Here is a 144,179-nt window from a genome sequence, read left to right as displayed (position 1 = left end):
AAAACAAGAAAGTTTTATACTGTAATGCAAGTTCATTATGGATTAAATAAGCTATACAAGAGGACATAACCATGAATAACTTTTCATAAAATGCTTAATGACTGACCTAGAGTTTGGAGAGATCTAAGAAATCAAACTTCCTCATTTTACATGAGGATGAGAAGAGTTTTCAAGTGAACTTTTGCAACCTAACCAATACTAATTTGAGCACTGTCCATGTCAGTAACAAAAAACTCATCTTTGGTTCAAAGAATGGCCTTCTTATGCTGAGTTTGACACCCTAGTCACACCCTCATCAGAGTTTAGTTTTATTTACTCTCAGAGATTCTCATAATGTGGAGAAATCAAGTTCTGATCTCCATTAATGATGTGTATATAGATAAATCTTTTAACAGACAGCTGTATTATACTCCCACTCAGGGCCACACCTACTTCCCAGGATACCTGGGTTGATTTTTGGTAGCAGCAATATTCATTTTGATCTCTATGATGTTTCAACTAAAATGTGCCTCTGGGAGATTTACCTTTCCAATCACAATATAAACCTGATAATATCTTTCTCATCCACTTCACGCCCTTCTTCAAAAAATTCTTTAAAATTGTAACTCATTCATTGCCTAAGAATATTTTTTTCAAGTATTTGAGGAGAGACAATGGCAGTCTCAGTGTGTAAATGTGCCATTTTCATCCTAAGAAAGTTGGGGTGACAATCATATTTGATTATTTTACTGAACATCAAACACATGACTCTCAAAATGGACGGAATACTGACTGGGTGTGGAATCAGGAGGGTTTGGTTGCAAATCTTGTGTTAGATCTGGAGCCAGGAAGACCCAATTTCAAATCCTGCTTCAAATAATTCCTGGCTGTGTGACCTTGAACAAGTCACTTAATCTCTCAGTTCCCTCAACTGTGAAATTGGGATACTAATAGCACCTACTTCACTGAGTTGTTAGAGGATCAAATGAGATAATATTTGTAAAGCACTTAGCCCAGTGCCTGGCACATAGTAGGTATTTAATAAATGCTTGTGCCCTGCTTACTCTGGCACTTACAGTACTGGCTACATGACCATTAGCAAGTCACTTTGATTCTCTCGGTCTCATTTTTCTCATCTATCAAGTATGGATAATAAAACCTAGAGTATCTGCTTCACTGAATTGTTGTGGGGCTCAAATGAAATGATATCTAGAAAGTGCTTTGTAAACTTTAAAGCCCTGCATAAATGTCTGTCATTATTCTCCAAGTTTAGCTAAAGCTCCTTTTAAAGGATGATTTAATGATAATGAATATTATTCAACCAAAAAAAAAACCACCAAAACTCAATGAACCATTTTAAGCAAATAAATAATAACAGTTGAGTGATTCTGGCTTCAGAGGGGAAGATGGGGAGTTTTTGTGAATCATCTCGTCTCCATTCTCCTTTTACAAGGTGCTCCTGAAATAGAAAAAAATAGGGGATTGACAAACAAGAGTGGCAAGTATTATGCCTGGTTATACTAGAAAAAAATTATATATTTGTAGAACTAGGAATGGCCTTAGATACCAAATAGTCAAAAGACCCTCATTTAACAAATGAGAAAAATAAAAGCCCAGAGAATTGAAGTGATTTACACTCAGCTTATGTTCAAGCCATAGAGTCAGAAAGTATCCAAGCTGGCCCTCAAACCTATGCTTTTGGGCTCCTAGATCCGCTTACTCCCCATCAGGTGTTCTTCTTATTCCCACCATACTGCTTTTTATCATCTAGCCTATTTTCATTCATCAATACATTCATTTATCATACATTTGTTAAGTGCGAGGCATGACCTTTAGTCTCCAGTCCTTAATAGATGAAGAAACCTGTGATGGATTGGCATCATCATTACAGTAATATATTTCCAGTAATCTTTGCTTTCTTGTCACAATTTATTATTGGTGGGGCAGCTAGGTGACACAGTGGATAGAGCACTAGCCCTGGAGTCAGGAGGACCTGAGTTCAAATCTGACCTCAGACACTTGACACTTACTAGCTGTGTGACCCTGGGCAAGTCACTTAACCCCAATTGCCCCACCAAAAAACAACAACAACAACAACAAATAAATAAACAATTTATTATTATTGGTGGTGGTGGTGATGATGATGATCCCTTACATGTGCATAGTGCTTTTCAGTTTTCAAAGAATTCTCATAATTGTTTCTTATGGTCAAAACAAATCTATTTCATGGGCTTCAATTATTGCTGGTGAGATTCAGGATTTTACTGAGTCTCTTTCATCTGTCAAGGCCCCAGGGGAGCATATGTTTTCCCCACAATTATATGAAAAATTTCCCAGCTAGTGACCAACAATTTGGCAAAATTGTATATGTAAATTAGTTGAATAGGTATTTTTCCTGCTGCATAGAAACAGAATATTGTCTTCTAATATTTAAAAGAAAGGATTGGGGCACGGGTGGCTAGGTGGCGCAATGGATAAAGCACCAGCCCTGGATTCAGGAGTTCCTGAGTTCAAATACAACCTCAGACACTTGACACTTACTGGCTGTGTGACCCTGAGCAAGTTACTTAACCCCCATTGCCCCTGTAATGATTGGAATGACGCCACCTGCTAGAGACTTACTGTAGAAGAGTTCCACCCATGAAGCGAAGGTCTTTGAGGGCAAGACCAGGAGTCTTTTCTTTGGCGTCAGGAAGTGACGCGGGCTAGTGAGAGGAGGAAGGAAGAGACTGGCGCTCGGTCTCACGCTCTTTCCTGAGGACACTGGTGGAGAGGGGAGCTAAAAATGCGCTCTCCCTTTAATAGATAGGAATCTAGGCCTTTCTCTCTCTCTTTACCAAATTCTATTCTCCTTAATAAATGCTTAAAAGTCTAACTCTGGCTAACGCTTATAATTTATTGGCAACCACTCATTAAATATTTTAGACAGTTTAGTTAGAATTTTAGCCCTTAACACCCCGCCAAAAAAAAAAAAAAAGATTGGGGCAGCTAGGTGGTACAGTGGATAGAGCACCAGCCCTGGAGTCAGGAGGACCTGAGTTCAAATCCGGCCTCAGACACTTAACACTTACTAGCTGTGTGACCTTGAGCAAGTCACTTAACCCTCATTGCCCAGCCAAAACAACCAAACCAAACCAAACCAAACAAAACAAAAAGATAACCAGCAATATCCAGATAAGTTGCCCAATATGTGTCTTGAATGATTTCCACAAGTAATATAGCCAAGATTTATTGAACAAATTGAAAGTCTAGGAAGGCTCTAGTATTCCCTCCCATGAATAGGAAGGCTTCAGAAGTGATCATAAGACAATTTATACTGTAATTATTTGACTATTTTTGAGGCAACTGGAGGTCTTGGAAGCTACCAGAATCTCTGTTTATATAGGCCTTTTGAAGTAACATAGCATTTGTATATAAAAATAGCACAAATCCTAAATTCTGGTCAACAAATTTATCATCTATTAATCAATCAACAAGCATTTATTTATCATTTAGTATGTGCCAGGCACTGTGCTAAACTCTATGGATACAAAATAAAAAACTGTTCTTTAAAAATTATCAATGCACTGGCAAAATCCAAACCTGAATCCTGAACTCCCTAATATTTGGTTTTTCAGCTTGATTCCCACTTTTCCAAGTTCTTCATCTCCAGATCTCCCTTGATCAAACACCCTGACAGGGTCTCCTGATTGCCACTGTAAATGGCTTCTTTACCTGACATTGGTCCCCTAACTCATTCTTTTGTCAAGTACAGGCCTGAGACTACTCGACCTCTGATTCCCTTCTTGGTATAAGATGATCCCTTGAAAGAATTTGCCTTTTAATTGACTCTCATCAAGTAATTCATGACTCCACCCCAACTGACTATTTGACACATCTTTGCATGCCTCCAATAACTGCTAACCCCGTATTTCCCAAATAGAACAGGTCACAGTATGGAATGCTTGAGTATTCCTACAATCCAAAATTCTATTCCAGACTGAAGGCCCTCCTGGTAGGAGTTGTTTCCCAATTTCAGCTGGAAGAATACCAATGAGAAGGATATGAGCTATGTAGAAGTTAGAACATCCTAATCTACACTGGACTTACTGATTCTGGCCCCTAGAAAAATTGTCTGGCCAAACTGAGGAGCTTGTTGAGTATGAGTTGTTTTTTAAGCCCTCAGCATATTGTACCTAAAACTTCAGCCTTGTGAATGACTAATGACCAAGCCAAGTTGTTCTGGTCATATCTCACTATGGCGGAGAACTCAGAAATGGCTAACATTATTATTAATAGAAGAGAGCCCCCTGCTGGAAAGTGATGGAGAATCTTATCTCAGAGCTAAGGGCTACCTTTGAGAATCTGATAGAGACTGAGAAAACTAATAGATGCAGGGGCTTAGAGAGGGGTCAAGACATGGTCATAGACTACTCAAGTACCTGAGCCATGATTGAGTAGCTAAATGAGAATGAGGCAGCCCTGATGGAAAGGTTTTTCAAGAGTCTGACAGAGTGACTAAATAAGCAACTTGTAAAAGGAAATCAAACTTGATTTCTAGTTCCCCTTATGTAAAGGCAGCTGTACTAAGGTTCAGCTTGAGACATGATTCATCAGATCCTGTAACCAATAGGTCCTTATTTCCCAACCCTTCTGATAACACCCCTCTCGCAACATCCCCAACTACCTTGAGAAACACATACAGCTAACTAGCTGTGGTCTAGTTCCACTTGAGTCAAGCAGAATAAGCCAGGTGACTTGGTGGTGGTTGTTAGGGAGAAAGACAATTCCTATAACATATGACAACAAATGTCTCTGGCATTATTTTATTTGTTTTTTTGTTTGTTTTTTACGGGGCAATGGGGTTAAGTGACTTGCCCAGGGTCACACAGCTAGTGTCAAGTGTCTGAGGCCGGATTTGAACTCAGGTACTCCTGAATCCAGGGCCAGTGCTTTATCCACTGTGCCACCTAGCTGCCCCCTCTGGCATTATTTTAAGTGGATTCTACTTCAATATGGACAATGATCTGATCATCTATTATCTATCCCAGTGCATTCTTTTAAAAACAGTCTGCTCGAGGAGGCAGTTAGGTGGCACAGTGGATAGAGCCCTGGCCCTGGATTCAGGAGGACCTGAGTTGAAATCCAGCCTCAGACACTTGACACTTGCTAGCTGTGTGACCCTGGGCAAGTCACTTAACCCTCATTGCCCTGCCAAAACAACAACAACGACAACAACAACAACAACAGTCTACTCAAGTTGAACTGTAACTGTAAGGTCTATGTGAATCCAAGAGTTAGCAAGGCATGAAGATGCCATCCCAAAACAACATTCAATGGTGGCCCAGCTACTGACTGATGTTTTCAACCTCAAAAACCCGAATCTCTGTCCACCCAAAATTCAATCAAACTCAAATCCAGGGGGCCTTCTTTTTAGTCAATTTGATTTCCATATCCTCTATCTGCTTAAGTGTCAGAAGTCTTAGATGCTTCCTTGCAAACCCAAGTTTGGGGAGCCCTGAAGAGGGAGATTTTCCCAAAATCAATACAGAGGTGCCTTTAAAAATAGCCATTTCTAGTTTCTTAACAGAGGTCATTTCTATTAACCAAAGGCTTCTCTTAGATTTGCTATTTAATCTCTGTCTTAATGACATAATCAAAATATTAGCTGTCCACAACTTTTACCATTTTCTATTGCCTCACATGAAGTTTCTACCCTTCTATATGCTAACATATTTTTACCACCTCCAGTGAAACATTATCTCTTACCTGTGTAAGTCCTAAAAAGTTACTGTCAAAACTCTATAATTAATTACCAAAAGGGAATTTCAGATGTAGATATTTTAAAACCAAAATAATGATTTTAGAAATAACATTGGTAAATTTTAATTGTCTGTAGAAAATTAGGTGATCTATTTGTATTGAAAAATGTTAATATCTAAGTGTTTATTTTAATGGAATGTTTATTTTTTAACAGAACATAGAGATAGGAAGACTAGAAACCAGACTATTGGAGCTATTCTGAAATTCAGTCATGTAGAAGGTTTCATTAATCCTATCCTAAAACTCTTCCATATTAAAACAATGGATCAAGTTCCTTAGGGACCAGAGTTATGGGATGAGATAGTCATATAAGTTACTTGGACAGTGATGGACAGTGGCTTGATTTAAATGACTGTCACTATCTATGAAGCCAATCTCTGGAGGGTTAATAGAAGACTAGTCATTAGAGTGGGAGTCTAAATAAACATGGGAATGTGACTGGGAGTCTATTATTTTAGGGATGGATGTACAGTGAGTAGCCCATAACATAGTTATGTAACTAGAAATCAATCAAAGAAAGGAAGGGAAAGGTTAATGGAAAATAAGTATTATTGGCCAAGGTCAAAGCTAAGCCCAAGATTATTTTTTGTTGTTGTTTCAATGTGATTCCATCAGTGCAGAAAACTCCCAGGGTAGGAACTCCTTCCCCCAATAGCAATTGACAGTTCTATAACTCACAGTGTTGAAGAATTGCCTAGAATACTGAAAAGTTAAATAACTTTTTTTTAAGTGAGGCAATTGGGGTTAAGTGACTTGTCCAGGGCCACACAGCTAGTAAGTGTTAAGTGTCTGAGACCGGATTTGAACTCAGGTCCTCCTGACTCCAGGGCCAGTGCTCTATCCACTGCACCACCTAGCTGCCCCTAAATAACTTTTCTATGTCACACAGCTAATATGTTTCAAAAGTAGGACCTGAATCCAAATCTTCCTGACTCCAGGGATAACCCTAATTCTAATATGCCATACTGTTTGTCAAGTTCAAGATGCAAGGTAATAAATAAATAATTAATATAAATATATATATTATATAGGTAGGAATGAAGCAGGGAGAGAAGGAAATGTAATTGTTGGAGATATCCAGCAGGTATTAGAGACCCAGTCAAAGGCAAAGAGGTGGGGTTTGAGATTTAGTGACAAAAAAACCCAGATACTACATATTAGGATTCAAGGCAAAGTTACCAATAACTCAGAAACTGGGCTGTAAGTCAGAAAACCCAGGCCCTAAGGGCAGGGGTATCAGAATCATCAGTAAGATTGACTTACTATAAATCAATGGTGATACTTGATTTACTGCTTTATATATTCCTACTACCTAGGGCAGTATTATTAGGTGACTAGTGTTCAAATTGTACCATACTAGTTTGAGAATGTCAAGGCTACATTTATCCAGACAATATGTGATAATTAAAAGTGATCAAATCTTATCTAACTGCTTAGCTTTCTCAAGGTAAAAAAACAAAAAAACAAAACAGAAAAAAAATAAGCCAATGTAGTTACACATTTCCATACTACCAACAGTCCCTTCCACCCCTTTCTTCAACCCTGGGAACAGAGCCCAATTTTAACACAAAGGTCAAAGTCAAGAAATAAAAATGAGCAAACAACAACAAAGAACTTGACTATAAAAAGCTAGTATAGTGATAGAGAAGCACAAGACACAAACTCAGTGTCAAAACAGCTGTAAGCAAACTGAAACAAGCCCAACAAGAATTCCTAGAAGACCTAAAAATTATTTTAAAAATAAAATGGAGGAAAAATTGGGAAAATAAATGAGAACAATGCAAGAAAATTATGAGAAGACAATAGCTTTGTAAAAGAGGTATCAGAAAACACTGGTGAAAACAACACCTTACAAAGTAGAATTAGCTAAATGGAAAAAGAGGTGTTCACTGAAGTGAATTACAAGTGAACATTAATGACACCATGAGACATCAAAAAAAAAAATTAAACATAGTCAAAAGAATGAAAAAAATGAAGAAAATGTGAAATATCTCATCAGAAAAACAACTGACCTGAAAAATAGATTGAGGAGAGATGATTTAAGAATTATTGGACTGCCTTAAAGTCATGATCAAAGAAAGAGTTTAGACATCATATTTCAAAAAATTATAAAGGAAAACTGCCCTGATATCCTATAGCCAGAGAATAAAATAGAAATTGAAAAAATTGGGGCAGCTAGGTGGCGCAGTGGATAGAGCACTGGCCCTGGATTCAGGAAGACCTGAGTTCAAATCTGACCTCAGACACTTAACGCTTACTAGCTGTGTGACCCTGGGCAAGTCACTTAATCCCAACTGCCTCACTTTAAAAAATTAAAAAAAAAAAAGAAATTGAAAAAATCTACCAATCACCTCCTGGATGACATCCCAAAATAAAAACTCCCAGGAACATTATATTCAAATTCTGGAGCTCACAGCTCAAATAGAAAATACTTCCAACAGCAAGAAAAAACCATTTAAATATTATGGAACTACATACAGCCAAGCTCATACAAGATTTAGCAGCTACCATGTGAAAGGAGTGGAGGGCTTGGAATATGATATTCCAGAAGGCAAAGGAAGTAGAACTACAACCAAGAATAACCCACGTAGCAAAACTGAGTATAATCTTTCAGGGGTGGGGAAGACACAGAAATGGGCATTTTTGAAATAGAGGACTTTCAAAAATTCCTAATGAAAAGACCATAGATTAGTAGAAAATGTGACTTTAAAATACAAGACTCACAAGAAGCATAAAAAGAGAAATATGAAAGAGAAATAATAAGGGGATCAATAAGGTTAAAACATTTACATTCCTATATGGGAAGATCATATATGTAACTCCTAAGATTTTTATCATTATTAGAGCATATAGAAGGACCTTACATAGAGGGCACAGGAATGAGTTAGTTATGTTGGAATAATCTAAAAAAAGAATGGGTTTGGGGGCAGCCAGGTGGTGCAGTAGATAAAGCACTGGCCCTGAATTCAGGAGGACCTGAGTTCAAATCCAGCCTCAGACATTTGACACTTACTAGCTGTGTGACCCTGGGCAAGTCATTTAACCCTCATTGCCCCACCCAAAAAGAAATGAATGGGTTTAAAGGAGAGATACAATGGAAGAAAGGAGAAGAGGGGAAGAATGGGGGAAATTTTCTCAGATAAAAGAGGTCCACAAGAAAGCTTTTATAGCAGAGAGGGAAATGGGGGTGAGGAGGAACATTGGGGAGCCAGCAGGCAAAACTTAATCCTCGCTCTTACCTGAATTGTTTCAAAGAAGGAAAAATATATACACACTTGATTGGACAATAGAAATCTTACCAAAAAGAAAAAAGAAAAAAAAGGAATCAGAGACTAAATTAAATTCCTAAAGGGTTTCCTAAAACTTTCCAATGCTTTGAAAACAATGAATCACATTACTATAATTCTTTTTTTAATTAATTAATTTTAGTTTTCAACATTTGTCTAGATAAGATTTCCAATTTCGAATTTTTCTCCCTCCCTCCCCCCCTCCCCCAGACAGCAGGTAATCTGATATAGGTTTTATGTATATATATATATATATATATATATATATATATATATATATATATAAAATAACATTTAACATATTTCTGCATTAGTCATGTTATACGAGAAGAATCAGAGCAAAAAGGAAAAACCTCAAAAAAAGAAAAACAACAGCACCAAAAACAAAAGAAATAGTATGATCCAATTAGCATCTATATTCCACAGTTCTTTTTTTTTCTGGATTTGGAGAGCCTTTTCCATCATGAGTCCTTTAGAACTTTCTTGTACCATTGGATTGGTGAGAAGAATCTAGTCTATCATAGTTGATTGACACATAATGTTGATGATAACAGTGTACAATGTTATCCTGGTTCTGCTCATCTCACTCATCATCAGTTCATGCAAATCCTTCCAGGTTTCTCTGAACTCCTCCTGCTCATCATTTCTTACAGCACAATAGTATTCCATTACATTCATATGCCACAACTTGTTCAGCCATTCCCCAATTGATGGGAACCCCCTCAAATGAAGCAACTTTTATCAGTAAAAATTACTAGTTGTGTGACCCTGGGCAAGTCTCTTAACCTTCATTGCCCTACAATAACAACAACAACAAAATAATGTCGGCTCTAAAAAGAAAGTAATTACTTCAGATTAATTGAGGTAGTCCAATGATTTTCAAATTATCTCCCTTGGATTTATTTTCCAGGTCAGCTGTTTTTCCAAGGAAATATTTCATATTGCCCTCTATTTTTTCATTCAAATGGATTTGCTTTACTGTGTCTTGATTTCTCATAAAGTCACTAGCTTCCATTTGTTCAATCCTAATTCTTAGGCAATTATTTTCTTCAGACAGCTTTTTATCTCCTTTTCCATTTGACTTTTCAAGCTGTTGACTTTTTTCTCATGACTTTCCTGCATCACTCTCATTTCTCTTTCCATTCTTTCCTCCTTCTCTCTAAATCTTCCTTCTATCTCTCCTACTTTCTCTTCAAAGTTCCTTTTGAGAGCTTCCATAGCCTGAGACCAATTCATACTTTTCTTGGAAGCTTTGAATGTAGGGACCCTGAGGTTGTTATCCTCTTCTGAGGGTACACCTTGATCTTCCTTGTTGCTGAAGAAACTTTCAATAGTTCTCAACTTTCTTTGCTTACTCATCTTGCCATCTTTTACTTGACTTTTAACTCCCCACTTGGGGGCCCTGCTTCTAGGCTACACTACTGTCCCCAGCTTCAGAGGGTCCCAGGTGTTTTGGTTTGAGGGAGGGCAGGTTTTTCTCTCCCCTGGCCTCTTTTCTGCTCCAAAGATAACCTCAAGCCAACTTATTAAATAACTAACCAGCAAAGCTTTCTGTGCTGTGGTATGTAGCTTCAACAAGCCTGAACCCCTCCCCCACCTGGGTCTCCTGCCACTCAGGATTTCTTCCTGGTTCCCTGCTGGGGTGGGACAGAAGAATTACTCTCTAGGTCCCACTGACACCACTGCACTTTTCCCCCTGGCCAGACGTTTAGCCCTCTCACCTGACCACAAGCTCAGTTCCAGAAGACGCTGGTGCTGCAGCTGATTTGGAGGCTCAGGGGTTAAGTTCCTCTGGTGCAGCATGCTTGGGGTCTCTGTCAGCATGATCAAAGTGTTGGACATTACTTGCAGCCCAGCACAGCCCCCTTTAATCTGTCTATGGCTGGAAAATAATCTCAGCCCATATTTTCGTGGGTTTTTCTGTTCCAGGGGTTCTTTTATTGCTGTTTTTGGGGTAATTGTATCAGGAGCTCTGTGCATTTGATGTCTTTCCTCCACCATGTTGGCTCCAACCCCCTACTTCAGATTAATTGAAAGAATAATAAATGAATAAGATTTAACACTAAAATTTTAAATGTCAAAAGATAATCTAAGTTTTGCTATGGCCCAAATATAGACATTTATCTCTATTCAAATAGTCAAACCATAACCAAACCAACTATGCTTATTTCAGGAAAAATCAATACCATGAAGATTTCTCTCTGGCTTGACAAAAGCAGAACAAATAGTGCCAATCTCAGGTTGAGTGCCTTTCAGAACTGAAGAACTAAATGTCTCAGAAGTTGTTTCTAATGGATTTGGTGTTTTTTGTTGTACTTTTGCAAATTCTCTTGGTTTTGAATGACTTTAAATAGTTCTCTGAATTTGAGGAGGACCTTCATCCTCAAATAATAATATGTTAACAGATTAGATGCAGACATGAAGGGATAGAAACTGAATCTGGAAGTTCATTGGTACAGGGAATGCCCAGATAAGGAAACTGCCTCTTTCAATGCAAATCAGAACCTTCTCTTCACTTAAAATCTTAGACTGTTGACTAGGACACTACAACGTTAAGTGATTTGCCCAGAGTCAAATGGCCAATATGTGTCAGAGATAGGACTTAAAAGCAGGTCTTTCTGACCTCAAGGACAGATTTCTAGACACAATGCCAGCTCTGCCTCTTGCATAGATTGAGAAATTATTTATTCTTTCCTTCCTTGTTAACAAATTAACCAGTCATACATACAATATTTGCCATCTTAAAATAATAGATTAATTTATGATCATAAAAGAGTAAATAAAATAGGTCACTTTGAAAAGACTTAGCCAGCCTAATATGGTGGCACATGCCTGTAATTCCAACCACCAGGGAGGCTGAGACTGACAGATCACTTTATTTCAGAAGTTCTGAGTTGCGGTAAGGTGAAATTCAATTGGGTGTTCACACCAAGTTTGGTACCCATATTGTGAGATCCTGGGAACAGAAAAGAAAGAAAGAAAGAAAGAAAGAAAGAAAGAAAGAAAGAAAGAAAGAAAGAAAGAAAGAAAGAAAGAAAGAAAGAAAGGATAAATAAATGAACAAATACATAAATAAATTGATGAATGAATTCGTAATTATATCGATAAGCAAGCAAATAAGTAAATGCATGAGTGAGTGAAAGAATGATTAAATGAATGAATAAATAAATGTATGGATTAATAGATGAATAAATAGAAAAATGAATAAAAATTTTTAAAGAAAATACTTAGATGATAATTATACAACATCAATACCACAGACAGAAATTTGCAAACAAATGAGTTATAATGACTGTGTGAACAAATCATCATGATCCTTACCTTACATTAATAGTGAATATTTCAAATGTCCAAAAGAACTATTTATAACACAGAAATTACATGACTCCTGACCTTGAGGATCTTCCGACAATGCTTTTGAAGTCATCCGGTTCTTGTTCTTACTTCAAGTATGTTAGAAATGTGTCTATATATAATAATGTTGTTGAGAGCTGTATCTGAATTACTTGGTATTTTGCCTAGCACTGCTGTGCTTACATGAAGATACTATTAAGTGGCACTGAGTTCAGTTTTGAGATGGAAGAGAGCTTTACACTCAGTAAGTAATTTGGTTTATCCTCAGTTTATTAAATAGTGCCATCCCAGAAGCACCCTGCTGCTACATGCAGTTATCCCAACACTAAAAACCAAGAAGCTACCACTAATTTTAAAATCTTCCTGGACTTTATTTAGGATGATGTTATTCCTCTGAAACTTTTTGCAGGGAAGCACATTAGTTTGTGAAATATGATCACCTTCCCTTCAGGGGACTTCTTACATTCTCTAGGCTATGCTAATTTTTCCCAGTCAAATTTCAGATAGAGTGATAAGTGTTTGAAGTACAGTATTTGAACATGGTTCATTTTCATTTTGAACATGCAGAGATGACATATGCCAAATAACATTCCTTGACATGTAACTATAATCAATAAAAGCTTTAGAGGACAAAAGAATTTGTTTTGTTCCCCCAACCTCAGAGTTATACTACTAGCATTTCACTATCTTGAACACTACATCAAAGAAAGGACATTTCTATAGCCTTTCTTTTTTTTTTTCTTTTCTTTTCTTTTTTTTTTGTGTGAGGCAATTGGGGTTAAGTGACTTGCCCGGGGTCACACAGCTAGTAAGGATTTGAACTCAGATCCTCCTGAATCCAGGAACAGTGTTCTATCCACTGAGCCACCTAGCTGCCCCTGTGCAGCCTTTCTTAATAGATTTATGCCAGTTTTTCACAGATTATAAAATTTAGTGAAATTTCAGGCCATCATCATCATCCTCAAAATGTTTTTTCTCATTCTATTTGTTCATTGTGCAAATTATAGGCACCAAACCAAATTGATCTATTAATATTCCCATGACTAAGTAGGCTTAAACAATGTGAAATCTCTTTCCCTCATCTCCCATGTCTAACCAAACCCATGGTATTGGGCAAGATCTCTAAGATTCTATGAGATCTGCCAGATTCTATAAAATCCTTTGTGTTTTTTACAAAACATTTTGTTTAAGGTAGCATTACAAAGAACCACTTCTGAGATTTTTCTTGTTGGTCTGAGATGGTCTGAGAAAGATAACTTAAGCCGGGGAACATTTTGGTAATTTAAAAATCATAACATAAACTTTTGGAATTCCTTTTCTTTAATAAAATGATTCTGTTTTTTGAGAAGAGGAGTTACCAAATCCTGATGGAGTCTGCACTAACATCCCTCTGTCTATATGTGTGTTTATGCATATGTGTATGGCCAAAAGACCAATAGACAAAAAATGTGGAACACATAAGTGCTTTTCAAAGTGAACTTTGAAGTAAACAAATTGGGTTGCAATGAATTGTATGGACAGTCCTTTTGAACTGACTTGCAGTAGACAGGAATTGTGAGAAGCTGTTTCTTGCTATTTAAAAAAAATGATGATGACTTGGGCAGAGCCAAATAAAACAATGTTAATAATAGCAGAGTAAACAAATCAACATCTTCACCATAAATGAATGTCCCAAATGGACCAAAGAAGCTTTCATAACAGGATTCTAATGACTTCTGACCTTGAAGAGTTTTGGACAATGTTTTTGAAGTCATTTAGTTGTTATGCTTACTTTGAGTATCTTAGGCATATCTGATCACTCCTGTTGATGTTCTTGGTAGTCTAAAAGAAAAAGAGTAAGCAACATTCACCAGGATACGTGGAAGCAAAGATACTGGCTCAAAATGGGAGTCATTTTACTTTCAAGTACTCTTATACTCACTGAAATTTATTACTGGACTTGGCCCTTTAATGAAGTCTATTTTGGTTGCTGCAGAATCTATACTAGCCCTACCTAGGATTCTTCATAATGTTGCAATAAATTCAGCCTCAAAATCATGGAGAGGATCAAAATCATTTTTAAAGGGCAGGAAAAATTGATTTGAAATACTAGCCTATAAACAGCCATAGACACATGAAATTGAATTCTTCACTGTTCCTCGTAAACCTTCTACATCAGGAGGCCACTTTTCAAGTTCTGGCATATTTATCATACAAGCTATCCAGACATTTCCAAAGCTCATTCTAAAGAGATCACATAAATAAAATTAACCTTATTGCAGCCTCAGAGCACTGGTACAATAATTTGCTTCTGGGTCAAGACTCTACATGCATGCTTGAGTTTTTCCCTAAATAAGTTTCTTGAAGAATATTCCCTAAATTGGCTCTCAGAGATTTTAAGCCTCCTCTCCAAAAGGACAAAGGCTTCAGAAAAACATCAATGAATCTCTCTGGCTAGACTATTATATCTTTAGAGTTACACTATAACTAAACAATGATAAACATGGCCACTCATAATAGAAATGGGCAACCTTTAGACCTGGTATATTAATCAGTGGTTAAATGCAAACTGAGCACTGAATTACCATCATGGGGAATTCCTTGCTACAACTTGCTAATTTCATGTTACCTCATTCATTCTAAGGACCTCATCTGGAAAAGCAAACCTGCTGTAACTCCAGGAAAATAACTCATTCCTCTTAATTTAGTTGGATCTAATCAGTCTTAAAACATATTGCTGTTCTAAATTGAAACTTTAAGCTCATTGGGAACATGGCCAAAATTTCTTCCTTTAAAATTGATTATACGTTTTTTAAAAATTATGGAATGTATCCTCCCCCCACCACATTAAGCGGCCAAGGAGTTGGATGGAGTTTTTTTCTTTACACTGTCCTATGAGCTCAAAAACCATATTTCCTAAAATAGCATGTTTGGTTTTTGTTAATTATCTCTTTTAAAAAAAAAGAAGCAGTATGAAATATTGACTAGAAAGCCAGTCTCAAAATCAAAAAGACCTGGGATCAAATCCTACCCCTGACACAGAATGGTTGTGTGACCCTGAGCACATCACAACCTTTCAGTGTTAGGCAAAGGTGCCAAGACCAGCTCTGGTAGGAGTTTCTTCACTTGATAGTTGCCTGCACCAATGAAATCACAAGTCTAGTCCCTCTCTACCATCCTCCATCTCACCTGCCATCCCTTCCCCCACCCCCTCTCAAAGAAAAAAAAAGCAAAAAAGGCAGGCAGCCTAAAATTTTACTTTTAGTAACAGCTAGCTATAAGAGATTATATCTCTGTGACAGCACACAGTTTTAGAAGTAGGAAAGATTATTCCATGCCCATTAAGATGCACAAAATATTTTTAACCCAAAACAAGATTCTATGTGCTTGAACCATTTTGGCCAATTTTCCAACTGTCTGGCCAAGGCTCCATGAATTATTTGATCCATACTCAAGACTAATTGACAGGTATGACAAATCCCACCAGGGGAGCTCCGTGCAGAAAGAACTGATAGCTTTTAAATGCTTCAATTATCCTTTAGCAGCCCAGGCTGCTCCCTCAGATTCCAAAGATGACTTACTCAGAGCCCAGGGAGGTGGAGTCACTAACTGGAACAGTTTCAACATGTCATAGGATCTGCCCACATCTTTTTTTTTTTTATTACCCATGAAAATGCTTTTATAATAAAAAAAATTGCTTATACTTTTCTACAGCTTTAGATTGATGAAATGCTGTACGCATGTTATCACATTTCAAACAATAGGATTCTATCATAGAATCATAGATTTAGAATTGGAAGGGACCTTAGAGATCTGGTCAAAATCAGACCATTCTTACAGATAAGGGAAAGGAGAGAGAGGTGACGTGACTTGCCCAAGGAAAGAAAGAAATGAGCACTGATTACACACCTGGTTACATACTGTGTGCCAGGCACCGTATTGAGCACTTTATATAGTATCATTTCATTTCATCCTCACAACAAGCCTGGGAGATGAGGGTTATTAGTAACGCTGTTTTACAATTAAGGAAATTAAGGCAGACGGGGTTAAGTGACTCGCCCAGAGTCACAGCCAGTATGTGCCTGAAGTCAAATTTGAATTCAGCTCTTCCTAATTACAGGCCCAGTGCGCTATCCTCCATGACACTACTACATGACTACTAGAGTCACATAGGTAGTAAGTATCAATGGCAGAATTCAAATCCAAGTCCTCTGATTCTAAATTGTTCAAGCTTTTCAGTCCTCTGAGCTAGGAGTACAAACTGCCTTATTCCTTTCTTTTACTTAAATGACTTATCCCGGATTGCTCAGCTGAAAAAAGGGGAAGATTGGACTCAAAACTGGTTAGGCTTTCTGCCAACAAGGCCAGTGCTCTTTCCACTATACCAAGGATAAGTAACATAGATGGAGTAGGGAAAAAGAAAGGAGCCTCAAACTCAAATATTTGAGGTTGTGAAGACACAGCTTAGGTTTTTTCCAATGAAACATATTGTGTTATGCAGTCAAGGTATGTGTGAAGATCTGACTGACCTCACTGACACTCACTAGAAAAATTCAAATTGATTACAAGTCTTCTGTTGCAATGTTAGGTTTGCTGGGATCAGAAAAGGGACAGAACTACAAATTTCACTCCTGATCTTTTTTTTTTACTTTATTATTTTACCATTACAAACATGTATACTCAACCAAACAAATTACCACATTGGTTATGTCAAAGAAAAATTTGTCTCATTCTATGTTCTGAGTCTTTCACTTCTCTATCAGGAAATGTATAGATGTCTTTTCGTTAGTCCTCCAGAATCCTAGTTGGGTATTATACTTATAAGTATAATAAATATATTAAGTCTAAGTATAGTATAATAGTACTCCATCATATTTATATACCATAACTTGTTCAACCATTCCCCAATTTATGGGCACTCTCTTAGATTTTCATCATTTGCCATCTCAAAAGGAGATATAAATATTTTTGTACCTTCTTAGAGTTTCTTTTGCTTAGGGATCATCCCCCCTTTAATCTCTAATTTCCCTTTCCTTCCTCCCTTTTCCCTCCTATTTTCCTTTATTCAGACAGAATGTACTATGTTCCTTTCATATGTAAGTTACTTGAGGGCAAGAACTGTTTGATTTGGATTTTTATATCTCCAACACCTGGCAAAGTGCTTAATACTGATTACTTGACTGAAATAAAACAAAATAAGTAGCTTAAGAGACATAACTGTAAATAATAAATAAGCCTGAACTGGATGAGGCCTTTACTGATCCACCACCCTACTCTCACCAAAATTATACAAATTTTATATTTAATTATGAGTGTTTTCCATGGGCTTTCACTGCCTGTTCCCCATGTATGGAATGTTATCCCTCTTCACTTCCACCTCTTGGCTTCTTTGACTTCTTTGAATAATTAGTTGAAATCTAACTTTCTACAGGAGGCTTGGCCCCACTACCCACCCCCTTCCTTCTCTCTAACATTACCTTCCATCTATTCTCTCCCCCATGTCTATATTTATATATACATGTGTATTTATAGAGAAATGTACGTGTGTATATGTGTATACACACATACAAACACATATCTTATATGTATATAATTGTTTGCATATTGAATCCTGCATTAGAATGCAAGCTGCTTGCAGCCAGGGACCATATTTTTGCCTTTCTTTGTATTTTCAGTGCTTAGCACAATGACTGACATATTAAGCACTTGAAAAATGTCTTTTGACTGACTTGATTGTGCATTGTGATGTTTTAAATCTATATGTCATAGTAATCAAATTACCAAGGAAATACTTTATATAATTTGATCAAATAATCAGTTGGAAAAACAAAACACAATCTTAAAAGAATGAAAATCTCTATGAAAACAAACTCATACTATTAATTTCAAAATGTAGATACAATGGCATAAAAAGGAAACCTTTATGTAACATTTGAACTGACATTATTTCTCTGAGTGAATTTAGAGCATTTTTGATTTCAATATCTAAAATCTCCACATCTCATATTAATATCTTGCTGTCTACTTCTGCATTTTGGCAAAATATGTGCCAGTTTATGGCAATAGAAGCAGATTATTGAAATATGATGATGATAAAATTTCTCTTGTTTTTCTTCAACCCCTTTATTTTCTCTTTCATAATACTGATGCTTTATAAAGTTATTAGTTAAAGGCAAAAGCAGGTAAAGAAAAATCAAAACAGAAAGTCCACAAAAATGAAGCATTAACATACTTACAAACATAAAATTTCTTACCCAATGTGAAGATCAGAAGGTTGAGGGGTTCAGCAGTCCCTTCATGGTTGCCAAACTATGATGTTTAAAATCTATATTGTGTGATTGCCTTAAATTAAAAAGCTTCAGTACCAGTCTTTGGGCATTAAACATTTATTAAAGCATACAGATATTCTCATGGAGTTCAGAAAGTTAAGAAAAAAGCCTATTTAGCCTAGAGTTCCAACCTGGTCTGGTTCTTCCTCAAGTCTTCTGCCACAAGCCTGCTTCAATCACAAACTCTCTCCAACAAACTGATTATGGAAGCTTTTTATTAGTCTGGAACAGAGGCGGTCCTTACACACAGCTTCAAGCTGATTGGTTAGCATCATCCAAATCCATTGGTTCTGAAGGTGTTCTCAAGTTGTGATTACAATCCAGTTAACTTAAAGTAGGCTAATCAGCAGTTAATCACTCTCACTTGATTCAATCAGTCTAGATTAATCTCCAGGTGGGTCTTTGAGTATCTGCTAAATCTCATTATTTCATCACAGCATGCATTGACATTTTCCCCAGTGGACTCCCTTGAGGGAAGGAGCTGCTTTGTTTTTTCTTTGAAGTTCCAACATCTGGTACAGTGGATGACAACTAGAGGTTATTTAAACAATGCTTGTCAATTGATTGATTGATTGATTGATTGATTGACTTAAATGTCCTTGACTTCTATCACTCATTTTCATCTCTTTCTTTGCAGGTAGTTAAATCTAAGACTTCCAGGGAGTATCATCTTATTAAAATGAAACCATCAAGACAGCATGTCGTGGGAAAATATTTTAGCAATTTGAGCAAACAGAAGAGACTGCAAAGCTATGCAACTGATGTACAATCACCATATCATGTCAGAGGCCCAGTCAATCAAGTCTGTTCTGAAATTCTTCTCAGCAGGATATGTACACGTGAAAGGACTGTGTAACCTTCCTTCTGGAGAAGCAACTTTGCAGTTGGAGACTTCCCACTCATCTGGGCTGGGAACCATGTCAAATGCATCACATATGTCTATGGTATACGTATGCATGCTTGCATACACATACACACACACAAACACACACAAAGTGACACTCTTCCTGAGGATTTATAATGTCAAGATGTGCCCCTGCATGTTGTAGTTTTTAAATGAAGGATAAAGATGCAAAAAAATTTTTAATTAAAAAAAGGGAAGGAAAGGAAAAATATACTTGAAATATAGCCAAATGCTTAAGCAAGCTAAAGGCAGGGTACTAGGTTTTGTGATAGTAAAGATAAATAATAGGCACTTGAAATATGTGAAAAGAGACCCTAGAGCTCTTGAGCATAATTTTTTTTCTTACCTATAGGTACATTCATTGGGGTGGGGGGGTGGGGGGGAATTACATTCCATTTACAACTGGGTACAGTACTTGTGTTCTTGGATAAAAGAAAATACAGTATTTAGGATGATACTGATATTATCAAACTAATGCTTCTGAAAAGTATTTCCCTCCATTTTCTTGTTTGTCTATTTTACAATTAATGGGATAGGGATAAGGGGAGAGAGGAGGAGAAGGAAGGGGATTTACAGGAGAACTGATACAGGAGGCTCCAAAGGGGCTAGATGGGAGAAATGTTGGAATGAAACTTTAAAGCTAACACTTCGGTTGACCCAAGTCCTCTTTACCCCCTATGTTTTTATACATATTCCTCTTCTGTCCAGTATTCTGAGCTTAAATAGGACACTTAAAGTATAATTTGATATTGAATTAAAGGGAGGAACCAAATTTCTTCACACATATATTAGATAATATTTGTAAAGTGCTTTGCAAACCTTAAAGAGCTATCTAAATGCTAGCTATTATACTATTTTATGTGGTCTCATTTGTATAAGGGAGGAAGAGGTAGGACCTGTGATTTCATCTGTGTGGGGAATCCCTGGTGTGGAAAATCCCTCCATGGATTCACAGCAGCAACTCATCTGGAACAGATAAGTTTTAATTAGTTGCCTTGGGGACTAATTTGCCCAGGGACACATACTATTATATATCAAAAGCAGTTCTTGAACCTAGCTCTTCCAGATTCTGTAGATGGGCCTTAATCCACAATCCAGGCTGGCCACTTCCTATTCTCTTACACAAATGCAATAGGATTGTGAAAAGATTTGTTTTTCATTAGAACTTAATGTGTACTTTAGGTTAAAATCTCAACATTGTATATTTTTGTTTCCTTAAATGCCTAGATATCTTTTCCAGAAAAAAAATGTAAGCATTCATGGAGTTACTAGATCACCAGTAATATGATTATTATTTATTCTGATTTTCAAGAGTCATTTGAGTTTGGGGTAAACACTTGCATTAGAAGAGAATTTTAAGTAGGATTGAGTATTAGTTGGTTTCATTTTCTTAAAATAGTGGAATAAGAAAATTCTTATTCTTGAAAAAAATTTCTGGGGGCAGCTAGGTGGCACAGTGGATAAAGCACCAGCCCTGGATTCAGGAGGACCTTAGTTCAAATCTGGGCTCAGACACTTGACACTTACAAGCTGTGTGACCTTGGGCAAGTCACTTAACCCTCATTGCCCAGCCCCCCCAAAATTATTCTTAAGATAGGAATTATGTGCCAAAATAGCATTCTTATTTTCTTTTCCTGTATTTTAAAGTCCAAATGCTGAATTTTTTTGCTTTGCACAAGTACTGGTGTTGTGAACTATTATCTCACAGTTATAATGTGGTTTAAAGTATTATTTTTCTTTTTTAAAAAAGCAAAATTAATTCAGTTCATAACTGAAACTACCAAAAGTGCAATACCTCAACTTCACCATCCTATAGAAAATAGGACTACCTGACATTATTCACTAGTATAAACAGAGTTAGATTCACTAGTATGAATTTCTGCATCCTTTAAAACCTCTATTTTTATATGTATATGTATATATTTTTATAAAGTTATTCAAGAAATGTACACATCAATCTATTTAATAAGATGTTTTGAGTTATATTTCAACATAAAAATAGCAACATATACAAGCAATGCTATCTGCATAACAAATGGATTATAGTTGGTTATTTTTTAAAATATGGTAGAAAAGTTAATTTTGCAAAGATCCGATCTTTATAGCACACGCAAATATATGAGGCACCTACAGTGGAACACCATTTTTTTTTAGGTTTTCGGTTATTTGAAAGTACAAAATACTTTATATTTGTGCCAGTGTATTTCTTCTCTCTCTACCTTAAAAAAGCAGACTGGCATTTCCCTCTTTGCTATTTGTCAATATTATACACGGTGATTATAGTACAATAGATGAATCATACTTTACTTATTTTGCCTTAATGTTATTCTTTTAGGTTTAGTCAAAGTAATAGTTAAGCAGTATTAGTATAAAATAACCACCTTTTTATAGCTGCATTTAGTATGATTTTTTATTGGAAGTATTTCATTTTAGAAAGAATGGTAATAATGTTTAAATAATTGCAACTTCTAGTCATAAGTGTTGCTGCTGTCTTTCATCCATGATCATTTCTGCTTTACATTGACTCAGAATAGCTTCTTAACCAAAAGTAGAGTTAGCCTATTCCACAATCAAATACTGGGATTGCAAGTAAACATTTTAGTTAGTCATTTTACAATAAATAAACTATCTCCCCACTGAAATAGATGTTTTCTCATTTTCTGGACATCATTTTAGTAAGAAAAAATGCCACTTGCATATTTGTCTGTGAAAGAAATGAAAATTTTACATTTTTTTCAGCTAGTTTTTGCTTTCTTTAGCCATAAAATGAGGTTATCCATTTACTTAATCCTTGAAATAATTTTCAGTGAAAAATGACCACAATGTTGTCATTCAATTAACAGGTACGGATTAAGTACTTCCTTTATGATGCCACCCAAAGGAGAAAGCCAGTATAGGTAAAAAAAGCATTAAAGTTTAAGAATAGCGAAGTAGAAATTTTAAGACAAAGCTGTGGTCCTTTTCCTCCCCCATCCCCAAAGTTCAGTGAGCTGTTTGGCAACCATCCAATCTGGTCAACAAGCCCCAGAAGGACCATGTGAGAAATATGGTATCATTGCCCATTAGACTTGTATCTGGTTCATTTAACCTAAGTGTAATTTACAAATCCCCGTAGCAGTCTCCACTGCAGGATGGTAATTCCTACCCTCCTCCTCATCTCTACTCCCCTACACCCCCTACCACTTCCCATTTGGAAGGTACTGGCAAAAGTTGCTGAATTTTAAGACTAAGTAGGTCTGAAGCTTTCCATAGGAGCAAAGATGCTGGTTAATTTCTAATACTATTTATTGTCCTGTTTCATTTTAGATAACCAAAAAGAAATGTAAAATCATGCCTAAAAGATTTTTTACATAATGAGAGTGATTTCTTCCACTTTAATTTTCATTTCTAAACAGTATTTTTAATGAGACTAATTCAATAATCCTTCAGTTTTAATATTCCTCACTCTACCCTGGCCCCAGTTCTAATAAGTTAGGGGGAAAGACATCAGACCATAGATTTAAAGCTGGAAGGGACTTTAGAAATTATATAATGCTATCATTTTACAGATGAGGAAATCAAGGCCCAGATAAACCAAGTCACTTGTTTGACTTCACACAGGTAGTAAGAGCACAGGTCTAGGTTCTAAGAGAATCTTTACTCCAAAGACTACTCAATCCAAACTCAGATTGACACAATCAATAGCATTCCCCCCACACCCCAAGTATATTTTTTCCCTGGATAAAAGCAAGGAAAGATTGAAATGTCATCAAAATTAAAGATGGACCCTCTTAAAATTAAAACTAAAAAATACAGCTATGAGTAAGTTCAATAGAGGTGGCAAAGCACTTAGTACTGTTTTCCAAGTCATAGATTCCATAGTTTACAGCTACACATAATAAGAGATGTAAACTCTTTTTACTGCTTCAATCAGTAATGTCAATCAAGGTAAAATGACCAGTTGGTGACTAAACTTTTTTTTTTCCATTTTTCCAGTAATTTTTTTGGTGACAGCTGTGGTGACCAATTTTTAATTGGGGAGTGTTAGCTAAGTGGCTCGCCGCAATATCGGGGCATGGAAGGAGACCGGCAGCCTCCCTCAAAACAGAACAGGATTTATTTTAACAAGAACGGACTTAAAAAAAAAACCACACAAACAAGATCAGTAGGATCAAGGGAAAGGAAATAAAATGGGGAAAGGGAAATTATAATACCTGAAAAAATATCACCGCCCAGGAATCAGCTAAGAATACACCACAGCCCTCCGGTCGCCTTCCAGCTTCCAGCTAAAATGGCGAATTCTCCTCCCCAATCCCAGAAAACCCCACACAGCCCCAGGCAATTGGATGGCCGGTCTGACAGTCACATGACTACCCTCACTAGGCTTCCAATCATTATAATTTTGCCAGGCCCATGTAGGTGTCAGCGAGTGGTGATGACGTGAGGTGCCAGTGCCATGGCAACGGCTACAACCAGTGGGTGGAGCACTGTGCGGTTTTCGGAGCCCCAAGCCAGTGCACGCTGAGGTATAAAAACCTCAAATAACAATTAATTCTTTACACAGCTTTAGAATAAGGTGTCTTCATTTTTGGAATACTGTATCTGAATGTCTTTCAGCCATCTCTATAATCTATAAACTATTCAAGATATACTTGCTGGAACTTTTTTTAAGGATTTAAAGTTCAAAAAAAATTTTTTTTGCAACTAGGTAGTACAGTGGATAAAGCACGGGCCCTGGATTCAGGAGGACCTGAGTTCAAATCCAACCTCACACACTTGACACTTACTAGCTGTGTGACCCTGGGCAAGTCACTTAACCCCAATTGCCTCACCAAAAACAAAACCTTTTTTAATTTTTCAGAATAAATGAAGGCATTTTGAAAGGAATACAATTTAAAAAGAATGAACCAGGAATTATTAGAAACCCCATAAGACACTAGAGATGATGGGCTATTACCAGTGTTTCAGAATTAGATATGTATTGGCACAACTTCCAAGTTTCCATACTGTCAAAGAACATTTTATCATTTTTTATTGCTACAGTGACTATTATTTTCAACTTCCATATTTCTTTTATGATATACTTGGAATAGAGAGCTTGTAGATTTCATTCTTGTCTAACTGATAGTGACCATACACTCTTCCTTGATGTAGTGATCCATTTGTTTTCTTCATAGTCACAAAAACATATTTTCCCCATTTTTACAGCTCTATTAAATGTAAAACTGATATATATATATATTACCAATCTCAATGCACAGCTTAAATGTTGCTATTGAAAATCTATTAAGAACATCTACATGGTAGCCCCATAAATAGTCTACATATAAATACTTATTTAAACTCAACAAGTTGGGGATGGGAGAGAAACAACAAACATCTGCTTCACATAAAATATTGGAAAGCTACCTACATGTAAATCATATGTGAGGAGTTAACAGTTCTGATTTTGATTTGAGTTAATTGAAATTTTCTTCATCTTTAAGTTTACACATATTTCAAATCCATGTAAATCTCTACAAGGAATAGTTTTCCATTTCATCATGTAGAGTTGTCCCATTGCCAATCCTTTGTATACAATATCTGCATGTATCGTTGCATTGTTACCCAAACTGTTCTCTAAGGAAATCTGGTTTTCCCTATAACACACCTGTGCATTCTTCAAGAAAGGTTTGATGTTAGCAAAACTTTTCATACTTAAATAGTAAATATAAGATTATGGTTAAGACAAAAATACCTACTACTGATGATAAATTTTTTTGTATAAAATCAACCTAATTTATTCTATTTTGCTCCTAAATTTCCCTAATGTCCTCTGATTTGGGGGAGGTGGGTATCCTCTATGTTGAGAGTAGTATCTGGAGGTTTCACCAAGCTAATTTGAGTCTAAAAATGTTCCATTGCCAAAATAGTTTGTGAAACATGGTATTGTTAAATTTTAGAGATCATGATTAGATGTTGAATTTCACCAACCAATGATTTTTCTTGGGAATCCCATTCAGCATCCAATTTTTCATTATATGTAAAAATATTTAATGGCTGTATTTCCTGTTAAAAAAATTAAAGACATTTTTATAACCCACATTAATCATGATCCTTTTGGTATGCCAAAAGTTAAATTTGACATGATTTTGTTACAAGAAAAATAAATTAAATTGATTCTCAAATATTTTGAGTCACTTCTTACTTTATGGTTGATTATCAGAATGAATCCATTTAATTTAGCTTTTCCAGCTATGTCATTTTTGCAGACACTTGCTGTATTTCCTCTTTTTAATTATAAAACTAAAACTATGCAGGTTACCATCTCCATATGCAACACAAAGGGTATCACTTTTATTTTTCCTGACCTGTTTTTCATGCATTCTATAATTTTTTCAAAATTATATCATAAAAATAATATTTCCTAATACAAAAGAATAATGAAAAGAAATTGGCATATGTAAAATATGTCAATTAAATGGGCCTTATGGCCATGCATTGGAACAAAAAATATTTTAATATGTTATATCCGTAAGTCTTGTTAAGTCTTACTCCCTCTTAAACCTATCTTATGGCACTGAATTTTTATGATGGCGGGAATACTAATATAAGAAAATCTCAGATGCAGCTGTGAGAACTCTACTGTGTATAATTTTTTTTTCTTTTTTTTTTTTAAGTGAGGCAATTGGGGTCAAGTGACTTGCCCAGGGTCACACAGCTAGTAAGTGTTAAGTGTCTGAGGGCAGATCCGAACTCAGGTACTCCTGACTCCAGGGCCGGTGCTCTATCCACTGCACCACCTAGCTGCCCCTACTGTGTATAATTTAAAAGATTTTTTTTTTAATCTAGCTAAAGTTCTTTAAAGGGGCAACAAGGTAGTATAGTGGATAGAGCACTGGGCTTGGAATCAGGAAGACTCATCTTCTTGAGTTCAAATCCAGCCTCAAACATTTACTAGCTATGTGACCCTGGGAAAGTACCTTAACCCTGTTTGCCTCATTCCTGTATCTATAAAATGAGCTGGAGGAAAAAAAATGGCAAACCACTCCAGTATCCTTGCCAAGAAACCCCCAAATGGGGTCACAAAAAGTTGGACACAACTGAAATGACTCAACAATAACAACAAACTCTTTAAAGAATAAGGCCCTAAATTTGTGAGGGACATGATGCCCAATTTCCTTATGCAAGACATGTTTAGGTTCTTGGTAGATTATTATAGTTGAAGATTTGAAGTGCAAAACCCATCCTAACACTCCCCCTCAGTGCATTATATACTCATGGAGATGGTAACAAGATGCAAGTCCTGAATCCTGCAGGTATAGGTGAGTCTACTAAGATACTGGCAATGGATATGAATTTGAAAACGAAGAGGGGACCTATTGAACAGGAGTATTACATTCAGTTCAATTCGACAAGCATTCATTAAGCACATTCTATGATTCCAGACACTGCCGTAGACATTGGAGATACAAAGCCAAAAGAAAACAAGTCACTGCCACTAACGTACTTAAATTCTCCTTGGTTCTATGTATAGTTGGTGCTTACTCTGGGGATTCCTGTGTCCTGAGTTCTAACATTCTTGTAATTGTAGTGTCTTTCCTCCAGCCCTATAAGCCTCCCTTGGCAAATGACAGACATATTTTCTTAATTCCTATTCTAAATATCAGTATTGACTAGCCATTTTGGTCATTCTCATTTCCCACAATAAGAGGAAATAATGATCTCAAAATTCATTGGATGTAAAATTAGAAGCCAGATAAACCAAGTAACAGTTAACTTTGATTATAATGATAGCTTCAGATAGTCAGACAGATGGTCAGGAAAGAGACCATATGATATTTTTTTTCATAATAGTAGCATAAGTTCTGAGGATCTTGACATGAAAACTTATTTTTCTCTTCCCCTTTTTTTCTACAGACCTCAACAGCTCTCTAAGAACAGTTGCCATCTGATTTGTAGGGGGAGTTTCCCACATCTATCAATCAACAAACATTTATTAAGTGTCTCCTAGGTGTCAGGCATTAGAATATCCAATTAAAAGTACAAATATAAAAATGAGGTAGACCTTATTCTCAAAGAACTTAATATTCTGCTAAAGGAAAGACATTTTACAGAGATACAGGAGATTATACAGGTATATGTACATATGAATGTGTGTATATTATAAATGAAAAATACAAAGTAGTGGGGGAGGGGAGAGCACTACCAAGTAGAGGAATCAATGAAGGCTTCTATCAGGAGGGGATACTTGAGCTGAGACTTGGAGGGACTTAAGTATTCCAAAAGGCTGAGGTAAGGAAGAGAGTACTTTGGGCAAAGACAACAGCTTGAGTAAAAAAGCAGCAAAAAATTGAATGTAATGTTTTATTTTACAAGGAAAAGCAATTCTAATTTGGCAAGGGTAGGAGTTTTTATACTACAAGTCCATAAACTAACGGGATTTCAATAGAGTAGGTTTCCTTTGTAATCCTATGTATTTTACCTTGGCATCCTTTGTAATCTTTTGTATTTTTTTTATGCCTAAGAGAAGGGGTCCACTGGCTCCCCCAAACTATCAAGGGGCTCCATGACACACACAAAAAGGTTAAGAACCATTGGGTTAGGACATGGGGGCAGTAAAAATAACATGTAAGCAGCCCAGAGGTATAGGATCTGACCACATAGTGAAGGGTGTTAAATGTCAAATAGAAGAATTTATACTTTCACCTAAAGGTAAGGGGGAGCCAGTAAAACTTCGTGAGCATTGGAGTAACACAGTGAGAGCTATGTTTAGGAATATTAATTTGGCAGCTGGATGGAGGATGAATTGGTGAACAGAGAGACTGGAGAAAGACCAATCTGAAAGCTATTTTGGTGGTCTACATAAGACGCCAATGATGAACTGAACTTGAACTGTAGGTCCTGTGGAGTAAAAGGGATAAATGTGAAAGATGTTCCCTATCCAGTCAAATAACATACAGAACTTCCCCATTCGACCTTATCTAGTATAAGATACTAATATGTAATTTGCTTGATTAAATGCACTTTTTCATTCTTTTTCCAGCAGGAATTTTCCACCATAATGAAAGGGAGGAAAAATCAACCAATTGAGAAGTGAAAAATTCATTTAACCACATGTATGTTTGTTCTGTAAAGTGCCAGACATCACAGGTCTGAACATATGTGTAGACTAAAAAGAAGGTCCTTTGGGCTGTTTAACTGCACTGATAATTTTTAATTTTGCTATTTATCAGTAGCTACTAAATTTGCTGGAGAATGTTGTGTATGTGTGTACATAGATTAAATCTGATATATAGTACCAGACATGTTAATTAAAATTACATTTCTACTTCCTCAGTTGCTCTACTTGAATGTAACAGGAAGCCCATGTTTTAATGGGCACAGTAACCCCGTCTCCAGATTTATGACATCATAAAAATATTTTATGAGTCCATTTTGTATTTGGATCTAAATCATTGGTGGTGCCTGAAATTATATAAAGTTTACCTCTCCATAGCTACTCACAAGATAAAAATTTGACTTAATCAAGACTATTATGGTTGAGGGGAAAACACACACACACACACACACACACACACACACACACACACACACACAAAGTCCTTGTAGCTAAACTAGATTTAGTCATAAAAAGATTCAGAGTCATGTCTCATCAGTTTCTACCACAATATAACATACCCACTGGGGAAAATTGGGTCTCTGTTCACACTTGTCCCTAATGTGCACCCATTTCAGTGTTCACATTAATGATGAAAAGGGCGTTGCTAAGAAGCCATGGGCCCCACCCTCAACACAAGATATTTCTTCCAAGAACTGGCTTCATTTGCATAGTTTAAAGTCCCAGAACCATGTTATTGGTAAACACCCTAGAGTATCTCTATTTAAGAAGAAGGAGGAGGAGGAGGAAAAAAGAAAGGAAGATTTACCACTTATTATCTTATTTATAGTATCTTAGATGGCTGGAAAAACCAATCCAGTGCTCAAAGATACTCATGGTTCTCAGCTCATATTTCCCAGAGGAGTTGGTAGTATCATAGTTGGACAGTATGTTGCCTCTGCTAAATCATAAGTCTGTCTCCTGAGAACCATTATAGTCTTTTTGAGATCCTATATTCCTTAGAGTATTTAACATCTTCCAAAAGAGTTTGTCCTGGGAACCAAAGAGATGTCCGTATCCAAAGTGGATCAATAGGTTGGTATCAAGTACAATGAAATGCACAATGTCCCAAAAGTCTAAGCATGATTTTTTTTTTTGGTTTTGGTTTTTTTTTTGTTTTGTTTTGTTTTGTTTTGCAGGGCAATGGGGGTTAAGTGACTTGCCCAGGGTCACACAGCTAGTAAGTGTCAAATGTCTGAGGCCGGATTTGAACTCAGGTACTCCTGAATCCAGGGCCGGTGCTTTATCCACTGTGCCACCTAGCCGCCCCCTAAGCATGATTTTAAACCACAATAGTTTTATGGCTATATTTATGTGGCTATAAAACGTATTGTGGATTAGAGCCACACATAGACTTTGGGGACACCTTGAATACATACCTGGCTTCTGACACTCAGCTTATCACAGAAATACCCCTTCTACAACCCCAAAAAGAAGCCAGAGTGGAGGTGGACAAATTCCACACTGGGTTCCTCACCTGGATGACCCTCTCCTGGTATGTTTTGGGGCAGAATATGCTACCAAGATGGAGTCCTGTACCATCAGTATAATGGAAAGTGCATTGAATCTTGAGTCACAGCACTTGAGTTCCTCCACACTGCCATTAGCTGTCTTTGTGACCCTGGGCAAATCATTTCACTGTCTGGGCCTCAGTTTCCCTATCTGCAGTTGCAGAAAGCCAAACTAGAGGTGCCTTACATCTCTAGATCTATGATTCTGTGAACTATTAGAGTTGTTTTTATTGTTTTAAGAAGGAAATCAATTGCTCAGAACCTTTAGATAAGAGTTCTGCTTTCTAAGTTGCAGCTCATAGAGTGAAAAACTACAATCATATTTAAATCCCATTTCAATAAATCATGCTATTGGTTTTTTTGGTTTTTTTAACATTTTATTTTATTTTATTTTTAGGCTATGGGGGTTAAGTGACTTGCCCACGGTCACACAGCTAATAAGTGTCAAGTGTCTGAGGCCGTATTTGAACTCAGGTACTCCTGAATCCAGGGCTGGTGCTTTAACCACTGCGCCATCTAGCTGCCCCCAATGCTATTGGGTTTTGTTTTCATTTGTAACAGCATCATTTACCCCCAAATCTTTCTTTAGCTTAGAGAGTTATGAATACTTGGGTGCTTCTACTCCAGGCCATCTGGGCATGTGTAAGAATAGGTTTTGAGATGTCTGATAACTAGAGACAGAAGGAGAGAAAGGCATAAAATCCAAGGTATCCATTGGATGTCTCATTAAGGAGACCCAATAATTCAATTCAATAATCATTTCTTAAGTGCTTACCATGTGCCAGGCCCTGGAGGTGACAGGTGACTGGGCTACAAAATGTCATCAGACTGGAAACCAATTCAAAATTTAGAATTCTTAATATGATGGACACAGACATCAAAACCAATTTTTTTTTAAGTAAAAGAAAAAGCATCATTTGCCCTGCCTAGAGGATGACTCCCTTCTGTAGAATAATAACTAGAATAGGTTCTGGTGAGACATCTGTCTTTCCAGATAGAGAAATTACTGGAAAACTATTTAGAAAATATGAGCAATCTTTTGTCAACATGATTATTTTATGTAGTTCCAGAAATGGAAATGTTAGTAATAGAAATAAGAAAGGGAGAAAAATTGAGGGAATAAATATAGGCAAAGAAGAAATAAAATGATCATTTTTGCAGATGATATGATTTATTCAGAGAATCCTCGAGATTCAGCTGAAAAAAGAATTGAAACAATAACTTCAGCAAACTAGCAGGAAATAAAACAAACCTGCATAAATCATAAGTTTTTCTGAATATTACCAAAAAAACACAGAACAAAGAGAGAAATTCCATTCAAATAACTACAGAATCTGTACAATATCTAGGGATCCACCTTCCAAGATATACAAAATAATTCTATAATGACAACTGCCAAAAAAAGACAACCACAAAACATGATTTTACAAAAATAAAGACAGACAAATAATTGGAGAAATAGGAATTTCTTGTCATTGGGCTACATAAATATAACAAAAATGGCAATGCTACCCAAATTAATTTATGTCGTATTGAACTACCAAAATATTATTTCATAGTACTAGATATATAAAAACAAAAGTGTCCTGGAGGATCAAAAGGTCAAGAATCTCAAGGAAAATAATAGAGTCAAAAAAAGAAAGAAAGAAAGAAAATAATGGGGTTTAGGGTGGGGAATGGGAATACAGAATGAAACCAGCAGTACCAGATGTCAAACTAGCCTACAAAGCAGTAATCATCAAAATTACTTGGGGATGGTTAAAACATAGCAGAGAATCAGATGGGTGGTACAGTGGATAGAGTGTCAGGTGTGGAGTCAGGAAGACCGGAGCTCAAATCTAGTCTGAGACACTAGCTATGTGAGCCTGGGAAAATCACTTAGTCCTCTTTGCCTCAGTTTCTTCACCTGTAAAAATGAGCTAATATCTTTGCCCAAAAATGCCCCAAATGACATCATGAAGAATTGGACGTGACTGAAACAAATGAACAACAACAAAAAAAAAAATAGAAAAGATGAAAGGTGAAGCATTTTCTAAAAGCAAAAAGATATAGTCAAAAAAAACAAAACCCAAACTACTGGGATAAGACCTTACCATTCAAGAAAAACATGAGAAAACTGGAAAAATGGTCCAGAAGAAATTAGGTTTAGATGAATACCTTACACCACATGTCACATTAAATTCTAAATGACTATAGGACATAGGTATGAAAGGTCAGGGGACAAGGTATGAACTTGGGAACTTGATTTTACTAGTATAGGGAAATGTAATGTGAGCAAACTCCCTTTATAAATGCAGCTTCCCTACAGCTTAAGTCTCAAAGAATTGCCTAGAATACTTAGAAGGTAAGTGACTTACCCAGGGTCACCCAACCAGTATGTGTCAATGCAGGACTTGAACCCAGGTTTTCCAGGCTCTAAGGTCAGCTTGCTTTCCACTATGACATGGGTGAAACGGTATGAGGCATATGACTATAAAATTTTTTGATTTCTTCATCTGAAAACTGCATATTCATATCCTTTGACTATTTATCAATTCAGGAATGACTCATATTCTTATAAATTTTACAAGGTTCTTTATATATTTGACATATGGGGACTTTATCCGAGAAACTGTCTATGCAACTTCTCCCCGCTCCAATTTTCTGCTTTCCTTGTGATCTTGGTTATATTTGTTTTATTTTTACAAAAGCTTTTTAACTTAATATAATCAAAATTGTCCATTTTATACCTCACTCTGCTTTCTATCTCTTACTTACTTATAAATTGTTTATCTATCCATTAGTCTAATAAGTAATATGTTCCATCCATGTTCTTCAAATTTTCTTGTAATTTCTCTCTTGATATAATCAAGGTCATGTATCCATTTTGACCTTATCTTGGTAAGTGGTATAAGATCTAGATAGGTAAGTTGGAATCAAATTATGCAGGGCCTTGAATGCCAAGATCAGGAGTTTGACAAAATTATTAAAAATGCACAGGAAGGGGGCAGCTAGGTGACGAAAAGGATAAAGTACCAGCCCTGGATTCAGGAGGACCTGATTTCAAATCTGGCCTCAGACACTTGACACTTAACTAGCTGCGTGACCTTGGGCAAGTCACTTAACCCTCATTGCCCCAGGAGAAAAAATGCACAGGAAAGAACCAAAGGAAGTTAGAAAGAGACACAGACAAATAGGAAAGTTTTGAAACTAGAACATTAAAATGAGTGATTTTTTTTAAAAATCAAACTCTACACAATAGATTCACAGCTCATATACAATTTTTTCTTTTCTTCTTTGCATATGAAAATTATCACATTTGTTGATGTCTAAACTCGTAATTTAAAGTTTCTAAAAACTAACAAAAATACACAGAAGAAAGCAGAAGAGGATTCAAAGGGGGATTGAGACATTCAGAAGAGCAGTGTTAGAAATGCCATGTTAGATTTAACATACTTTTTTTTTTTTTTTTAGTGAGGCAATTGGGGTTAAGCGACTTGCCCAGGGTCACACAGCTAGTAAGTATTAAGTGTCTGAGGCCGGATTTGAACTCAGGTACTCCTGACTCCAGGGCCAGTGCTCTATCCACTGTGCCATCTAGCTGCCCCCATACTTTTAAAAAATTATACCTATGGAGATTTGCAGATCATTTGCAATCCATTTTCTGTTCTTCTTTGCATGTTCATTTGTCTATAAATTCGTAAGAAAAAAATGAAAGAAATTAGGGATAAAGTAATAGTCCCTTTCTCTTCTTTCCTCTTCCTCTTTGCAATCTTAGCCACAACCTCCTTTCCCCACAGGTTCATGGATTTAACATTCACCTCTCCACCACGGTGATTGTAATGGGTGAGCAGTCAGTGAAGGGACAATGGAGGCATAATTAAGACCCTTTAAGAACTTTGTTTCAGAGTTTACCACTATTAGCCTCAAAAATATTGGGAATCTGTCAGAATTTCTATAATCTTCACAGGTGAACTCTGAGAAGTGGATGTGTCATTATTAGGGAATTTTGAAGGCTCTCCCCTCAGCCTCAGTTGTAAGTTCCTTCTAGAATTAGACACTGAGACTTCTGCTCAAAATTTGACATTTCTTAGAGGCTATTTATTATGTTTAGGTGAACTTCCACCTCTTTCCTAAATCTAAGCTATTCTACATGAGCATCATCCAAACCCTCCTCTCTAAATAGAGTATTGAATACAGAGATGAGAATATGTGATTGTCACTTGTTAGTGTATTTTTTTTTTCTTTTGCGGGGCAATGGGGGTTAAGTGACTTGCCCAGGGTCACACAGCTAGCAAGTGTCAAGTGTCTGAGGCCGGATCTGAACTCAGGCACTCCTGACTCCAGGGCCGGTGCTTTATCCACTGCGCCACCTAGCCGCCCCCTGTTAGTGTATTTTTTAAAAAAATGTTTTCGAAGGCAATGAAGGTTAAGTGACTTGCCCAGGGTCACACAGCTAGTAAGTGTCTGAGGCCAGATTTGAACTCAGGTCCTCCTGAATACAGGGCCAGTGCTTTATCCACTGTGCCACCTAGCTGTCCCCCTTGTTAATGTATTTTTAAATGATCTTGTGCTTACTTATTTCTGCACCTGTTGTAAACTTCTCCCCCTACAATCTGAGTCCCTTGAAAATAAGGGGTTCTTTTTCCTTTCTTTTATGCTTAAGGCCTAACAGGATACATTGTATATAATAAATGAAATTAATGGAAAAACATTGAGAGATGACTATGTGCCAAGCATTATGCTAAACATATGAATAAGAAGAGAGGTGTAGTGGGTTTTTAAAAATTCTTATAAATTTACTTACAAATAAATTCTAAAACATTTGCTCTTAAGAAGTTCATACTCCAGGAAAGAAAACACACTTAGGAGGATTTAGCTTCAGGGTTGATGGAAAGATTCAAAATTCCTACAGTTGCAGTGGTGGGTAGATGATAAGGCCCAAGGGTTCTTAAGGTCCACTGGCAGGTTGGATGGCGGTGCCTAGAAATCTGAAAAGCACGGATACAAAGCAAATGGTAAAGCCCGAAGGTCTTCCGTCTTACCAGAAAGATTGTAGTTGGTGGCTCCTTTCTCACCCAAGTGGTCTGTGTAGGCCTGGGGCCTGCAGGACCTGGCCACCATTACTAAAAAGAGGAGAGAGGTCTTAAGGGTCCAAGTAAAGCAAGAATCCTGGGTTCTCTCAGTGATGAAGGTAGGGGATAGTTTTCAGCTAAGAAGGGAAATGGAGAAGGGAGAATAGGAAGGAAATTTGGAGGGAAAAAGTAGTCCATGTCACTGGCTCTGTTGAGTCCTCTGGTGCCTGTTCCCATCAATACCCTAGATAGTACCCAAGCAGCCTGGGCCACTGGCTAGAGTATATTAGAAACTTAACTAAATGTTCATTTGAATTGTGGTGGGTTTTCCTCTAGGTACCATCTATGGAGCTCCTATTAAAACCTGCTGTCCCCAAAGAAGTCGATAAATTCATTGAAGCTGAGGTCTAAGTTATAAAAAGCTTTTAAATGCCCCTACCCTCATTCCAGGATTTTTTTTTTGGTGGGGCAATGAGGGTTAAGTGACTTGCCCAGGGTCACACAGCTAGTAAGTATTAAGTGTCTGAGCCCAGATTTGAACTCAGGTCCTCTTGAATCCAGGGCCGGTGCTTTATCCACTATGCCCCCTATTTTCATTTTAATAGAAAACAAATGAATGAGTCTTTAATTATAGAATTTTGGCCAGCATCAGTAAACTCAAGAGGAGTGGGGAAAGGGTATTCTTAGGTTGGCCTTGATGCCAGAAATAGAGAAGGAAAAAGTAGAAAGGCCTAAGTGATGACAGATATGGCAGCTGCTGAGCACCCACCAGAGACTAGTGTGCCAAGCAAGCAAGATAACTTACCTAGCATGCCACTCTCTCGGCACAGACCTACTCTAAAATTATTTTTGTTAATTGTTTTTTTCTTGACCACTATCAAATGCAACATTAACACAGCAGCAACATTCATTTTTGTGTCATGAAACTGCCTTTAATTTTATTTCTAATAAGTGCTTACAGATGCAAATCATATTTAAATAGAAGAAAATAAGGGTTAAAAGAAGCATTAGCCATATTGTAGCAATTTTGCTAACAGCTGTCTTAGGTTAACATATGTGTATTCCTCAGTCTTGCGTATATTAGATACAAGTTAATGTCAACAGTACATTAACAAGGCAACTGAATTTAATTACAGAATTGAAAGCTCAATGGGAAGAGGGATTACATTTCTACTAAAATGCATAGGTAGTGAGACATCTGTTTTAGGCAACAGTTCCAAATAGGTATTTCCATCCTCACACATTTTATTCATTTCAATGATGAAATATCTGAAAGATTCCTTTGTGTCTTCTTTTTTTTTTTTTAGAGTGAGACAATCGGGGTTAAGTGACTTGCCCAGGGTCACACAGCTAGTAAGTGTTAAGTGTCTGAGGCCGGATTTGAACTCAGGTACTCCTGACTCCAGGGCCAGTGCTCTATCCACTGCGCCACCTAGCTGCCCTACGTCTTCTTTTCTAAAATTAGATGCCAAAAGTCTTTGAGAAGGTGTAATAAGGGTCATGTGGGAGAAGATCAGTGGTACCTCTCAACTTTCTAAAACATGGGACCAGGAAACATAAATATAAATACAGTATGGGAAAACTGAAGAAGTCCCCCTGTTGTATTCAGCACATCAGGCCCTGGGAATACTTAGAATTAATACAGAATGAAATACCGAGAATCAGTGGAATGATTTATACAATAATAGCCTCATAAAAGAAAAAAAACCTTTCAAAAGACTTGAGAACTCTAATCTATACAATGACCACCTTCAATTCCAGAGGGCTGATGATGAAGAATGTTATTTAACTCTTGATAGAGGGATGATGGACTTGAGATCCCAAATGAAACATAGATTTTTGGATATGACCAATGTGGTGGGAATTTGCTTTGCAGGACAATGCATGTTTTGTGTGTGTGTGTGTGTGTGTGTGTGTGTTTACAAAGGTTTTGGCTTGTTTTTTATTTTTTCCCCCAATGGCAATAGGGGGAGGGAGAGGGGGAGAGAGAAAAAAGAGAGTCATTAAAGAATCTTTTTTATTTTATTTTATTTTATTTTTTGGTGAGGCAATTGAGGTTAAGTGACTTGCCCAGGGTCACACAGCTAGTAAGTGTCAAGTGTCTGAGGTCGGATTTGAACTCGGGTCCTCCTGACTCCAGGGCCAGTGCTCTATTCACTGCGCCACCTAGCTGCCCCTAAAGAATCGTTTTAATGCAAATAAGAAAGAGCACAGGAAGGTCAGTGAGAACACACAAGCATCACAAAATTGAAAGCTATTTGTTGAAAAATATCTATTATTTTGTTGTTGTTGTTATTTAGTCAGTTAATCATATCCAACTCTTTTTGATCCCATTTGGAGTTTTCATGGCAAAGATACTATACCATTTCCTCCTCCAGCTCATTTTACAGATGAGGACCCCAGGCAAACAGGGTTAAGTGACTTGCTCAGAGTCACACAGTTAGTAAGTGTCAGAGGGCAGATTTGAACTCCAGTCATCTTGACTCCGGTCCCAGTACTCTATCCACTGTACCACCTAGCTGCATATATATATACACACATACATACATATGTGTTTATATGTATATATTGTAAAACTTTACATTTAAAAAAGAAAAACAAGTTATACATAATAGTCATCTGCAGTTTCATGCAGTCCTCTTGCCCAGTTTATTTGGCATTTGTTAAGTTCAGAATTGATCAAGGTAATGGCAAAACCACAATTCCAAAAAAACAAAACTTAACCAAACTATTCATCTGCTAACAGAGAGATAATGGACTCAGGATGAAGAATGAGTGGTAAAGAAAAAAATGCATGAACAGTGCAGGCCTGTGTTTTGCTTTACCATTTATATTTGCTGCAAGGGTGTTGTTTTTTTTTAATGGGTGTTTGGGGGAAGGAGAGAGAAAAGGAAAATAAATGAAGTTAATTGGGATAAGATAAAAGTTACATTTTTAAAACTTGTACCTGGAGGCACAAATAAGCTAAAATGCCACAGTTCAGAAATCCTAGGCCCAGCTATGTAAGAATTGAATAATGCCAAGTTAAAAAAAAAAACTGGGGAGGGGGTGTGTTCTAAATTTTTTGTTCGTATCTGAGTTTTATATTTAATAATTGGATAACCTATAATTGGAATTACCCCCAAAACAGCAATAAAACAACCCCTGAAGCAGCAAAACCCACAAAAAGATGGGCTGAGATTATTTTCCATCCAAAGACAGATTAGAGGGGGCCATACTGGGCTTCAAGAAGAGTCCAGTCCTGCAAATACACCAACACAGACCCCAGGCATGCTGCACCAGATGAACTTATCCCCAAGCCTCCAAATCAGCTGTAGCACTAGCATCTTATGGAACTAAGTTTATGATTGGGTGAAAGGGCTGAATGGCTGGCTGCTGGGGGGGGGGGAATACAGGGGTGTCTGCAGGACCTAAGGAAGAATTTGGCTATCCCACCCCAGCGAGAAACCAGGAAGAAATTGTGATCAGCCTCCTGACCTGGTGGGGGAGGGGTGCAGGCTCGTGGAAACTAAGAACCACCACAGCACACAGAGCTCTGCCGGCTAGTTAATTAGCAAGTTGGCTTGAAGTTATCTTCAGACCAGAGAACAGGCCAGGCAAGAGAAAAACCTGCCCTCCCTCAATCTGAAACACCTGGGACCCTCTGAAGCTTGGGACAGTGTAACTTAGAAATAGGACCCCACTGTAAGAGGGAGTTAAAAGTCAAGTAAATTATTTAAAAAACACAGAATATAATCTGCAAAGTTGATCTCTGAATTAATTGAGGTTTTGAATGAGTATATGAACTAACAGTCTTTCTTCAAAGCATAAGGATATCCCAAATACCTATACAGATATGAGGGATATATAATGGCTTGTCGACAGGTTTCAGCACAACTTTATAATGGAATGAAGCAACACACCCCAGCCTCAAGCAGGCACTGGAGACCCAGTTGGCACTGGGTGACTACAACCGATTAGTTGAGGATTTCTAGGATCTCCATTTATAAACAATTTTTTTAAGTTTAATTCCGCCCCACCCCCATCTCAAGATGCATATATTTTATGGATCTATCAATTTGCAGGTACATGTCTGGAGCAGATGCTCTATTAAAGAAGATATACAACACTCTGGGAGACATTGGGTATCTATGGGGGAACATCATCTGTTTTTCAAGAGGCCTTCAGGAAGGGAAGAGTAGGGTAATGAGCAGGTTTTGTATTGACCAAATGAGGAGGGTAACTACACACTACATAGATGCGCCTGAGTCTGCTTTCAGAGGAACAAAACAATGGTTTCAGATGTGAACACATGCAGGTCAGTGGACCAGATGGACATGAGTGAATTTTTTGTATATAATGTAAGTTGATATATCTCTTAACATCAATAGATGTGCAGTCAAAGTATGCCTGGGCAGTTGGTCTAAAAGAAAAATCAGATCCTATGCTTTTAAGTCAATGTTTGACTGAGATAAAATGTCTTAAAAGATGCAGAAAGATTGGGGAATTTTTTTAAACAGGCTTTTCAAGAAACTGTTAGACCTGTACTACATCACTGTGTCATTAACATAAAGGTAAAAAAGCAGGGCCATTGAGTAGTTCAACCATACCTGGTGAAATCAAAGATGTGGCATTACTTTATAGCTTGCAACACACATTCGTATATATCTTGCCTAAAGAATTTTTTAGTTACAACCATTCCAACCACCCAGTGATCAACAAGGGAACTATGGTGCAATGGAAAGAATGTTGAATTGAGAGCAAGAGAATGTGAATTGAAATATTGGCTCTGCTACTTTCTACCTATAGGAGCTTTGGCAAAACTAACCTCTCTAGGCATCAGTTACATCAACTGTAGAATGAGGGGCTGGGCTAGGTGACCCTGAAAGTCCTTTCCACCTCCAAATCTGTAACTCATTGTCACTCCTGCAAATTCTTTAGAGGATGGAAAAATCTGGTGAAAGCCTCAACAGAAAAATCAACAGTGAAAAAGTATGAGCAGACTTTCACAAATGAGATATTTATAGTGACAGTTGTGGTGATTACGGGGCAGCCACCTGTTCATAGGCTAAAAGACTTTGATCGAGGAGAGATTATTGGTCTTTTTTTCTGCTGAGTAATTACAAAAGAGAAATCTGAGCCAGGGTCATGTTGTAAGAAAGGCCAGTGCCCTGGTGGTTTTTAGTTCACTATTGGAACAAAATGAGACATACGTGACCCCTCTAACAATTAACAAAATGCATTTATTTATGTCAGGAGAGGGCTATTTAACCAGTTTACTCAGTAAAAATACCATAATAATACAGCCAAGGGCATGCTGATAAATATTTAACAACCAACTATCTAAGGGGGAAAAAATGCCCATGATACACTTTTAAGTTCAGTCTACATTATCAAAATTTATTCCATCTTTCGTAGGTCTAAACAATCAACAAAGAAATAGACCAAGCCTTGGTTTGTAACATTTGCTGATTTGCAGGGTATAAATGCTGATACTGGAAATTCAACAATCAGCTGTCCCTAGCCCATTATAACTCACTCTAATACTCCCTAGATTCAGCTGAACATGACTTCAGGTGTTGGTTCAAAGTCAAAAGCCTTAAGCTGGAGTTTCTTATGGCGTTCTATATTCAAGCAGCCAGTAATCTCTTCAGGAGAGCTTCAATGTCTTATAAGTAAAAGCAAACCTAACCTGCATGGGGTGAGGCCTCAAGATGTGGTTACCACCATAAATCCTGTTTGCAAAATAGAAAAACCCTGCAGACCAGGGATTAGGGGCAGAACAAGATTGTTCTAGTCAATGGATAAGAGAGCCTGACAAATTTAAAAGTTAAATCAAGGCATAGATTTCTAGGACTGCCAGAGTTGGGTCACTTTGGAGAGATGTATGATTTAAAAAATTTTTTTGCATATAACAGCAAAACAAATAACTGTTGACCATGTCCTACCATAAGAGAGTCTTCCCAATATTGAGTTTTCCTAACATCTTGAAGATACCATGGAACACTTCTGTGCATTGGTTACCTATCCTTCATTCTCGCCATGCGTCCATCCCGTTTTCTTTTTCCATCATACATTTATTCGATGACATACTTCATATCACTTCTCTTAATTTCTTATTTGTAATGTGTTACATTTGGCTTAACCACAGCATGCACCCTTCTACTGCCCCTTGGATAATCCTCAATACCAGTTCTTCAAAAACTATATTGTTCCATAACACCATATGACACTACCAGAAGAATGTTGACTTGGGGGTCAGAGTCATTAAAAAAAAACTTTTCAATTTCATAGAGGCAATACAGTGTTCTTCCCTCCACTTGCTTAGTTCTGGGGTCAATCCACGTGTTATGTACATCTAGCTTTGCCTTGGTGAATCATTGAGCCAAACTCTTTTGTGTGCTCTGGGGTTTCATGCAGTCATCACAACATCAAGGGCATCAGAGAAAAGCTAAAAGATCTTTCCTCATCATCTACAAGAAATCCCTTTTCCCCCTAGAAACCAAGAGTAAAAATCCTGAATCAAATGAGAGAGAGAGAGAAGATCACAGAAGACACTATGATTATTTCAGCTACATGAAAGTAAAAAGCTATTGCATGAACAAAATCCCCATTGTACAGTTGAGGAAACTAAGACTGAAAAAAATTAAGCAACTTCCCCAAGGTCACACAGATAGTGACTGAGACAGGATTTGAACATTGGCCTTTCTGACTTCTCTTGGGGGCTTGTTTTGGGGAGGGAATAGGATAAAGAGGAGGTCCCTAGCCCAATATGATTCTTACTTGATATTTGAGCATATGCCCCCTATCCTGCCCAATAGCTTATCCTCAGCTGGTTAAATAGATCTTCCCTGCCTTGTGCAACTAATAAGCACCCCTCTCACCTCCCCAGTCCTGGACCTATGCTGCTTGGAAACCTATTAACTTACTAAGTCCAAAGAGTAGTCCCAGTGAGGGAAAGGTGGAAACAAGAAGAGACTCTTGACCAACTTTTAGCATGCATAGGTCTGCTGGATAGGAGCTTGCTTTTTCTTTCCCCCCTCCTCTGCCCCTACTACTACTAAAAACAAACACCAAACAAAAACTTACCATCTTATTCCAAAGAGCAAAGAGGCTGTCTGTCTGGAGAAGGGACACTTGAGGTCCCTTCTGTGTACCCTTGGCCATACCCTTGTGAAAGAAGAGGATCCAGGGCTTGAGATAGCTGCTGTTTTGCTTTTTTTATAGTGATGAGCCTCTTTTCCTTTCTTTTGTCTTGGGGGCTTTTACCCCTCCCTATTTTGGATATTTTTAGGAAACTGGATGGGAGTGGTATCCTTGCCTCTGTATAGAGCTTTTCTTGGGAAAGGTTTTTTTTAAAATAAAGTTTAGAAAAAACTTATGTTGGTATCTCTCCAAGGAAATTACAGGAGTGGGGGAATGACTTGAGATAGGAAGACCAATTAAGAGTCTTTTATTATAATAATCCAGACAAGGGGACAGGAAAAACATTGTTGGAATGGAATCGGCCAGACTTGGCTAATAATTAGACATTGAGACATAGAGCTAAGGCAGAATCAAAGAATTCCCCAAACTTCAGCCCTTAGACAAAGAAAGAATACTGGTCCTCTCAAAAGAATAAAGGAGTTAGAAGGAGGGGGACAGGTTTCTTGGAGAAGTTGATGAGTTTGATTTTGGACATACTGATTCCCATGAAGTCTAGCAGGCAGTTGAGACTGGAACTCTGGAAGCAGGTCAGAGCTGAAGAAACGGGAGTTATCTGCATAGAAGTGATCCCTGAGAGACGCTGGTTATCAAAGGGAAACATAGCAGATGAAGAGAAGTCCAAAGGTTTTGGATGCACTTATTTATGGATCAGGGAAGGGTCCTCTTCTAAAGAAACACATACTGAGAAGGAGAAGCCAGTGAGTTAGAACCAGAAGTGAAATGTCACAGAAGTGAAGGAAGGAAAAAATATCAAGAAAAAGAGATGGTCCACAGCATTCAGTGCCAGAGAAGTGATATGGAGACTGGGGAGAAAAAAAAAGGCTGTTTGATTTGGAAATAAAGTTAGACAATAGGTTCTTCATACATTTCTCTGAGGGCAATCTTTAAACTGCTTCTGTGCAATTCTGAGGTTGTATTGTATTGTAGCTTTCTCACACCCATCATGCATTTTCCCCTTGCCTTTTAAGTTGGTTATCAATGGAAAGCTTTGCAAAGCAAACATACATACAAAAATTTTAGTGAAGTTCTTAGCTTTTCAGAAAGTCACTTTGAGCAAAGTGATGTGGGACTTTTGTTGGGTAATCATTATCTAGCCCAATACAGTATCACTTAAAAATGGAAATTAATGAACTAACTCAGAGATGGATCATAGAAAGGCTATAGGAACTCTTTTAACGGTATTTTAAAATGTAACAGATATCCATTCCTTCTTTCCTTGGTGATGTATAATAAAGCTTAAAAGTAGAAAGGAAGAGGAAAAGGGAATAGAAAACCTTCTAGAACCATCCTTCTCACTCCTACTCGCATTCAGGTGAGTGATGCTAGAAAGTATTACACAACTGAGCTGATTAGATCCAGTATAAATTTATGTTATCTAATCTAGGCTTGGCTTTGATCTCAGCAAAACAATCCTAACTGATACTAGATGTATACACATAGGAAATTACTTCCCAATAGGAGAGAAGGATGGTGGAAGATTTGGTCAAGCACTATAGGGAATTTCACCAATGTCTTGGGGACTTTTTTCTCACTCTCTTTACAATGCATGGATACAATGGAGCACAAGGGATATCTGTCTATCTCTTTCTTTGTTTTCAGATACAACTTTTGTCCAACTGACCCTTGCCACATTTATTGCAAGTATATCTGGGACTGGTGGGATACAGGGATGTTATTTGTTGTTTACTTGAGAGACCAGACTTTGAGACTCATGACCCTTGAATAAGGTCAATTAACTTCTTTTGTTCTGAATGATGTTAAAGGAAGCATCCATAGGCACCAGGCACCAGGGGGGTTAGGGATAAGGAGAAAAGCAAAGAAAGGGAAAGGCAAATTGTGTGAAGATGGATAGGAAAGAAAACAAAAGATAATTAAAGATAAAGAACATAAATGAGTAGTAGAACTCTTAAGAGATATGGTTTCTTATGGCATTCAGGGACAAAGATCTGAGGGCTTTGAGAGAGCCCATCTTGGAAAGTCCCCTCAGAGTCTTGTAGCTTAGGGATTGGTCTGGAGTCTGCAGTTCTGTATTGGGATGAGGAGTGGTCCTGAGTGCATTGTGGAGAACACAAGCAAGCCAGCATATGTGGTGCTCCAAGCCTGAAGTAGGGAGGAGGTGACGGGGAGAGGGAAAGGGGCCTATGGCTTTGTACCAGAGCAGGGAGCAGTTGAGGCTCCAGATCACACAGGACCTGAAAAGAGAACTCATAGGCCTTAAACACTCAGCCCTGAGCAAGAGCCCAGATTTAGCCCAAGGCCTGAAGCTCAAAGCACTCTGAACCTAGACAGCCTTCCAGCTGTCTATAAATCTCTAACTAGAAAAGCTGTGATCAGGCTAGATTGTACTGCTTAGTGTGCAGCAAAAGTTCGCATCTCCCTGGCTTGAGCTGACCCTGAGATATTTGAAAAAAATATTAAGTTAGATTATTTCATAATGTGAAATACATATATACACATAGGCATATGTATATGTATATACATACATATATAGTCCTCTATTGTGGTTTAATTTCTTTACCTAGGCAACACTAATCACTTGCTGGGTGTGTGAAATAACCAAAATTTATAATCTGGAAAATCTGTTAAAAATCATAACTGCTATTGTATAATAGCTATAAGTTATAGTGTATGTTGAAGTTTTCATTTGATCTTTTGATCTTTACAACCAGCCTAGGAAATAAATGCTCTTATCCTTTCCTATTTACAGTTGAGGAAACATGGTCAGGGAAGTTAAATGAGGTGTCTAGGGTCACCCAGCCACAAGTGTCTGAAGTAAGATTCAAACCCAGACCTTCCTGACTCTAAGCCTATATCCTCTATGCCAGAAAGTATACCTTCTCTTCAGCTACTTGCTGTCAAAGTATCCTCTATCTGCTACAGTTACTGGACTACATGGCTATGGAGTCATGATACAAGAGGGTTTGTTGCTGTTGTTGTTGTTCAGTCGTTTCAGTTGTATCCAACTCTTCATGACCCCATTTGGGGTTTTCTTGGCAAAGATCCTAGAGTGGTTTCCCATTTCCTTCTCCAGCTCATTTTACAGATGAGGAAACTGAGGCAAACAGGGTTAAGTGACTTGCCCAAGGTCACATAGCTGGTGTCGGAGGCCATATTTGAACTCAAGAAGATGAGCCTTCCTGACTTTAGGTCTGGCACTCTACTTTGCCACCTAAATGCCCCATGAGCAAGAGAGATAATTTTCATCAAAGACTCAAACCAATCAGCTTCTTGTTAATCATCTTGATTTTGAGGTATCAAGCTATCCATGCACACCACAGAACCAATCTGGGTCTGGCCATAGTTGATGCACAGCCAAACTTTGCAGATGGGGTCAGAGGGAACAGGCACATGTTGTGGCCAGGCACCCCTTAGTTAGACTAAGTGATGGTCTAACAACATTAAATACAAGGAAGCTATGTTCCTGCCAGACCTATTAAAAAAAGGGCATAAAGTAACCAAAGAAGAACTTTACAGGCTCATAGAGAAGGAGAATTTTATTTGTCAAGCCCTTGTTGAAAGCTAAACATCTCCAATGGTTTCCAGGACACTATAGAAAGTGTCTAGCAACTGGCTCTATTCAAAGGGTTTAGACTGAAAATTTCAAAATGTTTAGTAACCATTTGTTCATTCATCCATGGAAGTGAACAATCCACAGGACTCAGAGAAGGTTATCTTGGCCTAAGATAGATAAAGCTCTATGCAAGAAACCCTTAATAAAAATGGAAAAATTTGACCCATATCAAAAGTCCTTCCTCAAACTATGCCTTCTTGCTCTAACTGATGAGTTCAGGGAAGGCTAATAAGAACATGGGCTGGTTGTAATTTTAATAAGGAAAAGAGGTTGGGGCTTTTTACCCCATCTTCCAAAGCTCTTTTACTCCTCACTCTACTTTTATTTAATATGTTGGGAAATGTTATTTAAAATTAGGAGGAGGGCAGCCAGGTGACGCAGTGGAGCAGTGGATAGAGCATCAGTCCTGGAGTTAAGAGGACCTGAGTTCAAATCTGGCCTCAGACACTTAACACTTACTAGCTGTGTGGCCTTGGGCAAGTCACTTAACCCAAATGCCCAGCAAAAAAATTAAAAATTAAAATAAATAAAATTAGGAGGAGGTACAAAAAATTTGCATGACTTGCTCAGCATTGTTGACTAAATCTAAATAAACCAAGATGTCTGGTCATAATCTACACAATTTTTAGAGTCAATATTCTATCTCCAGTTTGTAGCCTGAAGCATCTATGAAATGTGCTTAGTTTCAAATGTTCCTGAATTCTTTTAAATTCCATGTTATGACACACCTTTAAGAAAGAAATGAAAACAACCCTCCATCACAACTGTTCCCAAATGACAAATTATCCAATGGAACATAGTAGGACTATCTTGTATGCAGTTATGCTATCCTACATCAACTTTGCCAGGTTTGCACAATTAGGTCCAATAAATGTGCACACTTCCAGTGGTGGAGAGACATGGAATATGTTTCTGATGGGCACCCACATATGTCAGCAGGTTGACTTTTCTGTCATAGATCATTTCTAAAAAGCAGTTAACTTATGTTGGCCTGCGTGTTGACAATGTATTTTTTAGTTTATTTATGGCCAGATTTTAATCCCAGTATGAATGTTCCCTGACATCCAGTGCCCTTTGAGCCACCTCCACTGGCTAACAGCATGAGCTAAAGGAACATAAGTTGTTTTAATATTAGCCTAAGAAAAGCATAATAGAGAAATTAATCTACAGGAGGGAGAATGAAGATATGTGAAAGAAAGTGTTCAGAAGCCAAAAATGAAGTTATTTGGGAGTATAGTAATGCATCTATTCTTCCCTTTCATTGGCATAGCTGATTTGGGTGGTAGTCATTAATTGGCATGGCAGGTTGCTTGTGATCAGGCTCCTTTCCACGTTTCTGGGTATCATTAACTTCTTACAAAATCAGCAGTGCCACCACATGGGCCCACAGACAAGATAATGAACTCTAGTAAACCTAGCGCTTCCTCAGACTGACCAATAGCTAGGCAGGCACAGTGTTACTCTCTGACTTTGCCTATAATAGACCAATTTAAACTAAGGTCCCCTGGGTCCATCTAATTCATTTAAGTCCCAGAGAAGTTTCAGCTTATGGAAAAGCTCTTTATCTACCTACATTCATTTACTTTTGTGGACTATCAAGTTCCTCTAATAACCCTGAATTCTATGTTAATAGGACGTAGGATAAGCTGTGTTATCACAACTTATTGCTATACAGGTTCCGATATGTTGTTCAATTGTTTTTCAGTCGTGGTTAACTCTCCATGACCCCATTTGGGGTTTTCTTGGGAGAGATACAGGAGTGGTTTGCCATTTCCTTCTCCAGCTCATTTTACAGATGAGGAAACTGAGGCAAACAGGGTTAAGTGACTTGCCCAGAGTCACATAGCTTGTAAGTGTCTGAGGCCATATTTGAATTCAGGAAGGTGAGTGTTCTTGATTTCAGGTCCAGGGTTCTATCCACTGCATAACCTAGCTCCCCAAGCTTCAGATATACTGCAGGTCAAATAAAATCCTAAAAGGAAAGCATGCAGTAAAAGTCAACTGTGCCTCAGTCTCTTCCCTCCCTCACCCATCCAACCCAATTACTGCCTGATGCTGGCTTCAAGAGTATGCTCTCAGGGCTTCACACAATACCTTGCTGTTAATGTAGCAACTGGAATCTTTTATCCAGCTTGCCTGGCCTCAGACGCTGTGTTGGCAAAGAGCCCATTATATCAATATTGTGGTTTCAACCCATTTTGGAAGCTGCTTCCCTGAGGCCATGTGACAACCCCAGAAGCTGGTTTGGCACTAGACAACTTCATCAGATTGCTAACGCTAGAGCTTTCAAGTCTGCTATTTTTGTATTGATGCCTCCCTTCCGTTAATCATTTACAGAAGGTAAGAGTGCTTCAGTTGGAACATACCTCACACCTATTTATACAGTTTATGTTTATGTCTCTGATTCCTCATAAATCTTTTGGGATCTGAGTAATTGCCTATTCAAATAAGAGAAGTTCTCTGAGGCAACTGCGAGAATAGTTGGAGTTGGTCAGTCAGCTCAGCAAGCTTACCTGGCTGGATCATATGCATGGCTAAAGGTCTGTCAAGCTGATTTAAGGGTATCGCTTCATTTACTGTTTTAAGCAAGAGCAGACATCAAAGCTCTGAGATGATAATCTAGCCATATTGTGGTATCCTTGAGCTTGATAAGATATATGTGTTATATATTTGTGTGCGCGTGCATGTGTGTGTGTGTGTGTGTGTGTGTATCTTTTATATATCTTATAGGTATCTTATAGATATATATCTTATAAAAATGTGTGTGTGTGTGTGTTATATACAATGCCCCAACTTTCCCCTCACAATTCTACCATTCTTATTTCTGTCGGTGTCACTGGCTCAATAATATGTATGTTCCTAAAGGGCGGAGGCTGTCATTTTTATTTTTGAATCCTCAGTGTTTAAGAGAGTGACTTACACATAGTAGGCATTTAACAAATGTTTGTGATGTCCGGGAGCACCAGCTATAACTCAAAGATTCCCCAATCTGATACGAATCAACAACTGTTAAATGAGATTATGTTAATGCTGACTCTTCTCAATCTATTTTGATTTATTCCACTGTTCACAGTAGTGAAAAAGTTAAACCCAACAAAAGGGTATTTGGGACTAATCAACCCACAAACATTGAGTGTCTATTATGTGTTCAGCTTTGTGCTAGATATTGTGGGAGCATCTAGAAGCAAAAGGCATAAAGAGTTTATAATCTAGTTGGCAAGAGAAGACTAGACTCTTATACATAAAAGCCACAGTAAATGGTAATATAATTTAATGTTATATTATGAGGTATTTACTATAGATGCTCTAAGAATTTGGAAGGCAACAGGAATATAGACAAATGTAGCCTTCAACATATGCCATTACCATTATATTTTGTGGTCCTCATGATTATCTTGGGGTCACCATGGATTACCAAAAAATCCCTGAATTCATTCTGGTCTTCAGGAAAAGAAAGTAAGATTATATTAGAGAGACTTCATGGAAGAAACAAGACTTTATCTGGGACTCAGAAGATGAGTAGAATTTGATAGGCAGAGGATATGTCAGAAAAGGAAAGCAATATAAATCAAGGCACAGAGGTAGAAATAGGTATGGAGTGAACTTTATCTATTTTAGGCCAAGAAAGCTTTCTTTGAGTCCTATGGATTGTTCAGTTCCATGAATGAATGAGCAAATGGTTACTAAATGTTTTGAAATCCTCAATCTAAAATCTTTTAATAGAGCCAGTTGCTAGACACTTGCTATAGTGTCCTGGGAACCACTGGAGATGTTTAGGTTTCAACAAGAATTTGACAAATAAACTCATTCATCCAGCCCAACTAGACTGTAGTTACATACTGGTGGGGTTGAGATAGGTTGAGGTCTGATTGTGCTCTTGAAAATCTTGAGAACCAACTAAGGGGTTCAAACTTCATGAAGTGGCCCTTAAAGTGGGTTTTTGTTTGTTTTGCAGGGAAATTGTCAGGTCTTGGGTTCTATGAAGCACTGGCATTCAAGATGCTCAGGGGCACACGGCAGCCATTTTAAAAAAATACCCAAATCAGGGCAGCTAGGTGGCACAGTGGATAGAACACTGGCCCTGGAGTCAGGAGGACCTGAGTTCAAATCTGGCCTCAGACACTTGATACTTGCTAGCTGTGTGACCCTGGGCAAGTCACTTAACCCCAATTGCCTCACCAAAAAAAAAAAAAAAAACCCAAATCTATAAGTCACCAGTGGGTAGTTCACCTGTCTTGCTATTTGTCATACTCTACTTGCCTTCATTTTAGCCCTTGTCTCTGGTTTGTGATTCCACTTTTTCCTGATTGAGTTTATTGGCTTCATACTTCACCTGCCTATCCAGATCCACCAATCTAGGCTTATGTGATGGCTACATTCTTCCCTGCCCTGTTAACCAGATGTTTCAATTTCTCTCTTTGGATGAACTCTCTTGATACATAAAGCTTTTGCTCTTGATTTTTGCCTTATTACTTTCCCCTTCCTAGATGACTATGCTGGAGTTGTAAGACCATCAACTGCTCAGTCATTGCTTTCCTCTGGTCAAGGTACCCCAGTTCAGAATAAGTGTCCCAGTGACCCTAACATGGGTTGTAACACAAATAGGCAATTAAGGAAGTGTGTAGAGAAGATTAACTTGTAGTAACATATAAAACTCACAATAGTATCAGCCTCAGAGAAAAGAGTACTAATTTTTTGCTATCCTAAGCTCAACAAACACTATCTTGATGAGAAATGCCCTTAATGAAGGCAATAGCCATCAAGTAAATACACAAAAGGCTTCAAAAGATACAATCTACTTACTAATTTGCTGATTTTTGACTGACCTTCAGTGGTTGAAAAATTTGCCACACACACACACACACACACACACACACACAGGCATTGCTCCCAAAAAAAAAAGACCCGCAATACATCTTTAATGCCTTTTCTTCCCTATTTTTGGTTGGTTTGTAAGATAAGATTGCACACTTACATTTTATGAAACTTGCAAGAGAAGGCAAATCTGTTCTTCATATTATAGATAGCTCAGCAATATTTTCGTGCACTTTATTCCAAGAAGAAGTTTGCTGGTATGTCAGGGTTTGATAATGATTTCTATGAATAACATGGTAAAATACATATCTTGGTTTTATAATGCACACATATGCAGACACTAATGATTCCTTCATTGAAATGGTTGGGGGTTTTTTTCTCTGAATATGGATAGCACTTTGAAAGTGAAATGAATTAGAGTCACTGCTACACAAGCATTTCACCTTTGAAAGTTTCTTGTTATGTCTCAAAAAATCAGTAATCACAGTATTTAACCTAGCTGGGGCTACCCTTATCTTAAGAAATCAAGAAGTCACAGTTCTTCCTGCCATTTCTTTCCTGTCCCATTTGATCCCTGAAGTATCATTTGTAATCTTCTTTGCCTCTTCAAACCTGTCATTCTGATGGGACTTCCAGACCCCTAAGAAGCAACAGGGAGTGCAGGATACCATTCTCTCCCCACTTCCCCTACCCCCTGCTCAGAGCCAGAGGTCATGAGCCTATGCTCTGTCTTCTGTACTGGTGGCATCCAGGTGGGACTTAATATAGAATGGACAGGATCCTAATTATGTCAAAAGTCATCTCTAATCCTCTGTTCTGTCATGGAAGTTAAGACCAGTTGTTGTGCCTCTGGTATCACTTTTCCAGTGAATAAGTCTCTGTGATCTGGAGTAGAGATTCTTCTAACAGGGCCCTTAGAAGCTTGAGTCCTCTGATGGTCTGCCAGACTCAGAGTCCAAGACATATCTGCACAAGCAGTCTCTCTTTCTGAGTTTTCTAGGAACCAAGCAAGGGAAAACTACTGGAAGGAAAGGGATCCTAGGTTTCAGTACTGACAAACTTTGATTGTCCTTGGTGGGTGGCAAAATATGTCATTGGTTAGCTTTAAAAAAAAAAACTCATGTGTCTGGATATATCAACTCAATTGATCAGATTAAGGTCAGAGCTAATAAAGCCAGTCCTAAATTTAGTCCCCAGAAGTTCAATTAAGTCAATTAAGTTCACTCATTTTCTTAGGCATGGACTCTAAACCTCAAACCCTAGCCTTACAATTTTGAGTGAGAGAAGATGGATGATTCTGCACGTGTCCATCCCTCTCCTGGAAAAACACTTAGAAGAGATTTCATTTTTGTATCCTGAGCACAGATTGTTATGCCATAGAATTCATTAAGTAACAGTTATGACTGATCCTAACAGAACCAAGCATAAAAGAGAACAGATCTTTCTCACATATCTGAGTCCAAGATCCAGAAGATTATATGCGGATTGTATTCATGTTTGATATTACCAAGTAAAAAAATAAGTGAGCAGGAAAATAATACCTGTAGTAACAACAACAGAAGTAAATAATTTGAAATTTGCAGTTTCATATGTGCTTGGATTTGACCTACTCATTGAGCATAATCCTTTACTCTAAAAAATATGGCATAATCCCTGCAAACTAAATTAGAGTCAAGCCATTTCATAATGAGGGATAAGAACAGATTTATGATGTCTTGTAGACTTTCTTTCATCTCATTTCTTAGGTGAAATGTTTTAAAACACCTTACTTGTTTTTTATTTTAAAAATTCAAATATATGGCACCAAAGGCAAATCACAAACTTGAATTGTAAGCTTAAAACAGTTTTGGTTTTTTTGTGCAAAAAATCAAAAGTTTTCTTTTAGCGTCTGAAGAATTTAAAGAATCTTGGGGAGATGTAGATGACCCAGTTCAAAGGAAAGTAAGCAGAACCAGGAGAAAATTTTGCATTATGACTACAATAATGGAAAGGAAAACAAAGTTGAGAGACTTCAGAATTCGGTTCAATACAGTGACCAATCCTGACTCCAGTATACTAACAGTGAAGCATACCCCCTGCCTCTCAGGAGAGAGCTCTAGAATTGGAAGACATCTTTGAGGTGACCTAGTCCAACCTCCTCATTTTACAGATGTGGATATTAAGGCAAACATCAAGTGACTTGCCCGAGCTGAAGCAGAGTGTTTGACATAGCCTATGTGTTAATTTGTTTTGCTTTATATACTTATCCATTACAAGATAAGGTTTTATTGTGTGTGTGTGTGTGTGTGTGTGTGTGTAGAGTCAGTGAGACTCATTCATGAGTGATGTTTAAAAAATGAAATAAAATCTTTTTTCTCTCTTTTTCTTTTTCTTTTTTAGGGCAATGAGGGTTAAGTGACTTCCCCAGGGTCACACAGTTAGTAAGTGTCAAGTGTCTGAGGTCGGATTTGAACTCAGGTCCTCCTGAATCCAGGGCCAGTGCTTTATCCACTGAGCCACCTAGCTGCCCCAAATAATATTTTTAATATTAGATCAACTGTGATAATGTTAAAGAATTGTGTAAACCTTAAAATGCCATATGAATGTTACCTATTATTATTTCTGATTTTGGTCCAGATGACATGTAATATAGATATGCCCATCTAATAGGCCATGTTGGTACTATTATTTTATAGGAAAATAAAACAAAACAATAATAAATAAAATATGGTGTATACAATACAACAATAAACACAAACACAAATTTTTTAAACATTTGGGGGGGCAGGGCAATGAGGGTTAAGTGACTTGCCCAGGGTCACACAGCTAGTAAGTGTCAAGTATCTGAGGACAGATTTGAGCTCAGGTCCTCCCGAATCCAGGGCCGGTACTTTATCCACTGTGCCACCCAGCTGCCCCCTATCAAATCTTTTAAAAAGAAAATTTTAATAAGAAACCAGCAGCTTAACTAGAGCAGCATGTGATATAGTGGGAAGAGCTCTGTATTTGAAGTTAGAAGATCTATATTTGACTCCTGGCTCTTGGAATGTCATTTCACCTTTCTCAGCCTCAGTTTCCTTATTTGTAAAATTAGAGAATTTAACTAGATCTCTAAGGTTCTATGATCCTAAGTGGGGTCAAAGCAAACTACAGACATTTGTTAAGCACCTGTGTGATTTACTTTGCTCTACCTAGGATAAATAATACATCCTGCTTATTCTCAAAGAGTTTGCCTCCTGTAGAAGCAAAAGTCTTTAAATAACAAATTAAGATCAATTACAATATGATTAAAGTACATGAAACAGGGATAGAGTGGCATAAGAGTGCAGAGGAAGGGCAGCTAGGTGGCGAAGTGGATGAAGCACCACCCTTGGATTCAGGAGGACCTGAGTTCAAGTCTGACCTCAGACACTTGAAACTTACTAGCTGTGTGACCCTGGGCAAGTCACTTAACCCCAATTGCCTCACCAAAAAAGAAATAATAATAAAAAAAAAGAGTGCAGAGGAATGGCCAGGAGATCCAGAAGAGCCTTCATGGAATAGGTTATAAGAATATTAACAGATATTGGACATGGGAGAGATTGAAAGACACTTCGAGGAGGGTAGCTCCCTAGCTACCTCCAGACAGTCATGGGTGACTTAGCACCTTTAAGACCAAGGAGTATCTTCTCATAGACCACAAAACAGGAAGAGTAGCTTATAACCAGGCTCTAGAGTAACTTTTTCATTTTGTGTCTTGAAAGGGATGTATCCAGGTTGGGAGCTGACCTTGAGAGTTCAAAAGGTGTTCATTACAGAACGTGGAGCTGACTGTTGCAAAGGGAATACCTCCATCAGAGAAAATGCCCTGGCCTGGATTTGTAGAAGGCATGAACTGGGACCATTCAAAGCCAATTTGAAATGTGGATTGTTTATTCTATAGTGCCACAAACTTTCATGTTCTGATGTTTATGACTCCAAGCAGATATAAATAATTCTAAAGTAGAGACTGTTTAAATATGGCAACAAATAGTGGGTGCTTCGTGTCTTTTAGCATTTCTTTTGTGTGTACAAAATAAATACCCATCCTTTACTTGATTCATATTTTACATTGAATATCTATTTCCCCACTTTGGGAAGACCCTCAACTGAACCAAAACCTAAGCCTTGAGCAATCTTCCTCAGGATACTAAGGGTTTAATGCGTTACAATGTGAGAAAAGGGAGCTTAACCACTCTAAAGAGAGGTCAGACTCCCCTAGGAACCAGTTCAGACTGTGTGTGCCCTGGGGTTCAGAGCAAAGGGTCCCTTAGGGTAAAAGAAAGAAGAGAAAGTGCTAAATTCTCTATGGCCCAGCAACACTTTCTCACACAGAAAAGAAATACTTAAAGACATCAAAGACTGTTGAAGAAACTCCTCCTTAGCACAAGTCAGCTCCTGGAAAAGGCAGCACCAAACTAACACATGTGGCCAGAATGAGGAAAGATCTCTTTGTACCTGCCCAGTTCTAGTCCCGATTTTAGTTAGAAAGAGGGAGAATAGTCTGTTTTGGAAGAACACAGTCTGGAAAGTAGGATGAGGAAAAGCAAGAAAGGCAGGTTGGAGCCAAATGGTGGAGGGCTCTGAAAACCTAGTTAAAAGGCAGAGACTGTATTCAGTAGGCAGTGAGGAGCTATTGAAGACCTTTGAGTACTGGAATAATGTGAGCAGAACAGGAAAACTGATTTGTGGAAGAAAAATGGAAAGTGAAGAGACCTATTAAGAAGCTGGAGCTATTTCAATATACAATGAGGCAAAAAGTAAGGAAAGGAATAGCACCATCCTGGTGGGAAAGTTTACTTTAAGCATAGCCCTACAATGCAAGAAGAATAAACTGTGCAATCCAAACAGGAGCCAATTCACAAAGCTGCCAAGCCTGGATAAGATGCCCTGGGCTTTCAAAGATAGCTCTATCATATTAACATTTCCATTGCTGGCATGATCCTGGTCTGAACAAGTCCATTTCCATTGTCATTCACTTATTACTCTGTACCCTCAGAATTGAATGAAAGCTTTAAGATAGGGGGCTGCTAGGTGGGGCAGTGGATAGAGCACTGGCCCTGGATTCAGGAGGACCTGAGTTCAAATCCAGCTTCAGACACTTGACACTTACTAGCTGTGTGACCCTGGGCAAGTTATTTAATGCTCATTGCCCAGCCAAAAACGAACAAACAAACAAAACACACACACAAACCTTTAAGATATTTGGTCATTCTCAATCTTGCTCCTTCAAACAGGTGGTAGATCTCAGTTTCCTATTTTTGCTTATCCTATATTTGACATCAGTATATCTGAACTCTGACACAACAGAATTTCAGAGTTAAAAGGCACCTCAGTGACCAGCTAATCCGGATGCCTTGAGAATATAACAAAAATGAAGCAGTCCCTCCTGAAGCAGATGCTTGAGCCATCCTCCATCACAAATAGAACTAAAGCAAAAATAAAAAATAAAAAACCAAATAGAACTACAGCAAGGCTATATAATAAGCTCTCTCACTAGTCTCCCAGGCTAGTTTTTTCTCCCACCTCTTTCCCCTCCAATTCATCCTGCAAACCGCTGAAGGAGCCAACCTTCTTAAACTACCATTACCGTCATGGGATCAAAGGTTTGGAGCTGGAAAGAACCTCTTAGATCATCCGGCCCAACTCCCATATTATTCAGGTAAGGAACTAAAGTCTGGATAAGTTAAATGACTCATTCAAAGTCATGCCCTAGTCATGTTCAAAAATGCAAAACTGTCCCCTACCTCACTACTTAGCACTGGATTACAGATTACCTTTTCTTTATCTCACTGTTGCTACCATTGTCTCATCTCTACTAACTAGAATCTTAACTTCTTGAAGTAAGGGATTATTTTCTATTTCTTTTCCCCCCCTATTTCCAACAGCTCTGGGCACATAGCAAGTATCTTAATATCTAGTTGTTGATTTAACTCCTGTAAATAGCCCTGCCCAAGATTCTTAAGGAAGAAACGGAGAGTTGCTGTTAAGGCTGTGCTTAAAAACATTTAGGACGCTTTCGTTTCATCAGAACACCTACTATCAATTATCCTGAGTCCTTGAAACAGTCCTTTCCCTCCCTCTCTTTGCCTGCTTTGCACCCTTTATCATTTGGGAGACGATAGACTCTGACACTCTCAAGCAAGAAGTAAAGAAGGGGAGAAAGCAGATAGGCTATTTGTATAGAAAAGAGAATGAACGGATGGGATGGGGTGTTGAGTGCGAGGGCATCTTTTCCCTCACTAAATATAAACCAAACCAAAAGTTAAGTCTGACAACTTAAAAAAATTTTTTTTTTACCGTTAGCCTTTAAAATTCCACAACACGTTTCACTGATTCACCAATTTTTAAGATTTATTGAGTTCAGAGTTGTTTGGTACCTATCGGAAAGCTTGCTGCGGGGGATGGGGGGGACAGGGAGGAAGAGGAGGAGAAGGCGAAGGAGGAGGAGGAGGAGGAAGAAGAAAGAAAGCGAGGCAGGGCTGCTTTTCAGCCACTCCACCCCGTGGCTTGGCGGAGGGACCAGAAGTAAGAGTGGGGTGAGTGGAAAACAATAATGCTTGTGCGTCCTCGGAACCTTGACCCACAGTTGCCAAGACAAAAACGCCCCCATCAGTCGGCCAGAGGAAACAATCCCCTCCCCACCCCAAGCATCCAAGAAAGATGTGACAGCGGAGCCTGAACTGCTCCAGAACACCGCGGCCTCGGGACGCGCAGTCGGCTAGCAGCCCTTCCCAAAGCGCCACCCCGCAGAGACCTGGGCTCAGCCAATGAGAGCTTGTGCGCCTGAGATAATGAGATGCCGCGGCCGCAACTGAACCAATCGGAAGCCAGGAGCTACCCCGGGGAGAGGATGGGAGGGGAAGGCAGGGAGGAGAAGGGACGATGGAAAGGGGAAAAGATCAAACAAGTTTCTCACCTTGGGAAGCCAGGGACGCTTTCCCTAACTCTGCACGGCCCCTCCTTCCAGAGAAGGAGGAGGGTCCCAAGCCACTTTGTCCTCACCTTCAGACTGCTCCCCTGCAAGAGAGGGAGGAGAGAGTAGACAGCGACAGGCGCTGACTATTTTGTGCGGGAGGGTAAGGGGGAAGGTGACAGCTTTGTTGTTCTGGGCCGAGCTCGAGCTGTACCTCGTGGGGCTCACAGGCTAGGGGAGGGTCAGCGGACCGTGACTGAGCCCGGGGGACTCGATGCGGGGGTCATGGACAGAGCGGCTCTCCCGGGACTGCCTCGCCTCTGCGTCCTGTGGGCAACTCTGCTCGCCCTGTTCCCCTGCGGAGTCCACGGGAACTGGATGTGAGTACGCGAGTGGAGGGGAGGGATGGGGAAGGAGAATCCGAGAGACGGACGCGCTTCCCAGGCAGGTTGCTTGACAAAAAAAAAAAAAAAAAAGTGGGGGGACGAGCCCTGGGGCAGTCCCTGGCCCGGAGAACGCGTGGCTCCATGTCCGGGAGCCGGGTGAGCTGTTTTCAGAAGGGGAGATGGGCAAATGAGGGGACCGACTGTGCGTGGCTCATGCCGGGTGGGGGGCCGCCTTCTCTTGCAGGTGGCTCGGCATCGCCTCCTTTGGGGTCCCAGAGAAGCTAGGATGCGTTAACTTGCCTCTGAGCGGCCGTCAGAAGGAACTGTGCAAAAGGAAACCTTATCTGCTGCCCAGCATCCGAGAAGGGGCACGACTGGGCATCCAAGAGTGCAAGAGCCAGTTCAAACATGAGAGGTGGAACTGCCAGGTGTTCTCGCCCTCGGCCTCGGCCTCGGCCTCAGCCGCCGCCGCGCCCCACGCAGCCTCTCCCGGAGCCGCCCCTCTCTTCGGTTACGAACTGAGCAGCGGTGAGTCCACCTGCTCCCCTTCTTTCTCGGTCTCCCCCCTCCCCCAAGGAACCAGCGGGCTTGGCACCTCCCAGAGGCGGCCGAGCTGAAGCCCTGGCTTGCCGGGAAGGAATATTTGCTTTTGCGTTGTCTTCTGGACGCTGAGAGACGGGGATGGAGGGTGGGAGGGGGGCTGAAATACAACAGGGTTTTCAGTCAAGCTGCAGGTGCGCCCCCGGGACTGGAGGCTCCTTCCCCAGCTCTGAACCTGGGCACTGACGGGATGAAGCTCTTCTCACTATCCTCAGTGTCCTTCCGACCCAAGCCCTCGACCTTTGGATTGGGTGGAAACTAAGACGTCTTTCTCTAGGTCCCGACCCCCTTTTCCTCCCCTCCCGCCCCCTCCATCTCCCGCTGTCTTTTGAGACCAGCTGGGGAAACATGATGTAGGCCGCAGAGAATGCTGCTCCCCATCTGCTTTGATTTACCCAGCCGTGCCACGCATCGAGCCCTGGTCAAGTGGGTAATTGTGGCAAAAGCAGAGCAGGTCCCCCCGCCCCCCAACCACCCCCAGCTAGCCAGACTCTCCTCTACCCGTCCAGGGCAGAGTTCAGAGAATAAAGACGATGGGTCAGGGAAAGTTATCCCAAACACTCCAAGAGTTGTCTTCCCTTAACCTTCTCCCTCTCCGTTCCCTACTGGGCAAGGAACAAGTTCCCTGGGGAAAGTTGTGGGAGAGTTAAAAAGTGTCAGTGGCCCCTTCAGTGGCATTGTGACTTTGTAAGGACATAGGTATGAGGATGTCTGGTTTTGTTAGATGGGTCCCAAGAACAGATTGTAGTGCCTTTTTCCTTCAGGCCATTTTATTTTTCACCCTACTGCTCTACGGATCTCAGCTCACCAATATCCTATCTAGCCCCTCCTTACACCCCCTCCCCAAAATACCTCTTTAAGTGTCTTATGTGTTCTACCATGTGACTCTACAGACATGCCTTTAAAAGCAGCAGGCTCTCCCACAGGAAATAACAACAAATGTGGTCTTCAGTTGCAGAAATGTACAACCATTCACTGTTGAAAAATTCTAATTAGGCTGCAGATGACAGACTGCTTTTATCGAAAAAGGGAGGGGGGAACATCTATCTGTGTAGACCTTTCTATTCTATTTTTTAAATGTTTATATAGGATCATTAGTTATCCAAGTATTTTTAGTTCCATTAATGTTAATACCAATGCAGGTATGGTAAACAGTTGTTTTTTCCCCAAACCGCCAATTTCTCCATTACAATTTACTACAACTATTAGATATGCTCAGACTCACAAGTTATCATCTCTCGTCTAGCATTGCCTTAAAAATAAGCTAGTAATTGTACACAATTCTGTAATGCCTCTAGCTGTTTCAGATTGGGTAATATCAATTAAATGCATAATCAAAGGGATAATAAAGATAGTTCACATAGGATTGATGTTTAGCCCAGTTTAAACGCCATCTCCCCAAAATAATTCTACTCTGGAAATAAAATATAACATTTTCATATATTTTTTTAAAAAATTACATGGTCCAGGCTTTTACTTTTACCTCACTTTTTTGGCATGCAGGTTAAAAAACACACACACAATCCCACAGAGTGTGTTTAGGAAGACACAAAACTAAAATGAAAGGTAACTTGGTATGTTTGGGGTGTTGAAAGAATATTGTCAATATTTTGTCCACATTTCTTTTCATTTTTAACAAGTGGTAACTAATACTTTGTTTTAAGTACAGGATTAATTGCTGAAATTTACTTCCTTGAAATACTTTTTTTAAAAGCATAATATTGAAATTAGACAAAAGGCTAACCCACAAGTACAGTGACCACGGAGTAAATGTATGTGACCCTGCCTGGAAATCCTTTTAAAGTAGAAGAATTTTGTAAATGATGTTGTTACTTTTAAAAAAGAGATAGTTGATAAGAACCCTCTTGTTCTGATCCTACATTTCTGATATTGCATTTGCTGCAACTGGTTTTTCTATTTAATTCAATTATTTATCAAGCACCTACTATGTGCAAGGTACTGTCCTAGGCACCAGTTGTACAAAGATGTCATTTTTTCTAACAAATGCATTTCCTCCATGAGAGACCATATAGGAAACCCATTTCAGAGATGTATTGCAATGACTTTTTAACTGAATAATCCCCCTTATTTTGTCCCAGGCACCAAAGAAACAGCATTTATTTATGCGGTGATGGCAGCAGGTCTGGTTCACTCTGTGACAAGATCATGCAGTGCAGGGAACATGACGGAATGCTCCTGTGATACTAATTTGCAGAATGGTGGCTCAGCTACTGAAGGCTGGCATTGGGGTGGCTGCTCTGATGACATCCAGTACGGCATGTGGTTTAGCAGAAAGTTCTTGGACATCCCCACCAAAAACACCACTGGAAAAGATGAGAAACTGTTAGCAATGAATCTCCATAATAATGAAGCTGGGAGGCAGGTATGTATTAGGACATGACATAAAAATGATTTAAGAACTTACAAGGTAAGGCTGAGCTTAGCCTCAGTGTAAATAAGATCATATCAATGAGAAGAAAACTAAGACATGAATGATATATAGTATCCTAAAATATCTGTGCTTTTGTTTCAGGCACACCCTTCTGGGTGTGTTTGCTCCTTTTGTGGGGCTTGTGTTTCCCATGGTAGAAGGGAGCCTTGCTTTACAAATAGATCCCTTCAGAAGTACTGATCATAGAATCTTAGCATCTGATGAGACCGTGGATCATTCAGTTCAGTCTCCCGATTTTACCAATAAAGACACTGATCCAGAAAGTGTCACTTTAACCTGTATCTGAATCCTGGTCCTCTGGTTCTCACTGGAGAGGTGCTTTTTCTACTAAGCTATATTATGTCTCTTGCATGAGCTCAATAAATTGAATTAGATCTCTCCAGTGGATTATATTTAAATAAAGGAATGTTTTATCCTCACTTCTTATCGATTTTCAATCCACAGGGATTCCTAGCTCTTTGGTTTAATTATTTGTCTGTCTATTACTTTCCTCTACACTTTATAAGAATCTTTAATGAATCTTTATGTAAAGCAAAAAAAAATTACAATTTGGTTTTAAATATTAAGCACCTCACTTATCTAGTATATGAGAACAGGTTCATTTATTTATTTATTTGGTTGAGGGTTTTTTGTTTGTTTGTTTGTTTCTTCATGTAGAACACACTACACATTTTCCTTTCATTTGATATCTTCATATCCACAAAGAGGGTTGACAGTACAAATTAGACTCATCAACATAGCTGAATTACATGAATATTTACAGTGATTCTTCTGAAGTCACTGAAAACTTGTGATTGTTTGCTTTGTAATTTTCAGCAATTCCTTTGGTCCATAAAAAAATCATTGCATGTTTATATAATTTTAGATTCCTGATTAATTACCTAGCAAACTATAAATCTCCCATAGTAGCCATCGGATTGCCATATATACTTGATATAAAGCAAAACAAATCAAAACATTTAGGAAAGGTCTTTGACAAAAACTACCTTTATACCATGGCCATTCTTTTTTTTTTTCAAGTAAAAATAAAATCAAAGTGATTAAAAATAATTACAGTCTCTGGACAATTTACATTTAAGGAATAAAGCTATTTTTATTTTTAAAAACTTTAAAATCTGTAAATTATATTATTTAACTTCATTCAAAATTGCAGAATGTCAATAAGGAAATTAGTGAATAATATAAAATAAGTGTTTAATTTTTTTAATAAATGGGCTTCCATTTAACATGAGTTAAAAAGAAATGTCCTTGATTTTTAAATGTTCTTTTTAAAAATATTTTTAATCTGTTCTTCCCACTGTCCCTTCCACCACCACGGAACACCAACAAAAACAAAAAAACTAAACCCTTCATCATAAACATGCATAGTCTGGCAAAATGAATCCCCACATTGGCCATGTACAAAGATGTATGTCTCTCTCTGGCAGGAGGTGAGTATTGTGTTTCAGTCTCCTAGAATTGTGGCTTAACATGCATTGATCTATGTTCTAAAGTCGTTCAAAGTTGTTGGTTTTTTCTGTTATGTTTTCATTGTATAAATTATTCTACTTCTGCTCATTTCAATCTGCATCACTTCACAGAGGTCTTTCCAATTTCCTCTGACACTGTCCATTTCAACATTTCTTATGTCATGATAATATTCTATTATATTCGTATACCATAATTTGTTTAGCTGCTTCCCAATAGGCAGCCACTCCCTTAATTTCCAGTTATTGGCTAGAAAAGAACTGCTGTAAATATTTGGGTTTTTTTCTTTTCTTTCATAAAAGATTTATTTTGAAGAAATTAGTTCAAATGAATAATATATAGATACATAGGTATACACACATATAGATGCAGACATATTTGTTGCTTCACTATCAATACAATTCTTTCTAGGAAGAACATCTTTCCTAGCATAGGAAATACAAGAAAAATAAAAATATAAAATATAAGTAATAACCAATAGAATAGTGTGCAAAGCACAGTAATTCAAAGTGGAACAGTAAAAAAAAATCAAGAGTAAAATAAATTCACTCAACTGATGAATAATGAGAAAATGAAAGAAATTGATGTATCTTAGAATTCCTAGCAACACTATTAGCTTCTTTAAATTCAATCACATTGAAATGCTAAAGCTTTCTGTCAAAACAAGCATGATTAAACATATAACCAAGAACATATTTTTGAAATGCCTTTTCTGTCAAAAAAGATTTCAATCTCTGAATTGAAACTAAAGTAAGAGTGAACAGAACTAGAAGAAAAAGTTATACAAAACAACTTTTCAGAGAAAAACAACTTTAAAAGACTTTAAGAACTCCGATCAATGCAATAAAAAAAGCCTAAATAATTCTGATATATGTTCATGAGGAAACTAGTGAGTTTAGTGTTACCTGGTTTTTCTGGTGTGTTTTTTTAAGTTATATGAAAATAAATATTAAATCTCGTAAATGTTCATTTTGATACTAAACTACTATCTACATATTTATTGTAAGAACATACTCCTCAACATCAATCCTAATCTACTTCTTGCTTATTTTAAACAAGCTTCTGAATTATTTCCTAAATTACAGTAATCAGTTTTGTTGTTATTGTGCCAAAGAGAGTTATGTGCTGCAGAAAATAATTCAGCCCACACATAAATCTTACTGTATTATAGATGTAAGCTATGGGGGCTTGCCAATGGTAATTTTTTTTTTCTTTTCACACTATTCTAGCCACATAAAAAATTAAAGCACATAAAATATTTCTTTGTATAATACTAGGGGAAGGGATATAAACACTTAGTTCGTTTTTTGGACCTCTCTTAAAGTATAACTAATATTTTAAAATCCAAATTACATTTTGCAGCTTCCTTTTAAATGGTAGGATAAAACAAATTACCAGCTTATTATCTTAAGTGAAAGGACAACCAACTTAATTTTCAGCACTGCCAATGAGGATTTTAAGGTAATAGGTATCTTCTTCAGAGTAGAGTTTAAGGTCTGCATTCAATTGTACTTTCCTAGTCTCAAAATCCCCAGACTTAAAATATAGGGAAATGTTCCCAAAAATGTGGGTACTGGCGCTTAGTTGTGCTATGAGTAGGACAGATGATTTTCTAACCGCTGACCTTAAATACTCTGAATCCCACTAGGTTTCTGACACCATTCCTTAAGTTATGCCTCCAAGAATAATGTTGCAAGGCAGTGATTGGCCAATAGCATGATATGATGTCTTCCAGGGGCAGTACTTCTGGGAATGATGTGACTCGGAATATTTATGGGTATTTCTTTTGGTGTGCATAGGATATTTCCATTCTTCCCATGTCCACCTCATAAACTTTTAAGTTTCCCTACCCCATAATTTGTTTTATGATGAGTAACACAAAAAATGGGAAGGGCCAGACCCCAAACGTTCATTGACTGAATTTAAGAATAGTTAAGATAAGTAGCCGAACAACCCATAAGTGTTTAAATCATCAGCAGGTTCAAATATTTCTTCAGACAGAAATGGAACAAAATGGCTCCTAGGAATAGGAATGGCATATGCCATTTTATGAACTCATATTGCAGTTTTATGATTGAAATGGAATCAGCCATCAAATTTCAAAATTAAACAAGTTAATGAACCTAAATCTATCAGCAAAATTTGCTGGTCATGCATGGAACACTCTTGTCAGAAATGTTACTTCCAAATCAATACTGAGGGACCAATTCCTCAGCGATTTGAGCCGCTTCTATCAATCCTGTATTTATGTTCTGTAGTCTTAGTCATGCATCTTTGCTATCTTATTTCATAACATTTCATCTCATATTTGCCAAAGCAAAATACAGGGAACTTCCATGGACTAAATGCCAACTTCTTAATTGCCCTCTCAAAGTTCAGAAATGTTCCACCAAAATGCACACATCTGTTTGCAATAGTTAACAAAACATTCCTCTGTTAATATCGTTATAAACCTTAACAACTCAACTAGAGTAGAGAAAGGAATTTGCACATAACCACATAAAATTCATTCAGTTGCTGTTCTCTGAAGTTACTGACAAAAAAGGGTAAGACATCCTTTATTTTAAAAATGTGCTATTTATCATTACGTGGCACACTATTTAAAATTCTCTGTATGTGACCTAAAAATACACTTGAACTAGATAACATATTCCTGGATGTAGAGTCCTTAATTCATGATATTTCATTCAGAGAATCTTCCTGTTCTCTAAAATTATATTATTATATTTCTAAGATGAAGTGTCCCTCACTTTTTGTGTGACCTGAAGCAAATCACAAACATTAATCTTTCAGTACTTGGGCATTCTTTTTTTGGTATTTATGTTTTGAATCCATAAAACCAGAATGATTATTCTCCAAATAATGTGTCTTGAGCACTTACTATGTGTAAAGAATTTTAACCTGACTTTTTCACAGAGTTGTGTATTTTTGAATGAGATAAAATTGGATAATTTATGAGAAAGTAATTTAAAAGAATACAATATACTATAAAAAAATCTGGTGGAAGGAGAACTCTCTAGTAAGTCAATGCTTCTAATATTACTTCCTTTCTTCTCTTTTTAGGCCCTCTGTCATATATAGGAATGAAATGTATTTCAGTGGTAGAATTATGTAGATGGACATGCACATATATACATGTACTTATTATATATGTAAACATGTGCATATATATGAGTGTGTATGTGTTATAATATATACACATTCATATGCACATGTGTATGTATACACACAAATATATGATAGATTCCAATTAAATATTTCTAAGCTGTTTCCTATGGAGATTCAGTTCTTTTACTGTTATTGAAGATAATCTATAACAAAAATGCCATTCCCCTATTTAATAGACATAGTAAAAGACATTCCAAATCTGTAGAAAATGGGATGAAAGCTTTTTGAATGTTAATCCTTGAGAGCTGGTTAACTCCAGGTTATTAAAAATTCCAGTTTCCATATCATTTGCCACACAGATTCAGCAGGTGGTGAACTATGGAATGAGAAAATAAATCTCTTTTGTACTTTCTCCCCATCTTTTAAAAAAGGTTCCTCCTATAGTGATAGCTTGGATTTCTATAGTATACTATGTTTACAAAGCCCTTTCCTCACAATCACCCCATGAGGTTGTTGAGATAGATGTTACTATCCTCATTTTAAAGATTAAGAAAGTGAGGCTCAGGGGCAGCTAGGTGTCGCAGTGGATAGAGCACCAGCCCTGGACTCAGAAGTACCTGAGTTCAAATCTGGCCTCAGACACTTAACACTTACTAGCTGTGTGACCCTGGACAAGTCACTTAACCCCAATTACCTCACTAAAAAAAAAAAGTGAGGCTCAGAGTGATTGAATCACTCATCCAAGGTTGTACACAGCTAATAAGTAGCAGAGGTAAATAGAGCCTGTGACTTGGAATCCAGGGTTCTTTTCGTTTGTACCAATTGAACTCTATCTCCCCCAAACCACAAAAGGGTGACTTGTGAATTTTATCCTATTTTATAGGATTTATCCTATGCTATTTTATCCTCAATTCAACACATATTGAATAAGTGCATACTTACTGTGTTCAAATGGACTGGTAATAAAAAGGTGAAAGTTGATTTGATTCCTGTCCTCCAGGAGCTTACAATTCCATTTAAATGGAATGCAAAGGGAGGGAAGAGAGAGGCTATAGCTTGCTAGGCTATGAGACATGTATAGAGATAACCATAATGCAAGAAGATGAGTATGTAGAAATCTAGTATGGTATAAGAGATACAAGAGGGGAGGTATCACTTATAATTTAGCAAATTAGAGAAGGTTTTATGGAAGAGGCTCAGCTGAATTAGGCCTTGAGGGAAGGATTTCAATAGGTAGAGATGGAGGGAGGCCACACAAGCTATGAGGGTGGCATTCACAAAGGCACAGATGCAGGATTGAAGAGGGAGTAGTGTGAGACACTCTTGGAAAGGCAGTTGGATCCATATAGTGAAGGATTTAGAATGTCACTTCAAGGTGTTAATGTATGAGCACTAATGGAGGTTTCCTGACAAGAGTGATGGGGAATGGGAGTAGGAGTTAGAAGTTGATCGTTTAAGAAGGGCTAAGTAGTGAAATAATATCTTACATATCTCATTATCCTTATGGCATAAGGGCTGTGGATAGGCTCTAAAATACAATCTTTTTAGGGGCTAGAAAACACCTATTAACAGCTTAGGGCAAGAATTTCCACTACGGTCCTTGCTAGAAAATATGATGATAAAGACCTGCTTTGTAACTAAGAAAAGGTCATGGAAAAAGATTTTGTTATAATTAGTTTCCCTACAATTGGGAAGACTAATTTTGCAGTATCAAGGGATAGTGTAGGGATAGCCCAAATCCATCAGGCAGATTGATCAATTGCTATTTACTAGGATTTCCTAGGTGCCCCATTATGTGTAAATTATTCTTCCTTTTACTCTACAAGGCCTTTCAGGAGACCTCACTCGGCTATTCCATGTAGGGCACCACAGAGAGAGCATTCTAACACAAGAACTGGGTTGCTTGTGTTAATCAACAAGTTTTAACCTATAATTATAGATTCTTAGGATTACAACTATGAGCTCTGAAAAAAAAAAAGGCCTCATTTGGCATTTATTTAGTTCTTTTCTCCTAATAAACTGAAGGTACTTAAGAAAATCTGACCACATAGGTATGTAGACTATATTAATTTGTCCATGTGCCCAGAGTCATTATTTTATTGGGTACATTTCAAAAACTAAATTCTAAGTTCCATAAATGTATTGAAGCAAGCTTTATGTTCCAGCTTATAAATTGCTTTAGAGCCTTTTAAGACCATCAAAGAGTAGGCCTTTTCCTAGGTTAATAAGACTAAGTCATATATATATTTTTAAGCTTCTCAAATTAATTACTTTTACAGCCTTGCAGCATGAGGCAGTGCCATATAGTGGGTAGCCAGCCTAGGGGTCAGAGAGGCCCAGGTTCAAGTTCTGCTTTTGACACATATTAGCTGTGTGACCACCAGCAAGTCATTTAAATTCTCAGAGCTCCCAGGCAACTCAGACTATATATATACATTGTGGATGGGTTGATGATCTTTGTCTGTGGAAAGGAAATTATAGAGATGAAATCTCAGATCCTGACCTCAAAAAGGAAAAGGCCTCTCAATTTGTGAGGGGTTGGAATGCCTTCCCATTATCTTGTTAATATGGCAAATTCAAAAAGTGATTTCTACCACCATTCTAGCAATAATTGTGGCATTCTACATGAGTCTTTCATGATGTTATTTGTGAGAAGTACTGCCAATTTTACTTGATCATATGCTCCAAATTATCATGTAACAACGAATCATTCAACCTCTCTAGACTTTAATGTTTACTTAGGAAAGGGTACTCTGTGCATAAGATGAATAGCCTTTACGTGGTTTATAGAAGATCAAAGTGTTAATCTCATTGTCTTTTTACAATTCAGATAAGAAATCCCTTTTCTAAATAGAATGGAAACTGGGCTCATTTCTTTCATTGATGATTTTGAAGTCATTGGATGGACCGGTTCTAAAATTTATATATGTTGTCTGCATGCTAAGTCTACAACTATTCCTAGGGATTTATTATTTTGTTCTGCCATCCTCTGGGAACTTAAGGAAGCTCTTGTAGTTTAGTTACTAGAATTTGCTAGCTAGAAAAGGTAGGTTCTGGTATATGAGAAACTAGAACTACACAGACTTTACAATCTTCTTTTTTTGTTGGGCAATTGGGGTTAAGTGACTTGCCCAGGGTCACACAGCTAATAAGTGTTAAGTGGCTGATGCTGGATTTGAACTCAGGTCCTCCTGAATCCAGGGCCAGTGCTCTATCCATTATGCCACCTAGCTGCCCCTCAGACTTTACATTCTAACTGCACATTTCTCACAATATTAGAGTCAGCTTCATAACCAAGCACTACTTTGACTTATTGCATATGTTGATTAATAGTGTTTAAGATTGCTTTTTTTGTTTTTCCCAGTGTGTTTTGGCTGCATTCAACTCTCAGAATTGGAAAGAGTTAGATCAGGGGTTCTTAAACTGGAATCTGTGAAGTTTTTCAAACAAATTTTGATTATAATATTTAAATAGAATTGTAATATGTTACAATATATTATTCTGTAATCTTATTATTTGTTTATGCATTTAAAAACATGATTTTGAGGTCTATAGGCTTATAACATAACAAAAAAAAGGTTCAAAACCCAAACTTTAGATGACGTTACTTAATCACTAATAAAAAAGCACGGATACTTTGTTGTATTTCTTGTAGTGGGTATAGACTTGTGCTTATCTATCCACCCAGCCCCACCTAACATTTGGAGGAGTCAATTTCGGCACAGCTTGCCAGACTTAAGTAAGCATCTCTGTTCCCTTCCCACTACTGGGAATACCTGGGACCTAGCCATGCTGACAATGAAGTCTCAGGGCTTATAGCCCCAAGCAAAAGCCAAAAGGAGGTCAAACTATTGCCAGGCTTCATTGCGGTAAATAAGTGCACAGAATCCTAAATTGGAACTGAGCTTTTATATAGAAACAGTGATGGTTAGTTCCTAAATATTTATTAATGCCATATTTTGTGAACATTAGAGGTTGATTCACCTCCTGAGAGATGATGAATAGTTATGCGAAGCTCGGTATTTTTCACGTAGTTGTTATTGTTGGGGATTTTTTTGGTCAGGGGTGGGACAGGAATAATGTGATGGACAAATTGTTTAAAAATACCAAAGTGGGGGGGGGGAGGGAGAGAAGATTAGGGGCTAAATGGGTATTTGTGAGCAGTCGTGGGAAGCTGACCACAATTTAAAACACTTGTTTCTGTGGTAAAATGTCTTCTGGGTTCCAAGCAACAGACGTACATACACACTTTTGCAATAACCTGTGTTAGCTGAGGACTGTCTGTATTGCTAAAATGTTCTTCCATTAGCTGGTGTAAAATGACTCTGGAGGTTGAAGTTATCAAAGTCAAATGACTTTGCTAGAAGCAATAGGTCACATTCAAATTGGGGAATGGACCGTTTTCCTACAGAAATAATAGAAATAGCTAAAGGTACAAGGTATTTAAAAGATGGGACATGAATTTATGACTTGTCTTCCATAAATATTTTCCTTAAGACCTCTGCCTGTCAGAAGAAAATTCTTTGGTATTACGAACACTTAAAAAAAAAAAATGAGACGGGGGCAGCTAGGTGGTGCAGTGGATAGAGAACCCGCTCTAGATTCAGGAGGACCTGAGATCAAATCCGACATCAGACACTTAACAATTACTAGCTGTGTGACCCTAGGCAAGTCACTTAACCCCAATTGCCTCACCAAAAAAAAAAAGAGAGAGAGAGAGAGAGACCACTAGGTAGTGAATATTTCAATAGCACTTTTTAAAATGGATGAAATTATTGTTTGTGTGAAAATGTAATGGGTTCAATTTTCAGGGGCCCATGTAATTTTTATATCCTTTTTAAAGATACAAAAATATTGGTTTCCTGGCATCTTTCTAAATGTCATGTGTCAGTGGGTTGTTTTTATTTCATTTCTTGTGTTTTTGTGTGTTGCTATAAAAAGTACAAGGGAACCTTGAAGCAAAGTGTCCCCCAACTACACTGTGGGGGTTGTCTAAGAATTATTAGTCCAGTCCTGTCAAGTTACAGGGAATTTCCATTTAATCTTGCTCTTAAAAAAAAAATCCCTAATGTGATTTTAAAGAATGTCTAAGAAATGCACAAAGATAGTATCATTACTACCTGGGTAAGCGAAACAGGAAGAAATAGTTACTTGGAGTTCAGTTGTAGACTGAGAAATTTCTGGAAGTTCAAGTAAAGTCTGAACATGATTCCTATTTGATTTTAGGCAGTAGCCAAGTTGATGTCAGTCGACTGCCGCTGCCACGGAGTTTCAGGTTCCTGTGCTGTGAAAACTTGCTGGAAAACCATGTCTTCCTTTGAGAAAATTGGTCATTTTCTAAAAGATAAGTATGAAAACAGCGTGCAGGTCTCGGATAAAATGAAAAGAAAGATGCGCAGGAGAGAAAAAGAGCAGAGAAAGGTATCAGTGCGCAAGGATGATCTCCTCTACATTAATAAATCACCCAACTACTGTGTGGAGGACCGAAAATTGGGCATCCCTGGGACGCAGGGCAGAGAGTGCAACCGCACTTCCGAAGGAGCCGACGGGTGTAACCTCCTCTGCTGTGGGAGGGGTTACAACACCCACGTAGTCAGACACGTGGAGAGGTGTGAATGCAAATTTGTCTGGTGCTGTTATGTTCGATGCAGGAGGTGTGAAAGCATGACCGATGTCCACACCTGCAAATAATCTGGGCTCCATCCAGCCTCACCAAAAGCTCCCGGGTGATGCACAACCAAAATATAACCGACTTAGTGTATTTTTTTTCTGAAAGGGAAAGGTTTATGAAGTTGAATCAGGCCCGTCACCATGTATGGATTTTAATCTCTAACATTTTCTTCTAATTAAACTCAAGTTCACACTTCTTTGACGTGGATCTCCCTGGAATTCCAAAGGTTCAATTCAATTCAGCAAACATTAAACACCTGCACTGTGCAAATGTATGTTTGGGCTCATCTTATCTGTTTAGATGCCTTTTGGGTAGGGGACAATGAACAAGGAAAACATGATAATCTCCAAAGAGAAACAGGTCCACAGAGATGTCAGTTCAAGATGAGACGCTTGACCCATAATTGGCATAATTTGCCTAAATGTAAATTTAATCAAATAGATATAACTATTTTTAAAAGAATATTGCTTATAGCAACAAGGAGCACTTAAGCAAGGATGTCATCACACCTGTCAGTATTTTTAAAGAAGGTTTGACAAAGAGTTCGTGGAAAATGAAATTGTAGATATGTTCATGGAAGTGGATAAATGCATTTACCCTTTCGACTGCTTAAGAAGGACAAATTACCAAAAGTATTAGGGAAAGACAAAACATCTCTTAAAATATGGTGCCTATTAAATATAGCTGGAAATAGAAATCTATTTTTTAAAAAGTTATAAAGTTTGAATTTTAATGTACCTTTGTAGTCTAAACTCATGGATTACAAAAAAAAAAAAAAACACCTCCACTACCCAATAAATGTTATCCTAAAAACTGGCCATTAGACACAGAAATTAACAGACTAATACAAACTGCTTAAGCTATGTGATTTTGTTGAAAGAAAAAAAAATCCCTGAAAGTGTTATAAATCTGTGAAGAAAAAAGTTTATTTGGATGTTAAAATATTTTGAAATGTATGGAATGACACTGTTTAAATATGTAAAGACAGTATTTTGTATAGTATTTTGATAAATTTTTATATTTTGTAAATATAGTATTTAAGTTATATGAAATATAAAATGCTTCAAACATGTCCTTTTTAAGAATTCTGAACTACCGCAGTAAGATCATCTTTTAAATCATTGCTTTTATACAGTCCCATAGTAGAAATCCTTGGCTTGTTTGCTTATGTAGACTAAGAAAGGTATTTGAATAGTTATGTGAAGTGGTTTAATTCTTAACAGAAAGGCTGTTTTGTGTTACCGTTTGTTTATGTTTTTGAGAAAGTCTATTAACTGAATAGTCAACATGAGATATTCTCTCTCTTTCTCTCTCACTCACTCACACACACACACACACACACACACACACACACACACACCATTTTTAATTGTTGTATAAATGAAGTATATTAAAATCACATCTATTTTAGTCATCTGCAAAAGAACCTAAAAATGGCAGAAGGGCCAATTTTGTGTGTCACTGTGTTGTATTTGCTATATTGTATATAAGGTAAAATTTTATTATTTAAATTTTGTTCATTTTTCTACATTTAAAAACATATACAATATATTATATATACATATTGGTTAAAAAGTTCCAGGGCTGAATCTTTTAATGTGCTTTCCAGTTTTTTTAGTTTACTAATGATAAAACATTTATATTTATGGCCTTGTTTAAAAAAAAAAGATTTCTTAAGCACATAGTAGACAAGAACAGACTATTTTCCATGACATTCTATTGAATATATTCAACAAATTGTTTTTTTCTCATTTTCATTCATTTTCCTTTTAAGCTTGTCAAGGTAGAACAGGGATTTGCAAAAAAATAGAAAACCAATGAAAAATGTCAGAGGTCCGAATACTAAAAGTAAGGTTAAAAGTTTAACTGTGACTCTTCAAGTTTAACAACAGTGGTCATGCCAATTTTAGGGCAAAGAAATGACCTAGGAAGTAGGCAAATGCCTGTCTGAAAAGTGGTGCTTTTCTGATTCTGGACAGGCTTTCAACCCAAGTAATGAGAAACAATCCATGATTCTTTTCTGCTCTGATGAATAAGTAGATAAATTAGTTAAGTGCAATTCTCACTGTAATACTGAATTTTCCATTAGCCTCTGTTTATTCACCTTATTATCTCTCAATGTATTTCTCTTATCTGTACTTAAATGAGATGTGAACTGAGAACACCATAAAATATAGGTGGTAAAAGGCAAATGTCAATGCCAGATCAGCTGGGCATGACTGCAAGAACATATTTCAAACTGTAGTTCATCTTACCAAGTTTTAAAATTTGATAGAACTAGATTTCCTTTTGATACTGGTATATTTAAGCAATATAAAACCATATAAGGCAGCTACTCTTTTGAATATACAGTCAAATGCATTCTTCATTTTCTAATGGTATGACTAACTTTTAAAGTATATGTGACTCCAAAGAATCTTAGGGAAATTAACAAGAATTAGATACTGAAGATCCTGTTCTAAGTCTTTACAATTAATGCAAACACTGGGGAAGAATCATTTTCTAGATGGGGGTAGATTTAAATCTAGGAAAGAAGTTTAATTCTTTACACCTAAATTTCATTAAATATTTTATTTAGAGGTCATATGATGATTTCCAAAGATACAAATAGATGTCATCCAACCACTTTTTTTGTTTTGTTTTGTGTTTTTAGTGAGGCAATTGGGGTTAAGAGACTTGCCCAGGGTCACACAGCTAGTAAGTGTTAAGTATCTGAGGCCGGATTTGAACTCAGGTACTCCTGACTCCAGGGCTGGTGCTCTATCCACTGCCCCATCTAGCTGCCCCCCAATACATAGTCCTCAATAAGTATCCAGGTCACTTCGATAAATTTAATTAAGTGAACAAAATGGCACCATTTCTCCAGAAAGCATGAATGCCTGTCAAGGCTTTAATATCTTCCTTAGTACTTCACCATTAGGTCCATTCATTGAAATTTGCCAAATGACTTGTAATTAAAAATATAATTCAGCTACATAATAGACTAGCTTGAACTTGGAGCTATTATCATTTACCTGGCAGTATAAGTAGGGACACTTAAGTACCTAGGATATAGTAAATAATGGGAACTGAACTTGGCATAGCCGACCAAATGCAGAAAGCTACAGCTATGGCTGCCAAAACCCTTAAGACTCTGCTTCTGGATTTGGGATGTTGCTTGTAAGTTGCAACCTCTTTACTTTTAGACTTGAGTAAAAAAAAAAAAACCTCACACAATCATTTCAGTCATGTTCAACTCTGTGACCGATTTGGGATTTTCTTGACAAAGATACTGGGCTCATTTGGGAACATTTCCTTCTCCCGCTCATTTTATAAATGAAGAAATTGATGGGGCAGCTAGGTGGCACAGTGGATAAAGCACCAGCCCTGGATTCAGGAGGACCTGAGTTCAAATCCAGCCTCAGCTGTGTGACCCTGGGCAAGTCACTTAACCCTCATTGCCCAGCAAAAAAAAAAATTGAGGCATAAAGGATTAAGTGATTTGCCCAGGGTCATACAGCTAAGTGCTTGAGGTCAGATTTGAACTCAAAAAGATGAGTCTTTCTGATTCCAGGACCAGCACTCTATCCACTGTACCACCTAGCTTGGAAAATTTAGGGTAGTCAATGCCAGGTCAGCTGGGCATGACTGCAAGAACATATTTCAAATTGTAGTTCATCTTACCAAGTTTTAAAACTTGATAGAACTATCAATCAAAATTTTAGTATTTCTTTTTTAATTTGGCCAAAGGTGGGGGGGAGGAGACGAAGAGGACAGGCAGTTTCCAAGAAGAACAAAGAGTTCAGTTCTTGAAATCTTCCTTAGGCATAAAAACACAATTATAATAAAAAACTGCTGTTATCTGAGACTTTGAAAAAAATACTCCCTATCATTCATACAGGGAACTTTGGCTATAAAAACTGCTTCCTCCAAAGTTAACTTTTCTGTAAATTATACTTGTTGAGTCATCTGGGAGTACTGAAAGTTAGACAAAGTGAAAGGTGACACTGGTGTGTCATCAACAAGACTTGAACCCAGGTTTCCTGGACTCTAAGGCTAGCCCTCTGTCCACTGAACCATGCCAAACCAATCATTATATCATTTAAAATAATGGATCATGTACCAATCCAACAAATAACCATTACAAAAGGAAATCTATAAAGACTAGTCTAATTTATGACATTATAGAAAGTCTTTCATAAATGCATGATTATCGTATTCAAAAGGTCCAAACCTCCCATTGTGATAATGCTACGTAAGGAAAAAAACAAAGCCTGAAACAAAATCACACTGATAGAATATCTGTATAACCTGTGAAGAATGTTACATGAACAGTTTGCAACCAATCTGAAAAATGTCAAGATATGTACAGGATGTTGCTATATATAAAATCCAGACTTATGATCTCATTAGCATATGGAACTCCTAGAGAGAAGATTCTCTTCTAATAATGATCAGGAAGATTGATTCTGAAACTTACAATCTTAAATGTTTGCCTATGACACTGAGAAGTTAAACAACATCCCCAGGGACCCTGAGGCTGTCTCCAATCCCTTCGCCACCTAGTGGCCTCTCCTGTTGCACTGTTTCAATGCAATCAATGAATCAAAATTGTGATTCTCATGCCAGAGTTAAGTACAGGTAGGACTGGTGGAAGGCAATGTCCTTTTGCTCTGTTTTATATTTGCCGAATTTCCACCATATCCATTCATGGGATGATTATTAACCTAATAAAGGATTTCACAATTTAAAGGCCCCCCCCCCCCCGCAAAAAAGACTTTCCTTTTACATATTCTGTCCTATACAGCATTTAGCAGTATTCAACAGCTACTAAATCAAACAGGGATGTACCTGCTCCTCACTTTGTCCAAAAAAGGGTGGGCATGGTCTCAGCAAACCTTACTGTATTTAATTGATCGTTATCTCCAACACATCTCTGCCTTCTCCATTTTAAGGGAAATGTTATTTGCTTTACTTATATTTATTTTTCCCCTGGCCAAGCAATGTTATCAGCAGTGGTCCTAAATCTTAGAAAAGTTGGTATGATGAAGTTATATCTTCTTAAGATGGTTAAGACTCCTAGGTAGCCAACTCTTCAGTTATCAACTGTTCTCACTAGTCTGGAGAGGGAAAAATTGGCAATCTTATACAAAAAAATGGTGGGTGGTATGTTGTTGTTCAGTTGTGTGACTCTTGGTGACCCCATTTGGGGTTTGCTTGACAAAGATACTGGAATGGTTTACCATTTTCTTCTCCAAGGTTATTTTATAGATGAGGAAACAGGCAAATAGAGTTAAGTGACTTGCTAGGGGACACACAGCTAGTAAGTATCTGAGGCCAGATATGAACTCATGAAGATGAGTCTTCCTGATTTTAATCTCAGTCCTCTCTGCTGCGTGGCCTAGCTCTGGTGCTATGTTAAGTAGTCAGTAATCATGGATTTTGCACCAAAATGTTAGCTTAGATTCAATGTAGGTATGTTTGAAATAATTTTTCCATTTCTTTCAGACCAAAGTCAAGAGACAGATTTGAGGGAGAGGAGAGTAATTATTTCTGATGTTAAACAAAAAGAATCTGATTTTTCTCTTTTCCAGTGGAATGAAAAACTAAACACATAGCTGAGAGATACAATTCCGTTACTAAGGCATTAAACAACACAAACACCCCATCCTCTTTTAGGTAACAGGAAACAATGCTATTAATTTTACCTGATCACCACTAACATCTTTCATCCTCTTAATTTTACTTATCAGTACCAACTCAGCATTTATTCCACTTTGGGGGAAGAGAGGAAAACAGAAAAATAACATTTCCATAGGAAAGATAAGGAAAACACATAAAAAGGTAAAAATATTCACAGCCAAGACTTTTTTGGGGGGGAGAGAGAAGGTGGACATAAGGGGAAATAACTTTTATAAGTTGAAATACAAATTTAATTTCTATTACAACTTCAACAATATATTATTACTAAATTAACTCCATCTGCTTGAAAATGGTATTTCAGATAGAAATATTCTTAAATATCGATGGTAGATTTCAGAGTATAGGCCTCAATTTTCAAAATTTTATTCTCAAATTTACATATCCCAGATTTCATGGTTAGAGGGAATTAGGTTTATCTATACTGCAGTGGAAAAAGTACTGATTGTAGCATCAGTGAACCTGGGTTCAAATCTTACTTATGACACTACCTGTTAGACTACAGGCAAACCACTTACCTTACCTTCCTGGGGCTTATCTTCATCTGCAAAATGAGGGGGGTTAGTCTGAGATTCTTTCCACCCCTACATCTCTGACGAAGTGGAATTTTTCCACAATGGATTAACAAAGCAACTCTTGTCCAAGTACTGGTGTGACAAACAACAAACCATATGGACAGAAAGATTTGCAATTCACACTTTCAAAAAAGTTGAGTCATTTCGCATTTGTCTTTTGTTAAAACTGGTATATGTGTATGTATACATATATATATATGCATATATATACATACATACACATATATGTGCATATATACATATATATATATACACACACACACACACACATACACACACATATATATTCTTTTCTTTCTTTCTTTTTCTTTTTTTTTGGTGAGGCAATTGGAGTTAAGTGACTTGCCCAGGGTCACACAGCTAGTAAGTGTTAAGTGTCTGAGGCCGGATTTGAACTCAGGTCCTCCTGACTTCAGGGCCAGAGCTCTATCCACTGCACCACCTAGCTGCCCCTATACACATATATTCTTGAACAAAATTTAAATGTGAAAAAATGAGGTCACAAATTTTTGCCCCATAGAACATATTTTCTCTATCCTCCATGACCATTAACACTCTCTTGAGGCTGAAATTCTTCACTACCATATTCAAAGGAAATTTCATCTTTTAAAACTGTGGTAAATTGCATAATGCTATTTACTGTATATTTTCAGTTTCAACTTTTTCAGTCAAGTGTTGTAAATTCTTAAAGTGTAAGTTATCAGTAAATTACATCTGGCACAAATTTAATATATGATTCCTTATGAATGGATAGATCACTAGGATGAAAATGGTTAGAAAGAAAAGATGATTCACTTAACTAAATATTGAGTTAAGAATTTAAAGGTCAGGGGCAGCTAGGTGGTGCAGTAGATAGAGCACCGGCCCTGGAGTCAGGAGTACCTGAGTTCAAATTCGGCCTCAGACACTTAACACTTACTAGCTGTGTGACCCTGGGCAAGTCACTTAATTCCAATTGCCTCACTAAAAAAAAAAAAAAAAGAATTTAAAGGTCAAAGGCTCTAGTTCAGTAATAATTTTTAAATTTCTCAATAGTCCTTTATTTTGCCTTTGTCTTTTGCTAATAATTAGCATAATATGGTGGCATAGCTTAATTGCAAGTAAAAAATAAATATTCATAAAACATTAAACACCATTTAAGATACCAAAGACATTTTACTTGTGATTTTAATAAAGAAAATTCAAACTGCATTAAAATTAAATGAACATAACTTCACTTACAATGAGATGATTTAAAAAAAAAATCCAAACCTGAGAATGAAAGTAGTGGGTAAAGTTATTGCTTCCAAAGTTCAGAGTTGGCATAAATCACATAGAGTATATTCATATTCATTATTCTCTTCCTCCCTCTGCCCCCCCTTTCTGTCTCTCTCTCTTCAGGAACACACCCCTCGGGAACGTTACAGACTAACTCCTTATCTTTTTCTTTTGAAACTTCATCTTTTCAAAGCTATTTCATAGTCTTTACATCAAAAGTGACATCACATTATTATCTGGATTTCTAAATTTTATATACAATGCTAAGGCAAAAAAACTAAAGGATACACAGGTATGATTTAAAACTTGCAAGATAAATAGCTAATAAATATCTGGAAAATATTACATTTGCAATTCTAACAAGTTTATCAGACATTACAACAAATGTTCATAGTGGAAAACCAAGATTATTTAATAATCATTATCTGAAAGAAATTTGATATTTTACAATCCCTGATGCTATAAAATTAGCCGCTGTCCTTTCAATTTACAGAACTGAGGAAATTGATGTCGTCTATCTGTCCATCTATTTGCAGAATGTGATTTTGCTTAACTGTCTAAAACTTCAATTTTTTTAATGTGCAAAAGCATATGGTGCATTTTTTCTTGCTTTACATTCAGCTTAGGTAAAACAAACTATTTAACTTTCAATAAACATTTACAATTTCCATCTTGATTTATTGCTGTTTTTGAGCAAGATTTTGAAGTATAAAGCAAAATTTTTTTTAAAACCCTCAGATTTCTTTTATAATAAAACTGAATCTAAAATTATCTTGATTTTTCCTAAATTAAATATTTCGGAAAAGACTAACTAGAGCATTATTGGGTATTTAGAGCTATCCACTTAAAATCCTGAAAATGTATTACTCCTCTCAAATGTCTTAATAGTCATAGGCAAAGTATTGCTGATTGTAGAGTTGCATAAATGATTGAATGCACAGAACCTTCCCTGGCATGTGTTTTTTTGAAAGCTCTCAACCCACCCACTATTCTTCTCACTGATCATTTTGCTAGAAGAAATTTAAAAATCGACAAATTAAGGAAGGCATTTCATTTTCACAAATATGAGCATTCAGAATACTGGTTAAAAATTGCAGAATTTCATTAAATAAGAATGAATGATGGTCAGAGAAATACATACAAAAATAATCATTTTAAAAATCTGTTTATTTCTATGACCACACTGCTAAACCGTATCAGGTCATTCTTCAAATGACTACTACAAAGTTAACTTATTTGCATCATAAATACAAATTATTTGAAGCTGCATTTCAAATCATATACATTTATACATTTATTTTATCACTGTTTTATACAAAAAGGATTTGTTGTGCTTTTCTGCAGATCTGATCTGAATTCCTAAATCAAATATTTTAATTCTATATTTCTAAACTTTATTGTCCAGAAGTCTCCATGGGAAGTGCGGAAATAAGGTAGGGAAGGAAGTGAGGTAGAGTAGGAGGGGTTTGGGGTATTAGACTGCAAAGCAAAATTCCAGAATATATACAACTAGTCAAATACTTCTTTATTAAAGACTGATTACTGCCTTCAAAAGGGCAGTATATTAAAAAAAAAAAGTTTTAGCTCCCCCCCCACCCCAACAAGACTCTTTATTTTTCACAATGGATACATTCTTATCGCAACTGTATCTATAAAACAGTATGTTCACAATGTGTGCTTAAAAAAGACATTTCTACATCTTAAAGATGTTGTTTATCATAATGCAATCTAAATACTGTGCTTTTAGAGAGACGATAGCTTAGAAAAGGTTCAGTATGGTGGACCTATTTACAAAGTTTACTCTTGAGGTTAGCAATAAATAATCCTGATTTTGGAAGAGTTGACACTCATGCATAACTGACAAGATGGACGTATACTCTCAAAATATTTACAGAGTAATATCTCCTTCATAGCACTCCCATCAATAGCGTAAAGATAATTTTGTCTAACATTCTTCATATTGTTCAGTCTTGCTTTTGGGGGATACATCCTTCCATTTCTACAACTTCTGGCCATCCTTCATATTTGTTTGTTTCCTTGTTGTTCTTTATGTGCTACAAAAACAAAACAAAACAAAAAATACAACCACAAACCCATCATTGTAATAAAACCCATCAAGTTGATTTACAAGCTTGATTTGTCTTTGGCACAGATACTAATATGTTTATTATAGTTAAGAGGGCATGACCAAACAAATTATATTTATTAATTCCACTTAGTGTTAATAGCAAGGACTCCATTACTGAATAGCACACAGAAGTGTGCTATGTACATAGTATGTACATAATATTTATTGACTGAGTTAATAAACACATTATATATTTTTGCTGTAACTTAAAATCAAGTTCAAGTAGCTCTAAAACTAAATTCTCAAATTTGAATAAATAAATGTGAATGTAATATAAAACATGCAAAATTATAACTATTTCCCAGATTAAACGTTCCAGTATTTGTAATGTTAACTACTCACCACCCCAAAGATCAAGATGAGAAAAGTAGTCCTAAATTACCAATATTTATACCTATACTTCTAGTGCACTGAAAGCATATGAAAAAGTTTGGGGGCTTTAAAAATCTGACAGACTTTAGAAGCTAGAGTACACTATGGTACTTTCAAAAAATGAATTAATAAGAATAGTGCTCATAGAGGGTAAATGGCCACATTTGATGTCTACCTATTTACCTGAGATTTAGAGTAACTGGGATAAGATTAATTATTTTGTCAAATGCCAGGCATTTTGAATTTATTTGCCAAAATACTATATAAAAAAGTCAACACTTACCTGTTCAAAGGGGCTTTTTGTCTTGATACCTTTTCCACCACAAAAGACCCAGTTGTCTCTAAAATCAAGGTTAACGATAGCTGTACTTCCCAAGGCAGCAATCAGTAATCTTGCCTCATTAGTGAGTCTTTGAGAGGGAATAAATGAACATAATATGAAAATACCTTGTACAAAATGCATTAAATATAAGAACACTACTTCCTCCAGGAAGACTGAAAGAATAGAACAATGAAGAAAACAAAATTAAATTTTGTTGAATCCTAAAATATTGTCAGCATTTTTACATAGTCATAATGGTAGATGGGTCAGCTAGGTGGTTCAGTGGATAGAACACTGGCTCTAGAATCAGAAGGACCTGAGCTCAAATTCAACTTCTGACACTTATTAGCTTAATTAAAACTAGCTTCATTACTACCTGTGTGACCCTGGGCAAGTCACTTAACCCTTACTGCCCCGAAAAAACAACAACAAAAAAACCCCCAATTACTTTCAACTCAAAACTATTTAAGTATATACAACATAAATTAAAACAATACCTAAGTCAACAGACAGTCACATAAAAATTCTCAAACAACTAATACTTGCATGAAGAAATACTCTGCTGAAAAATATATTCATATAAAAGTTAAACACTATGCCAAACTATTAGACAAAAAACAGGTTGAGATTTTTCTAATTTTCATCCACTTTTACAGAAACTTCACAAAATACCTTTGCTTTCCCTAAGACACTGCTATGAATTTTTAACGTAGTTAGTAAATAATACAGTGGCTTCTTGACAGGAGAAATTAGAGCAACTAAAAAGCTGAATACAGGGGAAAGTACTGATTAGGTAGGAAAAAAGACAAGGTCTAAATAGAAGCCAGTCCTAAAGGCTTTTGACATCATATTTTCCTGAAGTTCCAAATGACCCACTTGTACCATCCAAAGAGTTTCTGATTAATGAAAGACTGAGGATGTGACAAGGCAACAACTACATCAGGCAATGAGTATTATTTTTTTATTTAAACCTTTGATGTCATGGTATAGGAAACTCTTACCAATGCACAGCAACAATTTTCTTTAACTTGTAGTTAAGATAGCTGTGTGAGACACTAATGAATTAAGAGGTAAGTTGTGAACCCAAGTTTTCCTGATTTCAAGTCAGTACTCGATTCATTATTTCATGCTGTCTCTGGAAACAATAATTAAGTGCTGAAAATCATTAGTAAATCATTCTTACAGGTATTTGTATTTCATTCTTGTTTTTGTCTATCAGCCTTTTACATTTTTATGCTAGTATGAGTTTGAATTTATGCTCAGTTATTTTAATATTAATATCTTCATATAAGCCTATTTAAGATGTTAATCTATATTCTGTTAACTATGTCCAAAGGGAGAACATATTTTAAAATGTAATATTATTTTTATATTATCATGTACATATTATTTTTTATCAATTCAACTGGGAGCAAAGTTAGCCCAAACTGTCTCAGGTCTGCTCAATAGCGTCTTTATTCACAAATATCCCCAAGTGAAGTTGTGGGAATGTGGGGAGTTAACTCCAACCTTTCTAGTTCCAACTTCCTGGGCCACGACAGTACTTAAGGAGAAAAGAAATAGCCTGCAAAGGATTGAGCTTGTTGTTCTCATGCTATAAAATGATAGCACATAGGGGGCAGCTAGGTGGTGCGGTGGATAAAGCACTGACCCTGGATTGAGGAGGACCTGAGTTCAAATCCAGCCTCAGACATTTGACACTTACTAGCTGTGTGACCTTGGGCAAGTCACTTAACCCCAATTGCCTCACCAAAAAAAAAAAGATAGCACGTTAATTCCACAAAGTAAACGATATACCTAAAAAGTTGAAAGATTTCCATATAAAAGATACCTACATGAAGCCTTCAAGTAAAACATAAATAAAATTTTTGAAGTTACTTTATACATTTAGGTTCTATTAGAGATACAAAGCAAAAATTTATACAAATTTTGGCTTTATTCACATAACATATATGCATACACATATGTATACACACATATGTATATGTGTATATGTCTTTGCATTATGGGGATAGTCTAGATAAGTTTAACTAAGAAATACCTGAATCACAGTAGTGTCTTTGGTTTCTGTCCTTTCAATTTATATATTTTAAAATATTACTTTGAGAGAATAAGTTTAGCCTAGCTGTTTATTCCACTAAGAGGTTCAGAAACAATCTGAAATTTAAAATTTTAAATGAATATTTTACCATGTTCTTTGCTTTCTCCACTGTTTCTTATATGTCTGATTATTAAAAGTAAAATGTGAAGCTGTAAATTGGTCTAGCCATTCTGGAAAGAAATCAGGAATTAAAAACAAACTTCTTACATATCTTTGACCCAGAGACATCACTACTAGGTCCAAAGAGACTGAAGAAAGAAAAGGATAGGTGTGTATAAAAACACTTATAGCAGCAATTTTTATAGAAGCAAAGAAGTGGAAATTAAGGGAGTGTCCATCACCAGGGGAATGGCTGAACAAATAATGATATATTAACATAACAAAATACTACTGTGTCATAAGAAATGATGAAAGAGATAGTTTCAGAGACAACTGGTAAGACTTGTATGAACTGATGCAGAGTAGAAGTGAGTAGAACCAGGAGAACATTTTAAGACAGACAACTCTGAAAGATTTAAGAATGCTAATCAATGCAGTGACCAGCCATGATTACAGAGGGCCATGACTCTGTACAGAATGACAGTTTTTAGAGCTGGGAAACAAAGGAATTTTTCCTGACTATGTGTGTATTTGTACCAAGAATTTTGTTTTTCTTTTCCAGTAATTTGATGTGAATTAAGAGTGGAGAGAAAATATTTTTGTTAATTTAAAAATTATTTTAAATTTCTTGGTTTTCATAACACTATCCTCTTGATTTTGTTTCCTGTTTGACTGCTTCCTTCTGTCTCATTTGCTAGATCATTATCCTTATAATTTAAAACTGGATTCCAATAGGAATCACAAAATTCAACATGACTAAAAGACAACTTATTATTTTCTCCAAATCCATCAATCTTCCAAACTTCCTTATTTTTGCCAACATATCTTCAAGTCAGGCAGCTAGGTGGTGCAGTAGATAAAGCTTTGGCTCTGGATTCAGGAGGACCTGAGTTCAAATTTGACCTAAAACACTTGACACTAGCTGTGTGACCCTGGGCAAGTCACTTAACCCTCACTGCCCTGCACAACAAAACATATCTTCAAGTCTCTAAGTTCATTAACCTTGGTGAACAACTCCACATATTCGATCTATTACCAAATCTTTTTGTCTCTCCAACTCAACTTACCTTGCATCCAACCATTTTTCCTCCTTAGCTCAGAGCCTCACTACATCTAATTTAAGACTACTGGAATAGCCTAATTGGTCTCCCTGCCTCAAGTCTTCATTTTCCAATTCATCCTCCACCCAGCTGCCAAAGTGATTTTCCTAAAGCACAGCTCAAATGCCATTCCTATAACTCAGACCACAGTAGCTCCCCTATCACCTCTATGATTACATATAATATTTCTGTTTTGCTTCTAAAGCCCTTCACAAACTGGACCCTTCCTATCTTTCAAACTTCTTTATACATCATTCCCTTTCACACACACACTACAGTCTAGCCAAAATGCCCTCATTGCTGTTATTCATCCATGATACTCCATCTACACATCTTTGCACTGGCTGTTTTCCACTCCTGGAATGAACTCCCTCTTCATCACTGCCTCTTAATAGTTTCTTTCAAGGCTCAGTTTAAATATAACCTCCTACACAAAGTCTTTGCTTATCACACTAGCTGAGCTGTTTGTACTTTCTTTCCATCTCTCCCTATCATCTTTTATCTATCTTGTAAGTAACTACATATGTACATGTCTCCCCATATAGCCATAGCACAGACCACAGGGTCCATGTGGCACATTAACTCATCAACTCTAGCTGTGCTCAAATTCAAGCCTCCTACAAACATACTTGCATAAGGAAAAAGGATCTCAAACTGAGGAATTTTCTTCAATTTGCTGAAGAAAGTAGCCGGTTTGTTAGTAGATATGAGTAAAGCTTATCCAAAAGTTGGTGGGTAATTGATGAGTTATTTCAAAGGTTCCTCAATTACACACCTGCCACTACAAAGTACTACAGACTCCACTTATCTCTAAGGAAAAGTCAGAAACCAATGACCCCACTGTGTCCTTTCATCAAAGTAAACAGGCTCATCAATTTAAAGTTCTTTTTACCCACTACATACTAACTTAGGGGGAGAAGGAAATTAATAGTCCTGTGGTCAAAATGTACCTTTTATATTTTCAGACATTCCTAATGAATACATTAAAATAGTGAATATGCTGAAAACATAAAAGAAGTTAGTAATATTCTAATAAACATGACTAACACTAAACCCATTCTGAATTTGACTTCTTTAGGAAAATATTTTTAAGCCTCATCTCATTGTTTTATATTCAGAAAATTAAAACATTCTATACTTTAGTATCAACTAAATAAAATGTTTAAAACTAAAGAAGTAAAAATTTTAAAACCATAAACTATGGGATATAACCCAATACTATATAGGTTGGCCAGAATTTTTCTCATAAAAACTTAAGTTTTGATCCAGTGATGAGCCCAATATCTAGCACATAGTGGGTGTTTAATAAATGTTACTGATTGAATGACTGACCTATACTTCTGCCATGTAAGCTGAACTCTCTGCTAATCCTTTCAAGGGTTGAGAGACTTTGTGTTTAAGGACTGTCTTAGTTTAATGAGCCATTAACATTCCACTCCTTCCTCCTACACGTGGATTCTAAGTATATTAACAGAAGGATAGACGAAACACTGATATTCAGCAATAGCTATTTTGGGGCAAGGTAGAAAAAGCCCAGTAACCAGTATGCCTATCAAGTATACACTGATTATAATTAAGATTGAAAAAATTTTCTCCTAAAAGAGTAAAACATTTTCTCTCTCTGCATTTGTGTACATATGTATATTAAATATATATGCATGTCTTGTGTGTTTGTATTATTATATATATTATCTCTGATCAATAACTGGCATGAATTTTCTTTCTGATAATCACTCCCACCCTTATATTTAAAGCTCTTGAATTAACAAAATAAAAATGTACCCTACTATAAAAATACTTTGTAGTAGAATGCTTTGATACATATATAATATTCATTTATTAAAATCTTTTCCCCTCTTTTTCTGTTTTTATTTAGCATTTTATTTTTCTCCAATTACATGTAAAAAACAATTTTGAACATCTATTTTTTTTTTGCGGGGCAATGGGGGTTAAGTGACTTGCCCAGGGTCACACAGCTAGTAAGTGTTAAGTGTCTGAGGCCGGATTTGAACTCAGGTACTCCTGAATCCAGGGCCGGTGCTTTAACCACTGCGCCATCTAGCTGCCCCTGAACATCTATTTTTTAAAGATCTTAATGTTAAAAAAATCCATACATACTTGGTTGCTCCATCATCATATGTTCCCATTAAAACTATGGTTCCATCTTGAATAGACTTAAGGAATTCAATAAATGGTGCCACATCTAAAGAGAACAAAAATAATTACATTTTTAATGACTGAAAAAATAAACCTGCAAAAGCAAAAGTATTTCTTGGCACTTCCTATTAGTGTGTGATCATAATAGAGAAATCACTAATATTAGTATCCTCCTGTAAATAGTTTAAATAATAACTAGGTAGACTAATAATTCTTCCAAAGTGACCTACACATACATTGTAGTAACAATTAACTGAATATACATCTAGGTCATACAATGCCCTAGTGGGAGTTGTCCGCCAGCAAAGTAGATTAGAGATGTTTTATAAAGCCCTTTGAGGGTAGGGGCTTCCTCTTATGTCTTTGTATTCTGTGTGATAACATAAAAATAGTTGTTTAAAGGTTTCTTAATTAAAGGTAGTAGTATTAAAACATGGAAGACCTAAGGCACTTAATTCAGGCTTAATCCTGTTCCAATTGAGAGGGGAATCCACTCAAGGTCAAAAAAGGTTTTAGAGGGCAAATACTGGTTTGAGGGCCTCAGAGAAGGGCAAGAAAAAGTGGGGGCTCCCAAATTTATTAGATACAGTAGTCTTTGAACACACAATATTTCCATGGGTCCTCAGAGCTGAGGAAATTATGAACAAGAGGCATTTTAAATTCAAGAGTGGGGGCAGCTAGGTGGCGCAGTGGATAGAGCACCAGCCCTGGAATCAGAAGGACTAGAGTTCAAATCTGGCCTCAGACACTTAACACTTTCTAGTTGTGTGACCCTGGGCAAGTCACTTAACCTCAGTTGCCTCACCAAAAAAAAAAAAAAAAAAAGAGTGGACTACTTGAGTCAGCTACAGACTGGTGGCACCAATTATTTCCAGGAAACCAGGAAGAGATGAAATGCCTAAACAGTTACATATCATAAATTTTACAATGACAAGTATTCTTTTCTCCTATCAGCAACTTCAGAACAGGTTCTAATGCTAGAACCACTAGGCCTCATCAAGTCGGCTCCAATGGAGTAAACTTTATAATTGCTGCATTTATTATTCACAGACCACATAAAAATAAAGTAACCAATAATTTCATCTTAAAAAGATTGTAGGGCAGCTAGATGGCACAGGGGTTAAAGCACCGGCCCTGGAGTCAGGAGTACCTGAGTTCAAATCCGGCCTCAGACACTTAACACTTACTAGCTGTGTGACCTTGGACAAGTCACTTAACCCCAATTGCCTCACTAAAAAAAAAAAAAAAAAGATTGTAGTATACTACAACTCCTCCTAAATTACAATGTGTTTTAAAAAGCAGTAATTTAATCTAGCTTTGGTATGGGAAGGCAAGTCAATATAATCTTCCTCAATAAAACACAAGGATAATCATATCACTTCCTGGACAAAGAACATGGTATAGTAGATAAATGGAGCTAGCTTACAGAGTCATGTAGAACTAAGAGTAGGTCCTGCTTCTGCCTCAAATCAACTTTGTGACCTTGAGCAAATCACTTAACCTTTCTCCTAGCCAAGGTGCTAACCCGCACTGTTTGAAGAAGTTCCTCGTGGGGAGCTGATGATGATCTCATAGGTCCAGTTTAAAAACAAAAGTATAGACAATACCAGGATCATTAGTTACATGTTATATGTCACTAACTCTAAAAATACAAAAGTATTAACATATAATAAGCTCTGGAGTTCCCAATCATGTATGCCATTGGCTTAAGGAATTGATGTTAGGAGTCTCTTATCCATATAAAGCTTTTGTATCTATGAAAAGTTTTCCTAATGTTATTAGTGGGAAAACTGTGGGAATTGTGGGAACCAAACTGATTCCATCTTGTAAAACTGATTCATTTTCCTATAAATTCTACCTGATTACTAATCATGGCAATTGTGTGGCAGCCTGTTTCACATCCAGAAAAGTTAACCTGCTCCCTCTCCCTCTCCTTCCCCTTAAAACTCCCCTATCCCCACCCCTCCCAACTCAGAAAGGCCCGAATCTTTCCTCCAATTAGAAATCAGATGACCTAGTCTTGAATCCTGGTTTACATCTATTCATTGTTTTAACGCATAAAAATCTGTCTCCCATTGTATTTGGGGTCCAGTGTCAAGCTGAGGAGGTCTGGTTCCAGTTTGGTATGCAACTAGCAATCATTGCTTAGGAAATCGATATGCTCAGAAGCTTGAACCTTTGTTTCCTTGTTATTTCATATTTTACCCATCAAATTAGCCAAATAAATAATTCATGATATCTTATTAAGTTTAAGGTAAAGTAAACTATTATTAAAAGCTGTAAGATATGAAAATTCTTAACCAAAATTCAAGTAGCCCATTCCTGCCCCACCTCTGCTACATTCTGGTTGTGTGACCCTGGGCAACCCCCTCAGTATCCCAGGCAACTCTCTAAGACTATTAAGAGACAGAAAAGTTGTTCTTGCATTAGTATAGAGAATTCCCTTGCCAGGAGCTCCCTATTCCAATGACATCAGAGATCTGGGTTAAAAAACAACAAAAAAAAATAATATCACTAAGACTAAAAAAAAAAAATCAAGTTGCTTTGTACCTACTTCACAAGGCTGTTGTGAAGGCAAAATGAGAAAATGCATGGAAAGCATTTTGTAAGCCTCATTCAAGTGATACCTATATCTATTTTTATATAGGGGTTGGAGGAGAAAGCCACAGGACTTGGTAAAGGGAATTACTGGTGAGGAAACTGGTACAGAGCTTAGATCTGCACCTGATCTGCCAACTCAAGAGCAGTCTACAGAACTAAGAAATTAAAGGACTTGTCCAGAGGTCACAAAGCCAATGTTAGGTGAGACCTGAATTCCAGTGTCCCACCTGACTCCCAAGGTTGGTTTTCTAGCCACCATGCAACATTGCCTCTCTCATATATATATATATGTATGTATGTATGTGTGTGTGGGTATATGTGAATAGTTATATCTAATTATTAAAGAGACCTACTCATATCTCTCCATCCCCTCTGTTCTAATCAGCTGTCGAGTATTGTTGATTCATGGGCCACAGTCTTTGCTTCCATATCATCTTCACCAATCTATCAACCATATTCTGGTACTCTTTTTCTAATTTCTTTCTTCTCCAATCCATCTACCTGATAACCACCAGTAGACTCTTCCCAGAGCTCAAGTCTGACCATATCACTTCCCTGCTTAAGAATCTTCAGTTGCTCCCTATTGCCTTTACTATAAAATACAACTGCTTGGTTTAGCATCTAAAATGCCGAACAAATTAGCTGTACCTTCTTTTTTTTAGATTTGACACTAGGCTCTTCTATGTAATCTAATAACAGCCAAACTGTTTTATTTACTGTTTCCTGAGCTTGGAATGCCATCTCCCACCTCTATACAAGCTGACCATCTGTGTCCTCCCCAACCATGCTCTTGCCTCTCCCCTCCAACTCATAGAATCTTTATTGTCCTTCAAGGCTCAGTTCAGGGACCAATTTCTTTGTAATACTTTTTCTTATCTTCCTAGTTGGTTAGTTCTCTTGCCCTCCTCAAAGTGTCCTCTATTTTACTTGCCCGTTTGTTTGGATTTTCCGGAAGAATTAAAAGTTCCTAGTGGATATGTAAACCTAAGAGTCCCAGCAATAGAACAGTACCCCAAGCTACCCACTCTGCTTCCAGCTTGACACCCATAGCCATCATCCCGGAAAGCAACTGCTGTTAGAGATATAGTCTGGCTACTGAAGCCCCTGATTTCTCAGCAGTCACAGCTCTGAAGCCCCCCCAAATGTTCTTACTGAAGTCTCTGGCACAGTAAAATGAGTCAACATCAGAAACAGGCACAGTTCTAACAACAGAAATGTGACTGAGGAAGATGCTTTACCATTTGTCCTTAAGGACCCTTCCCTCTGACTTGAAGCTGAAATGGTCTTTACCTGTTTACATTCCTTCCAATTAGAATATAAGCTCCTGAAGAGCAGTGCCAGTCATATTTCTATTTGTATCCCTAGTACTTAGTACAATGCTTTACACAAAGTGATGCTTAATAAATTGCTTATTTGTTCATTCATTCTAAGACATTATCAGGAAGTCAAAACTAGATACTGGAGTGAGTCATTTAAGAGAACATTTCTGCTTACCTCCTCCCCACATATCAAAAAATTCAGTGCGTAATGCTTCTCCTGTTTTTCCTATAAAGAGATAAAATATTTCAGATCAAAATATATAACAATTGAGTTATAAATTATAGATATGAAAGTATTTTAAAAATAATAAGCTAAAAGTAACAAAATTTAAAACTCTGGGTCCTAGTAATCTAATTAAAATCTGTAACATAAGGGTCATAATATCCAAAAGGTCAGATGAGAATAGGAATTCCATTACTCTCTAACGTTTTCATCTTCTTTCCTCCTAGGTTACTAAAGATTCCTGATGTTCCCTAATATAGTGCTAACCACCAGGACAATCTGCTTTTTGTCCTTCACTATTTTATTTATATATATGCTGCCAAACTCCAACAAATATGAGCTCCTCTATACAGAAGAGAAAAATAATGTTGCTTTTCAAAAAACATCATTATCAATACTCCCCCCCAAAAAAAAACCCTATTTTCCCTGCCAAGTTAGCATAGTTGAACAAAATAAATCCACACATTAGACAGGTCTGAAAATATATCTCTCACTCTGCAATGCTAGAACATCAAACTCTGTTAAGAAGTAGAATGAAAGCTTCCTCATTGGTGGTGGTTGTTGAGTTGTTTTAATCATGTCTGACTCTTTGTGATCTCATCAGGGGTTATCTTGACAAAGATACTGGAATGGTTTGCCATTTGCTTCTGCTTGTTTTACAGATGAGGAAGTTGGGCAAACAGGGTTAAGTGACTCGTCCAGGGTCACACAGCTAGTAAGTGTCTGAGGGCTAGAGCTCTATCTACTTTGCCACCTACCTGTCTAATAGTAGATTACTGCACTGATAAGAGTTCTTAAGTCCTTTAAAGTTGAATTCTATGATATTGTAATTTTCTTTGATCTCTTTGAGGTATAATCCTAATAGTTGTATAGTTTAGCCAAAGAGTATACCATTAAGTGACTTTTAGGGCATAGTTCCAAATTGCTTTCCAAAATGAATGAAGTAACTCAACAGCTTCATCAACAGTCCAATAGGGTAAGCTGCCCTCTGATAGCTCCAACAATGTTCATTTTCCCTTTTTGGGTATCTTTGATAATCTAAATGGTAGAAGGTAGAACCTCAGAGTTGTTTAATGTTTTAATCATTATCATTTTATCATTAGTAATCTGGAACTTTTTTTTACATGCTGCTTATCTTCTTTTGAGAACTATCTGTTCATATCCTTTGACCATTTATCTACTGTTCTTCTGTAGCTGAATGGGTCCTCTATATATCTTGTTGTTTTTTTTTTTTTCCAGGGCAATGAGGGTTAAGTGACTGGCCCAGGGTCACAACAGCTGGTAAGTGTCAAGTGTCTGAAGCTGGATTTGAACTCAGATCCTCCTGAATCCAGGGCCAGTGCTTTATCCATTGTGCCACCTAGCTGCCCCCTGTCCTCTACATATCTTGACACTAGGGTACATTCTGTTCCCAACCTCATCCCTGACTTCTCTACTATTGGCCCATCCTGGAACTTTCCTCAGCACCGGGGGCCTCCTTGCCCTACAACAGATTATCTTACTAGAGGCCTCCTTATTCCATAACATTCCTCCCCAAGGCCCGCCCTCTTGTCTCATTGGTGAGTTTCTCCTGAAGCCTCCATCTTGTAGATTGCTCAGGCAAACCTATGATGTTCAACTTCCTCCTGGCTCTGGTTCCCAACTTTCTGGACTTCAAAACTATGTCCCTGCATGAGAGGCCATCCTTTTGTTCCCCTGCCCTTTATTTAGTTCTCTTTTGTACATTTCTCCCATTAGAATGTAAGCTCCTTGAGGCCGGGGATAGTCTTTATGAGTGCTTTTATTTGTATCCTTAATACTTAGCAAAGTGCCAGCACATAGTAAGCATTTAATAAATGTTTGATTTAATGTTTGTTTCCTTTTAGACCTTTATCAGAGAAACATTTTTTTAATGGTAGCAGAGTTCTACATCCTTCTTTTCTACCACTAGGTTTCTAGACCCTCTCTTTCACCTCACCTAATTAGTCTTCAAACATAGCCAATATTTTTTACTTTCCTCCATTCACTAAGCCTATATTGTCTTAGGTGAAATAAAAATAAGGGAGGCATTTACACCTTTACTTGTACTCTTTATGTAATATTTTTTTTGTCTTGATAGCACCTAAATGGTCACATGCAAAAAAAAGTATTCATCTAAGAATCTCAAAGTGAAAACTATTTTATCTTATGATTTACAAAAGGGTATATAAATGTAAACAATTTATTTGTCCAAGATGTATAGCAGCTTTAAATTCCACATTCTAATAATCTTAGAGTTACAACATATATTACTAAAAAATGGATAAAACTGGTAAAGCATTTATTTTATCACTGAACTCATATGATTGGTTATACCTTGGTGAAGGTTACCATGAATCTCACTTTTCAGGTTCAAATTCAGGTTCAGAAACTGCTTTTTATCAATTCACCAGGGTATGAAAGCTTCAATAATTTAATAACTGCTAACAAAGTTCAAAAGAGATCAACTCATAAATCAAAATGCCATTTTATTAATTACATTTATTAATTTACAGTGAGTTCGGTGAATATTTGTTTGGTATTTGAATATGGATTGGTCAGTTTGTGCTGAGCTAGTGCATTAAAACCAGAAAGTTGTATGGTATATAGAAAACCACCAAACTCTTTTCCACTAAAGAGACATACTGTCTAAATAGGTCAGCTGATTTGCATGAGCTAGTCAAGACAATTTTCTCCCTGGTCAAGACTAAAAAAATAATGAAATTTTCATTCTCTTTTAATTCCAAGCATACAACTACCCTATGTTATTACATTATCCCTCTTCACTTCAGTATACTCAGATGCTCTAAGCTCCCGAATTTATAACATGTTTTCATTGACTATACATTAGGGATCTGGTAGGGTTAAAGGTTGATTGTCTGCTCCTTAATGATATTCAGGAAGTATCTTAATGAGGTGATGTGCCTAAAATACAATGTTATTTCTGAGAAGAGAAACAATTCCAATCTGAGAATGTATATTCTTTTTAGTCTCAATTAAAAGAACACTTTATTTCTAACCTTTTCTCTAATATCTTACTTCTGAGGTGTCCATTCCTATATCCCCTGAATACAGGACAAAGCTAAATTACACATACCATTTACCAATGCAACATTGATTCCTCTTCCAACATTATTCTTTACACCACTCATTAAACTGAAGGGGGAAAAAATGACAAATTTCAGAAGCAATTATTTCACATAGTAAATACAAAGTCTAAAAATGAAGTAATGGAAAAACAGAATGAATAGCACTTAAGTGTAGAATATATTCAACAGTAAAAATTTAACATAGGAAAGATTAGTCAAAAAGTTGCTTTTGTATAAATGCATTGATTATTGTAAAACTTCAATATTACTTCTTAAATATAAACAATATATTAAAAGATTGGGGCTATAAAAAGGTATAAAAAGATTAAGACACTTCCTGATGAGTGATCAAATTATTAAATCTCTCCTAAGGAACCCCTCATAGTAAATATGTATTGCAAGTATGATATACATAAATAAAATTTATGCCTATCTAGGTCAAGAATTGAAAAGGAAAATAGGCTGTATAGAATCTGGGAAGCAGCAAAATTTTCAGTGACCCCAAGTTGCTTGCAACTAAAAAGCCCTATTTCTAACACCAGTATTATCTTGAAAATGCTCTAAGGCTGAGACTTATGTAACACTAGCATCTCAGGAGAATAATAATCATACTCAAAGAAAAAATGGGAGAGAAATAAGCTACCATTTGCTAATAAAGATTTGCAGAAGATCAGTATAAAAGATATCATTAAAGACATGGATAACCAGAAAAACAATTTGCACTGCTCATAATGTATGAGTGAGGGATAAGAGCCCAAGTATTATGATGGTAGCCATAACAAAGTCTTAAAAAGCAAAGTTTCCATCCAGCATGTCAAGTATATCCTCTTTGGAGGACTAAAAGAAAGAAAAAACTGTTTCCAAGGTAGAGAAGGCATATACCTACAGGAGTGTTAAACTAAATGAGATCACAGATTCATTTAGTAAAGCATGTCTAACAGAAAAGCCATTTACAGTAACAAAGACTCACCTAAGAACACTAAAAGGTTAAATGACTTGCACAAGGTCACCAGTATGCTTCAGAAATTGGATATGAACCTAGGTCTTACTGGGGATAAGAACAGTTCCCAGGTCAACTCCCAAGGGTTCCCTGTGTTTTTTATTCTGCTAACTGCTTTCAACAATGAAAATGTGAACCCCCAGAGTAATTTAATATAGAATCAATAGTTTTCATAAGCAATTATTACTACTTATGGTTTCATTAAAGAATTTCTGGGGTGAATCCCTTAGACCATTATCATGAACCTCTATGGAGTTTGCAAACCACTAAATGGGAACCACTCTACTATGGCATACTGCGCCTCTTATATGCTCAGATAGAAGCAATAATTTGCACTGAAATTACATTCTCAAGTTTAGCTTACATCACAGAACCTCAGTAGGAAGAGATTTCAGAGATCAAATCCAACCATAGCTAAAGACCACCAAAACAAATAAACAAAAAAGCAAAGCAAAAAAACCCACCTCCACTTTTAAAAATCTCTAATTGTCTGGAAGTGGGTTTTTTCTTCTTTTAGCAAATCTAAATTTGCCTTTCTTCAAGTTCCATTCATACTAACAAGTTCCAAACAGAATAAGTTTCCTTTTTCCATTGAGTAACCCCTTAAAGCATTTCTTTCTTCCTTTTCTCCTTCCCTTTTCTTTTCTCCAGGTTAAACAATCCTCATATGACATGGCCTCAAGACTTTTCATTATCCTAATTACTCACTGTCCTTCCTAAAATGTGGTGCCAAGAATGGAAGAGAGTACAGTAGGACTATCATCTGTAGTCCTAGGCACTATTCTTTTAATACAGTTTAACAATGCATTAGTTTTTTTTGTTTGTTTTTTTGTTTTTGTTTTTTAGTGGGGCAATTGGGGTTAAGTGACTTGCCCAGGGTCACACAGCTAGTAAATGTTCAGTGTCTGAGGCCGGATTTGAACTCAGGTACTCCTGACTCCAGGGCCGGTGCTCTATCTACTGCGCCACCTAGCTGCCCCCTAGTGTTTTTGTTTTTAACTGTCACATACAGCTCACAATACTGACAATATTAGAAGAAATCCCTATTTTTTAAAAGATCTAGCTATCTCCTGTATTGCTTTTTGAACTCGAGTCTTAGACACTGAATTTATCCCTATTATATTTCTTCTTAAGATTATACCAAATCATTCCCCAATTGAGAAATGGTCAAAGGATATGAACAGTCATGCCATATGAAAAAATGCTCTAAATCACTACTGATTAGAGAAATGCAAATTAAAACAACTCTGGGGTCAGCTAGGTGGCGCAGTAGATAGAGCACCGGCCCTGGAGTTAGGAGTACCTGAGTTCAAATCCGGCCTCAGACACTTGATACTAACTAGCTGTGTGACCCTGGGCAAGTCACTTAACCCCAATTGCCTCACTAAAAAACAAAAACAAAAAACAAACAAAAAAACCCAACTCTGAGGTGCCACCTCATACCTATCAGATTGGCTAATATGACAAAAAAGGAAAATAATAAATGTTGGAGAAGCTGTGGAAAAACTGGAACATGAATGCATTGCTGGAGAGCAATTTGGAACTATGCCCAAAGGGCTATGGGGGACTGTGCATACCCTTTGACCCAGTAATACCACTACTAGGTCTGTATCCCAAAGAGATCATAGAAAATGGAAAAGTACCCACATGTACAAAAATATTTATAGCAGCTCTCTTTGTGGTAGCAAAAAATTGGAAATTAAGGGAATGCCCATCAATTAAGGAATGGCTGGACAAGTTGTGGTACACAAATGTAATGGAAGACTATTCTGCTGTAAGAAACGATGAGCAGGTGAATTTCAGAAAAACCTGTAAAGCCTTACATGAACTGATGCTGAGTGAAATGAGCAGAACCAGGAGAACATTATACACAGTATCGACAACATTGTGGGATGATCAACTATGATAGACTTAACTCTTCTCAGCTGTACAATGAACCAAGATAATTAATTCCAAAGCACTCATGATGGAATATGATCTCCACATCCAGAAAAGGGAATTGTGGAGTCTGGATGCAGATTGAACCACACTGTTTCTACTTTTTGGTTGTTGCTTTTTTCTTTTCTGAGGTATTTCCCTTGTGTTTTGATTCTTCTTTCACAACATGACTAATGCAGAAATATGTTTAATGTGATTGTATATATAAAACCTATATCAGATTGCTTTCTGTCTTGGGGAGGGAAGGAAGGGAGGGAGAAAAAATTGGAACTAAAAATCTTATGAAAATAAATGTTGAAAACTATCTTTACATGTAAGTGGAAAATAAAAAGTACCTTTATGGTAAAAAAACAAAACAAAACAAGATTATACCAAATCCTGACTCATCATCTACTGTTAGATACCTTTTCTAGCCTTTGTCAATAGTAAATTTTGACAAACACTTCATCCGTGCCTTCATTTGAGCTACTAATAAAAACTTTTAAACTCTCCTGGACACTTCATTAGGGAAGTGCCTGAAGATAAAAATTGAACAAACCATTAATGACTACTCTTTCAGTCTAGCCATTTGACTAGTTCAAAATTCCCAAGAATAACATGAGATTTTAACAAATGCTTGATCAAAATCTAGCAAAGATTTATCTATAGTATTCTCCTGAGTCACCTGGGTAACTAGAAAGAGTGATGGCCCCAAAAGAAATAGGGATATTTAAAGTAGGGGGAGGTAACCGAGGGATGACAAAAATGAATTATTTTAACATGTTGATTTTTGAGATAAGTATAAGACAACTGAGGGCAGCTAGGTGGTGCAGTGGACAGAGCACTGACCCTGGAGTCGAGGACCTGAGTTCAAATCTCACCTCAGACACTTACTACCTGTGTGACCCTGGGCAAGTCACTTAACTCCAACTGTCTTAAAAAACCATCCAGGACCATCTGTAGTCGTCCTGATGTATATCTTGCCACTGGACCCAGATGGCTCTGGAGGACAGAGTGAGGTTGGTGGCCTTGCACTGCCCTCTCTCACTTAAATCCAATTTGGTGCAAGTCATCGCCTCCTGATGTTGGTCCTCTTCAAGAACAAAGGGCAAACAACAAACAAAAGACAGCCCGGTGTAAATACTCAAAAGCTAGAGCTCAGGAGACTGATTAAGGCTAGCTAAAAATTTAAAAATCATCTTCATAAAAATAATTTAATCCATGAGTGCTGACAAGACAGACCAGTATAAGAAATGATATCTATATAGAGAGAGGGAAGATTCAGGATCAACCCTGGGGGGAGGGGGACAAACACATGAATAATGATCTAACAAAGGTGGCTAAGAAAGAATGGTAGCATCAAAAGAAGTAGGAGAAAAGTGTCATAAAATCCAAAGGAAGAAAGGGTGGAAAGTAAAAAAGCTATGTTAAAAGCTATGGAGACGTCAAAGAGACATATTTATAAAATACCATCAGATTTAGCAATTGAGATAATTAGCAACCTTGAAGAGAACAGTTTTAGTGGAATAGTGTGGCCAGAAATCAGATACAAATAAAGTAGTATAACAAGAATATGCTGAAAGCAAAACAAATCTGCTATAATTTAGAGGAACCAGAGTGAAGAATTAAATCTTAATTTTTTTTTAAAAATTTTTTAGTGAGGCAATTGGGGTTAAGTGACTTGCCCAGGGTCACACAGCTAGTAAGTGTTAAGTGTCTGAAGCTGGATTTGAACTCAGGTACTCCTGACTCCAGGGCCAGTGCTCTATCCACTGCGCCACCTAGCTGCCCCAAAGAATTAAATCTTAAAGATTGTTTCCTTTGTTCCTTTAAAATCAATATTGTAATATAAGTAGAAATTTTTAATAAACTATCTTCTGAACTACAAAACAAAAGGTGTGATTAACTTATTGAGCACACATACTCTTTCAAAGAGATCCAGGTATACTAACCGCTAATGTAATTTTTTACTAGTACACAGGTGATGGCACACTTTTGAATAAACTAGGACTATGCAACCCTTAATGTAATCTGCTGCAATTATGAGGGCTGTCTCATTACTTGAAATAACTCTTAATACTGAGATAATGGAAAAAAAAAAAAGATCAGGTAGGATGAAAGATTTCCACAAGATGGCAGCATTTCTATGTTCTAATTTAAACATGGATATTTTGCCAAAATTAAAAATCAGGTTTGTGGTCAATTAAAATAGTAAAGGGCATACAGTTTTTTGACTACATAAAGTCAACCAAAAGACAGAATTATAATTTATCAAGCTTCATAAATTATGATTCTTTCAAAACCAGAATTTAATGACAATTACTGTATAAGTTGTAAATGTCACTCTGCATTTGTTTGTCCTACTTTCAAATTTCATGGTTATTTAAATTCTTTCATAGCTCTTTTAAACTCAAATTCTCACTATTATCTAACAAAGATGTTTGTTTTTCATAGACACTTTTACAATTATTCATAGATTAAATCTGTATAAATCTAAAGTGGCTACATATACATAAAAAAAATTAAAAAGTCATAATTTTTCCTTTTAGTGCTGTCTTTACATGTTATGCATTTTAAAATTTTTTTGAGAAAGAGCCCATAGGTTTCACCAGACTGCCAAAAGGGTCGACGACACAGAACAGGTTAAGAACCCTTAATCTAACTTTAAAGAATTATCTTGAGTTTTAAGTAACATGTAAAACTCAGGTTAAGAAAATGCTTTGCTTAAGAAAAAAAACCACCCATTCTTTAGAAGAGCTTTCAAAGCAGAACTGGTCAACCTACATTCTAACTGTGTGACCTTGGGAAAATCATTTCACTTGTATACACCTCATTTTCTTTATTTGAATTAGGTGACCTCCGACATTCCATTCTAGCACTAAGACTCTATAATGCCTTTAGGGGATGCAGGATTGAGGATAAAAGGGTCAGGCATTATTCCAGTTTTACAGATGAATAAACTACACAGTAATCTGATCCCAGATTTACAGCAACTAGGGAAAACTTAAGAGGTAACCTAGTTCAACCTCCTTATCTTACTGATACTGAGCTCAAAGGTTAAGTGACTTGCCCAAGGTCATTGGGATAATAAGTAGTAGAGCTGGGATTTAAAACTAGATCTTCTGACTCCAAATACTGAATTCCTTACATAGTAAAACAATGCATCCCACCGAAAGGCCAGGACTAGAATCAATATTCTCTGGGTTCAAACTCAGAATTTTCTTTACTAAGTTGTAACTGCCTACACATTTTCCCTTCTAAATGGTCTTTTCTGCAGTGAGCACATATGCTTGTAGGCTAATGACTATCTGATCCCTTTTCTTTATCAATCAAAAACTTCCCAGGTTATTTCAGAAGTAATGTAGATATCTAAATGTGATTGAGGGTGAGCCAGCCATTCAAACTGAAGAATCCTTTCTCCCTATTTTCTAACAGTCAAACTAACTGAAAGGTTAAATAAAAAGAAGAAAATGTTCTAGATAAATGCATAGCATACTGATTAAAATTAGTCTCCATCTAAAAATTTATTACATATTTTTCACAGCTAGATTTATGCCCAAATTAAGCCTGTAACTGAGAAAACAGTAAGATACAATTCAAATACAGTATTCTAACAAAAACTTAAGTATTTAAGGCTATGCGGTACAGTGAATAGTTGTTTCCCACAACTGTGTAACTAACCTTGGACAAATCACTTAATTTTTCAGTGCTCCAGGCAACTAAGACTATAAATGACAAAATAACAAAATTACAGAACAATTATGAATCTGCATTGATGGCAAGAATTTGCTCACCATAGTTCACTATAGAAATCATAAGCCTAGCCAAAAAAGTTTTTATATAACTCAGCAAAAGAAGTTTATTACATTTAACCAAAAATTATTTGTTGCATTCTTGCATGTGCAAGATATTTAAAGGTCAGTGACAAAACTCAAATTACTATTGGAAGCCCTACAGAAATCAGAATTTAAAGTTCTACTGAACTGATGCCCTCAGTATAGAACAGCAGAACCTGTATTTAGTATCCCAATATTAAATAAGTCCCAAAGTCAACAAGAAAAGTTTAAAAATGCAATTTACTGCAACCACAGAGCTGCTATACTGTCATTTGGTTGTGATGTTTTGTTTCATTTTTATCCACCAGTCAACTTATATCTTCTGGGGACTTTTTTTTTTTTGAAGGGGGGAGGGGCGCGGGGTGCCACAATAAATATAAATATTCTTGTTAGCAGACTTTTTACATGCTTTTCCAAGTGCCCCAGGGACAAAAGAAATCACATCATGAAGTGCCTTGATGCCTAGGGTTGCCAACCAAAGAAAGAAAGTCTGTCTTAGGCTTTGAGAGATAGAAGGTACCTTGGAAGCAGGGCTGGATTTGAAAGTCAAGCAAGTGGAGGCGCATCCCAGTTCTGCCGGTCATTATCTGACCTCGGGCTACTGGTTTAGTCTATATGGATTGTGAATGTCTTGTCTGTAAAATCATGGTGTTGAATTAAATAAATAATCTCTAAGATTTCCATTCCAAATCGATGAGCCCATAGGTTTAATATCTGATTATTTTTCATGTCTGTATTCCAATCATCAATCCTAAAAAATTTTGTAGGAAATCTAGTATGCTATGCAAAGAATATTCAAGGTACTTCTGAAATTTGATTTGTTGGTAAATGCACCACCTAGAAACAAAATGGAAACTGGTAAAAGTTTAACAATGGGCCTGTGTTTTAAAATTTCATTCTACAGCATACAGAATCATTTTTAATTATATGATGCCAATGTTAGGGGGAAAGAAATAAACAATTTGGAAAAATTTAACAAAACATATCAGAAATCAAGAGTATCAATTTAGCTCAATTACATAAACAAGAGTATCCAACAAAATAATGATTAAAAATTGCTTATCTTTCGCTCTTGATTCCTTTCTTTTGAAATCACTTTATTACAATTACTAAAAACAGGTTCTTCTGTTAAATGTTCCAGAAAAAGATAATATGCCTTTAAAAATTAAGTAAATAATGTGAAAAGACTATATGGAAAACACTATCTACATGAGTTGTTAGAGTTTAAAATATAAAAAATAGCCTTTGCAAAGTTGAAAAGCTTCTTTTTAAAAGACACGTTTCAACTCAGTTTTGGAGGTTATATTAAAATGATAAATTCATGAAATTATAGTTCCAAGCTTATATCAATACTTACATATTGTCTTCTACACAAATTTTTGGGCCAACAACATTAGCTGCTCCACTTGCCATTTTGAAGGCAAAATGTTTTTCTGGACAAGCTTTTGAAATCCCACATTTATACCTGGGAGGTTTCGTATCTTTGGAGAAAATAGATACAGTTTTAAAATAAAATAGTAATAGTACATATGTGACTATAATCAAGGATTCTTCTTCCTAACTGCAAATTAGGCAATGTACTAAGTGACCAATCAAGTGTTAACAACATCCTTTGAATGACACCCGTATACAAAAAGAGATGGCATAATGGAAATAACTGGGAATCAGAAGATTTTAGTTCTAATCCCTCTAGGTCACAAACTAGGTTTAACAACTCTGAGCAAGTAATTTAACCCCTTTATACTTTTACTTGCAAAAAGAGCATGTTAGATCAGATTACCTCTAGAGTATCCAAAACTGAATATATACATATATAAAATATTCTAGCTATATGTTTAGCTTGAACTCTGTGTATGTGTGTATTAATGCACCTTAAAGTTTATATTCGAAGATTTATTTTCTTCACAGCTCAAAAAAGCTTTGTAAATGTTTAATCAAAAGGTCCTAGGTGGCATACTGGTAGTAACTGAGGTAAAAATAAACCTAAGAAGGGTAGATTTGAGTTCATGAATTAGTTAAATGATATCTTTTTTTTCCATTTAGAGACATTTTTGAGCCTTAAATTTCGTTTTCACTTTAGTCAAGCCCTATGCTAAAAGACCAGTCTATATAGAGACTGAAACAAATACAAATTTCAGAATTTAGAAAAAAGAATCAATGTACTTAGGTACACTTGCTTCCTTAGAGTAAATCTCTTCTCCATTCTGTCAACTGTCATGCTGCCAACTTGAATTAATCTAAGGTTTTTTTACTATCCATTTTAAAAAGGTCTTAAACTAACAAATATGGTAGTGAGGTCTATAGTTTCTACTACTAATGAATGAGATAAAGTAAAAGGATCTTAGCCTTTTTGTGCATGTCATGGACTCACTTGACAGTGGGGAAGCCCATAGATACCTTCTCAAAATAATATTTTTAAATGCATAAAATGAAATACATAAGTTTACAAAGGAAAAAATCATATTGAAATATAGTTGTCAAGACTTTGTTTTTAAAATCACAGACACCAGGTTAAGAACCCATGCTGTCAAGTACAATAAAAATTGAAAAGTAACTAGAGTTATTTCTCATTTGAAATTATTTCACTTCTAGATCATTTCTATATGTTGAATTTTGTAACAGGCAAACTGATGTCAGTGGAAAATATGCCCCTTAAAAAATGACACATTACTGAACCACATTAGAATAAACTTTTGAGATACATAATACTTACAAGCTATCTGCAGTGCTGACCTTGCTAAAATAAACAAACATAAAAAAATCAAAGTTAACTTCAGGCAAAAAAATCGAATCTGAAATGTTATCTACTGAATTTTTAATAATCCCATAAAATATGTTTATTATTTGTTATTATTTTATAAGTTGCCTATACCATAGCAAAAATAAAGCATGTCCAAAGAAAAATCGGCAAGAATAGTTCACATATGCAAAATAGCCATAGTCCCACAAACACAAAGTATAAAGAGGTAGACAGATTACAGTGTGGTATATTTTAATACAGACAGTGCAGACAATTGTCATCTTTAATTATTATCGTAAATTTAAGGTCCAATCAGGCAGACATTGCATATATTAAACTTTGCCATGTATTCAATAGCCATCATTGCTAGCAATAAAACATCATTTCCAAAATTATTGCAGACTTGAATTTTTTTCTGAAAAATAAAGTTCAAACAAACTAGACTCCTGAGTTACTCAACATAGAAACTTAGATTAAAAGAAGTAATCTAATCTAAAATTATATGCCATACAGTAATTCTCTCTATACTTGATAAAATTAAACTTTTCTAATTGGCCAATTTACTATGCCTAAGAAGGTAGTCCATTCCATTTTTGGTTTTCTCTATTTTTTAGTTAAATTTTCTTTATATTCAGCCAAAAATGTCTCCATTTAACTTTTATCCACCCTCTAAATAAGTCTAGTCTCTTCTATATGTGTGCCCTAAAAAGTGCCTGAAGATAAAACAGAATTATGTTCTGACTCCTCCCTAATATAAACCACCAGAATTTCTTTGACCTTTACTTATATGCCATGGTTCATAATGCCTTTACCTTCCTGTTCAAATAATCAAACAATCATGTACTTATTAAATGCCAGTATTGTGTGCTACGTGCTAGAAATACATGTACAATAAATGAAAGGATCCCTATTCACAAAGAACTTACCTGGTGAAAGGTGGCAAACACCAAGTACACATAAAAATACATACAGCATAAATATATAATGAATAAAAGCAAACAATTTCAGAGTAGATTGGATAAAGGAAACAGCAGTTGGGAGATTAGAAAAGGGTACATGTAGAAGATGGTACCTGTGCCATGTTTTAAAAGAGAGCTTTCTGAGGAAGAAGGGAAGGAGAGTTCATCCAGTAATGTGGGATGAGTTGAACACAAAGACATGGAGACAGTAGATGAAGGCTTGTGTATGTAGAAAAAGAAAAGGCTAGTTGTGCTGGATCCCAGAGTGTGGGAGGGGGAGTAATGTCCAATAAAGCTGGGAAGATAAGCTGGGGCCAGACAGTAAAGGACTTTAACAGCTAAACAGAGGAGTTTATCTTTTATCCCAAGGGAAATAGGAAGCCACTTGAGTTCACTTTAAAGGGGAGACACATAGTCAGATCCACACTTAAATGAAAATTACTTCAACAGAAATACATAGGATAGGCTGAATGAGAGAACTGAGTAAGGGAAACCAATTAGGAGGCTGTTGCAAGAATCTAGGTGAAAGGTAAAAGGGGGTTGAACCAAGATGGTAGCAGGTGTGTGTGTGTGTGTGTGTGTGTGTGTGTGTGTGTGTGTGTGTGTGTGTGTGTGTGTGTGTGTGTGTGTGTGTAGGAAAGAAGTAGGTGTAATACAAGAGATATTGCAAAACTAATTGCAAAATTTTGCAACTGAATGGATATGTGGGATGAGGGAAAGTGAGGAGTTGTGAATAATGCTGAGATTATAAACCTGTGAGATTAGAATAAGGACATTTTAAAAGGGAGAGAGATTATAGTAAAAGACAATGAGTTCTAGTTTGGAGTTTGCAATGTCTTCTGGGAAATTCTAGTTTGAGATGTTAAATAAGTAATTGGTGATGCAGGCTGAAGCTCAAGGGAAAGACTGAGGCTGGTGAGATAGCTGGATAGATATTAGACACAGATATATACATACATACGCACATATATAAAATATACACACACATATAAAAATATATATATACACACACATATATATGGAAAGATAAGATATAGACATGTAAATATATATTGTAACAGCTCCTACCTATATCTCTATATAAATTTTAACAAATATACATATTATCTAGATGAGAGACACATACAGAGCTGTGTGTATCTATGTCCATCTGTGTATGTTTTTCTAACCACCTATCAGTGCCTGTGTCATATCTCTATTCCTGTGTCTGTAAGTCACCTGCATAGAAATGATAGTTAAGCCCATAGGAGCTGATTAGGTTACCAACGCAAAGAATACAGAGAGGAGGGCCTGGAACAGGACCATGGAGAAGGTGTGTGCAGATTTAGGTGGTGTGATGTAGATGATGAGCCAACAAGAGACTAAGAAAGAGTAGACAATGAGACATAGTAGTGTCATGAAAACCATAGGAAAAAAAACTACCTTAAAGGAAAAGGTAGGCAACGTGTCAGATGTAGCAGACAGTATGAGAAAGATGAAAACTCTGAAAAACCTGACAGACTTGGCAATTAAGAGATCATTGGTAACTCGGGAGAAAGTAGATTTCAGTTGAGCCATGATGTCAGAAGTAATTGTGGGAACTGGGTGATCCACACTAACGCCATCTTGTGAATCCATTCTTCCATTTGAGAGTTAGCTTAGCTCTCTTTCTATTCAATTATGGGTCTAGCCCAACTTCTATTTTGTGAGAAAACTTTATTCCATTGTGGAAATAGAGAGAAAACCATATTGCATTGTTTGAACCTAGCCCTGAATGGCTGGGAAACAGGATCACCCCTACCTGCAGCTTAGAGATTCTTAACGAGAGAGAGAGAGAGAGAGAGAGAGAGAGAGAGAGAGAGAGAGAGAGAGAGAGAGAGAGAGAGAGAGAGAGATTGATTGATTCTTAAGTAAGGTCCTAGGTTATGCTGACCAGAAACCCAGTTAAACTCAAAGAATGATGGAAAGAGTTTTCTCACAATTGTACATCTCAAGCAAACCATATCTTATCTGAGAACTGGTCTCATACTGATCAATTATTGTTTCCCTATTGCTTTGATTGTTTCCAGACACTTGGAGGGAGAGGAATACCTCTTTTTCTGAATTCAGGGAATTGTACCCATTTACTCTTCCTCTCCCAAATTGTAAAGTCCCTAGTATTTCCTCCAATTAGAAATCAGATTACCTAAAGTTGTATTGTTTCCTTTTAACTAAATTGCCTTATTTAATTATTTTTAATGTATAAAAATCTGTCTCCTCCTGTATTCAGGGACCAGCCTTGGCTGAGGAAGGGACCTGGTCCCAATTTGTTGGGCAATTGGCATGCTTTGCTTCATAAATCAATAGGCTTCTTTTTCTCAGTCATTCCATCTTTCACTCTACCAGAGTCTGGCTTCCCAGACTGCAAAACATTGAGGAATAAGAAGATAGGAAGTGGAGGTAGCATGTACAGATACTTTTAAAAAATAAATAAATAAACGTTTTAATTTAGAGCTTTGGGCTCCAATTCTCATTTGTCTTTACCTTCCTCCCCATCCCCCAGGCAGCAAGCAATCAGATATGCGTTATACATGCATGATTAAGCAAAACACCACCACATTTTTCATTTTGTACAAGAAAACTTGATCAAAAGAAAAAAAAAATGAAAGTGAAAAATAGCATGCTTCAGCCAGTTCCATCAATATCAGTTCTTTCTTTGGAGGTGAATAGTATGTTTCATCAATAGTCCTTTGGGATTGTCTTGGATCACTGTATTGGAGTTTGGCTAAGTAAAGGGGAAGAGATATAAGTGATAACTTGAAATGATGGTAGGGTCCAGGGAAGGGTTGTTTTCTGTGTTTTTAAGGATGGCAGAGGCTTGGGCATGTCTGAAGGCAGAAGGGAAGGAATGCAGTGATTGGGAGAAGTTGAAGACTGGACAGGATGGGAGAATGGGGATAGGTAAGTACGAATATAATCTACTGGAGAAGAGAGAAGGGGAGAAGAAAGCAGACAAATGTATGATTGTTGGCCATGGCAAGGAAATAGGCTACCTCTCAGCTACTGAGAGAAGGCAGTCAGAAATTATGTTAAGAAGTTTTCAGATAAACAGAATGGAGAAAGCTTGGTAATGAGGCAGTCTAGGCTGAACTATAGAAGGATGGGATACTTAAAAAGGGAAGAGAAGACTGAAATAGCTTCTATGAGGAGTGAGACAGGAGGAATTAAACATTTGCCTTGGTGTTGGCAATGTTCCCTATACTACAGCAGGACAAAATACAATGGGACTCTAACTTTCCTTGTTCTGGATCCTATATTTTTACTGATATGTTAACATTTAGTTTTCAGTAAACTAAAACCCTGTCTTTTTTTTTTTTTTAAAGCTTAAGTGCAGGACTTTACATTTATTGCAATAATATTTCATCTTGTTAGGTATGGCCCACTATCAAACATCTGAAAGCACTTTATTTGAATCCTGATTCTAAGATCTAATTTACTAGCTATTTTCTCAGCTAGACCTCATCCAGAGTATCAAATAGGATAGTAAAAAGCCTGGAAACCAAGTCATATGTAAAAGGGTTAAAGGAAACTAGGATATTTAGCTTGCAAAAGAACAGTATTAGGGGAATATGATCATTATCCTTAAATAACTAAAGTGCTGTCATGTGAAACAAGGATTAGATTTATTTTGTGTGGCTCCAAAAGGCAGAAAAAAGACTAATCGGTAAAATATACAAGTAGGCAGATTTCAACTTATAATTATAAAAGCTACCAATTAGAGATGTTTAACTCAAAAGACAAACCCATTTTTTTTAAGTCAGCTTCTAGTCATTGAAAAGGTTCAAATAGGAACTAATTACTACATCTGTCAGATTTATGAAAGGGATTTTCAAGTTGAGTAGAAGGCTAGACTAGATAGATGATCTCCCAAGGTCCCCTCCTATGATCTTGAGTCTATCAATAATACTACTTTTATGCTTGCATAAAAGGGTCAAAGTTTTATGTTATCCAGCTTCATATTTTCACTATGACAATATAACTAGTTAAAACTGTTTCAAACAATGCTTCGGCTAAATGATTAGCCATTGTAACTATGAGAATCTAGAATTAAGGTCAACACCTTTTGTCTTCAAATAATGTGTTCCAATATGTTCTGGTGATTCAGTAACAAACTTGCATTTTTCTAGGTTCCAAAGATTAAATGAGTTATACACTCAAATTAATATACTTTCCATTTTGTAGCATATAAACATTTAAATTATATTCTTCATGACTGATTATTTGGGGAAATATACTGTGCTAATTACATGTTGAAATTCAGTAATTTTAAAAACAGCTGTTTCAAATAGAAAATGAACTGAAAACTAAAGGGGAGTCTATCAATTGTGGAACAGCTGAATAGATTACAGTAATAAATGTAATGTAATGAATTATACCATACCATTTCATCATAAGAAATGATGAAAGGGACAGTTTCAGTATAGCCTGGGAAGATTTGTATCATCTGATGCAGAATGAAGTAAACAAAAATAGGTGAACAATTCATACAATAACAACATTTTAATGACAAAAAACTTTGATCTTAAGAACCCTGATCAACTCAATGACAAGAAGACCAGTGATAAAGCATGCTACCACCCACTAGCCTAAGAGAGGTAATATACACAAAATACAGAATGACATATGCAGGGTCAAAAGTCACAATGCTTTAATAACTTTTTGAATGTTATTTTTTCTTCTTTTTTGGCCATTTATGAGATTTGGTTTTTCACACATAATGTAAATTCATTTCCCATATATACTGTATATAATGCTTTGTCATTGTAAATTAAAAAACAAAAAACAAAGGAGTTATTAAATATTGAAACCCCTTTGTAACTTTTGGCCCATCCTGTATGTGTAGATGCATACACATTTACATGCCACCTGACAGAGAAGCAATATAATCAAAATATTAAACTATTTATTTTTATATATATATACACACACATATATATGCATGTATATATAGAAGTAGTTCTCCATCTCTATACACACACACACACACACACACACACACCCTACATATACTATACACACATATCATGACCAATGAGGGGAATTATTTTTCTGACTATTCATAATCATTACAAGGATTTTCTTTTTCTTCCTTCTTTCCCCCAAGGCAGATGGGTAGATAAAATGCCATTTTTGTTCATTTGAAGAAATTACTGAATTTTTTTTCAAAATTAAAAAAAAAAAATTCCCCCATCCCAGGGACATTGAGAATATATTCTAATTTTGTTCCTCTCCATGTCCGTACTTTCACATATGTGTTTCAGATATAATGGCTGAATTATTTACACTTCGTATTTGGTGTTTTTAAGAGACACTATTATTTTTATGTGTATATTTTAAAGGATCAAAATAAGTAACCAAATATTTTTTTGAACAGAGAAAATAAAAGAGCAACTCAGAGTAAGGAAAATCTGAAAACTAGATGTTATAAAGAATAAAAGTTAAAAATTAATAGAAGAAACTTACCAAATAAATTTCCTAAATTTGAATCTAGCTTTATTTCAAATACTTGAGATATAACATAAAATGTCAGTAGAAATACTGCTACAGCGACCACCAACTTTACAGCACCTAAAGAATAAGGAACAGTTAAGTAATTTCAGAAAATGTTAACTTTTTAAAAATATGGGTATGGAATCTTAAGTTTAGTGTTGTCACAAATCACAACACAATGATCACTACATGAAAAATAGCAAGTAGTGCAAGGCTCAAATTATCCTTAATCATGTTAACAAACCTAATGTACTAACCTGTCCAATGCAAAAATGCTCATTATCAATCACTGAGAACTCCTATGTATGACTACTACAATAAATGTTTTACTATAGAAAAACTATTTGAGTGATAATCAGTAGAAATAATTTTCTTATATACAGAATAACACATCAGAAGAATATTAGAATACACACTACCAGAGATGCAGTGTGAATAACTAGTTCTACTGGGAAACAAGGTATTAAAGTACCGAACAAATTACTGAAAAGTAATAAGTATTATTAGCTACAATAACCTTGGCAGGTGGAGGACTGATAACTTTTTACTGTTTATCAAGAATGAACTTAAAGCCTTCCTTGTTCCACTCCCATCCAGTCCTGCAAACCTGCTCCCAAACCCACTAAAATTGTGTTTTGTCATTTTGGGAGACTGCTTTTGTCTTCAGTTCCCTCCTAGTTAAAGTTGCAACGGCACAGATGGAAGTAGACATTAAGGAGTGGAGTGAGGGAATTTTCTCTACACTTCTCCATGCAGGACAGAACACTGCTTCTGAGAAAGGGAATCCCTTGACAATAGTCAAAGGAAGCAGAAACCAACGGTCACTGTTACATAATGAGCAGGGGAAAAAAAGAGAGGATAAAAGGAATAAGCACTTAAGTTCCTACTAAGTGCCAGGCATTGTGCTAAACCTTTATAATTTTCTCATTTGATCTGTCCAACAACCCTGCAAGGTAAATAGTTATTATCCTCAGGGTCACCCAGCTAGGAAGTATCTGAGGCCAGAGTTGAGCTCATATCTTCCTGACTCCAGGCTTAGTCCTCTATCCACTCACTGTGTCACCTAGCTGCCTCAACAATCCAGTCAGCAATACCCCCCCCCCCCACCCAAAAGACAAAAACAAAACCAAAAAAACACAGGGTAGGAGAAAAAGGAGAAGGGCTGTATGGGCTAAATAAGGATAACATTTCTATAGTCAACTGTGGGAAGCAGAGATGGTGAATGAGTGAGAGTCACTCTGACGCTCTTCTAAAAGCTCTCAGAACTGGTAAACCAGCAAGGTATGGCCTCCTTGCTTTTCCAGTAGATATTATCCCCAAACCAGGAACAACTTGGGCTTTTGGTTTCAGACAGGAAGCTTGTGGAGCTGGATTGAGAGGAAGAAACAAAACTGCTTCCCTTTTAGCAAAGGTCTGGTGGTGTGGAGCACAGGGACTCGACACATGGAAAAATGAGGAACAAGGGGTAGAAGGGCAAAAGTACTAGAAAAAAGAAGGCTTTAAGTCACCTCCTCTGGTTCTCAAACACATGCCTCCTGCTTCCTTGACCTGGGGCGTAACCTCCTTGGGCTAACAGAGGCTGACCTTCCCTCTATTCAAGCATTTATTAAGCACCTTTAGAGGCACCAAGGACTACTGCCGAAGACCTGCTTTATTTATCGATTAACAAGCATTTATTAAGCATCTACTATGTACCAGGCACTGGGGATACAAATATAAAGAGTGAAACAATCCCTATATTTTAAGCGGATTACAGTCTTATATTTATATTCATGAAACTTCTCAAGATTAAACATGCCTGAAATAAAATTTAAATTTATTATTACTACAAAGAAGCAGCATAGTGCAGTGAATAGAGCCCCTAAATGATGAGCCCCTAAATCAACAAAACTGGTGTTCAACTCCTGTCTCTGAAACACATTGGCTGTGTGATCTTTGGTAAATTATTTAATTTCTCAGTGCCTCGGGTAACCCTCAAAGACTATAAACTGAAGAATAAGTACCCTGGTAGCTCAAGTTTCTTCACAAGAAATTACCTATCAATGAAATCACAGGTCCAGTCCTCTTTGTGCCCCCAACCCCCCAAAGATTTAATGATAATACATTTATATTTAAGCTTTCTTCTATAAATTCTATTGATAGGCCCAAATGTGACCCTGGAAAGCAAACAATAAAGGCTTTAGGTACTGGTGTTGTACCAGACCTATGCTGGTGTCCAAGACCCAGACTAGCTAAATTTGAGATGGCTAATCATCAGGTTGGGCAAACAGTAAAAAAACTGTTAAGCTATAGTATATCTCCAAGGCCATTTACTAAGTCATATTGTGATGGGGAAAGGAATCCCTCTATCAGCAAAATCAGAGATCCCTAAAGTATATTTGAGCTTTAATCTCTTAAAATGATAGGTTTGTTGTTTTACAAAAAACATTTCTAAAAATAGCTTAATTAAAAATCATGATTTTACTTTTTAATGTGTCAGCATTGTAAAAGAAAAGGCACTAGAGTCAGGAAAGGCTTGGATTCTAGCCCCAGTTCTGCCACTAGATAAATACAGGTTACTTAGAGCAAATCACTACCTCTCTAAACCGATCTTCATGTGTAAAGTGAGGGGTTTAGACAGATAATCTCTAAGGTCCCTCCCTATCTAAAATTACATTATTCAATGACTTGTTTGTTCTCTCTAACACATCTTAGATACTTCTGAGAAGTATTCCCTAGGAATACAATCTATTGTTTGCCTGTGAGAAGATAGGTAATTAAAATGACCTAATCTCTATGCTGGGCAGGTATTTACTAGGTATTTATAAGCAGCAGCTACCTCCAGGGCATAGGCAATCCATAGAAAAGAAACATAGTTTCAAAGTAAAGCTAAAGAAAACATCAAGCAGGAAAGGGAAACAGAAAACCAGATCACCAAGATACCCCATCCCTCCAATTATCTACAGAACATTGTATTGTTTTATGCTTACAATCCTTAACAAAAACAATTTTTTATATTTTCTTAATATTGTGTGTAAATAATTATTTAATAATGCTTTCCCTACATAGTTTCTCTAACAGCTGTGAGTTTTTACTGCGAAAACTCTAGTCACCACCCCTATTTATTTCTTACATATGCATTTTACTGATCTTTCCACATATAAGGTTTTTCTCCCCAGGCATCAGTTTTGCCACTTGCCTGAAGGCTCTCACTGATGGATCACCTTCTCTTGTTCTCTAAGTGTAGATGTTCCCCACCGTTCTGTCCCGGGCCCTCTTCTCTCTTTACACTCTTCCTTGGCAATCTCTTCTGCTCCCACGGGCTTAGTGATTTCTATGTAGATGACCACCAAGTGTATATGCATCTCTCCTGACCTTCATCCCCACTTGAATGTCCAGTATCACATACTCAACATGACCCAAAAAGGGCTCTTATTTTCCCTAAACCCATCCCTCCTCCCAATTCCCCAATTTCTGTTAATGGCACCATAATCTTTCCATACCCATTCTTGACTCTTTCCTTTCTTCCAACCTCTATAGTCAATTACCAAGTTTTGTCAATTCTAGCTCTATATCACTACTCATGTCCATATGCTTCTTTCTACTCACAAAGCTTTTATCTATCCTAGTAGGGAACCTTATCAACTCTTATTTGGACTATTATAATAGCCTCTTCCTAAACTGTCTCCTTGATTCCAGTTTCTTCCCTCTCTAATCCATCTTTCATAAAGCTGCCAAACTGACAATCCTAAAACACAATTCTGATCAAGCCCCACTCCCCTACTTTAAAAGCCCTCCACCTATATTTCCAGTCTTCTTAATATTTGTCCCCTTCATATACACTCCACACTCACAAAGTAGTCTGCTAGCTGTTCCTCAAACATGATACTGCATATTTTACCTCAAATCCCTCTTCACATGACCAATGTGGTCATGTGACTTTGTCCTCTGGTTACCTGATTATGTATATTTACTACAAAGGTTTTTTTCTTTCAATATGAGAGAGAGATGGAGAGAGGAAATAAATGCTATTAATTGGGGGTAAAAAAGAAATCCATTCCTACTTTAATCCATCCTCTATACAGTCACCTAATAAATGTTCTTCAAGGGGGTATGACAACGTTACTCCCCTACTTAAACACCAGTGACTTCCTGTTACCTTTAAAATCAAATATAATCTTCTCTATCTGGCATTTAAATTAAGATAAAAACCTAGCCCCTTATCTTTACCTTTTACTTTGCACTCTGTGGTCAGGCAATACTAGGTCACTTGATTTCTTCACACATGTGAGGGCCAAAATTTGATATACGGAGCATTATTTGGGTGACTTGCCTTAATATTGGGGTCCCTGAAATATGAGGGACTCTTTTAGGTTTAATCTCCCCTTTGAACTTTCCTTTTTATATATTCCTCCCAGGCCAATAAGAAAAGGAGCCTCTGAGTTTTAGTTCATAAAGGATCAGGTTTTATTACTTGGGAATTAATTAAACCACAAAGGTGAAACCAATTAAGGAAATAAGGAAGTAGAAAATACAGATAGTCTTAATTTTAAGCTTAGCCTATGCAATCCCAGAGCGCTCCCAATTAAGCTAGTTCAAAGGAATTTAGGATTTTCCATAATTAAAACTCACCAATCCCGGTCAGTCTACAGTTACTCAGCAATCGCCCAAAACAGAGCAAAACACGTGCCTCCGCCAGGTCCAGGACACTACCAGACTCATTGCCAGGCTGAAAGAGCGTGAACTTTTGAACACACCCTGCGTACCGGAAGTTCCCTCCCTTCCGGTGGCATTCAGTTTTTCCTCCCCCAAAAAGGGAGGTCCTTCTCAGTAGCATATGTAATCTCAGGGTGGGCCAGGTGTGGCCCCTCCCAAATGATTCAGCTAAAACTTTTGATATTAATCTTTACCACAAATAATTTTTACCACACACAAAACAACATGCTCATCTCTGGACCTTAGCCCTAGCCATATTGATGGCAGGATTGCACTGTTGTCACCTCTGCCTCTGAGAAAATCCCTAGTTTCCATCTATATACTAAAGTCAAGCATCACCTTACACAACCAACCTTTCTTGATTCTCACTAGCTGCTAGGACGCATCTCCTCCCCCACACAACCTTCTAGATTTATGTCTCTTTCACTAAAATGTAAACTCCTTGGATACAGAGACAATCTCACCTTTTTTTCTTTTAAGGCACATAGTGGCACTTAATAAATGTTTTTTGATTGACTCACTGGAATACCTGCTTCATCTCTACACCGTAATTCCTAGCTTCCTTCAAAGCATAGCTTAGATGCTACCTGCTTCATCTGTCCTGATCACTATAATCATCAGCAAGCCTGACTTGAATTTACTGTATATGAATAGAAGATCCTGAAATTTTCAACTTTAAGACCATTTCTCAACAAACTTCAATAAAGAGAAGACTCAAAAACCTCACTACATACTGGCAAGAAAGATTTTTACAAATGAAAAGAAGCAAATTTCTCAGATGTTATTTCATTTGACATTTCACCATAAATTCCCTAATAAATATTTACTGTATAACACAGCATTTTAAAATAGCTTTAAGTACATTTAAGGCATACACTTATGAAGAAAAATTCATTTTAGTCTTAGAAGCTAGACATTATTTGTAGAATATCCAAGAAATATTACTTCTTTCATCAAGTACAGAATACTATAAGATGTGCCCATCATCATGAAAAGGAATACAGCTAATACCACATTTCTTCAAATTAAAACTTTTGATCCTTCCCTAGAGACAAAAAAATTTAAAACTCCCAATCTTTTTAATCATTAATGAACAATATGATTTATTTCCAAAGTAATGCAAGTATCAATGAAATAAATATCTTACCTGCCATCCTCATGTTTACGTTTTCAGTCTATGGCACTATTTCATTAAATAAGTATCCTGAAACAACCAAATTATTAAATCTAAATTAGCATAATTCCTTAAAAGGTATCAATTTAGTTTTTAATTAAAATTCAAAGACTTCCCAATAAATGACACTCCAGTTTTTTTTTCCCTAAGTATTTTACTCACTGAAGAACTAGTCCCAGAAGAACAGAGATTTCATATTAACTTTTACTGGGTTTTTAAAATTAATTTATAACATGTATATGTTAATGACCCACAATTTTTAAAAAGTTTACATTTATGACACTTTGGAAATATACAGTACTTTATATACATTATCTTATTTGGGATATTCCCCCCACTTCTTATTAATGTCTCTATATCAGTCATTTTCTCCCTTGTAACAAAGAAAAACAGTTAAGGATAAATGGGTGGGCAAAGTAACTTATATGCTACATTTTATACCCATAGTAACCCAGCGCTCTGTGAAAGTAAGATGAAAAAAAAAAGTAAGATGACTACACCTTCTGTTCCCTAGAGTCAATATTGTTCATTATGATTAATTCAAGTGCAATTCTAGCATTCTTTTCATAAACAGCAATGTAGTTGTTATACTTGTTCTACTTTCTTCAATCAGCTAGCTCATCAAGGCTCCCCATGATCGTTCAGCTTTTCCCCAATTTAAGGGTCCTCATTTTGTTTTCAGTTTTTATATAATATAATTTAACATTTGGTTAAAAGAAACCATTAAGAATTAATTCAATTGCCTTCAGATATCTAAATTTTAGTTCATTATCTTACTTATATCCTTGCCATCCTGAGAAACATCTAGGAAATCCTAGGAGATCACTTGGTCTGATGTCTTCTTTTTATAGACTGGGGAAATTTAGGCACAGAAGGATTTGTTGTACAAACTTAGACCTAAAGTTGGGACTAGTCGGGTCTCTTGACACCCAGGCAAAGATCTTCACTTTTGATGTTAAATTTCAGATGCATTTATTGGTGCTATATATGAGAGCTACAGAAGTAATAATTTTGTAATGAAGCCAGTATGACATCCATGCAGGGATGCAGGTACCTTTTCCATAGATTTAAGGGGTATGTGCACTTGGATAGGGGGAAGTACATCTTTATTTCAACATAATTAGTTTCCTTTGCAATCGATGTACTTTGTTTTATTCATTTCAAAACATTATTCTGAGAAGGGGTCCATAGGTTCACCATACTGCCAAAGGACTCTGACACAAAAATAAGATTAAGAACCTCTAAATAAATCCCTTGTGCTGGGATGCTGACTCCTAAAATCTACTCTAGATTGTTTGCACTAGTGGAAAAAACTGTAACAGATAATCAAGAAACATTTTCTAAAAGGTTTCAGAATGAGCTGGGGGTATTAAAATTTTAATATGGCCATATGTTCTAGAAATTCATAGCCATTAAAATTAAGTAATGAAGACTTGATGAGAGGCTTGAGGGAGAAATAGGAATTGGTCTCCTGAGACGACCCTGGAGATACACACCCCCAACCCAACCTGTCTATAATTCAGTCCAAAAGGGAACTGTTTTGCTTCCTGTCCCACTATCATATACTTAGTTTTAGTTATAAGAATTTGTGCCTTTCACGGTGCTTCAAGTCTAAGGGAAAGATATAACACAAAAAAATATAGTACAAAGTAAGTCAAATTAAGGGCCATGTGGTCAGAGAGGAAAAAAGATCATTACCAAATGAATGAATCAAGAAAAGCTTTCAAGAAGACATAGAAGCATAAGGAGAATTTCAAGGTGGAATGTTAGATGGCATTCCAGTACCTTGAGAAAGAATAGCTGAAGTAGCTACAATATCATCAGTGGCGGTAATTAAAGCATCTACTAAAGAGGATGGCAAGGGGACTAAAGAGGGGATGGGTACAAGCCATCACAAGGGTAAAAATTTTAAAAACTTGATAATATACTGGATACAAGAAAGAGGGAAAGAAAAGATTCAAAGAGGAAACAGATAAAAGAGATTTGGGCCTTTGTTGTTCAATAGCGTACAACTCTTTGTGACTCCATGTATATGTTTTTGGGGGGGCAAAGATACTGGAGTGGTTACTGGAGTGGTTTGCCATTTCCTTCTCCAGATCATTTTACAGAAGAGAAAGCTGAGACACACAGGGCTAAATGACTTGCCCAGGGTCACACAGGTAGTAAGTGTCTGAGGTCACATTTGAACTCAGGTCCTCCTGACTCCAGGGTCTGCTCTCTACCCACTGTGCCACCCCAAACAAGAGATCACAAAAGCAAATTCAACAAAACTGGGTAATATGCTGGATATAAGAAGAGAGAAAAGACTGAAAGATAACAAAGGTTTCAAATACAGCAATTTTCATTGGAAGAAATAGAAGAATTACAAACAGGAACCAATTTGGGAAAAATTATGTTGATATTTATAAAAATAAGGTTTTACAAATTATCTACCATCTCATCAGCAAATAATAAGTCATTTCCCTAGATTCCTCTCAAAAGTTCCTAGAATATTTTAGTGGAAACAAGTAACTCAAGCACTTCAACTAATATAAACAGAGTAGAATAGTAAATCAGGGCCATTTATCAAAAACCTTCATTTTATAGATGAGAAAACAAGGTTCAGAGCAGTGGTGATACGCTACATAAGAAACCTTGGTTTAATCAGTCACAGGACCCAGGTCTCTTCTGACTCATTCCAGTACTCTTTACAGTGTACAATGCTAACTGCTAAGGGGAAGACATCTACTTAAAAAAAAATTATTATGTTTAGAAAACTGACTTATTAAACAAAGCTAGCTTATCAGTTTTAACTTTAAAATTAAAGCTTGAGTTTGCTTCAAGGATCCTTGATTTTGTTGGTATGGGTAGTTCCTTCACCAACACATCATGACCTCCACATACAGACAGTTCTCAAAGTCATTTCAGGTTGGTGGAATCTACTAGAGGTTGTTGGCATAATTTTGGAGACCTGAACATCACACCTTCATGCCACAATGAAACATCAAAACAAATGGATCATCACAAAACAGTGAAGGTAAATTCTAGGAATAGAATCCAAATTGCACAAGGCTGAAAAGTAAATGTGTGGAGAGGATGTTGAGGAACTAGGCCCAGACTTCTTCAAGGAATTCAGGGAAGGAATGAAATATAGGATAGCAGCTTGATGGAATAAAACAGTCAACAAAAAAGGGAAGGGAAAGGATAAACATTCATCAGGTACTTATACCAAGATGTGTCGTACTAAGCACTTTACGAATATGTCATGTCATTTGATTCTTACAACAACTTTTGGAGGTAGATTTCATTATTAGCCCCAATTTATAGATAAGGAAACTGAGGCAGAGTTTATGTCATTTGCCTACACAGATCAGGTCACACTTGAACTTAGTTCAGTTCTTCCTAACTGCAGGCATGGCAGTCTTATCTACTGTACCACCTAGATGTCTAACTTTCTTAGGGCAAGGGAGACCAGAGTGTGATTATAGGCATGTGTATAGGAGATATTAAAAATGTTCTGGCTTTTCCAGTTGGTGAGCTTCAGAGAGCAGACTGGAGAGGGGCTGCACAACTGATTCATATAGAAACTATGGAACCCAGGTGAATAGGATGGCACAGGACTTCCAGGGCAGAGCCAAGATGGCGGAGGAAAGGCAGTGAGCTCTTGAACTCATGACACGATCACTCCAAAAAACATCCAAGTAAGGTCATAGGAAAATGCCCAGAGCAGCAAAACTCACAGAAGAATGTGCTGAAATCATCTTCTAACCAAGAACGGCTTGAAAGGTCAGAAGGAGGGAGCTGCTGTGATGATACAGGAGTTGGGCCCAACCCCACAGTCACCCTGACACATATCCAGTCCCAGGAAGGCCTCACCAGAGAAGGAGATATCCAGAGCCTCTGAATCAGCTGAAGCACCAGTGTCTTCTAGAACTAAGCTCACAGTCTGGTGAGAGGGCTGAGCCCTGGGCAAGGGGGAGACTACAGGGGTCTATGCTGGTGCTGAGGCAGAACTTGGGTTTTTCACCCCTGCTGAGAACCAGGAGGTAGGCTTGAGTAGCAGTGGCCCAGGTTGGGGAGGGGTACAGGCTCCTCAGAGCTAACAATCACAACACACTAAGCTGGTTGATTAGCAAGTTCATCTGGGGTCATCTATGGACCAGGGAACAGACCAGGCTAGTGAAGAACCTGATCCTCCTTAAATCATACCACGTGGGACTTCTTAAGCTTGGGATACTGCAGCCTGGAAACAGTTCCCCTCTTTAAGGAGCTAAAAGTCTAGTAAAAGAAAGGCAAGATGAGCAGAGAAAGGTGAGGCCCACAGAAAGTTTCTTCAGTAAGTGCACCCTCAGAGGACGATGTCAACATCAGGGCCCCTATTATCTAAAGCTTCCAAGAAAACTATGAATTGGTCTCAGGCCATAGAGGGGCTCAAAAAGGGCTTTGAAGATAAAGTTAGAGAGATAGAGGAAAAAATGGAAAGAGAAATGAGGGTGATGCTGGAAAGACATGAGAAAAAAGTCAACAGCTTGAAAAGTCAAATTGGCCAAATGGAAAAGGAGGTACAAAAGCTCTCTGATGAAAATAATTGCCTAAGAATGAGGAATGAACAAATGGAAGCCAGTGACTTTATGAGAAACCAAGACACAATCAAGCAAATCCAAATGAATAAAAAAATAGAGGGCAATGGGAAATATCTTCTGGGAAAAACTGCTGACCTGGAAAATAGGTCCAGGAGAGATAATTTGAAAATTATTGGTCTACCTGAAAACCATGATCAAGGAAAGAGCTTAGACACCATCTTCCAAGATATTCTCAGGGAAAATTGCCCTGAAATTCTAGAAGAAGCTAAAATAGAAATTGAAAGAATCCACTGATCACCTCCAGAAAGAGATCCCAAAAGGAAAACTCCTAGGAATATTATAGCCAAATTCCAGAGCTCTCAGGTCAAGGAGAAAATATTGCAAGCTGCCAAAAAGAAAGAATTCAAGTACTGTGGAGCCCCAGTCAGGATAGCACAAGATCTAGCAGCTTCTACATTAAAGGACCTGAGGGCATGGAATATGATATTCCAGAGGGCAAAGGAAATGGGATTACAACCAAGAATCACCTACCCAGCAAAACTCAGCTTAATCTTTCAGCGGAAAAAAATGGGACTTTAATGAAAAAGAAGACTTTCAGATATTTGTGATGAAAAGACCTGAGCTAAATGGCAAATATGACTTTCAAATACAAGAAAGACCCTAGAGAACCATAAAAAAATTGGAGCTGGGGGACATACCTGGGGTTGTACAGTGGGCGATTGTCTTGTGTCTGAGGCCAGCTTATGGCTGGGATACCCTTGGGTCCAGGGGTGATGCTTTGTCCACTGTGTCACCTAGCTAGGTGATGACATCTTTAGGGTTAAATTGAGGGGTGAAGGGAATGCACTGGGGGAGGGGGAAGCACAGAGGTGAAATCCCACATGAAAGAAACAGGAAAAGGCTTATGGAGTGGGGGAAGAGATGGGAGAGGAGGTAGGGCAGTAAATTAATTTTACACTCATCAGAAGAGGCTCAAAGACCTTAAACTCATCAGAGCTGCCTCAAGGAGGGAGTAACACACACACCCAACTGGGTGGAGTAATCTATTTAATCAGGGCAGTAAACGAGCCTAACACTCATCAGAATTGGCTCAAAGACCTCAATCTCATTAGAATTGGCTCAAGGAGGGAATAATGGACACACTCAATTGGGTGGAGTAATCTCTCTAACAGGAGATTACTGTTACTGTAATAGGAGGGGAAGGGGATAAAGAGAGAGGGGCAAAGGAAGGAAAGGCAGAGTGGGGGAGGGGACAGACAGAAGCAAATCCTTTTGGAGGGTGATAGGATGAAAAAAGATGGATAATACAATAAATATCATGGGAAAGGGAATAGGATGGAAGGGAAACAGTTAACAATAGTAATCATGAAAAAGAGAAAAGGGGGAAAAATTGTACAAAGAATATTTATAGCAACTCTTGGTGGAGGCTAAGAATTGAGAATCAAGGGAATGTCCATCAATTGAGGAATGATGGAAAAAGCTGTGCTATGACTGTAGTGGAATGGTCTTGTGCTACAGGAAATGAAAAACAGTATGATCCCCCCAAAACCTGGAAAGACTAATGAACATCGATGTATAGTGAAGTGAGCAGAGCTGGGAGGACATTGGGCATAGTGACAGCAATACTGTTCAATGAGCAATTGTGAATGACAACTACTCTCAGCAATGCAATGATCCAAGACAATCCCAAGGAACTAATGAGGAAGCTTACTATGCACCCCCAGAGAAAGAACTGATAAAAAGAACACTTTTGGATTGTACATATATAACCTGGTTGCGATCTTGTGGAGGGGGGAGGAAAGGGAGAGAGGGAGGGAGAAAAATTTGGAACTCTAAATATTATGAAAATGAATGTTGAAAACTACCCTTACATGTAACTGGAAAAAATAAATGTTTGTTGCTAAAAAAATAAATAAAATTAAATTAAAATTTCTGAGTGAGAAAGGAAAAGGGAAAGATCCTAGAGGCAAGAAGGAATGGAATCGAAGTTTCAAGAGTTCTTGATTTGGAGAAAAAAAAAAAAACACCTAGGTTCAAATACTCCTTATTCCACTTACCTGTCTAACCTTGGGCCTTAGTTACCTCATCTTTAAAATAATGGTGGTTGGTCTAGAAAGCCCATAAATTTCCTTCTAGCTCTAAATCTATGATAATTTGTAATATAAAAATATAATTTCTTGCTTAGTTGAAAAATTACAAATTTTACTAGAGACAGCTATTTGATACAGTGGATAGAGTACTGGAGTTGGGAAGAGAGTTCCACTATGGTCTCAGACACCTAGGCAAGTCACTTAACACCTATGGGACCCTAGGCAAGTCACTTAACTTTGGATTTCAAGTGTCCTCATCTGCATGGTGGGGATAATAATAGCATCTATTTGTTTCCCCCATGGCTGCTGTGAGAATCTATTGAGATAATATTTGTAAAGCACTTTAGTGCCATATAAATGCTAGCCTAAGTGGAGAAAAAAAGATAGGTGATACATTGATGAAAACTGTGAAAGAAAACTGCTTCTGATCAATGTCATCAAGTAACTTTGAGACAGACACAGTATCAGCAAAATAGGTCACATTATTTGGGGTGGAGGAAAATTTTGTTCTAAAATAGTCAATTTCTAATCCTATTTAGCCCTTCAAAAACATTTATTCAAACCAAAAAAATAATCCCTAATTTGAATAATACCTACAAGGGAAAATAAAGTCATATGTTATCTTAGAGTATATTCCTTTTAGTTCCCAAAGAATAAAATGTTAGGAGTTGGAATAATGATAAAGTTATTAATCTTTCTATCATGGTCAAAGAAAAAAAGGCCAAATCTTGTTACAACTCATGATTTCATGAAATGATTGAATTATGCTTTCACTTGTCTCAAGAGCATATTCTCCCTTTTACCCTTCAACAAAACTCTTACTCTAAAAGTAGCCTAAGGAGAGTTTATCCAAAATAAATAGGATAACCGGAAGACTAATATATTTGCCTTTAATCACAATACAGCATAATTTAGCTTTCCAAATAGTGTCCTATCTTACCACTCAATTTTTAACTCACTCGAAAGGGCATTTATTGAACATATATGCAAGTTACAAAGAAAAAAAAAATTCCTACCAACAAGGAGCTAGTTCAACTGGGAGGACAGGGTGGAACACAATAACTACTAGACAGTTAAATGAGAGGGCATTAATGACTAAGGGAAGGCTTACTGTAAGAGGAAGGGGCCCATAAATTGAATGGAGGGAAACTTGTATGCCAGGTGGCCAAAAAATTAAAAGGAAATACTCAGCTGACTAAAAATTGTTTGTGTCACTAAAATTTTCAAAAGAACATAATACATACCGCAATGCTTTATTAAATACATATCTTGGGCAGGTAGGTGGCACAGTGGAGAAAACACTGGTCCTGAATTCGGGAGGACCTGAGTTCAAATCCGACAGACACTTGACACTAGCTGTGTGACCCTGGGCAAGTCACTCAACCCTCATTGCCCCACAAACAAAAAAACAAAACAAACAAATAAACAAAAAAAATACATATCTTGCTACATTTGATTTTGTCTTGACTGGGAAATAATTTACTTTTGTTCCATAAAAATAAATTTCACTACAAAAACATAATATAAACAAAGTCACAGGTAACATTTAAAACTTTCAGAACATTTTTGAAAGCAGCATCCATTTATAAATAATGTGCTAATTACAAATCTTTTTTTTCCTATCCTTTTCTATCTTAAAAGATAACAAAATAAAGAACACTATGCAACCCTTTCGGACACACACACAAGTTTGTACACCTTACATACACAATGCCTCCCCTCTACCACCACTGTACTCTTTAGTTGATTCCTTGCTGTTCACAAGACAATACTATATCTAACTTTGAGCCTTTTCACTGGTAGTCCTCTATGCCTCTGTACTTTCTTTCTCCTTATGTACACTTAAGCATCCTTGTGTGAGCTAAGGTCCTCACCGAGTGCAAGAAGAAGCCATGTCTGATCTACTTTAATACTAGTGCCTTCCCTCTGTTGATTAACTGTAGTTTATCTTGTATAAATCCTGTTTGTGCATAGTTGTTTTCATGCTGTTTCCCCCACTATACTGTAAGCTTCTTGAGAGCACCTTTCTTTGAATCCCTAGTGCTTTACACGGTGTCTGGCATATATAGTAGGGGGTCAATAAATGTTAGTTGAGTGAATTTGCAAATTTCTAAAGGTACCCAAAAGAAGATATGACGGGTTAAAAAAGGTCCAAAGGCAACAGATATAGAATGTAAAGTTTTCTCTGAGAGCATACTAAAAAAACTAGAATTCTTCAATGCAGAAAGACAAAAGATTATGATCCAAGTTTGTAAAATCATTAAATCATTAATAGTAGAAAATAAAAGTCCTATCTGGCACAGCAAGAAGTAAATATATGGAATTCATTACCTCAAAAAATGTGGCAGAGGCTGAAAATAAATAGGTTTATGCTCTCCCCTCTCAGAATACAATTTACTTGAGGGCAGAAACTCAGTTTTTTCTTTGTATACCCAACTCTTAGGAAGGTTCCTACACACAGAAAGCATTTAATAAGTCTTTGTTGATTAATTCATTGATAAAAGGATGAGTAACAACTGGCTCCCAATGGAAACGGGCACATGTGGCACATCATCAAGGTCAACCTAACACATGGCACTATGAAGGATGAAACACTATGCAGGCTGGGGCATTGTTCTAAGATCCATTATTCATTTATTACATTCTTATTCATTAGTGCAGATTCTTAGGACCTTTGTTTGGCATCCTTCACAGGAGCTTTTTACTATATGTCTATGACAGCGGTGTCAAATTCAAATAGAAACGGACAACTAACCCAAACATAATGATGCCTGTGGCATTAAAATGTCATCTATGTTTTATTGGTTTTTTATTTATTTTGTTAAACATCTCAATTGTTTTTTGGGTTTGTTTTTGGTTTTTTTGGTGAGGCAACTGGGGTTAAATGACTTGCTCAGGGTCACACAGATAGTAAGTGTTAAGTGTCTGAGGCCACATTTGAACTCAGGTCCTCCTGAATCCAGGGCCAGTGCTTTATCCACTGCGCCACCTAGCTGCCCCCAAAACTAGCTATTTCTGATGTAAATTAAATATAAGAACATTTAGTTAGAAAGATAACAGCCTTTCTATCCAGGGCTCTGTCTAGAGCAGAACCCATCACTGCCACAGAGATGTTGACGCCCAAGAAGAACCAAATTGCTATCTACGAACTCCTTTTTAAGGAGGGAGTAATGATAGCCAAGAAAGATGTCCATGTGCCAAAGCATCCTGAGTTGGCAGACAAGAATGTGCCCAATCTCCATGTCATGAAGGCCATGCAGTCGATAAAGTCTCATGGCTTTGTTAAGGAGCAGTTTGCATGGAGGCACTTCTACTGGTATCTCACCAATGAGAGCATTCAGTATCTCCGGGATGACCTTCACCTGCCCCCTGAGATTGTGCCTGCACGCTGTGTAGAAGTCGTCCTGAGACAGGAAAGCCAAGGCTTAAAGGCTCCAGCTCACTCGTGGTGAAGCTGACAGAGACACATCCAGATGAAGTGCTGCTCCCCTGGTGCTAACAAGAAGGCTGAGGCTGATGCTGGGTCAGCAACAGAATTCCAGTTTAGAGGTGGATTTGGTCAGCCTCCTTCCTCAATAAAAAGTATAGAGATGTTTCACATTGAATAAAATTTGGGGAAAAAAAAGATAAAATACCATATCAACTCTGCTTCCGTTAGTGATTTTGTCAGAGTAAGCATCTGACCATTGCTCTGCTGCTCCACAAACTCCACTGGCTCCTTGGGTCAAATACAATCTTCTCTTGTTTGTCATTTAAAGCCCTTCACAACTTGCCTCTCCTTATTCTGTGCTCCAAAGAAAATAACACATCACCTGTTTCTATGCTTTATACAGACTGACTCCATGCCTGTCACCTACATCCTCCCTACTTCCATTCCTGGAACCCCTACTTCTCTTCAAAGCTCTATTCATAAAGCTCTGTTCAAGATCAGTTTCCTACAGGCCTTTCCTGATGAGCCCAGATGCTAGTAACATCCCACAAATAATTACCTTGTATTTATTCTGTATGTACTTAACAAAAGAACATGCTGTCTTTTCAGATATCACAAACTGCCTGACTGCAGGGACTATTTTTTTTTTTACTTTTTTATCCCCAACATCTAGAATAGTACCTAGCATATAGTCAGTGCTAAATGCATGCTTGTTGATCATTGATCATTTCTGTTGTAGATTTACTACTGAAACTGAGTTTGCCAAACTTTACATCTGTTTTATAGTCCTTCTGAGACAGCAAGTAAAAATAAAAACACTACATGTTATATGACCAATGACGAATAAAATCAAAGTATATTTAATATATTTTCACAAGCATGTCTTTTACTCAAGAAGAGAATAAGATTAAAGAAATATTATTAAAACTATAAAGTGACTAACAGTAATTTGAATAGGTTGGATCAAATTTGATTAGCAAAATTAAATATCCACCTTGGTCTGGGCTAACACAAAATTTGTTGAATCAAGTGGGAATTCGAAGGTAATATTTATCTGTGGCACTTTTTATGGAACTGAAAGGGAATAATAAAAATGAAAATCAGTAAGTAAGGAACACCAAAAGCAGTTGGCCAGCAAGCCACTAAACAAAGTAGAAATTTGCAAAAATTGAATAAAAAGATGCTACATTCCAAAGGAAGACTGATAATGCTATTGGTAATTCTGATATTTTCACAAACAAGAAATTCAATTCACGAACACCATTAGAACAAGATACAAAAAAGAATTCCTGTGACCTTCAATCCTTTGCAATTTCCTAGAAAGAAATTTACCAAAAAATACTACCTGACTTTCCTCACAAAAAGAATCCTAAAATTTTAGGGTCTAAAGGGCCTTTAGAAATCATTTTTGTCTAACCTCTAACCCAAAACATGAATTCCATCTATATCATCCCAATCAAGTCATTCAAACTTTTCTTAAACATTTCTAGTAACAGAAAATTCATGACCCAAGGTAACTCACTCAATTTTTGGACAGCTCTAATTGTTAGGAAATGCTTTCTGATCCTCCCAATAATTTCCGCCCATTTCGTCCTACCTTTTATACTCAAGTATAATAGCTCTAAATTCCTTTCATGACCTTAAGTCTTCTCAAAGCTAAATGGCCCCACATACTTCAAAGCTATTCCTCCTTAAATGTGGTACCCCAAACTAGATGTGGTATTCTAAACATTGTCAGAAAAGGTCAGAGTACAGCCAATTGCTTTTGTCTCTGGAGATTATATTTCCATTAATATAGTCTAAGCTTTCATTGGCTGGTTTGGCTGCTCCATCACACTTGAGTCATATTGAGTTTTAAATCTTCTAAAAGCCCAAGGTTTCTTTCACATGAACTGCTTTCTAGCCACACAGTATTCAGTATCATATATTTAGTGCTTAAAGGGTCCTTATGGTCCTTTTTGGCCCTTAATAGGATCAATATTTATCCCCTCCCCCCATGCAAGGTAGGTACATTGTTCCTTAAAAGGTATTAAGTCTTGGGGGCAGCTAGGTGGCGCAATGGATAGAGCACTGGCCCTGGAGTCAGAAGGACCTGAGTTCAAATCCGACCTCAGACACTTGACACTTACTAGTTGTGTGACCCTGGGCAAGTCACTTAACCCCAATTTCCTCACCTAAAAGAAAAAAAAGGGATTAAGTCTTTCCTTAGACTAGGCTGGCTCATGGGATTAAAGGCTCAGACTTCACTGCCTCATCTTCTGAGCCAGTAGTTCAAGGAGCTCTCGGATGCTTGGTTAATGGATCACAATGAATAACACAAGTCAAGGAGCTTCACTCAACTGAATCAACTCCTAGTATCTTCAGTGGCATACCTTTCTTGAATATACTTTTCTTGCTATAGTTAAGTAAATCTTTTTTGGTTAATTCCTGAATGCTTGTCTCATTTTGTTCCAGTACAGAATGTCAACTGCAAGGGAACTGGCCTGGGTCAATTCCAGCTCAGGAGGAGGCCAACTATCAAATCCAATCCCCTTATTTTACAAATGAGGAAACTGAGGCCCGGAGAAGCTTAGTAACATGCTCACAATAACCCAGCTAGTGAAAAAGATGGGATTTTAAAAGTAGGTCCTCTGACTCCAAAGCCAGTACTCTATCCAATTAACTACACCACATCTCCCCTATCCTGTATTTATGATGTAACTCTTAACCGAAGAGTAAGACTTTAAATCTGCCCTAAATTGATCATTCTAGTCTGACCAGATTTTTCTGAATCCCAATTCTGCCCTCCAATTTTTTAGTGATCTTTTTCAACTTCAATAGTTCAATTCATTGTAGAACTTCATGTTTATTACTCATTTTCACTATCATTTCTTATATGTAAAGAGACATGTATTCTAATGAATCCTCTTCCCTTCTTGCCTATTGTTTCTTCTCCCCTCCATCACAAAGTGATTAAATCCCATTTTCTTAACAATATGGGCAGTTGCAAAGAGACAAATTGGGATAGATTCAATTTTTAAATTTTTTTTCACTAGTATATCATTTGGATTCTGGATTTAACAAGCCAAAACACATGACTACAAAGAACTTATCTAATTATAATTTGTATCAAACATCAAGGACATGTCCCAGAGTCCACTCTGTCCTAATTTGGGAAATGTCACATTGCACAAAAGAGGTTCAACCAGGAGTTGGCCAGCTCTGCCAGAACTACAGACTGATATAAATGACGCTGAGGCTTACAATGTTTTGTATTAAAGAGGAAAAAAAGAAAGAACCTTATTTTAAAGTATGCCAATCTTCAATAAACAGACCCCAGATTCCTTTGAATAAACTATATAAGGATGCAGTAACCAAATGTCAGATAAAAAGGTACATATGAGCTGAAAGAATTCAGTTTAAGTTATTGGCTACATATTCATATTCACAAGTCACAACTGGCTCTTTCTGCCTACATACTACATTCTCTTCCTTTCTTTCTCTAGAGAAAGTGGTCAAGTCTGACTAGACTACCTCAACTATAATAGGAAAAACAGGACAAAAAATGTGACACTATCAAAATTCAAATGTAATAACATTTACTAAGAGTCTGTTCTTTGTAAGGCACTGTGATAAGCCCTGAGGATAAAAAGATAATGGTCCCCGTTTATTTTGCCATTATTATGCTAAAGACTTATATGGAATTATTTTAAGTGGCTTTTCCCCCCCCAGAGAAAAAAAGGGCCTTACCTACTTGATGAGTTAATGATCCTAATTCAAACAAATAAATTGGCATTAAAAAAGAAAACTTAGCTAATTATATTTTTCTTCAGCAAATAGTTTTTCAGTCTTTCATTCTATAGGCTTTTAGATTGATTATTTTCTTTTACCATGTTAGGTACATTATTCCATAAAAAATGATAGTTAGGGGCAGCTAGGTGGCGCAGTAGAGCACCGGCCCTGGATTCAGGAGGACCCGAGTTCAAAAATCCAGCCTCAGACACTTAACATTTATTAGCTGTGTAACCCTGAGGAAGTCACTTAACCCCACAATTCCCTCACCAAAAAAAAAAAAAAAAAAAGATAGTAAACATCAGAAGCCCTTGTCATGTTGGTTCAAATTTCTAAAGGAATAAAATGGATTATGGAAAATAATTTAGTTCTGAGATTCAATATGTTAATTTTGCATAATCTGAAATACAGTACTCAAACTGTTCCACTATTCAGGGCAGCTAGGTGGCTCAGTGGATAGAGCACCAGCCATGGAGTCAGGAGGACCTGAGTTCAAATCCAGCCTCAGCCACCTGACACTTATTAGCTGTGTGACCCTGGGCAAGTTACTTAACCCCAATTGTGCCTTACCAACCCCCCCCAAAAAAAAACAAAAAACCCCACCCTTTTCCATTATTATGATCCTAGAATTTGCTATAAATGATACATATCATTTATAATAAAATATCCATGCCTTTGCATAGATTGTCCCATGCCTAGAATATACTCTGCTTCACAGAATCCTTCCTTTTCTTCAAAGCTACAAAGTGCCTCCTTACATGAAGCCTTTCTTGATCTTCCAAAGCCTTATCCTAAAATTTATCTTTTAATCTATTTTATATCTACCTATGTATGCACTTGTCTCCTCCTGATAGATGGTAAGCTACCAGAGGCAGCAAGTGGTATAGTGGAAAGAGTTGCTCTGCCTCAAGTTCAAATCCAGCCTCAACATTTTACTAGAGATGTGACCCTGGGCGAGTCTCAACCACTATTAGCCTCAGTTTCCTCAACTGTAGTACCTACCTCCCAAGATAATAAATGCTTATTCCTATCCCACCCCACCCCACTCTACTTCCAGGGCAAAGAACAGTTTCACTTTGGTCTTTGTATCCTTGACCAAGCACAGTATTTAGCAACTAGGCGATTAATAGACACTTGATTAAGAATGTGAAATTAATGCACATAATTCTATAGGGTAGGCCAAAAGTCAGAAGGGATTTCAATATTTAATAACTCCTTTATTTTGTTTTTAATTTACAATACCATATCATCATATACAGTATATAAAGGAAATAAAGAAAAAATGACTTTCAAAAAGTTAAGAAAGACCCCTTCATGACTTTTGAGCCACCCTATAGAAAGCTGCCCTAAAAAGATGAGCTTGAAAAGCTCTAATAAAATTGTTTTTAAAAGATGTTTAATGTAATCAAAGCACCAATCATTGAAAAAAGTCACAAATTTGGACTTTAAAGGACTGAGTGATCAGAGGATATAATCTATTCTTGCACTTTAGATTTTATTTTTTTTAAAGTTATTTATCCAAGGCTATGTGACTTCTTACTAAACTAGATCTGAATTATTCAAGCTGCATTAAAATATTATAAAGAAGGGGCAGCTAGGTGGCGCAGTGGATAGAGCACCGGCCCTGGATTCAGGAATACCTGAGTTCAAATCCGACCTCAGACCCTTAACACTTACTAGCTGTGTGACCCTGGGCAAGTCACTTAACCCCAACTGCCTCACTAAAAAAAACCAAAAAACAAAAAAATATTATAAAGAGAAGTAATAACATTCAATTATGGAAACAGCTCCAAAGGACACTAAATCAGGAAAAGGAGGAAAAAAATAGTGCTAGATACCAACCAGGAAATATAACAAGAAAATAACTAATGCAAATCATTAACCAAGCTGGGATTGAACTTACCTGAAAATCAGCCAGGTATTCCTATTTTGTTCTTTTGAAAAGCTGACTGTGATTGAGAAGAATGGGTTTGTAGGAACTCTCCTGTATAGTTCTTCTAATGGGTTCATATCTGTTCTTCTCTATAATGCAATATATGATAGTACTAACCCTCCATCATTTCCTGTTTAACAGGCCAATCAGATTTCCAAAGACCTGCTAAAATAGGGGGGTATTTTCTTAATTATGGACACCTCTGTCCCATACCACCATCTTAAACGAGGCAGAAGTAGTTAGAGGTGGAAGAGACCTTAAAGATTAAATACAGGAGTCATCTTTAATTCTTTAACCCACTTTTGTCAATGTCTACAGTGCCTCTTTAATTCATCCACTCCTCTTCCCTTCATACTACCCCAATTAAGGGTCCTCGTAACAGCTCACTGATATTGCTGGAGTGCCTCCTACTCTCCCTTCTTCCAATCTTTCCTTCACAAAACTGCCAGATTAATCTTCCTAATATCTCAAAAAACTTTCAGTTACATATTACCTTGAGAAAATACATAAACTGGTATTTAGAAACCTTAACAATGTGTATAGTGTAAAGAATGTGGGCTCTGCAGGCAAGGTTCACATTTCTGCCACATCCTGTGTGTCCTTGGAGAGGTCATTTAACTTCTCTGCATTTGAGGGGATTGGACCAAAAGGCCTTTTCTCTTTCTTCAGGGTCCAATTGAAGCACTGCTTCTTCCATACAGCCTTTCTTGATACTCCAAAATAACTGATTCTCTCCCTCCTTAAATTTAGACAGCTGTCAGAATTTGTTCTCTACCTTCTATCAGACTTGTGCCTATAAGACACATAAGAGCTGACATCCCCTCCCCTGACACAAAATATCAGTTCCTCAATGACAGAGACCATGCCACTTTTCTTCTTTGTAGTTCTAGCTTCAAGTACAACCAGCACCTTGCCCAGAGCAGGCATTTCATAAACGTGGGCTTGGGGCAGCTGGGGCTTAATTATTAATACACAGCAATTATCAGTGGAGCTCTGAAGAGTCAGTCTTCCTTTCAGCACCACAGCTGAAGTGAATTCTAAGAGAGGTCCCCAGGCCAGGACAACCTAATTGTATTCACACCCTAACAGTTTCAGTGATGTGTACAGGAAGCAGCCTATCATTTAAAAAAAGAAAATAGAGTATATGAGATTAAAGCAAAGATGGACAGTAACTGGACATCCCAAAAAATAGACTCTATCCTATGCAATCACAAAATGCTGACTTGAAAATGCAAAAATTGAGAGGAGAAGCCAATATCATGGCTAATTGGGTACTGTCGGTTTTCATATTCAGTGATCTGCATTATATAGGAGGAATAATGACTAATCTCACAATGAATAAGATGCTGTCTTTGACCTCCCATATGGCAAAGTGCCTTTTTAAGGGCAATGGAGAGGGACATGAAAGTTGGATGATATTAGAGTTATTAAGTCAAAAAGTAAGGAAATGAGGAAATAAGAAAAAGAGAGCTGTAAATTACTCACAAGACCCATGGATTTAAGGAATTTTTCTGAAGGTGAGCTATGAAGGATTAGGGTAAGTACATTACTTGCCTAGAATGTGACTAGTAATACAGCCACCTCCTCTCAAGTGGAGAGGAATATAAAACCAAACGCAACAAGACTCCCTCTCTGCTTTTGCAGTATTACTAAAATAGACTGGGATAGAATCAGTCATAGCCTGATCTAATATAGTAAGAAAGTGGTACCTGGTAATTAAATTGTTTTAAAGCCCAGATTATCTGCCCAGATTAAAGCCCTCCCTAAGATTGCCACCTAAATTTTCTTCTTTCTGCTCCTTCAATCCCACAATTCAATTTGAAAAGTGAATGTTGAAAGGTTTATGAAGCAAATTATTGCTAGAATTATTCCCATGTGCCACAAAAGGGGGGCGGGGAGAGAAGGGGGAAGAGGTAACTAAAGGCCTAAGGAAAAAGGAAAAAAGTCAAAGCATGATTTCAAGAACAAATTCATGATAAATAGAAAGGGGCAGGGGGAATTAAATATTCTGGCTAAATGAAATAGACACCAAAAGATACAATTTTATGTACAAATTAAGCCTCACCATCTTCATCTCAAATGACTCAAATTTACAATTGTTTGATAAAATGCTGTGGAATGAAGCTTTCCAACAATCACTATTCATACTTGCATTCAATATAAATCATATTTTGCTTTTCAGCAGTATTTTCTATTCATCTTAACATTGGCAAATTGTTTATAAAGCATAAGTTTAACATGTTATTTTTGTTGCAAAGTATTTTAGTATTACACATTTTTTGTTGCAAGAGGAGTAATAATGACGATGCTTTGGCAATTTGAACTTTTTTTTTTTGGTGAGGCAATTGGGGTTAAGTGACTTCCCCAGGGTCACACAGCTAGCAAGTGTCAAGTGTCTGAGGCTGGATTTGAACTCAGGTCCTCCTGAATCCAGGGCCAATACTCTATCCACTGCACCACCTAGCTGCCCCTGAACTTTATTCTTAGAACTATTGTACTAAATCAGGTTGGAACTTTATTGTTTCTGACCAAAGATATAATCTTCTTTACAAATTTTATTTTTGTAATGTCATGTAGCCTCAAGCAAAGAGAGTTTGCATGAATTCTTTAACCAAACTATCTTGACACTAAGAACCCTTGCAGAACCACAATCAGTTTAGAAGCTGATTCAATATTCATTTACATATAACCTTTTTACACCAATACATAGAAACGAACTCAAATGAAACTAAAAAAACACTACATCTAGAAATTACCTCAAATATAGTGGGAGGGATGACTGTCTTAGTGAGGGAAGATATTATCAAGATGCTTGCTTATTTAAAAGGCTTAAGAAGAAAAGTGGAAAAGGTTGGATTTTAGTAAATTGCAGGAGTAATATAATATGTGTATATGGATGTCTCTGTCTTCAAAGATAAAAGTTCTATAAGGAAAAATTTTTTTTTTTTTTGCTGGGCAATGAGGGTTAAGTGACTTGCCCAGGGTCACACAGCTGAGGCTGGATTTGAACTCAGGTCCTCCTGAATCCAGGGCCGGTGCTTTATCCACTGTGCCACCTAGCTGCCCCCCAGGAAAATATTTTTAAAGTTAAAATTCTTTGAGAAACATCAAGGACTGATAGAATTTTAGATCTGTAAGTGTTCTGAAAGACTAATCCAATCCTCTTATGTCAGAGATAAAAAAATTAAGGCCCCAAAATAATAAGCACTTACTCCATGATCACTCAAGCAGATAGCTAATGGCAGAATCAGGTCTCCTGATTCTCAGTTCAAGTCCTTTAAACCAAGTCCAAAACATTTTGTCTATAATGGTGAATTCTGAACTGTAAAGATTGTCTTGTTTCTTGGACCTCCCCACATCTGACTTTAATAACTATAATAATGCAGAAATAGATCTCTTCTAACAACTAATAGTGACAATTATAATTTGAGTAAAAAAGTTGAAGGGGAAAATTTTTTCACTAGATGAAAAAGAGAAAGCATGAAACCCAATGACCTAAGGTAAGGAGGGGATGAATCTCCTGGAAGAATGCTAAAGTTTATCACTCACTAGAAAGACTTACCCAGTATTATTTAGGAAAACTCCCAAGAAAATTGTAGAATGACTACTGACTAGGGGACATACAACCTTTTACCACCACAGAGTTACTAGAGACATTTAACCAAGTTACTCCTACTCTGTATTTAATAATTGCTGGCATTTATATATAGTCTTTTAAGATTCACAAAGCATGTTACATATATTTTCTCATTTAATCCCAACAACCATGTGATTCTTCCCATGGTTTATTATTCCCTTTACTTATGAGTTAACTGAGGCAGTCGGATTGGCTTACTGAGGTCACAAAGTTAGGAAGTGTCTGACAGACAAACTTAGGTCTTCCTAAGTATCCACATAGGCCCCCCCCCCCAATTTTAATGCTATTTTAACTCAATTGAATCTTTTTTCCGAGTTGCATTTCCCCCTTTAATACTTTTATAATTTAAAAATATATATTCAATTACAGGCAACTAGGTGGTGCAGTGGCTATAATGCCAATGCTGAAGTCAAGAAGACTCATCTTCATGAGTTCAAATCTGACCTCAGACACAAAGAATCTTTGCCACATATGGGGTCACAAAGAGTGGAACATGACTGAAATGACTAAACAACGTTTGGTTCAGTTAGGTGGCCCAGTGGATAGAGTGCCAGGCCTGGAGTCAGGAAGACCAGAGTTCAAATCTGGCCTCAGACACTTACTAGCTGTGTGACCCTGGGCAAGTCACTTAACCCTGTTTGTCTCCATTTCCTCCTCTGTAAGAAGGAAATGGCAAACCACTCTAGTATCTCTGCCAAGAAAATTCCCAAAAAGGGTTCACAAAGAGTTGGACACAATTGAAATGACTAAACAACAATTCAATTACATGTTAGATTCAAATTTTATAAGGGTTCAAATATATCCAATCATTTCCCCTTGAAATATACTCATTAACAAACAGTTAGTCTGAGGGTATTCATAACCAGTTAGGTACTTAAAAAAAAAAAAAAAAGCTTCCCTGGTCAGGAAAAAACTTCCTAGCTGTTGAGCTATGGTGTGGTACCCATGGCATCTGAGAGGCAATGTGTCATAGTGGATAGAGCTGGCTTTTTGAACCAGGAAGACTGGGCTTCAACAGTACTTACCACCTCTAACATCTGGTTATGTGAATGTCTAAATGCCCTAGGCAACTCTCTGATATAATAAATTGCATAGAAAGTGCAGACCTAGACTTACCTCATGTGGGAGTTCATTGTAACAATGAAACCACAAGTCTATGTCCTTATCCCCTAACAAGGAGTATGAAGATGAAAGAAATGATGTAGTGGGAAGAACTACAAGCAGCCTGAGTTCCTTAACTCTGGTCCTGCATGGACCTCAGGACAGTTAGGTGGCCCAGAGCATAGAGCAATGGGCTTTGAATTAAGAATACTCATCTTCATGAGTTCAAATCTGGCATCAGACACTTAACAAGTTGTGTGACCCACTTAACCCTGTTAAATAAACTGAAGAAGGAAATGGCAAACCACTACAGTATCTTTGCAAAGAAAGCCCCAGGGGCAGCTAGGTGGCACAGTGGATAGAACACCAGCCCTGGAGTCAGGAGTACCCGAGTTCAAATGCGGCCTCAGACACTTAACATTTACTAGCTGTGTGACCCTGGGCAAGTCACTTAACCCCAACTGCCTCACCTAAAAAAAAAAATGCAAAGAAAGCCCCAAAGAGTCTGACACAATTGATCTATGACAAACTTGGGCCTCAGTCTTCCTCAGTATAAAGAAAGGAACTAACCACAAGGAACACTCCAAAAGACTTACTCTAATCAATGCAATGACTAATAAGAACTTAAGAAAACTGCTAAGACCCATTTGCCATTGAGATGAGGGACTAGTGGTGCAGGAAGTAATATATTTATTTACAGGGATAGCCAATATGACAGTTTCTTGTGTGTGTATAGTACTTATTAATCATAAGGAAAGACTTATTTGGGTGGGGAGGAAGAGCTGGCAGGTAATGAGTAAAGAAAAAGCAACAATGAAACATTTTTTTTAAACTCCATAGAAGGAGAGTAGAAAGAAGTTCAGAAAGGGACACAGAAAAGTTGGACAGTTGTGTTACTATCATGTTAAATAGACACTTTATTCCATGTAACAGAAGGTTAGTTTCCCATACAATGTTCTTTTCCGTTCTTTATTGAACTGTTTTTGCTTGTTCATGTTAAGTTCGAATTTAAAAAATAAAATGCATGGGCTGATCTAGATTTCTGAATTTCTTCCATCTCTAATATTCTAAGTTTATAAGTCAAGATTCCCACAAAACGGGTAAGAAATGAGATACTGATTACCTGACAGTAATTTGAATAATGCTTAGTTTTGCCAGTCTGTTGGTGAAAAGCATTAATATAAACCACTAACATATTCCCCTTTATGTGGAAGATACAGATAATAGAACTGTGAATTCCATTTAAAGAACGTGAAAAGTATGAAGCTGCATGCACCTGATTCATTATTAGCATAAAATATATCACATTATTTCCTTTCCTTGTACACAGATACAGTAAAAAAAAAAGAGGAGGAACTGTCATTTAGGTGACGTTATTAAACTACAAGAAACAAATTATTCTTTTTTATAAAAAGAGTGGGTGATGACAATTAAAAAAACACCAATGGCACATCTATGAGAAACCAATTTCGAACTGTAACAACAAAAAAAGTCACAGATGCCAACCTGTGATACCCGATAACTGCCGTTATCTGGTATCTAAGGTCAGATTTTCAACAACTTAGATAAACCTGGGGCCAGATGTAAATGTCAGTAGCTTATGTGAATAGGAAGGTGGAGGCTAATTTTGAGACAGACGTCCAGTCCCTTTAAATAGCCAGAGCTACGCGCCAGGTGAGCCTTCAGGAACATTCAAACTTCCCACACAACAAACACCTGCCGCCCTGGGCACTCGCCTCCCCCGCCCCCCCCCAATATACAAGCGTTCTTCCTACCCCCTTCCATACCAAGATGCAGACACACAAAGCCCCCTTCAGCCTGCGAGCTGGCTGCAAGCCCGGGGTTAAACGAGTTCTCGAAGTACCACCCTGTGGCAGCTTGAAGATGCAACCCGAAGAGAGCAAAAAGGAGCCCTCGGGCTCCCTGTGACTTCGGGAGATTCATCCAACCCTTCTCCTGCTCTGCTGGCTCAAGTGCCGGATCAAAGGCTTGGCTCGGGGATGGTGTTGGGGGTTTCTTAAAGCTCTGTGAGTTAAAGAGGTGTGTGTGTGGGGGGTGCCCTTTCCGAGGACCCGGCTCGGCAGGGGGCGGGATGAGCGAGGAGGAAGGAGACAGGGAGTTTAACGCGGAGAAGGAAGATGCTCTCTCCGGCCCCACAGCGGAGGAGGGAAAGCCGAGATGCCCCGCCCCAGCCGAGACCCTCCGAGGGAGGAGGGCGCGGATGCCGCGCCCCCGGGGGCGCCCCTCCCCTCGCCCCCAGGACACCTGCGTGTGCGCGCGCGCGCCCGGGAGAGGGACTGTCCGACTGTCCGAGTCGAGTGCCCGTCTCCCCGCCGAGTCAACGGGTCCTCACCGGCGCCCACTGCCTCCCGTGCCTGCCCACCTGCCCGACCAGCGGCTGCCGCTGGAGTCCAGTCCCTGCCCGAGGCCGCTGGGAGTCACACACCTCAACTTCGACCTCCTCCTCCTCTTCCCCAGGTACCTCGCGCTTCCCTTCCACCCTGGCTGTGGACAGGAGGAAGACCAGCTCCCCACCCCTGGCGTGCAACCTCTTCCCGCCCCTTCGCCCGCGGCGACCAATGAGCTCTCGCCGCCGGGGAAGCCGTTCGCGCCCCCCGGCGGTGGAGGACCGAGTTGCAAGCCCCGCCCCCGTTTGGCCGCCATTGGCCGAGAAAGGAGGCAGCCCCTGTGGTTCACGGACCGCTTAGTAAGGAAGGGAGGGCGGGGTCTCAGCAGGCAGTGCCGCCCCTCCCTCCCCGCCCTTCCCCAGCTGAGGCTAAAGTCGCTGCGCTGTCTGGTTTTGCCACGTGGGAGCTGCAGCTGTCGCTGACTCGGTCCCGGCTCGTGAGGCAGTAGTGCAGCTGCATTCCTGGAAGAAAAGGGGGGGAAAAGTCCCCGAGAAAGAGCATCTGATTGTCTTCTATCTAGTTTCCTCCTTGCCCTGCCACGCCCCTACCTCCCTGCACACCCACAATTTCAGTGTAAGAAAATGAAAATGCTGGTTCCCACACTCGTCATCCTTTGGGGTAAGTGGTTGGCGTCTGCTGACCGACCACCGGAAGTTTGTTCCCTCAAACGATCTTGGCCATCTTAGGACTGGGCTGAGTTGTTTTGTTTTTCATTTTTAAAATCGTTATCATAACCCAACTCCAGCAGAGGCAACCAGTACCCCCGACCCCTACGTCTCTGTTGCATCATCACTAATTCAAAAGCGCATCATTCCCATTTCTGATCTTACGGGATCTGAGCTCTAGATAGTTTAATTGCAGATCTCATCGTGTCAACTTCCCTCCAACTCAGTAAACTTCTATGGCCTCACTTTACACATGCTAACTCCTGGTCCTCACACACACACAAAAATAAATAAATGCCAGCGGGTGAAGTTGCTATTTTACAGATGAGAAACCGGCTCCTTAGAGTTTTTAAATGCCTTGCTCAGGGTCACTCAATTAGGATATTTCTGAGGCATGTTTCCAACTAGGAATTCTTCCTGAGTCAAAGTGCTATGCTCCATCCACTGTGCTACCTTCCTTTAGCTTTTAATGCAACCTGTCCTTCTAACCTTGCTGGAGGTTATGCCCCCTCCCACACTCAGCACTGCAGCCAAACTGGTGGTCTGTCTGTTTTTTAGACTGGACACTCCATCAGCTGTCTGCTTGATTTTGCTGTGGCTGTACTCCATGCCTGGAAGGCACTCTCGTGCTTATCTCATAGTATCCCTTTCTTCAAGAGGAATCTCAAGCTTCCATCTTCTAGGGAAAGTCCTTCCTTATCAGATAGTATATATGTCTGCTCTCTTAGAATGTAAACTTCTTGCCAAGTAGGGATTACTTCATTTATTGTATCTGTAACCCCATGCCAACCCCTGGCACATAATGAATTCTTCATAAATGATTGTAAGACAAGTGGAGTTAAGTGCTATATTAAATGCTATTGCAGTGCTATATCCACTGCACCACCTAGCCGTTCTATATCTATATATGCAAATTGGTCAGGATCACAGCCAATATAAGAGAAGCAAGACCCAAATCGAGATTTTTCTGGTTTAAGGCGAGCTTCCTATCCATTATACCACATTAACTCTAATCATATAGTAGGTGCTGAATAAATCCTTGTTGATTGAATGAGCAAGGCCTAAAGTACTGCACTGCTGCACTCAAAAAAATGGGAGGGGGAGCAGCTAGGTGGCATTGGATAAAGCACTGGCACTGGATTGAGGAGGGCCTGAGTTCAAATCCAGCCTCAGACACTTGACACTTACTAGCTGTGTGACCCTGGGCAAGTCACTTAGCCCTCATTGCCCCACAAAACAAAACAAAAATGGGATGGGGTGAGAGGAAATCCTGGAACCCACTGGTCATATCCTTTGTAGAGATAGATCATCAAACTCAAATGGAAACAAGCCACTAAAATGTAAGGATCTCTATGGACTGTGTATTGTCTTAGAAACCACATATTAACATGTTTTATTTCAATTTAATTTATTAAACATTTCTAAGTTACATTTTAATCAGGTTTGTGCTATCACCCTTGTCTAATGCCTCTGTTCAGTGACCGTCTTTGAAATAGAAAAAACCCAAAACAAAACCCCAGTACACTGAATGAGAAGGCATTACTGGATTGCAATCTAATGAAGGAAATGCCCACTGAGTTAGGATCACAGATCTATTAAAAGTATTAGTTGTTATTGTAAGTAACTCCTTGTTTTGGCCTTGTGGCAAGTTGAAGGAGGGTGGTTAAGGGGGAAGAGAAGGAGATTCCTTTATGGCATCTTTTACCTCTAGTCAATATTCCTTATTGGTTATACATTGCAGACTGTTCCTACCAAACACATACATCTCTGTGGGCTATTTTAAATTATTTGAAAGATAGCTGAGTTCTAGGTCTTGCTACCATCTATAATACCAGTAGAATATTGATATTAACCAGTAGAATATTGATATTAAAAAGATGGGCCTTTTCTTTCATGGGAAACTTGGGGTCATTAAAGGAGCTTTGCCATTTCCAGTGGACAATCTGACCCACCCTCCTCCTCCCATTCAACCCAATGTCTGACCATTTGTACCATCTGCACTTAGATATATAACAAAAAATAAAGACTGTGGTCCCTGAAGTTTCTCACTGGTATTCAATAAAGAAGATAAAAATACAAAAAAATTTTTTAAAAATACAAAAAAATTTTTTAAAAATACAAAATGCAGGAAGTGAGGAACTTAAAGAAAGGAACTAAAGAAAGAGTTAGTGATTGCAAGAGTAGTTGCTCTTAAGTCATATAAGTTCCTGTCATGTGAGTACTTCAGTAAAAAGTATACTCAAATTTTAAATGATATGGTAATAAATGGCAAAAAGTACATTCATCTTGATGCCTGGAAAATGAGCTGATAGTAAATGTTGTAAAAATTAAAATGTTCTTTAAATAAAACACACAAAAAAGGACAACAAAGGCCATCCAAACTGGTCTTCCTTGTTCAGATGCACAAATTTGTAAGACAGTTTGAGGAAGTGAAAAGACGAGCAGTGAAATTGGTGGCAGGAGGACTGAGTTTTTCCAAGTGGCCTGAGAAACAAATGGCACTAATGTTCTCATCATCATATCACCATAATACGAGCAGCTGTATTATCTCAGACAAGGAGACAATTCCTAAACTCAGTTAAGATCAGGAATGTTTCGTTTCTAGGCTCATGGTTTTTGCTGTATGGTATGGCTTGGAACAGGTCGCATGCTATCATTTTCTCTATGAGATAAGGATAACTATTCTGCCTATGTTCATGGAGGTCAGAGGCCAATTTAGAATGAAGTTTAAGTCTGTAAAGCAGTATTGAGATCTTTTAAGCTCTAGACAGTAACATTATCAAATATGGAATAATTTTGGTTCAGTTGTTTTCAGTCCTTTCTGACTCTTTGTGACCTCATTTGGGATTGTCTTAGCAAAGGTATTGGAGTGGTTTACCATTTCCTTCTCCAGATCATTTGACATATGAGGAAATTGAGGCAGACAGGATCGAGTGACTTGCCCAAGGGTCATACAGTTAGTGAGCGTCTGAGGCCGGATTCAAACTCAGGAAAAGTCTTTTTGATTCCAGGCCTGGCACTCAGTCCACTGAGCCACCTAGCTATGAATGATTACTTATTTTCAAATTTTTACTTATTACTTTGAACTAATTACTCCAGCCAATTAATTATTTATTTTCAAGTTTTAGATCTAGTCCAACCTTAAACAAAACCTTATTTCCAAGAACATCAATAAAGACACCCCTGATGCCTTATCATGACATGGAAATGACCCTGGTTTCTTAAAGACAATCCATATGGAGCCCAATGGCTGGTAGATTCTACCAAACTGGAATAAACACCCAGCTCACAGGATCAAAGAGCTAGAAGTGACCATTAATACCATCTAGTCCAGTTCCCACATTTTACAGACCCTAAGAGTTATCCTACCTAAGGTCACATAACTAAGGAGTAGTAAACTAGTACAGGAATGCAGCATGGCCTGCTTATGGGATAGTTTAGAGAAAATGGTCATTGAACCATGAAGAATTTAATACCATCAATGTCTTTAATTGTTAATGTTATTTAAGCATCCAAATCTTTATGATCAATTAAGATAATAAGGTCACATTTATAGTTGAAAGGGACCTTAGAAACATTGTTATAACTGAAAAGGAAGGAACACTCCATATTAACATGTGACAGCTGGGGGATTAGAATTCAGAAAGACCTGAGTTTGAATCCTGCCTCAGACACTTATTAGCTGTGTCACCCTGAGCCAATTACTGATCTTCTCTCAGCTTCAGTTCCATCATCTGTAAAATGAAGATAACTCCTACTTTTGTAGGATTGTTGTGAAGTGTCAAATGAGATAACAGCACTTTGCAAACCTTAAAATGATGTATAAATGCTGGCTATTATCAATATGAGAGATATTGAAATAAAATGTGAAATGTGATAATGGCTGAGGAAAGGTATATAAGAATACATATCCAATTCATGCAGTGCTTAACAGGAGAGTAAAAAAAAATGTGTTGACCTTCCAAAAGCAATTTTTGGAAGACTCAAATGGTAAGGAGGCTAAAGAAGTACCATTAAAGGCTATAACTATACTATAACATAGTAAACAGTGAAGATTCAAACTATAATCCAAAGGAACTCTAGGACTTGATGAACTCTATAGTAGGGAAAACAATGAGTCTCTCCACTAAGCCTGTAACATCCTTGTTAATGCAAGGCACAAGAAGCACAAATACAGAACCTGGGGCACCCATCTCTCACACACCCACACCCTTTACTAGTACACCTAAGGAGACATTAGTTCAAAACA

At 37.3% G+C, this 144,179-nt stretch overlaps 3 protein-coding genes and 1 pseudogene across 4 annotated transcripts in view; 3 read left to right on the top strand and 1 right to left on the bottom strand.

The window, feature by feature from the left end:
* Positions 1 to 19,586, top strand: part of CPED1 (cadherin like and PC-esterase domain containing 1) — a 442,403-nt gene extending 422,817 nt beyond the window's left edge. The window contains exon 25 of the mRNA XM_043967578.1: positions 19,368 to 19,586. Within this exon, the coding sequence (XP_043823513.1) occupies positions 19,368 to 19,586 (219 nt within the window). The remainder of the gene's footprint in view (positions 1 to 19,367) is intronic.
* A 38,199-nt stretch (positions 19,587 to 57,785) lies between these two features.
* WNT16 (Wnt family member 16) lies at positions 57,786 to 72,735 on the top strand. Its single transcript, XM_043968328.1, has 4 exons — positions 57,786 to 58,181; positions 58,432 to 58,715; positions 60,887 to 61,170; positions 71,041 to 72,735. The coding sequence occupies exons 1-4, from the start codon at positions 58,087 to 58,089 to the stop codon at positions 71,503 to 71,505; spliced, it is 1,128 nt and encodes a 375-aa protein (XP_043824263.1). The 5' UTR covers positions 57,786 to 58,086; the 3' UTR covers positions 71,506 to 72,735.
* A 6,139-nt stretch (positions 72,736 to 78,874) lies between these two features.
* Positions 78,875 to 139,417, bottom strand: FAM3C (FAM3 metabolism regulating signaling molecule C). Of its 2 annotated transcripts, none has more exons than XM_043968611.1 (10): positions 139,304 to 139,417; positions 116,307 to 116,363; positions 110,438 to 110,542; positions 103,971 to 103,994; positions 102,615 to 102,738; positions 94,513 to 94,571; positions 91,371 to 91,421; positions 87,237 to 87,321; positions 81,780 to 81,906; positions 78,875 to 81,050 (listed from the first exon to the last, which is right to left on the bottom strand). In XM_043968611.1, the coding sequence occupies exons 2-10, from the start codon at positions 116,317 to 116,319 to the stop codon at positions 80,961 to 80,963; spliced, it is 678 nt and encodes a 225-aa protein (XP_043824546.1). In that variant the 5' UTR covers positions 116,320 to 116,363; positions 139,304 to 139,417; the 3' UTR covers positions 78,875 to 80,960. The 2 variants fall into 2 exon arrangements, with proteins under 2 accessions (XP_043824546.1, XP_043824547.1); XM_043968612.1 differs by lacking the exon at positions 139,304 to 139,417 and adding an exon at positions 138,645 to 138,775.
* Positions 126,096 to 126,593, top strand: LOC122728817 (annotated as a pseudogene).
* Positions 139,418 to 144,179: the final 4,762 nt, after the last annotated feature.

The sequence above is a fragment of the Dromiciops gliroides genome, chromosome 5 (genome assembly GCF_019393635.1).
Source record: "Dromiciops gliroides isolate mDroGli1 chromosome 5, mDroGli1.pri, whole genome shotgun sequence".
NCBI lineage: Eukaryota > Metazoa > Chordata > Mammalia > Microbiotheria > Microbiotheriidae > Dromiciops > Dromiciops gliroides.
The sequence above is the reverse complement of the archived record's forward strand: the minus strand, read 5'-3'. Positions and strand labels throughout refer to the sequence as shown.

Coding starts and splice junctions, on each gene's coding strand:
- WNT16 (XM_043968328.1), top strand. CDS start 58,087: ATGGACAGAGCGGCTCTCCCGGGACTGCCTCGCCTCTGCGTCCTGTGG. Junction 58,182..58,431: donor GGAGTCCACGGGAACTGGAT/GTGAGTACGCGA, acceptor CTTCTCTTGCAG/GTGGCTCGGCATCGCCTCCT. Junction 58,716..60,886: donor CGGTTACGAACTGAGCAGCG/GTGAGTCCACCT, acceptor ATTTTGTCCCAG/GCACCAAAGAAACAGCATTT.
- FAM3C (XM_043968611.1), bottom strand. Junction 102,739..103,970: donor GTCAGCACTGCAGATAGCTT/GTAAGTATTATG, acceptor TTTTCTCCAAAG/ATACGAAACCTCCCAGGTAT. Junction 87,322..91,370: donor TTTTGATATGTGGGGAGGAG/GTAAGCAGAAAT, acceptor TGTTCTCTTTAG/ATGTGGCACCATTTATTGAA.